At 45.2% G+C, this 115,197-nt stretch overlaps 3 protein-coding genes across 6 annotated transcripts; 2 read left to right on the top strand and 1 right to left on the bottom strand.

Moving 5' to 3' along the window:
• Nucleotides 1-3,440: 3,440 nt before the first annotated feature.
• On the bottom strand, nt 3,441-9,810 carry LOC114839810 (Fc receptor-like protein 5). 4 transcript variants are annotated; one of them, XM_029122284.2, is made up of 8 exons: nt 8,106-9,810; nt 5,937-6,993; nt 5,479-5,733; nt 5,129-5,392; nt 4,864-4,954; nt 4,734-4,788; nt 4,129-4,218; nt 3,441-4,038 (listed from the first exon to the last, which is right to left on the bottom strand). In XM_029122284.2, exons 3-8 carry the CDS (start codon nt 5,717-5,719, stop codon nt 4,006-4,008), a joined length of 774 nt encoding a protein of 257 aa, XP_028978117.1. In that variant the 5' UTR covers nt 5,720-5,733; nt 5,937-6,993; nt 8,106-9,810; the 3' UTR covers nt 3,441-4,005. The 4 variants fall into 4 exon arrangements, with proteins under 4 accessions (XP_028978117.1, XP_028978118.1, XP_034149955.1 ...); XM_029122285.2 differs by having other exon boundaries at nt 5,937-6,587; nt 6,918-9,810; XM_034294064.1 differs by having other exon boundaries at nt 5,937-9,810.
• Nucleotides 9,811-21,379: 11,569 nt separating this feature from the next.
• Nucleotides 21,380-31,732, top strand: arhgap19 (Rho GTPase activating protein 19). Its single transcript, XM_029121888.2, has 12 exons — nt 21,380-21,455; nt 22,748-23,046; nt 23,693-23,773; nt 24,617-24,826; nt 25,479-25,705; nt 27,704-27,790; nt 27,941-28,006; nt 28,412-28,627; nt 28,844-28,963; nt 29,082-29,195; nt 29,294-29,401; nt 29,529-31,732. The coding sequence occupies exons 1-12, from the start codon at nt 21,412-21,414 to the stop codon at nt 29,583-29,585; spliced, it is 1,629 nt and encodes a 542-aa protein (XP_028977721.2). The 5' UTR covers nt 21,380-21,411; the 3' UTR covers nt 29,586-31,732.
• A 3,685-nt stretch (nt 31,733-35,417) lies between these two features.
• On the top strand, nt 35,418-94,049 carry LOC105006880 (slit homolog 1 protein). The gene is made up of 38 exons (XM_034294501.1): nt 35,418-36,089; nt 49,047-49,118; nt 49,705-49,776; nt 50,132-50,203; nt 64,188-64,259; nt 64,379-64,450; nt 64,570-64,641; nt 66,612-66,775; nt 67,143-67,290; nt 70,839-70,910; nt 72,789-72,860; nt 74,472-74,543; nt 76,161-76,304; nt 76,394-76,557; nt 77,560-77,583; nt 78,384-78,528; nt 78,719-78,793; nt 79,092-79,235; nt 79,497-79,640; nt 79,931-80,097; nt 80,245-80,383; nt 80,686-80,754; nt 81,902-81,973; nt 82,095-82,166; nt 82,261-82,332; nt 83,375-83,538; nt 85,926-86,050; nt 87,614-87,708; nt 87,793-87,932; nt 88,142-88,235; nt 88,337-88,474; nt 88,598-88,826; nt 89,084-89,214; nt 90,465-90,619; nt 90,863-90,990; nt 91,258-91,454; nt 91,648-91,781; nt 91,877-94,049. Exons 1-38 carry the CDS (start codon nt 35,872-35,874, stop codon nt 92,134-92,136), a joined length of 4,599 nt encoding a protein of 1,532 aa, XP_034150392.1. The 5' UTR covers nt 35,418-35,871; the 3' UTR covers nt 92,137-94,049.
• The last annotated feature ends 21,148 nt before the right edge of the window (nt 94,050-115,197 follow it).

The following is a 115,197-nucleotide window of genomic DNA, read 5'->3' on the forward strand; positions in this document are numbered from 1 at the left end:
GTTAATTGATATGAATTGACCAGACCTGCATGTGGAGGGCCTGTTCCTGGTCCTAGATGGTTAACTAATTGATATGAATTGACCAGACGTGCATGTGGAGGGCCTGTTCCTGGTCCTAGATGGTTAACTAATTGATATGAATTGACCAGACGTGCATGTGGAGGGCCTGTTCCTGGTCCTAGATGGTTAACTAATTGATATGAATTGACCAGACCTGCATGTGGAGGGCCTGTTCCTGGTCCTAGATGGTTAACTAATTGATATGAATTGACCAGACGTGCATGTGGAGGGCCTGTTCCTGGTCCTAGATGGTTAACTAATTGATATGAATTGACCAGACCTGCATGTGGAGGGCCTGTTCCTGGTCCTAGATGGTTGATTCATTGTTGCTTCATTGACCACACCTGCATGTCAGTATATGGCTGTGTTGTTGGGGCCTGTACTCCCTCTGAATGCTCTGAGTAATGGTAAGAATATGATGTGATTCAGTGTCTCGTACTGAACACAACACGAGGTCAGGTTTAAAATGTATAAGGTCATTCTGTTGTGTGAGCAGTTAGATTTGTAGTCATGTAGCAGTTTTTCTTTAAGGCAACATAAGGTATTATAGTACTGAAAACACATGCATATGCCCTGTGTTCAGTGTTGTTGTATAAATCCAAACCGTTGGCCTGTGTTAATATTTCACATTTTCAGCAGGGGTCAAGGTGTCAGCAAAATGAATAGTTTGTCAGGAAATGTGGGGAATTTCATGTTTAGGCCTTTTTCCCCCTGAGGGTGATGGGTAGAAGAACCATAGATAAGTTACACTGGGGATCTGGAATGTCATGTCACAGTCATCACAACCACTGTGTTCACCAGGACTGGTCATCTGATGGTTGACCACTGTGTTCAACTGGACTGGTCATCTGATGGTTGACCACTGGGTTCACCTGGACTGGTCATCTGATGGTTGACCACTGTGTTCACCTGGACTGGTCATCTGATGGTTGACCACTGTGTTCACCTGGACTGGTCATCTGATGGTTGACCACTGTGTTCACCTGGACTGGTCATCTGATGGTCGACCACTGTGTTCACCTGGACTGGTCATCTGATGGTTGACCACTGTGTTCACCTGGACTGGTCATCTGATGGTTGACCACTGTGTTCACCTGGACTGGTCATCTGAAGGTTGACCACTGTGTTCACCTGGACTGGTCATCTGATGGTTGACCACTGTGTTCACCTGGACTTGTCCTCTGATGGTCAACAATCAATGGTCTTAATCCCTTTGTATGTGTTCTTGCACCTCATAAAACATTTTATGAGAAGACTGGTGCTGTAATCTTGGCACGGTGCAATGCATTAAGATCTTTAAATGCAACTTTGCCAGTGATCATGATGTACTTGTTTTAGTCAAATTCTAAATACATAAGAATTCAGAGAAACACAATTTCATGAAAAATTATAAAATATTTTATCAAACTGGATATCAAGGCTACATATAAAACAGCACAAAGCAAAATTTTTGAGTTTCACTATACAAATGATTAAATCTACTACATTTTATGGCTACAAGGCAGTTTTACAGGGACAGTTAAACATTTAACAGATTCCACATATTTAAAGAAATAATTTATAGGTGCATTTTCCAAACTTATTATTTTAAGTTGTGGATATACACTTAAACTTATACTATATCAATGTTTTGGTTTAAACCAATTGTTTGATATGGCTAGCTGCTAGCTTTTCCCAGAGGGCCAACAATGCTGGGGCTATTATCATTGTAACCAGAAACAAAAACTATGTCAGCCGTTTTAAAGGAGCACTCCAGTCACAAAAACAGGAAAATAAAGGAGTGCTACAAATGGCAAGTCTTAGGCACTTGTGACCCATAATACAGCACCCGCTGCGTTGTTTACATTGTTAAAATCATCTACATTCCTGCCGAAGCTGTACTTTGTGTACTACATACCAGTGGTGTCGAACTGGTTCCACGGAGGGCCGAGTTTCTGCAGGTTTTTGCTATCAACTTGTACTTGATTGATTAATTGGGTTACTAATTAGTTCGATCTGAACTGGGAACCAATTTAAAGGAAAAAACAAAACCTGTGGACACAGCTCTCCGTGGAACCGGTTTGACACCACTGGTATATACCTTGGATAATCCATCTCTTTACGCACATTGCTACCAAAATGAAAGCATACAAAAGTAAAGCTATATTTACATTCGATCGAGTGGGTCAATAATGCAATTTTTTGGGAGGTGAAAGTGAAGAAATTCTTCAATTTACCTAAATTTACCATTGGTTCTGTGGGTCATCAGTGTAGCATAGTGCAGCCTTGTGACAAATGTACCGTAATATCATACACATTTTCCCAATGTCAGGTAAACCATTCTTACTGTTTAAATGACCCACCATTGACAGCCTGGGTTGCTGTGGAGAATGTTGGATTGGTGTAATTTTCTCCTATATTAAAGGTGCCTTATGCAGCATTTAACATTTACAATATCTGACAATAAACAGTCCCTGGCAGTGTCAGGACTGACACTATCCCCAGTGCCATGGTTGCAAGTAAAACGTAGAAGGCCGGGACATTTGTAGGCGTGTACTTCCTTGAGGGTGTGTGAGCGGAAGGCCAATGACAAGTTTTGTTTGGGTTCATGTAGCCTACACTGAACGCTCCAAACACTACAATATGGAAGGAATGCGAGCATTAAACAAAAGAGGGTAAATTGTGCATTTGTTGGCGAGAGCTGAAGTTTGGGTGATCCAGAGTTGGCTACCTTTCTACTTGACAAGTAGGTTACATCACCTCATTTAGCTAGTTTGCTAGATAGTCAAGGAAGTCTATGTTTCATTTACTTGACGATGACGGAGAAACAATAACACTATGTAGAAAATAATTTGATGTTCTTGTATATATTTGTATAAGCGCAGATACGTTTTGGGAAAGTTTCTCCAAAGGCTTTGGCTGAGACAATAAGCTAACGAGCTTCGGTGTGTCCGAGCAGGCACTCCTTGATTCCATTTCTTGATGGAAAATAGTGTTACAACCTGGTGTAATCTGCAAAAAATTTTAAAAAAATTTTTAAACATGCATTATGGGTTGACTAAACCTTATGCATAAGCCGATATTGCTCGGATGAATCAATTATTTTGCCTTTTAGCTAGATTTAGGCTTCTGCAAATTGGTCTAAGTGGGCACATTATTGTTCCAGCTAGCGCTAACTGGCACAATTATGGTTTCATGTTCGCTAGATAACTGTCAATGAGTCTCTGAATTATGGCAATGCTTCTAATGCAATAGGTTGCCCAGATTGGTTTAGCTGTTTACTTTGTTTATTCTGTGTTCTGTAGTTATGGAAAAGGTCCATCAACTTTAACCCCATTTGAAACAAAAGTCTGTGTTCATTGTTCCAGAATCGATGGTTGGAAGTGACACTGCTTCAAACAGGTCAGTATGCTCATAGTTATAATGACAATGTCAGAGCCTAATGGAGTTATACAACTCACTGCCAATAGGGGTCGTTAAGTTGCATAAGGCACCTTTAACTTTATTAATTTAGCTAAAGCCGTATGTTTAACAAGAGGTTTAGCTTAGCTAGCCTCACTAACTTTAGTGAGACCATTGGAGTTGGTTGCACGGGTGCAGTTGAAAATAGATCATGTCATTCATTACAATGATTACATGTAGATATGATTGCAAATACAATATGTGGTTAGCGCATCCATGGAACTGCAACTATCTGGCATTTAGTATGAGAAGTATAACTAGTTAACGTCTTGCTCTCGGGACACGGGACACAGGAAAACAATCAATTGTGGCTGCACCCTACAAAAACTTTTCTGACTGGGTATGTCTAAAATGCTTTGGTTTCAAAGTGTCTCTGATCAAACCTGCAGATAACTGGTCAGAGGGAACAAGCCAGTTTAGTGCAGTGATGGGGACAGACCATCAGAAACTGGGAGAAAACCGGGATGTCAGGTCACCATTTGCAGTAGGGGTCACAGCCATTGTTCAGAGGTTATTATAAATAGGATTGGAGTCTCCCTGATGGGTAAAGAGGACAGGATACATTAGACAATGTTCCACAAAATGTAAACATTCACCCTAGTTATCTTCTGACTCCAACAGACTTACATGTCCATCATCCACTGTGTCTGTTGTCTTTGTCTGTGCTGTGGAAGATCTCATGATCCTACTGGAGAGGTTCACATACATAGAGTCTTTCTGATGAGGAGATGACAGATAATGTGAGGAAATGTTGCATGAAAGAACAGACATTTATCACATTCGCCGTCACAGCCAATTTCTCATCTCATGGTCTGGTTTTATTAATGTAATTATACACGTCTGACTGCCAAGGACAAACACATGGTGGGAGAGGTCACTGCACTTCCTTCAGTAAAACAAACACAAAAGAATGTAAGAAAATGCAACGCCACCACACACAACAGATTACCAATGTCAACTCAGTAGATCAACATTCATTCATTCATTCAAGAGAATTTCGCATAGCCTGTCCAGACAGGAAATCAGAGTGGTCATTGCTCAGCAACATGTCAGCTGAGCAGATTTCATACTGAATATTTAATCATCAGGTTACTCAGTCAGTTTTGTCATGGTCTACTAGCATGCGGAATGTGTTTTTTCTGCCATCCACAATCCTGTGACTTATTTGCTCCTGTGAATGTTAGGATTTTCAAAGCCATCCCTCACTCCATTTCTGATTCCAGGCAACTTACCAGCCCATCGTCTGCCTTGTCCTTCGTCTCGGAGGTGGATTTGGAAGACCTCTTCCTGTTTTGGGAATGAATGCGTGAATGCAAAACACTGAATTGATGCTAATGGTGGAATGCTATGTGTTTCCCTCACCTGAACCAGATGAATCCAGAGAGACAGAGAATGATAAGCAGAACAACCACTGTGATTCCTACAGATGCAGTTATGAATAATATTTTTTCCCCTGCAAAATGGGAGACATAGGAACAAAAAATATAAAAGATAAAGATATCACACAATATTAAATAATATGTTGAGTAATGTTATCCCATTTATAATTATAAACCAAAGCATGATAGGACAAAGTATAATGATCAGGAATTTCTTCTCTATTCAAGTATTGAATATTAAATGTTACCAGCAACAGTGATCATCAGAGCTGTAGAATTCATAGATCCTCTTCCATTCTCAGCCTCACAGTAATATTCTCCACTGTCCTCAGATCTGATGTTAGTGATGCTATATCTCTGTCCTGATGCTTTTGGTGAGGTTACAGTCTTCTTGTACCAGGTGTATTTGTCCACAGGTGGGTTGGCATCACTGGTGCAGAACAGAGTCAATGAACTGCCCTCCATTATTTCACCAGAGGGACTGACTGACACTGCAGTGTTTTTTGGGCCATCTGGTGGACAGAATAAGTAAAATTGGCCCTTACAAGGACTTAAGACATTATTTATGAAATACTTGTGTTGCATAAAGAAGACTTACATTGGACATTGACAGTGTGCTCTGGGGAGGAGAAATCCTCATGACCTTCCACAGCACAGGAGTATCTGCCTCTGTCCTCACTGCTGACCAGTTTTAGGATCTGTATGTTAGAACTGGTATTTCTGTTGTTTAAACGTTGTCTGTTCTTGTACCAGATGTAGGTGGGGTTGTCAGTCAGAGGACAGGATGTGATACAGGTCAGTGTTACATTCTGTCCCTCAGTCACTGTAGCAGGAGTCATCTCAACCTGTAGAACTGATGTAGACCTCATGTATTTAAAAGCTTTCTGGAATTTTATATAATGTTACATAAATAGAAGATTATTTGATCAGAACCAGTTTAAATGTCTATATATTATTTAACCTTTATTTACCATGCAATTCAATAAAGAACTAATTCTTATTCACAATAATGACATGGCAGGAGGCAAAAAAGGCCAGCATAGTTTATCACTGTACCTGTGACAGACAGAGTGACTCCAGATGTGCCAATCCATTTCCCTTCAGGCTGATCTGTAATAAATCTGAACTTGAACTGAGCTGAGTCGGTCTCTCTCAGGTCTGTGATTATCAGGGTGTGGCTGTTCTTCTCATCACTACGATACGTCACACGACCTCTGTAGTCTGGATCATCACTCAGGTTCACAAGATTCCCATCAGCATCTTTTCTAGTGAACCAGAAGGTTGATGTGACTTTATGGCCACTTGGATATTTGTAGGTGCAGCTCAGCTCCACTGTTGACCCATTCAAGGCACAGATACTCTGAGTGGAGTAGGTCACACCCCAGTCACCCTGACCCAGTACCACTGAAACACAGCCAGACAAATGGTGACAACATTAAGCCAGGCACTATTGGCCCTCGCTAAGAGCAAGCTGAGTCCACATTTTGTTGCAGCACTTTTTGAGTTGAGTCAAAATGCAAAAACAGCATTTGAGTGCCTCACAGATGTGTGAAATACAAATTAACATAGACAGGAAACTCAAGTGTTTTTTGGTCAGCAAGGTGTCGGCTGACACTGTTGATGGCTCCTACCACGGTTTTCGATTTCATACAGACTATTCAATCGTCATGTGACTCACTCACTTGGTTCTGTGTAGGGCTGCAACAACTATTAAAAATAAAAATGGTTAACGTAGATAATAAGAATGTCATTATGGATTTGTTGGGTCTTCAAGAGACGTAGCAACAAAAAAAACATTTGAAGGAGGCCTACGGGGAAATTTATTGATGATATTATGGTCTTGACTTTGTTATTGATAATAATGTATGATAATACTGTATACACGATCAGGTGAAGGCATTGCGTTAAACCAGGGGAGCTTGGTACTGTTTAAATGGATAGCTAACAGACCAGACCAAAAAAACTAAACAATGATTACTGTCTTCTGAGAATACTACATTTGTTAACCAGAGCAACTACAAAGATAAGAGACCATACCTGTTACAGACCAGAGAAAGACCACCAAAACACTTCCAGTTGTTCTCAACACCATTGTTGTATCCTTACCTGCAGTCTTAGAAACATGAAAATCTAGTGTTAATGGTATATGACAATGTAGTGTTGTCTTATACAACACAATGTATAAAAACACAATGTAGTCAAAACAGGTCAGTGTTTTGGGTTGACTTCAAATTTCTGGAATATTTTTGAATGTGTTGTCTTGCACATCTGAGTTCTAAATTGAAACAGCCAGAATTCTATTTACATTTGAAATCGATTTTACAGACCCTTAATATGCTCTTCATCATTTGCGTTAAAATGCTTATGAACCTTCTGGTGTTCTAGACTTGGTGTTCTAGACAAATAATAATGTTCTTGACGACGTTATCCTAATTACAAAAAAACGGCCATAGAAACTGTTTCTGTGCACAGTTATGGAGGAAAGGACTGACAATGCATGATGTCAACATTATAGTCTGAACCCTGTTTTGAGGTTGTAGAGGGCTGTTCACATTTACTTTGTTAATGAACATTGTATTAATACGTGCTCATATTTTGTGCATGGAAACAACAGTTAAAAAAGGCGAAACGCCTCGGTCATTCAAGCTCCATTTTGAAACTAGGCTTGGTTGGCAAACCCAGGGTAAATCCACAGAAGGTTATTGCGGAGAAAAGAACAGTGGCGTGGTTTACTAGTAGCTACTGAATGTAAAGTTGCCCTTAATCAACATATGATATGAGCAGATGCAGACTTCAGAGAACCAAAAGCAGTCCAATTAAAGTGATACAGTAGCTGGATTGAGGTTGCTTCAATACATTTTGGACCTGTATGTGTTTTATTTGTATCTCTTAATTAGAATACAACTTATAAATGGTAAAAATACATAGATGAGAAATGATCAATCTACCACAGACCTATTCTACATATGGTCTAGAACAGACACACAAATAAAACAATGTGCAAAGTGTCTGATGTTACTCAGGCTGTCAGACCATTCAACTGGTCAGTTACTAGCCTAGCCTCTTCACTGGATGTCCTCATTAACAAGACAAATACGCTGCAAAAAAGCCCCGAAACAAGTAGCAATCGACTTGCCGTACAGGTCTGTCAGAGCACCACCAGGGAAGATACACAATCTAGTACACAGATAGACAGGAAAGTAAGGTTTTCTATTCATGCCTCACCAGCATATCGTTAGGGTGGACAAGAGTAGACTAGTGGTTACAGCTGCTTATGCGTTCCTGCAAACAAAACTTAAGACAAAATATCTAGTGACATCACTATGTCTAAAAAGGAGGACACTTATTTTTGTCTAAATACAAATAATAATAGATAGATGTTTTAAAGTGTACTCACTGAGCGAAGGGAACACGTCTCATATAGTGTGAGGAAAATTGACACTGAGAGAGTTTTCTCGCTTATTTTTTTTTTATCTGTGGTTGACAATTATTCTCGGACCATAGAGTTGTTTAATGGGCAAACACTTGCTAGAAAACCTGTTCACGATCCGATTCTGCCATTATATTCTGCAACTTTGGTTTTTGGACGTGTTTTAGGACGGTGAGTAACAGAAGTAGTTGAAGACGAAGAAATTGACTATATTAGAATGTAGCAGAAGCCATTGTGACAAACACAGGAGATGTTCCCTCTATTCAACTCTATGCTTGAGATCAAGATGCTGGCAGAGCGGTGACATCCTCAATCACAAGGCTTTTGTGAAAAGCTCAACGCACCAGATCGGGGACATCAGTTGAAGAACTGAAATGGAGTGGGAAAGGCCAGATATAGATTAAATCTATTGTTTTAGGTGGATGGCCGTGGCTCAAGCAGGGAAGGGTGGATATGATTCACAGGGCTCTTGGTTTGGCAGGGCTCACTGATCATGATAATATTATGTCGCATTTCCACTGGTCCTTTAACCCAGTACCAGGGCTACACCAGTGATTTATGCTAATGTTGGCCCTAGACTTTCCTGTTTCTACTACACATTTGGTACCAAAGACCTACAGAGGGGCTCGGGTGGGGAGGGAGGAGTACACTATGCAATTTGGAATATGCGGTTACGAAAAATAAAAGGCGATATTTTTCTGGTAGTAAAATAGAATAAACAATAACGCCAATATGGCATTTGAACTTGAGTAATGAAACGAATTTCTTCCTCAAACTCCTGCGACCAGCTCCTTCTCCACCTACACTTGTGACACTGAAACTCTAAGCCAGTATATTCTTTATTTAGTTTAATAAATATTTAGTTCATACTACCTTTAGTAGGAGTAACTGGGAAAATTCTTAGATAATTTTGTGCTATAGATTCTGCACTCACTGGACCGGTTCGCATCTGATGGTAGACCACTGGGTTCACCTGGACTGGTCGTCTGATGGCCACCCTCTGGGTTTAACTGGACTGGTGATCAAATGGCCGACTACTAGGTTCACCTGGACTGGTCATCTGATGGTCGACCACTGGGTTCACCTGGACTGGTCATCTGATGGCCGACCACTGGGTTCAACTGGACTGGTCATCTGATGGCCGACCACTGGGTTCAACTGGTCTGTTCATCTGATGGTCGACCACTGGGTTCACCTGCACTGGTCATCTGATGGTCGACGATCAATGGTCATAGATCCCTTTGTATGTGTTCTCCCACATCATGAAACATTTCACAAGAAGACTGGTGCTGCAGTCTTGGCACGGTGCAACACCCTGTCCTTGAATTCAACCAATAATCATGATGTAATTGTTCTTTAGAAAATATATAGGAATTTGACTTTTCTTTCAATAATTCAGAATTCAAAAAGAAACACAATTGCAAGAAGAATGATAACATTTTTATAAAACCGGATAACAAGTCTACATACAAAAAGGTACAAAGCAACATTTTCACGATCAAATTCCGATTTATTTATTTATTTAACCATCACATTAAAAATACTTAACATATATAACAAATACTTAACATTCAAATTGAAAAAATATATAACAAATACTTAACATTCAAATATAATTTTTTTTTTTGGGGGGGGGTTACTGCTCTCTCTAATTTAATAGGTTAGAAGGAAACCATGTGACCAGAGTGTCTCTTTTAAAAGGTGTTCAATGATTTTTTTAATGATCCCATTTATAATGCAGGTCAACTTGGCCACCAGAGGGAGCCACCAGAGGGAGCAGTTTAATCTGAACCATCAAAGCGGATTTCTTCCTGACGAGGGTTCATGCTCATTTAAACAAAAAAATATGTTTTTCTTTTAAAAATGCTAAACATGGAATGTAGAAGAAATAAACTTTCTGTATCTTAATTTAAAACCAGTGTTCCCTTTCCTCCACAACATATTGGAAACTTTCTACCTTTGGTTTGATCTGCTTTTTTGGTCATGAAAATATCATTCAGAAATTGTCAACCAACTTGCTGCTTGTAAATCACAGTTAATGTTAAGTTCAAATTTGACTCATTAATAATTAAAAATAAGTGTTCTCTATTCTTTGTGATCTCTGTTCTTTGCCACAGGTTCCCTCATTGAGTAAAAATATTCCGACCCATTATTCTAAATTAACATTTGTCTTTACTAATGTTCCTCTGAAATTAAAACTGCTTTTCGGGGGTGATTGACTCTTCTGAACTTTCACTTGTCCTACAGGTCACCTCCACCAGATGGGGCTCTTCTGTAAGCTTAACATCATGGATAGTTCATAGTTTTCAGTCACATGGTTGCTCTGACAGCCTGGCGGGCAGAACATTAAAACATGGCGTCTTACACTGGGCATTCTATGGAGCTAGTGCACAAGCCGGTCAAATGTTCTACTTTTACAGCCCATGAGTGTTTAGATCACCTCACAAAACATGTAAAACAAAGGAATGCAACAAACAGAAAGTCTTAGGCACTTGTGACCCATAATACAGCACCCGCTGCATTGTTTACATTAAAAACAGTGACATTCAAACCGGAGCTGAACTTTGAGGATGTGTACTATACTATATACCTTGGAGAATCCATCCCCTTACACTGCTACTAAAATGAGAGCGTACAAAAGTACAGGCAGCATCGATCAGAGTGGGTCAATAATGCAATTGTTTGGGAGGTGAAGGAGAAGAAACTCATCATCGTCAAAGCAAAGCTGAGTGCTAATTTACCTGGTTCTATGGGTGGTCAATGTAGCGTAGTGGAGCTAGTTTTACACAGAATATTGTGACAAATGTACTGGTAGTAATATAAACGTTTTCCCAATGTTAGGTAAAACATTCTTACTGTTTAAATGACCCACCATTGACAGCCTGGGTTCCTGTGGAGAAGGTTGGATTGGTGCAATTTTGTCCTGTATGAACTTTGTTATTAATTTAGCTAACGACACAAGTCTATCTCCCTACCTTTAGCTAGACCATTGGAGTTGGTTGCATCAGTTGCAATCATATCTACATTCAGTGATTACATGTAGGTATGATTGCAAATAAAAAATGTACGCGGTTAGCGCATCCAGTGACACTGCAACTATCTGGTATTTAGTATGATGAAAGTTTTACTGGTAACAGTTGTCGAAGTTGGACAATGGTAGGGGACAGTGGTTTGCCCGGCAGGTGGGCGTTTCCATATGCTGTGGCGACACGCGAAAACAATCAATTGTGGCTGCACCCTACACAAAATGTTCTGACTGGGTATGCCTAATATGCTTTGGTTTCAATGTGTCTCTGATCAAACCTGCAGATAACAGGTCAGAGTGAACAAGCCAGTTTAGTTCAGTGATGGGGACCATTTAAATGCAATTCTGGGGTTAACTAGGAACATTTCAGTGGACAGCTCTAGCTGGGGACAGACCATCAGAAACTGGGAGAAAACAGGGATGTCAGGTCACCATTTGCAGTAGGGGTCACGATCGTTGTTCAGAGGTTTTCATAAATAGGATTGGAGTCTCCCTGATGGGTGAAGAGGACAGGAAACATTAGACAATGTTCCACAAACATAATCATTCACCCCAGTGATTTTCTGACACCAACAGACTTACATGTCCATCATCCACTGTGTCTGTTGTCTTTGTCTGTGCTGTGGAAGATCTCATGATCCTACTGGAGAGGTTCTCATATACAGGGTCTCCCTGAGGAGATGACAGTTAATGTGAGGAAATCTTGCATGAAGAACAGATATTTGTCATATTCACCGTCGCAGCCAATTTCCCATCTCATGGTCCGGTTTTAATCATGTAATTATACACGTCTGACTGCCAGGGGCAAACATATGGTGGGAGAGGTCACTGCACTTCCTTTAGTAAAATAAACCCAAAAGAATATAAAAAGAATGCAAACCCGAGTGGTCATTGGTCAGTGACGTATCAGCTGACATCGGGACGCTCCAATCAGAATAAATATTTCATACTGAATATTTAATCATTAGGTTACTCAGTTTGTTTTGTCCTGGTCTACTAGCAGGTGGATGTGAACCCACCCACCACCCTGCCTCCACCTGTTTGGTTCTGTTACCTTTTCATGGGGGATCTGTACTGTGTACCTTGGTCATTGTCTATGGGTGTAGTTATTAATGATATTATTGTGTTGATATTGTTATTAGTGGTATCCACAACATGGTCATGTGATCAGTGAGTTACCCCAGAGAAGTATAACCTAAAGCCAAAACAAGTGATGTGTTGTTCTGCTTGTCTCCAGAAAATGGTTAAACTAATGTGTGGCGTTCTCTGTCTGAACCACTTGTTATGTTTGAGGCATAAAAGGAACAGGTTTTTTTTTTCTGCCCTCCACAATCCTGGGACTTATTTGCTCCTGTGAATGTTAGGATTCCTAGGATCCCTCACTCCATTTCTGAATCCAGGCAACTTACCAGCCCATCATCTGCCTTGCCCTTCGTCTCGGAGGTGGATTTGGAAGACCTCTTCCTGTTTTGGTAATGAATGCGTGAATGCATGACATTGATTACTAATCTAAGTTCTCATGGTTTAATGCTATGAAAAATTTCCCTCACCTGAACCAGATGAATCCAGAGAAACAGAGGATGAGAACCAGAACAACCACTGTGATTCCTACAGATGCAAGTATAACTAATACTTTTTTTCCTGCAAAATGGGCGCCAGGAGGATTTGACATGGGAATAGAAAAAAAGGAGATATCACAAAATATGAAATAATATTTTAAGTAATAAGCCCATTTATAATTATAAACCAAAGCATGAAAAGACAAAGTATATTGATCAGGATTTTATTCTCTATTAAAGTATTGAAGATTAAATTTTACTTGCAACAATGATCATCAGAGCTGTAGAGTTGTTAGATCCTCTTCCATTCCTGACCTCACAGTAATATTCTCCACTGTCCTCAGATCTCTCAGATGTTAGTGATGCTGTAACTCTGTCCTGATGCTTTTGGTGAGGTTACAGTCTTCTTGTACCAGGTGTATTTGTCCACAGGTGGGTTGGCATCACTGGTGCAGAACAGAGTCAATGAACTGTCCTCCACTATTTCACCAGAGGGACTGACTGACACTGAGGTGTTCTTTGGGCCATCTGGTGGACAGAATGAGTATAACTGGCCCTTGCAAGGACTTAAGACATAAATGACTTAATTCTTGAGTTGCATAAAAAAGACTTACATTGGACATTGACAGTGTGCTCTGGGGAGGGGAAATCCTCATGACCTTCCACAGCACAGGAGTATCTGCCTCTGTCCTCATTTCTGACCAGTTTTAGGATCCATTTGTTAGAAATTGTATTTTGGTTGGTTAAAGGTTGTCCATTCTTGTACCAGATGTAGGTGGGGTTGTCAGTCAGAGGACAGGATGTGATACAGGTCAGTGTTACATTCTGTCCCTCAGTCACTGTAGCAGGAGTCATCTCAACCTGTAGATCTGATGGAATAAACAGCATTTTTTTAAAGCATTCTGGCATTTTATATAATTACTTATGTTATAAAAATAGAAATCTAGATTATTATATCAGAACTAGTTTAAATAACTTTATATATTGTTTAACCTTTTTTTTTTACCATGCAATTCAGTAAAGAACACATTCTTATTCACAATAATGACATGGCAGGAGGCAAAAAAGGCCAACATAGTTTATCACTGTACCTGTGACAGACAGGGTGACTCCAGATGTGCCAATCCATTTCCCTCCAGCCTGATCTGTAATAAATCTGAACTTGTACACAGCTGAGTCAGTCCCTCTCAGGTCTTTGATGGTCACTTTGTGGCCATTCTTATCATCGCTATGGTAGATCACACGGCCTTTGTATTTTCGGTTATCAATCAGACTCACATCATTAATATTAGTGAACCAGAAGGTTGATGTGACTGTTCCATAGGGAAAAGTATAAGAGCAGGACATCTCCACTGTTGACCCCTTCAAGGCACAGATACTCTGAGTGGAGTAGGTCACACCCCAGCCACCCTGACCCAGTACCCCTGAAACACAGTCAGACAAATGGTAACAACATTAAGCCAGGGACTACTGGCTCTCGCTAAGAGCAAGATGGGTCCACATTTTGTTGCAGCACTTTTTGAGTTGAGTCTAAATGCAAAAACAGCATTTGAGTGCCTCACAGAGTTGTGAAATACAAATTAACATAGATAGGAATCTCAAGTGTTTTTTTTGGTCAGCAACGCTCCTACCACAACATCAGCTTTCATACTGACTATTCAATCGTCAGGTTATTCACTCAGTTAATAACCCAGAGGAGCTGGGTACCTTCTGTATAAAGTAATAGCTAACAGAGCAGACCAAAAAAAAAAACAATATTAATGAATTTTTAGAATATTAAATGTGTTAACCTGAGCAACTACAAAGATAAGAGGCCATACCTGTCACAGACCAGAGAACGACGACAAACACACTTCCTGTGGTTTTCAACACCATTGTGGTATTTTTACCTGCAGGCTTAGAAACATGAAAATATATTGTTAATGCTTTATGCCGTATAACACAATGAAAAGTACAAACATTTTTTGGTCAAAACAGGTCAGTGTTTTATGTAAACTATGTGTTGCCTTGCACATCTGAGTTCTAAATTGAATCACATTTAAATTTGCAAACTCTTAACATGCTTATGAATCTTCCAATGTTCTAGCCTTGAGCTCCCCATTCAAATAATAATGTCCTTGACAATGTAATTCCTAATTACACTGAACAAAATTATAAACGCAACACTTTTGTTTTTGCCCCCATTTATCATGAGCTGAACTCAAAGATCTAAGACTTTCTCTACATACACAAAAGGCCTGTTTCGCTCAAATATTGTTCACAAATCTGTCTAAATCTGTGTTAGTGAGGACTTCTCCTTTGCCGAGATAATCCATCCACCTCACAGGTGTGGCATATCAAGATGCTGATTAGATAGCATGATTATTGCACAGGTGTGCCTTAGGCTGGCCATTATAAACTGTTTCTGTACACACTTATGGAGGAAAGGACTGACAATCCATGATGTCAACATTATAGTCTGAACCCTGTTTTGAGGTTGTAGAGGGCTGTTCACTTTTACTTTGTTGATGAACATTATTAAAACATGCTCGTATTTTGTGTTCTGAATGGAAACAACAGTTTAAATAGGCAATATGCCTCGATCAATCAAGCTCCATTTTGAAACTAGGCATGGTTGTCAAAGCCAGGAGCAACCCACAGAAAGTTCTTGTGGAGAAAAGAACAGTGGTGTGGTTTACTAGTAGCTACTGAATGTAATGTTGTCTATAATCCACACATGAAATGACCAGATGCAGATGTCAGAGATCCAAAAGCAGTCCAACTAAAGTGCTACATTAGCTGGAATGAGGTGGCTTCAATACTTTTTGGATCTGTACGTGTTTTATTTGTATCATTTATTTTTCAAAGAATACAACTTATAAATGCCTCATGAACTTAGCTTCAGGATATGTTTATGTTCTCTTCTTAAAACAACCAGTTAATGCTTTTAACAGGCCATTCTGACCCAGTACAACTGAAACACAGTCACACCCCAGCCATTCTGACCCAGTACAACTGAAACACAGTCACAAAATGGGTACCAACATTAAGCCAAGGACTACTGACTCTCTAAAACTAAGCTATTTGTCCACATTTTGTTGCAGCTCTAAATTGAGTCTAAATGTAAAAACAAGAGGTGTAAAAGACAAATTAGCATAGCCAGATCAGACAGGAAACCTGAGTGGTCTGACGTTATTTTAGAAAACTCAAATGTTTAAAAATAGCAACTCCAAAGAGACCATACCTGTCACAGACAAGAAGAAGACCACAAACACACTTACTGTTGTTCTCAAACAATTCTGTTTTTCTAAGACTGCAGGTCATGAAAAACTATTCTGAATGTTATATGGCATACAAAGTTAACAAAAAAACGCCAATGAATTGAGAAGTAAAAAAGATTGTGGTCAATACTGGTCAGTGTTTTGTGCAGACATTCATCTGCTGGAATATTTTTGAATGTGTTGCCTTGCACATCTGAGTTCCAAAAAACGAGTTCTAAATACGAAGAAACCAAAAAATGACTAAACTATGTTTATTCACATATTCATTTATTCTTCACTCTTTAGTATAGTCATTTATAGTTATGTTCTCTATTTCCTCCCTAGCCTACACTCTGTGTGTCTGGTCATGTGCTTTCAAGAAGATGTTTATGTGTTACAAATATTTATCTCTGGTCTGATTACAGAATGTAAGGTCTTGCCTTAATCACCTTATTTTGACCCATGAGTTGATCTGTTTTCACAGTATAGTGTCAGGAAGTGTAGCTTGAAATGTGTCCCTATTTGATAAGGTGTCTATTTTTCAGGACTTGTCTTGTGATTCTTCAGTTAGCTAAACTACCCCTACAAAAAAGCCAGAGCGGGTTATGAAAAGGGTCTCGCTTACATTTTCCTTACTTCTGCATGCATTTTTTCTCTTGCAACACTTCAAATCTCTTTTATCTTTGATTCTTGTACTGTAATTGTAATACTCTCCGTATATTATTGCATTATTATTATTATTATTGTATCAGACAATTTTATACATTTGGAATTAATATAAAAATGTTCCATCAAGTTAACCACAACAATCTAAAAGTCCAAAGCAGGAATCAGCCATAGAAACAATAACTAAATATCCTCCATGGCCCTTTTCAGTGTACAGAGGTATGGATGCAAGGACTGACCACCCGTGATGTCAGCATTATAGTCCGAACCTTGTTTTGAAGTTGTAATGTGTTGTTCACATTTACTTTGTTGATTAACAATATAGTAAAACAAGCTCATGTTGTGGGTCAGGCAAGCTCCATTTTGAAATGAAAGTGAGGCTTAGTGTGGTTAAGTTTAAGTGCTCAGTCATAGGCATGTGAGAAGAGAAGTGTTTTAAACCTGGATTTAAAACTGTATACGTTTGGGGCACATCCAAGATCTTCTGGTAGTTTATTGCAATTGTGTACAGCATAAGTGCTATACGCAGCTTCTCCATGTTTAGTTTGGACTCTGGGCTCTACTAGCTGACCTGTGTTCATGGATCTAAGAGCCCTGCTCGGTTTATATTCTTCAAACATATCAGAAATGTATTCGGGTCCTAAACCATTCAGAGATTTATAAACTAAAAGCACCACTTTGAAATCTATTGGAAGTCAATGCAAAGATTTAAGAACCTGAGTGATGTGCTCTGTTCACTTGGTCCTGGTTAACATTCTAGCAGCAGCATTCTGAATGAGCTGCACTTGTTTTACAGTCTTTTCGGGAGTCCAGTTAAGAGCCCATTACAGTAGTCAACCCTACTAAAGATAGACTTGGTCTTTTGGGACACCAAGCCTTTGTTTCTGTCTATATTTTTTAGATGATAGAATGCTGTTTTGGTGATATGCTTTGATATGACTGTTAAATGTGAGGTCTGAGTCTATTAGAACACCAAGATTACACACTTGATCCCTGGTTTTAAGGGCCTCAAGAATCCAGCTCTTTACTAATACTTGTTCTTTTATTTTTGTTGCCAAACACAATAATCTCTTGGTTTAATTGTAGACAATTTTGGTTCATCCAGGTATTTATGTGCTCTATACAGTGACACAGAGAGTCTATTGAGCTGTTGTCATATGGTTCGAACTGATCCCTGTGGAACTCTGCATGTCATAGCCACCCTATTAGATTCATGATTACCAATGGTGACAAAGTAACTGATACCCATTTCTTATAGAGGGTATCAAGACTGCAAGACTGATACCCTCTATAAGAAATGTGCTAAAGGCCATTTTTTACATTCTAAATGTAAATCTTATGGTACAAGTCTTGACTGGAAAGTTCATAACATTAGTGAATAACTTCCATCCCTTATAAAGACAGAGTCACTCAATGCTTCAAACTGTCCAGCATCCAATACAGACAATACAGATTATTTTATTCATCATTCGTTTTAGGAAACCAGATTTTTCTGTAGTAAGCTGTGACATCCTTGATGCTCCCCCGGCACTCCTCACTCGCAAGTCACTGCTAGCAAGTACCATTTGTGTCTGGTTTAGGGACAGGACCGAATTGTTTAATGTGGATGTGCGTAATACAGAGCCAAAACAACGTGAAAAACAACCCGAAAATAAGTTTGCGTTGGATCCCCTATGTGCAGAAGGCCTGGGCAAGATGTCACTGTCTACTGTTCACAGAAATCTTTGTCAGCAGAATTACAAAGGCTACAAAGTCACAAATTTAGCAAGTTGCAAACCTGCACATTGCTAAACAGAACGGCCTGATTAACATTTGCAACTAGTACAAAGATCAGCCAAAACAGATTTGGAACAGAGTTTTATGGAAAAATGGGGCGATGGTGAAAATGTATCAAAGTAAAATAGCAGAAAAAGAACTACACATAATCCAAAGCATACCACCTCATCTGTAAAGTATGGTGGAGGTAGTGTCATGGCATGGGCATGCATGGTTTCCTCAAGAACGAGCTCACTCATCTTTGTACGATTGGACATGCATGTAACCTGTGGTAGAGGAGACTGAAGACAGAAACTCCCCAGAATGGCTGCAGTAAAGGCTTAGGAAAGAATCTCAGCAGATGCAAATCCCTTGCATGCAATAACAACAGTTAGTTTGTTATTGATACCAGGAGGTCTGTGATTTCAGTGGGTCACAAACTAACTGTTGTTATTGCATGCAAGGGATTTGCAACTAAATTAGACAAAGCCCACAGAGACACAATCAAACACTGCCTATAGCTCGCAACCATATGCAAAAGTAAATCTAAATGCAATATCTAAAGGCATCACAATGTCTAAAATGAGGACACGGAAAAGATAGATATATTTAAAGTGTACTCACTGCATGAGGAGAACATATCTCATTGTAGTGTGAGGAAACCCGACAATGAGACAGATATTACTCGTCTGCGCTTTAAGTCTGTGGTTGACAAGTATTCTGGGCCAAAAGAGTGGTTTTGACGGGCACACTTGCCAGAAAAAAGGTTCACAATCAGATGCTGCCATTACATGCAACTTTTTGTTTTGGAGAGGGTTTTTTACTAGGAGAGAAGATAGAATAGAAGTAGTTTAAGATGAAGAAATGGATCATATTAGAATGTAGCAGAATCCATTGTGACAAAGCCGGGGAGGTGATCCCTCTATTCAACTCTATGCCAGAGAACAAGATGCTGGAATTGGGGTGGCATCTATCTGAGTCCCAAAGGTTTTAAATCACAAGGCTTGGTGAATAGAACTCAACACACCAGATTGTGGACGTCGGCTGACGATGTGAAAGGAAATGCAAAACACAGATTCAAGCTATTGTTCTAGGAGCATGGCCGTGGCCAACACAGGGAAGGGTGGATAGGATTCACGGGACACTTGGACACTTTGGCGGGGCCCCCTGATCACGATAATATCAATGTCGTCCATAAGTGAGGGGGCCTAGGCATATATCTATACAGGGGGCCCAGGATTCGTGGCGACAGCCACAGCACAGGAGACAAGCACTTGAAAGAAACAAAATGAGACATTTCCTAGGATGAGGTTTGCTCTGCACACGACCCGTTTGGCGCTACAGGACAGTGTGACTGACTCATTTACACATTCTGGCCTTGGACTTAGGTTGCTATGTCCATCAACCGATAAGAGAAACACATTGGTGAATGGACTGATCCTCAAATAATCTTAAATACATTAGTTGACTAACCTTTAAGTTGGCTGTAATCCAAAACACTGCCCCACTTACATGCTGGACAACCATTAATGTTGGACACTGTTTTAGCAACTTCATACTGGAATCAGGAGTGAAAGTATAGTACATTTCCATATAGAAACCTTTTATTTTTACAGCAATAAAATTCCCTTGATGATATAGTGTATTATGCATATTAAGTGGTCTCAATCGGCATATCGGTCATGCCATTTTTAAAGTAATTGTATGTTAAAAGACATTTAATGCTATTGTGGTGAAAGATTTAGTTTTTGCTAAAAGAGCAATTAGTCAGATATAAACTCATGCTGCAGCGGTATGTACATTATGCAGTTCCATTCACCAGGAGCCGATACCAGGCATTGTCCAGGGAAGGTCCTGTAAATCCTCAAGGACTGTAGTCACCTGACTAATGGCCAGTTGGACAGGATAAGTGGTACTAGTGCATCTGTTTCGGTACCAACTGGACCCTGTAAAGACAATCGGGGTGGTTGTGTACGCTGTTATTGTGTTGTTTACTCTGGACACATCATGTAGTCAACATGCGGGACCATGGTCCTTACAATTTATCCTCCCCAATTTTTAAATCCAATTCACCACACACCCACTCACGTTGTCACCTGTCCCCCCTTCGACACTTATCACTGTGTGACACTATCCTCTTAAAACAAACTAACAAGCTGCTTTCCAATTTGCTGGGAAGCAAATCTATACGTGTCTATATATAGTGCAATCAATGTTTTTTTCCCACTTGCGTATAGGCCTGGTTTTGGGGAAAATATTTATTTCAGAGGAGCATCTCTACTGAAATAGATTTTTTTGTCGATGACTAGTCTTAATCTGTGCCCTTGAAACCTGCCCTTAGCATACTTTACATTTGTGTATATATATATATATATATATATATATATATATATGTACAGCTCCTTAAAAAATTAAGAGACCACTGCACCTTATTCTTTCCTTTCCAAAAAAGTCAAAAAGGAAGGTAAGGAACAGCAGTGTTAAAATTAAGAGACCACTGCAAACTGAATTTTTCTGTTCCTCACTCAAAACTATCCTTTTTAACTTTTTTGGAAAGGAAAGAAAATGTACATTAATTAATGTGCTTCTGTTTATTATCCCATCCTCTTAAATTGTATGTAATTAAAAACGAGAATTCAGTGTGTTGAAATAATAACGTTGAAATATATAAAACTTAACAAATATTGTATGTTGTTTATTCCATTGATTGGCACTGGCTTACAAGTAAATTCAAACAACCCAATCACAAAGCTAAACATGCAAATCTACGCCATACACCCCGCCTATTTTTTCATAACCGACCAATCGGAAAAGAAATAGGCGGAATCGGGATATTAGCGGAGGATTCAAACGGAAGATGGCAGCGGAGAAAGATAGCGATGAAAATGCACAAAATAGAAGGTAATACAATAGTTGAAAATGCAATAAGCCGTGCATTAAAAAAAAGAAATATACTGTGTTATTTACAGATGTCTTGGGTCTGGTATTTGTGCTTCTCTATTACTGACAATCAGCTGTGTGGTATTGTTTTTCAGCCATACGTTGCTAGCTAGCTTCTGTTGCTGTACTGTACAGGACTGTATTGGATAGTTATCTAATCTAGTTTGGTTAGTCAGCTCTGACAATCATGCAACAGCAACCTAAATTCACACAACTGAATAATTACAGCAATTATTAATTCGGTTCTGCTGCTGAATAACAGCAATAGCATTTATTTAGCGTTGCTGTGTGGCACGTAAAGTGTCTGGCTCAGTGGCTGTAACCGTCCTATCCCAAAAGACGAGTGGAACGTGTACAGTAGACTACAGTACTGCCTGTACCCAGTCAACCAACTAGCCAGTTGGTTGTGTCACTGACTGAGACTTCTTGTCTGTTTTAGTAACGTCGGTTAACAATTCTAGAAAGAAAATATACAGTGTTGTGTGACGCAACCTCTCATTAAAACAGAAGCTAATCTGGGTAGTGTTCAACCGCACACAACGTTATGGAACTCCCCGATATAAATATGGTAATGTTGTTAGTTGATGTTTCAAGAGAGGCCATATCAATTTGCTTTGCGTGGTACAGCACTGTATCGTAACATGTTCTTCAGTTAGAAGTTACAGTAGGCTAGATAATTGTTTATCCCTCTTAATGATCTCGACCTGGTCATCAGCCAATGAAGGCAACTCTGATCTCCACACTAAAACACTGTTTTTCCATTTTTGTGATTTAGTAGAAATGATCTCTCCAACTTGTAGAATGAGCATTCACTTGGCATGAGTGGAAGTGTGGCCAGTGATGTTGGATAAGGTTTGTTTGCCAGTTGTTGCTCTTTTGAGCATGCAGGACTTAGTGGGCAATACTGATGTTGGTTTTTCTTCTCTGCTTCCCAAGAAGCACCAATACAATAGTCCATTTAGCGACATTGTGAATGTCACTGAATAGAAATAGGTTGGTCTGGGCTGCGTGAAGAGTGAAAGCTGAGGCCGTTATGAGCTGCTTTGAACTGTCACTGTTTGCTCATGAAGGGAAGAACAAGTCGCTTCAGCTCGCAGAGTTTCTGAGCATGAGTCTGGAAGTGAAACTTTGACATATGTTTGACTAGCTGCTTCACCATTTTGTGTGTGTGTGTGGGCGCTCCAGCAACACATACATTGACGGTGCTGTTATGAGGAACATCCCCTACATTCAGCTGTGTTTTGTCCCTCCAGGGGCACCGTGTGCAACGTGGTGATCAGCCAGGATGCGGGCGTCTCTCAGGGGGGCGGGGGGACGGCGGGCCGCCTCCCCATCATCTTCAACCCGGACTTCTTCGTGGAGAAGCTGCGCCACGAGAGACCCGAGGTGTTTCTGGAACTGGTGCTCAGCAATGTCACCCGCCTCATCGACCTTCCGGGGGCCGAGTTCTCCTTGCTGCTGGGCGACGAGGGGGGGCCCAAGACCCCCACGGCGGTCCTAGGTGCACACGCGGGCGGCTTCTTCCGCTCCTTTAACTTTCTGAAACGCAAAGGTGAGAGGTCGCCCCGGGGGTTCAGTGCGTTACAACGTATCGGAAACGTTTAGAACTAGCATGTCTCTTTACACGTAGGAAAGGAATCGGGCCGTCCCCTGATCCCTGCCGTCGAGGCACTTGGAGATCTGAAATTGTTTGATTGGGATGGGTATTAGGGTGTGTCTGACCCTTGACCTGTCACAGGGCTTGGTGGAGTTCTTAACAGTGCACTAAAGCCTGTCATCCTCACTCCTCAAGGGCCTAGGGTGCAGGGTTTAGGGCCTAGGGTGCAGGGTTTAGGGCCTAGGGTGCAGGGTTTAGGGCCTAGGGTGCAGGGTTTAGGGCCTAGGGTGCAGGGTTTAGGGCTCGGATGGGGTTTGGGCCCTCTGTATTTTTTACATGTCAATCTTCAAACACTTGCATCCTGAGCATGGCCCAGACTCTATTTTATTTTTTATAGTGTACTCCTTACCTAAAATCTCAGTCGCATACTGGTTGACCGCCCTCTGGTCAATGTTGACCGCCCTCTGGTCAATGTTGACCGCCCTCTGGTCAATGTTGACCGCCCTCTGGTTAAGGTTGACCGCCCTCTGGTCAGTGTTGCATTACCAGGTCTTCCCTACTGACCCATCATCATTCTGTCGTCACTCTGTCCTTGTTCCAGATAAGGGTGTCGTCTTCGGGGCGCCCCTGACAGAGGGAGGCATCGCCCAGATCTACCAACTCATTGAATACCTCAGCAAGAGTGAGTTGATCCTGCTTTTACATTTACCGATTGATGATGATGACGATAACTATGATTATGTAATAATGATGATCTTTAGTATGTGTCCTTGTTCCTGTGTCTTGGTGGTTGATCTGATCAATGTGCTTGCTGAATCTGTCAAATGTCTCGCTGGATTTAGTTAAAGTTGAGTTACGTTTTCTCTTGAATATGGAGTTTTTATTTACTTGTATTTACATTTCTACAGTAGTAATGTGTGGTTCTCTGTGCTGTAGGTTGTCCATGTTTTTTCCTCTTGCTGTTGTATTGCTTTGGACAGGTCGTCATTGAAAATGTCAATTTATTCTCAACAATCCACAATTGATATTTTTTGATGGGTCAGACCTTCCTCAGTTATGTGGTTGATTCATTGATTTTTATTGACCAGAACGGCATTTGGAGGGCCTGTCCCTGGTCCTAGATGGTTAATTGATATTCATTGACCAGACCTGCATGTGGAGGGCCTGTTCCTGGTCCTGGATGGTTAATTAATTGATATTAATTGACCAGACGTGCATGTGGAGGGCCTGTTCCTGGTCCTAGATGGTTAATTTATTGATATTCATTGACCAGACCTGCATGTGGAGGGCCTGTTCCTGGTCCTAGATGGTTAACTAATTGATATGAATTGACCAGACCTGCATGTGGAGGGCCTGTTCCTGGTCCTAGATGGTTAACTAATTGATATGAATTGACCAGACTTGCATGTGGAGGGCCTGTTCCTGGTCCTAGATGGTTAACTAATTGATATGAATTGACCAGACTTGCATGTGGGGGGCCTGTTCCTGGTCCTAGATGGTTAACTAATTGATATGAATTGACCAGACCTGCATGTGGAGGGCCTGTTCCGGGTGCCGGGGAACAGCGTGAGGCAGCAGGCCCTGAAGGAGCAGCTGAACAGCGGGGTGGACATCGACCTGGAGGGGGCAGAATTCCACCCCAACGACGTGGCCACCCTCCTCAAGACCTTCCTGGGGGAGCTGCCCGAACCCCTCCTCACTCACCGACACTTCCATGCCCACCTCAAAATAGCAGGTACCCCTGTCCTGACACACACACTGACCCTCCTACACCCACCTCAAAATAGCAGGTACCCCTGTCCTGACACACACACTGACCCTCCTACACCCACCTCAAAATAGCAGGTACCCCTGTCCTGACACACACACTGACCCCCCTACACCCACCTCAAAATAGCAGGTACCCCTGTCCTGACACACACACTGACCCTCCTACACCCTCCTCAAAATAGCAGGTACCCCTGTCCTGACACACACACTGACCCTCCTACACCCACCTCAAAATAGCAGGTACCCCTGTCCTGACACACACACTGACCCTCCTACACCCACCTCAAAATAGCAGGTACCCCTGTCCTGACACACACACTGACCCTCCTACACCCTCCTCAAAATAGCAGGTACCCCTGTCCTGACACACACACTGACCCTCCTACACCCACCTCAAAATAGCAGGTACCCCTGTCCTGACACACACACTGACCCTCCTACACCCACCTTAAAATAGCAGGTACCCCTGTCCTGACACACACACTGACCCCCCTACACCCACCTCAAAATAGCAGGTACCCCTGTCCTGACACACACACTGACCCTCCTACACCCACCTCAAAATAGCAGGTACCCCACAGACCTCCTCGTCACCTGTGCTCCCTGTCCCTCCCCAGACATGACTCTGTTTGATGAGAAGGGCAACAAGACGTCGGTGCCCGACAAGGAGCGTCAGATGGAGGCCCTGCAGCTCCTCTTCATGCTGCTGCCGCAGGCCAACCGCAGCCTCCTCAAACTGCTCCTGGACCTCCTGTACCACACCGCCAAGAAGCAGGACGCAAACAAGATGTCCGCCTTCAACCTGGCCCTCATGTTCGCCCCTCACGTCATGTGGCCTCGAAGTGTACGTGTCTTCAGTTGTTTCTCTGAGCACGGGGAGATCAGGACCTCAGAGCGCGCATTACCTAGAAATATATGCTCCTGGTTCTCAAAGGGAGACGCGAGAAAAATGTATATATGTATGTGTGTCTCCAGGACGATGTGTATATATATGGTCTGACATTGTCTCCGTCCTGATGGGTGAATGCTGGGGACTGTGACTCTGAGCTGTCAGGTCTCCATTTAAGTTTATATATACAGTTTTTTTATATATATATATATATATATTACACACACACACACATACAGTTATTGTTTAGATATAACGGTTAAATGTAGGCTATATTAATTAATAACACCACTTCACCTGAGGGCATAGCATTATGTCACATGCTACAATGACTGCCGTGATCCGTGTTTCAGGCATGTTCTTGGGCTGCAGCACTAAGCTCTTTCATAGCTTAATAGCACCGAGGCTTTTTCTGAGCCCGGTTGCCTGACCTTTACCGTCTGCCTGTCGGGAGGGTAATATTTGGACCGCAGAGTGACCGGGGTCGGAGTAAGCAGGAATCTGTCTCCTGGAGTCATGGGGGACCTTGACAGTAACTAGGTGGGGGCCATTACCCTGTCTGGCCTGAGGGAGGAGACCTGGCTACATGTCCTGTATGTTCTCTGAATGCCAGTGCCGAGGGCTGTCGGGAAGTACTGCACAAGTGCACTGGCCTTTCGTATCGTTTTTGGCAGTAATGGTTTCGTTAAGTATGATGGGTAGGTTCTTGAATGACAACGCAGGGATTGGAAAAAGTAATTGGACGTCCTTGGATTTCACTGTCCTTGGACTCTGTTGAGTGGACGCCACTAGTGTCTGTTGGAAACAAGTCTACTGAGGCTGTGTGGGTGTTCTGTGTGTGTGGCCAGTTCACCACGGCTAAGGGCCGTGTCAAAGCACTCTGCGTTGTGTCGTGCAAAAGAGCAGCCCTTTGCTGTGGTGCATTTGTCATATACTCCAACCCCAGAGGTGACCTGCTGCTGAAAACTGGTTGCCGATACAATTAGAACAGCATGAAGCGTGTCATACCAGTTGGTATACTGTTTGTTATTCTACTGCTTTCAGCCAATCAGCACTCAGTATTCAACCCGCCCAGTTTGTAATGTATACTGTTAAATGCAGGCTAGACTCTTCTTTGAGAAGGACAATAACTCCCTTGTCTTGAACCTCCACTAGATGTCAGTACTTGGCTGTGTTGTTGGGGCCTGTACTCCCTCTGAATGCTCTGAGTAATGGTAAGAATATGATGTGATTCAGTGTTTCATACTGAACACAACACGAGGTCAGGTTTAAAATGTAAAAGGTCAGTCCGTTGTGTGAGCAGTTAGATTGGTGGTCATGTAGCAGTTTTTCTTTAAGGCAACATAAGGTATTCAGTGTTGTATAAATCCAAACCATTGGCCTGTGTTAATATTTCACATTTTCAGCAGGGGTCAAGGTGTCAGCAAAATGAATAGTTTGTCAGAAAATGTGGGGAATTTCATGTTTAGGCCTTTTTCCCCCTGAGGGTGATGGGTAGAAGAACCATAGATAAGTTACACTGGGGGGACTGGAATGTCATGTCACAGTCATCACAACCACTGTGTTCAACTGGACTGGTCATCTGATGGTTGACCACTGGGTTCAACTGGACTGGTCATCTGATGGTCGACCACTGGGTTCACCTGGACTGGTCATCTGATGGTCGACCACTGGGTTCACCTGGACTGGTCATCTGATGGTCGACCACTGGGTTCACCTGGACTGGTCATCTGATGGTCGACCACTGGGTTCACCTGGACTGGTCATCTGATGGTCGACCACTGGGTTCACCTGGACTGGTCATCTGATGGTTGACCACTGTGTTCACCTGGACTGGTCATTTGATGGTCGACCACTATGTTTACCTGGACTGGTCATCTGATGGTCGACAACTGGGTTCACCTGGACTGGTCAGCTGATGGTCATTTATTTGAATGTGTCATGTATTTCCAGATGACAGCCAGCGACCTGAAGGAGAATCTGAAAAAGCTGAACAGCGGCATGGCCTTCCTCATCAAGCACTCCCAGAAACTGTTTCGGGTAGGACACATGCATTGTCCCGTGAACCTTGTCCCCAACAAGAACGTGATCAGAGGGGCGTTTCCCCCAAAGCCATGATTGTGCCGTGCGCAGAAGAGACCGTTTTCGGCGTGTCCGGTCATATTTCTTTCCTTGCGTCTTTCTCCCCAGGCTCCTGTGTACATGAGAGAGCACGCCAGGTTACACTTCACAGGATCCAAGACCCTTCAGACCAAGGTTGGTCGTGAAACGTTTTCCGTTTCTGTCGCTTGTCATTTCGTTTCCTCTTAACCAAAGCACCGTGTTCAGTCTAACCCCCGAGTGTTGAGCGTGACCCAGGCTTTATGAAACGACGATCAGAAAGTTGGCCTTAATCCCACAATGTCCAGTCAGATCTGGTTAGGCCTGTTGCCAGATCTTTAGGTCATGGAAATGTCTGCGTATAGATTTGTCTGCGTTCATCCTCCTAAGCTCCCTTTAGGCTTAAAGTGCCCTGCCACATTCCACCCAGATCTCCTCTAAATTGCTTTACTCTGGACCGAAGTCCATAGTGCTTAGGTCAAAGGTCGGACGCTAAACAAAATCAGATGCATATTGGAGAAACGTACATGGATGGACCTTTGCTGTGACCGCTTCCCTTAGGACGATCTGGACCTGTTACCCCTGACCGGTTCCCCAGCCGCTGTCCCCGCGGCCCTGAAGAGGTGTGGGGCTCACCCGTCCCAGGACCTGTGCGCCTCCCCAGACCCCTCGTCCCAGGGCCGGCAGCAACACACAGAGGAGGCCCTGAAGGAGCTGTTTCGCCACGTCCACGACAACATGCCCAACTCTGCCAAGAAGAAGAAACTCATACGACAGGTACTCTTCCTGGTTCCTCCCAACTCAAATCCTCATCTGGCAGGCATCAGCCGTGTGCCAGTGTCATCTGTCATTCCCATGTCTGTATCTCAACAGTATCAGGTTTACGTTTACCGCGTTTTCGCTCATATTGCTTAAACGGGAAATCAGTTTGCTCTTTAAACAATAATAAGAAAAACGTTTGATTTGTTGAGATGCCTGATATTTTTCCTGCAGCTGGCCAAGCAGACCACCCCCAGCCCGACCCCAGGCACCCCCGATGCTAATGACTGCCTCACCCCTCTCGTCCAGAACAAGAAACACCCCCGCTCCCGTTCCTTCGGTGGACTCATCAAGGTGGGTCTGCGCGTGTGGACGTGCTGTCATGCTCCGTTAACCACGCCCGCTCCAAAACATGAAATAACCCTTTGTTCCACTGTCCCGCCCTCCTGGAAACATGGTCCAATCAAAACAGAGGCGACACAAGCCGGACCAGCTGCCGACCGACAGGAGGGGCCGACTCATCTCCCCGGGTTTGGTTGGGTCGGAGGCGGGGCGGACAGGGCAGGAGAACATCGTCCTGCGGTCGGTGAGTGGCGTGCCCGTCGTCGTCCCCCTCCTCGTTGGTTCTGGTGGAGAATGACATCACTTCCTTAACAACACATCTATGTGTCCGTGTGTCAACAGGTGAACAGTCCGGTAATAGTGAATACCAACCCGCTGAAGGGTGGGGTCGGGGTCAAGGCCTCCGATAGCATGGCCCTCAACAGGGAGAGGGTGCTCAAAGTCCAGAAGGTACGTCGCGTCCCGATCGCTAACACGTGTTCTCCAGTTCTGGTGTTTTTGGATCCCAAAAATAATCTATAATATGTCTGTTTTTGGTTCCCTCACATTATCTTTCAATCTATTTCTGTCTCTTTAGGACTCTCCCTCCATCTCCAGAATGTGTTTCTCCCCCTCCATAGAAACATCAATGTAGAGGTTTGGTGGATTGGTGCTAGCAGACTGTTACTAACCGAAGGCTGTTGTATTTTTTGTATTTTTTTTTTTTTCAAGTGACATTAATGTGATTCAAGATCTCTTAAGAAGTGAGTCATCAAAATCACAAAGTGAGGTAATAGAGCAAAAGCATTTTAACAGTGAGCTTTGAAGAAAGGTGCTCCTTTTAGTCTGCTTTGGGTCAGTGCTCCAACTTTTGAATCTGTTTACGCCATTGATAACCACTAGCTTGCTGAGCCGAACTTGTAGAATATGTATATATGTGCATTTCTTATTTTATCTTCCTTTCACTGGTATTGGTGCTGCATGTCTAAAAATGTGACATTGTTTACTAATAATCGATGCGGTCTAGAAATGTCCCTACACACTGCAACGATTCAGCGAGTCTCAAATACCACCAACGACATTTGTCTGGGGATTGTTCCAATAACCTGGTTCACTAAGAGGGCCAGTGTTTAAAATCGCTTTAGATAGTTACAAAATGAGTACAGCAGCAACCTGTATGCATATCTAACTGATTTTAAATATTTTATTTAAATACTGTCTGCAGGTGTCATAGAACAGCCTATTGGCCTTTTGGTGAACTGTTTACTATAGGTGAGCATTGGCCAGGGTTGTAGTGGAGACAAATATTCAGCGTCTCTACGTTATGTGAAGCAGAGATGAGGAACAGAACAACGCTGTGTAATGCCTGCAGTGTTTGGGAGAGCGCTAGGTCTTCATTCCGGGAGTAATTTATTTTTTACGCTGTGTTTTCATTTAGAATATTAATTCCGTTCATACACAGTTCCGATTCTGAGAAGTAAAAGCATGCCTTCAAAGGGATATGCTGTGGTAGTTGCTGTTATTTTTTTTTATACTCAATCCAAGATCGGAGAACGTTTGACCATGGGAAGAAAAGAAGCTAGATTGAAGTGTACTCTTTATGTACGAGTGGGAATTGTGTCAATTAACTGCTCAATTTAAAAGCTGTGACCTTTTCATCTGCCTATTTTAGGTCTTTTTATCTTGTTATTTTTAACTGGAACTCAGTTGATTTGGGTGAAGATTGGTCAGGATTGTGAGGTTATCGGGAGGTTTTCTGTACGTTGGACAGTCTTCGGGTTGTTCGGAGAGATGCTGGTGTCTTATTACTCACTGATGTAACAATGGCTGAGCAATGGAGTTTCCTGTTGCTCTGCTCGCAGTGTGGCTGTTTGTGGACAGTAGAGTCTTCGTCGGCCTCAGTTGGGGAGATTGGTACCGGGTCACTTTCATCCCACACCGAACAGGAGAAAACGGAGAAGCGTGGAAGGGACTCGTCTGGATTATCCAGAAACCCAAAAAAAGGTTGCCGAACATATGGCGTCGTTGGCTGAAGAAAGTGATGTGGGTTTTGAAGAGAGGGTGGATGAGGTGATGGGTTTGTGAAGTTGTGAAGACCGGGGGTGTTTAGTCAAAACGTGACACCGTGTGTTATTGATGCGAAAATGGATTTGATTGTTCTCCCCTCTTTTTTTTTTTTTCGAACTACCTCCCTTTACATGTTGTTCCAGGACTTCTTATTCTCTTTTGTTTCTCACAAAGGAGCTTTGACATTTGGCCAATCACCTTGACAACATGAAATGTCTGCAAACCACATTTTCAGTCTTTTCTCTGGATTATCTGAAGCTTTCAGCGAGTCAATAATTTATTTTCATGAGTTGTGTTATGAATTGCCGTGAGGTAGTTTGATGAATACTGGAACTCTTTATGTTGTGTGTTAACTAGATTACATTACACTAAAATATGGGCATTATCTTTCACTGCCACTGCGTCTTTATTTACTTTGTATAATTCATGGTTTTCTGTTAGCCAGTATTGGCCAAGGTCTTTATGTTTACACACCATCTGAACATTTAATCTTGTTTCTTGCATCAAGTTGCATACATTTCTACCGTAGTTCCATAGACTCCCATTTCTGCCTAGATTTACTTGAATTCATCTTTCTGTGTTGATGTGAGTCTGCTACCAGTGCATTGAATGCAAGGTAATAGTTGCCTGTGCTCTTCTCCATTCACCTAACAATGTGTTTTATACGCTGAATTTGGCTGGCATCTGTGTAAAATATGTTTCAAAATCTGTAAAATACATGCTCCGATTAATTGTTGGTGCTATGGATTAAAACATTTTTTTTCTACATGCCTGTTTCATCGTCTGGTTGTGAAACATGATCGTATATCTGAGATTACACACGCCGAGGAACACACCCCAAAGATGCTTCTGTCTTTGGAAATATTTAGCAGCCAAGGAGTGAGTGTCCAGGGGCTAATACGATGTGTATTGAAATTATCACAGTTATATACTGTACGTATATACAGTAGGAAGAACAAGTATTTGATACACTGCCGATTTTGCAGGTTTTCCTACTTACAAAGCATGTAGAAGTCTGTAATTTTTATCATAGGTACATTTCAACTGTGAGAGACGGAATCTAAAACAAAAATCCAGAAAGATTTTTAAATAATGAATTTGGATTTTATTGCATGACATAAGTATTTGATCGCCTACCAACCAGTAAGAATTCCAGCTCTCATAGACCTGTTAGTTTTTCTTTAAGAAGCCCTCCTGTTCTTCACTCATTACCTGTATTAACTGCATGCAAGATCTCACCTCGTGGGGCATCAATGATCATGAGGAAGGTAAGGGATCAGCCCAGAACTACACGGCCGGAACTGGTCAATGACCTGAAGAGAGCTGGGACCACAGTCTCAAAGAAAACCATTAGTAACACACTACGCCGTCATGTGTTAAAATCCTGCAGCGCACTCAAGGTCCCCCTGCTCAAGCCAGCGCATGTCCAGGCCGTCTGAAGTTTGCCGATGACCATCTGGATGATCCAGAGGAGGAATGGGAGAAGGTCATGTGGTCTGATGAGACAAAAATAGAGCTTTTTGGTCTAAACTCCACTTTAAACTTGGATGAAGAAGGGTGAGTACAAAACCATCCCATCTTTGAAGCATGGAGGTGGAAACATCATTTTTTGGGGATGCTTTTCTGCAAAGGGGACAGGACGACTGCAACGTATTGAGGGGAGGATGGATGGGGCCATGTATCGCGAGATCTTGGCCAACAACCTCCTTCCCTCAGTAAGAGCATTGAAAATGCGTCGTAGCTGGGTCTTCCAGCATGACAACTACCCGAAACACACAGCCAGGGCAACGAAGGAGTGGCTCCGTAAGAAGCATCCCAAGGTCCTGGAGTGGCCTAGCCAGTCTCCAGACCTGAACCCAATAGAACATTTTGGAGGGAGCTGAAAGTCTGTATTGCCCAGCGACAGCCCCGAAACCTGAAGGTCTGTATGGAGGAGTGGGCCAAAATCCCTGCTGCAGTGTGTGCAAACCTGGTCAAAAACTACAGGAAATGTATGATTTCTGTAATTGCAATCAAAGGTTTCTGTACCAAATATTAGGTTCTGCATCAAATACTTAAGTCATGCAATAATATGCAAATAAATTACTTAAAAATCATACAATGTGATTTTCTGGATTTTTGTTTTAGATTCTGTCCCTCACAGTTGAAGTGTACCTATGATAAAAGTTACATGCTTTGTAAGTGGGAAAACCTGCAAAATTGGCAGGGTATCAAATACTTGTTCTGCCCACTGTACAGCTCTAAAAACCACTGCACCTTTCCAAAAAAGTCGAAAAGTAAGGTTTTGAGTGAGGAACAGAAAGGTTAAAATTAAGGGACCACTGCAAATTGAAGGCCTCTGTTCCTCACTCAAAACTTTACTTTTCAACTTTTTTGGAAAGGAAAGCAAAAGGTGCAGCGGTCTCTTAATTTTTTTCCGGTTAAATACTGTGGCCTTTATTACGATACGTTCCCAGCATATTGCCTTCCGTGTGAACACACAAGCACTAGAAAAAAATACGTACAACACGGTGTGAAGGGAAAAGTTCTGGGGTTTTCGTTCTGCAGCTGAAACGCTTTTGTTTTGGGAAGGGAGATCGATACATTCCTGCAGACCGCTGCAGATAGGGCCCACAAGATGTTGCACATCCCTTGGCCATCCACCAGATGGCGTCTTTCGACAAATAATCAGCGACCACTTGCACCTCTATAATCTAGACATAGACCACTGGCTAATTATTCAGTGTTGTTTGTATGCACTTAAGATTTCTGTTATCAAACCAGTCTGGTGGTAATGATTCCGCCACCTTTCATATTTTGAGTTATCGTTAACTCGGATCCCCATTTGTGGTTCTTGGGGTCCACAAAAATAACACATGACAGAACAGTTATAGACATGTTACATTGAATTAAATGCATAGAGGCATGCAGATCCACCAATACAGCCTATTGTTCGTGTGGGTTTGAATATCAAATAATGAATTGATATTCCTGGGGACCACATCTCCGGTAGGTAATTATTACGTGATGAGGAATTTCAATTATATTTTTTTTGCAGACGCCCCACCAGGAGTTTTATTCCCGCAGGCGCACGCTGCCATTGATATTGCCGCTTTTGTAATTGTTCACATTGCAGAAACTAAGCGGGTGTTTTTTTAATTCCAGCCTGTCTCTTCGATTCAGTGTTAAAAACTGCCGATCGAAGCGGAAACCTGGTAAGATGGCTAGACTATAGAAATAGAATCAACGGAATCTATTTCCATTGCCCAGAACCCCTTGATGTGCGCTAGGTTCTATATCAGCGAGATGTGCTGTGCGACCCTTGGCGCCGCATCTGCTCCCCTTTGCAGCGCGCGATCAATTTAGACGCGCCAATGATGAAAAGCGACCCACCAGCGTCCCCGCGCGCTCAGAAACCTATTTGTATTATGTGCTGCTCAACCGGGGGTCCTTCCTCCGCATGTAAACACCGAGGTTCTCTCTTTGTTTTCGTTCTGGCGGAATGACTCAATCTATTCAACATGCACAATGGAGGCGGCGGTAGCGCGTTGTCCCCGTGCTCAATTTGTATTCGATCAAGTTTTCTGTGTTAGTTTGTAGTCAATTTGTGCGAGAGCGTTGAAAATAAGACCCTTGTGGAATTAAATCAACGACAGCCCCTGGCAGGGAATGTAAAACAAACAGAACTGAACACGAGGCAAATAAGAGGGTTTGGTGTCTAGTAATTCAGATTAAAAACCTGTCTCCTCATTGGAATTTCAAAGACTCGCGATCATTATGAATTCCAAGTGGGCTCTTTGTCCAGCTGTAGCTGCCTATAGAAACAAGCTTGTAGTGGTACTTTTGTACATAATAGGTGTGAATAAGCTCCAGTAAACCACTGAAAAGACCAGTACCATTTCCCTACCCTGAGAAAAAGAAGGAAAAAAATCACTATCTTCAGTAATGGCACAATAAAACATTCAACATGTTAGCCTAAGTTCATTATTTCATAAGTCCATGGTACTAGGAAAAAAACAATGATAATAAAGATAGTTTGATTTCCCCCCTTCCCTTCCAGGCACATACAGCCTGAGGCTGGGCTCTCCCCCAGGGGAGTGAGACCAAACACAGGCAGCACAGAGAGGGAGAGGGGCTACTGTCACTAGAGGTGGCTCTGCTGTCGCTACTACACTACTACTGCTGGCAGACAGAGAGAACGAATGTGAGTTCACACAGGGTTCTGGAAGGTGTGTGTGGTGTGTATTTGTGTGTGTGTGTGTGGGGGGGGGGGGGGGGGGGGGTGTTTTGTAGGAGGAGTCTCTCGGCTGTTATTTGTAAAACCTTTTGATGGATGATTGCTGAGCGAGGGAGTGAGTGTGTCTGTGTGTGTGTGTGTGTGTGTGTGTGTGTGGAAGTGGGTGAGAGAGGCAGAGAGTGAGAGTCCCCCCTTTTATTTTTTTTTTTATTTTTTTTTTGTTCTCTGTTCCCTCTTCTGTGCGCGCAGGGAGAGCACAATGAGTCAATGAAAGCTGGAGGGGAGAGGCAGACTGTACAGCTGATAAGAGAGACAGAGAGGCGGCAGAACCACAAAGGAGAGAGACGGACCAAGAGGGAAAGAACCTTTTTGGACAGACCACTTGCAGCAGATGAGGAGGACGTCTTGTTTTAATGACACACAAGGGGTCAAGTGACAGTGTCAGTCTATCTCAGAACTGACCGCACTTCCTCTTTCTTTCTGCATCGTCTGTTTTTGTGTCTTTTTTGTGTTTTCCCTCATCCCTTCAGGGACATTTGGACAATTTCCTCCGCTGCGTTCGGTCTTTGTGGTCTGACGGGGTCTTGTTTGCCGCAGTAACCCGGGTTACGGGGAGTCTCGTCTCTGGGCGTCAGAGCTTCGGGAGAGGAGTAGAAGGATGGAAGTGCAGAGGAGAACCAGGGCTGGAGCTGGGCCAGGGGCCCGCGGACGGTCGGCCCGCGTCGGGCAGTGGGCGCTGCTGTGCTGGGCCCTGCTTGGGGCTGGAGGCGTGGAGGCGTGCCCGTCTCCATGCGCCTGCGTGGGGGCCACGGTGGACTGTCACGGGCTGGGCGTCCGGAACATCCCCAAGAACATCCCCAGGAGCACGGAGAGGCTGTGAGTAGTGGGGCGCCGTGCACGTTCCTCTGATCACGACCGTGCCGGTGTGTGTGTGTGTGTGTCTGGCTGTCGAACGTGACTTATTGCCTGCGCTTGTGTTTTACAGTGTGTGCTTTCCGTGTTGTAGGATGTTTGACTGATTTTCCAATCGGACCACCTGGTCCCTGTCCTCTCCGTCCCCAAGTTCAGTCTGTTCACAACGTAGTGCCAAATGGTTGACCACGGACACGAGGAGTCGTTTTCTACTGTAGCTCACAGGGCACCTCAGCCAGGATGTGTTGTTTCTGTCTGGGTCCTGCACAGGAAAGATGTACTACTGGAGAAACTCAGTCTAATCAGGACATCAGTAATGTCCTACTGGAGATGTACAGTCAGTTTAATCAGGACATCAGTAATGTCCTACTGGAGATGTACAGTCAGTTTAATCAGGACATGAGTAATGTCCTACTGGAGATGTACAGTCAGTCTAATCAGGACATGAGTAATGTCCTACTGGGGATGTACAGTCAGTCTAATCAGGACATGAGTAATGTCCTACTGGGGATGTACAGTCAGTTTAATCAGGACATCAGTAATGTCCTACTGGGGATGTACAGTCAGTCTAATCAGGACATCAGTAATGTCCTACTGGAGATGTACAGGAGGTTTAATCAGGACATCAGTAATGTCTTACTGGAGATGTACAGTCAGTCTTATCAGGACATCAGTAATGTCTTACTGGAGATGTACAGTCAGTCTTATCAGGACATCAGTAATGTCCTACTGGAGATGTACAGTCAGTTTAATCAGGACATGAGTAATGTCCTACTGGAGATGTACAGTCAGTTTAGTCAGTACATCAGTAATGTCCTACTGGAGATGTACAGTCAGTTTAATCAGGACATCAGTAATGTCCTACTGGAGATGTACAGTCAGTCTTATCAGGACATCAGTAATGTCCTACTGGAGATGTACAGTCAGTTTAATCAGGACATCAGTAATGTCCTACTGGAGATTTACAGTCAGTTTAGTCAGTACATCAGTAATGTCCTACTGGAGATGTACAGTCAGTTTAATCAGGACATCAGTAATGTCCTACTGGAGATGTACAGGCAGTTTAATCAGGACATCAGTAATGTCTTACTGGAGATGTACAGTCAGTCTTATAAGGACATCAGTAATGTCCTACTGGAGATGTACAGTCAGTTTAATCAGGACATGAGTAATGTCCTACTGGAGATGTACAGTCAGTTTAGTCAGTACATCAGTAATGTCCTACTGGAGATGTACAGTCAGTTTAATCAGGACATCAGTAATGTCCTACTGGAGATGTACAGTCAGTCTTATCAGGACATCAGTAATGTCCTACTGGAGATGTACAGTCAGTTTAATCAGGACATCAGTAATGTCCTACTGGAGATTTACAGTCAGTTTAGTCAGTACATCAGTAATGTCCTACTGGAGATGTACAGTCAGTTTAATCAGGACATCAGTAATGTCCTACTGGAGATGTACAGGCAGTTTAATCAGGACATCAGTAATGTCTTACTGGAGATGTATAGTCAGTCTTATAAGGACATCAGTAATGTCCTACTGGAGATGTTTACCCTTGACACTCACATGGTACCACTTCTGTTTCCTTTCTCCTCTCTCCTCCCACTAGTTTCATGTGAGTGTGTGAGTTGGAGTGTGTCTGTAAAGATCTTGGTATGCTGGTCTGGACCAAAGTTTTCAGCAAGGTTGTCAAACATGGACTATGTACATTTTCCACAGGTTCCCCATGAAGAACAATGTTGTCGTTGATGGGGTAAGATTTGGAGGTTTGGCTTAGGGTGTTAGGATTTTGAATCAATCAAACAATTAAATCAAACTTTCTTTTCCACATGAATTCAGTGTTACCTCTTCGGACCTCACAGTAAGCAGAAGGCCAGGTAGAGCAAGAACAACGAGCACAATATGCAACAACACACGCCCAGCTCTTCGCCGACTAATGGCCAATCCACATCGTCTGTGGGGGCTCATGCTCAGATGAGTGGCAGTGGTTAGGATGAGGGGTCAGGGTCAGGGGTCAGGGTGAGGGGTCAGGACAAGGTTTAGCTGTAGAGCATTTTGAGGATCTGTGGGCGAGAAAGTTCAATGGGGAATATTTCAGACACTTTTATGCACAGGGCCCCTGTTAATGACGCATACCGTCTTGTCCTGTAAAAGCTCTGCAACTTATCCTGAGGTCTTCTAGTTCCTGGGAACCCTACACGTTCCCTCCCACTGGAAGCTACCAGATTTGGTTAGAGACCTGACACTGAGGCTTAATGTCATGTGTTCAAGCTTAGGGGCCAGGAAAAATAGTATTTTAAACTGGAATTATTTTCAGAGTCCCCGCAAGGATAGTAAACCGTCATGTGTGTGTAGTTAGGGGTCTTGGCGAGGTTAAACTTCATGTAGTGTGTGGGTCTCAGGTCTAGAGTGCATCTGTGTGAATTATTAATAGGTCCAGGGTGTGTGTGTGTGTGTGTGTTGGGGGGGGGGGGGGTTGGGGGGGGGGGTTAGCCTCTGAAAGGTATAGTAAATATCTATTCCCAAAACCCCGGTCCTCTCTGTAGATGCATCACAACAAGGATGATGGGCTAGTATCTCCTATTCTCAGACACTTCATGAATATCACCTTACCCAGTAGTAGTCTGTAGTCAGTAGTAGTGGTAGTAGTTGAAGTAGTAGTTGTAGTGGTAGTAGTGTTGATAGTGGTTGTAGTAGTATTAATAGTGGTAGTGGTAGTAGTAATAGTATTAGAAGTACTGATAGTACTAATAGTTGTAGTAGTATTAACGGTGGTAGTAGTACTAGTAGTAGTAGTAGTGATGTTAGTTCTAGTAGTGTTAGTGGTAGTAGTAGTAATTACACTGCAGGCTACGGTTTGTTAAATCATTTAAGTAATTAGCATTGGGAGCAGAAACACACACACGCACACTGAGACACACACACGCTGACAAACACACACACGCTGACAAACACACACACGCTGACAAACACACACACGCTGACAAACACACACACACTGACAAACACACACTGACAAACACACACACGCTGACAAACACACGCTGACAAACACACGCTGTCAAACACACACACACTGACAAACACACACGCTGACAAACACACACGCTGACAAACACGCTGACAAACACACACACGCTGACAAACACACACACGCTGACAAACACACACACGCTGACAAACACACACACGCTGACAAACACACACACGCTGACAAACACACACGCTGACAAACACGCTGACAAACACACACACGCTGACAAACACACACGCTGACAAACACACGCTGTCAAACACACACACACTGACAAACACACACGCTGACAAACACACACGCTGACAAACACGCTGACAAACACACACACGCTGACAAACACACACACGCTGACAAACACACACACGCTGACAAACACACACACACTGACAAACACACACGCTGACAAACACACACACACTGACAAACACACACACTGACAAACACACACGCTGACAAACACACACGCTGACAAACACACACACTGACAAACACACACGCTGACAAACACACACGCTGACAAACACACACGCACCGACAAACACACACGCTGACAAACACACACGCTGACAAACACAGTGTTTTCGTGGCGACATGGGGCAGTAAGAACGGTGATTCATCACAGGGACTCCGCCAGTCAAACAATATTCACCCCCCCCACTCTCTGGGGGATTGTCACGGCAACGGTGAAAAATGGATATCCCCGCGGGCTCCCGGGAACCGTTATTTGAGTGGGGTGGGGGGTGGCGGGGGGCGGGGGGGCGGAGGATGAAGGGGAGGGGGGTACAATATTGTCCACACCAGTCATCAATACGGTTCCAACTTGGAACAAAGCCGTGCTGACAACAAAAGATCGGTTTAATTGGAAACGAGAGCTGCGTTGAACCTAGTGGCCGGGTTCAAGTGAGGTAGATATTACACAGGGTGGGCACGGACTCGCAACGCTCTGAATGATGTCGAACGACCTCGGCAAACATTACAAACCCATACCCCCCAGATCGTCAACACGTCAGTGTTCTTTCTATCCCAGGGCGTCCCACTGTGAGCCTTTCTCTGTTGTCCCACATAGTCTATCTACTTCTACCATCTTGCCTTGTTATCGAGAAGGTCTGTCTTCCCCAGTAGCTGATGCAAATCTTCTGTACCGAGTTTGCCAAGGGCTTTGGCAGACATGATGTGCGCGTGTGTGAAAGAGAGAAACCCTGCTTGTTGACATGTCATTAAGAGGTCATGGATCACGACCCCCCAGTGCGTCTGAGACTGGAACCCCTGTCCTGCTCCGCTAAGGGAAACAAAACCCTCCTCTGTTTATGTGTCGGCGTGTTCGGTCTGTGTTCAGTGTCTGTGTTATTGAACGTGTGCATGTGTGTGTTTGGTGTGTACTGCGTGCGTGTGTGTGTACTGTACCGTGTGTGTATATTTGGTGTGTGTATATGTACGTGTGTGCGTTTGGTGTGGTAGATAGGGATGAGTGACTAGCTCCTGGATGCTGAGACACATCTCAGCGTGGTCTAAATCACTGTGTGTCTGTCTTCAGTCACTCTGGTCTCTCTCTTCCTGTCTGTCTGTCTGTGTCACTGAAATATTTTGCTTTAAGGATGTACAGACTTTTATATTCAATTGAGTGTGTGTGCACACACGTGCATTTATGTGTTTGCATTTGGGAAGTAATTTAGGGGCCCTGTGTGTGTGTGCTGGCTTTCGGGAGAGCTGGGAATCAAGTGTGAGTAGATTAGCGGTTAGCGTGTCGTGGCAGTGACTAGCATGGGCAAAAGAAAGGGGGAAAAGTCAGTTCCCCTGAATCTGAGAGGGGAAGTCAGTTCCCCTGAATCTGCTTTATTAACTGATTCTTAATCCCTCCTCCTCTCCTCTTTTAAATAGCATGTTCCTTCAGTGGTCATAATTGTTTGGAATTCCTTGTCTTCCAGTGTTCTTGCCCTTTTTAGGTTTTATCGCTCTGGTTTGTGGGATGCTGTTCATTAACCGCATGTGTGCGTTTCTCGATGATTTCCTGTGAGTGTGTGGGTTCCTGCATGACTTCCTGTGAGTGTGCAGGTTCCTGTGTTACTTCCTGTGAGTGTGCGGGTTCCTGCATGACTTCCTATGAGTGTGTGGGTTCCTGCATGACTTCCTGTGAGTGTGTGGGTTCCTGTGTTACTTCCTGTGAGTGTGTGGGTTCCTGTGTTACTTCCTGTGAGTGTGCGGGTTCCTGTGTTACTTCCTGTGAGTGTGTGGGTTCCTGCATGACTTCCTGTGAGTGTGTGGGTTCCTGTGTTACTTCCTGTGAGTGTGTGGGTTCCTGTGAGTGTGTGGGTTCCTGTGTTACTTCCTGTGAGTGTGTGGGTTCCTGTGAGTGTGCGGGTTCCTGTGTTACTTCCTGTGAGTGTGCAGGTTCCTGTGTTACCTCCTGTGAGTGTGTGGGTTCCTGCATGACTTCCTGTGAGTGTGTGGGTTCCTGTGTTACCTCCTGCGAGTGTGTGGGTTCCTGCATGACTTCCTGTGAGTGTGTGGGTTCCTGTGTTACCTCCTGTGAGCGTGTGGGTTCCTGCATGACTTCCTGTGAGTGTGTGTGTTTCTGCGTACATTTCTGGGAGTGTGTGTTTCAGCGTAATGTCCTGTGGATATATGATTCTGTATGACGTCCTGTGCGTTTGTGCACGTGATTCAGTGTGTTTTCATTTGGTGTGCTAAACACAGAAAAACTCAACTGATCCATGTGGTTACAGTGTATTTAGGATTGGCTGAGATATATAGTTCCTGTGTGTTTAGGATTAGCTGGGATATGTAGTTCCTGTGTACTAAGGATCAGCAAAGATATGTAGTTCCAGTGTGTTTAGGATTATCCAGGATGTGTAGTTCCTGTTTATTTAGGATCCCTCTCTGAATTCTATATCCTCTTCTCTCTCCTGTCCCTCTTCCTGTAAACCTACAGTATCGATCTCTGTCCTCTTTCTAAACCTACAGTATCGATCTCTCTCTGTCCTCTCTCTAAACCAGGGGTGTCCAAACCATTCCACGGAGGGCCGAGTGTCTGCAGGTTTTTGGTTTTTCCTCTAAATTGGTTCCCAGTTCACACCTAAACAACCAGGTGAGGGCAGAAACTAATCAATTAGTAACCTAATTAGTCAATCAAGTACAAGGAGAGAGTGAAAGCCTGCAGATACTCGGCCCTCCGTGGAACTGTTTGGACACCCCTGATGTAAACCTACAGTATCTATCTCTGTCCTCTTTCTAAACCTACAGTATCTGTCTCTGTCCTCTTTCTAAACCCACAGTATCTATTTCTGTCCTCTTTCTAAACCTACAGTATCTATCGCTGTCTTCTTTCTAAACCTACAGTATCAATCTCTGTCCTCTTTCTAAACCTACAGCATCTATCTCTGTCCTCTTTCTAAACCTACAGTATCTATTCCTGTCCTCTTTCTAAACCTACAGTATCTATCTCTGTCCTCTTTCTAAACCTACAGTATCTATCTCTGTCCTGTTTCTAAACCTACAGTATCTATTTCTGTCCTCTTTCTAAACCTACAGTATCTATCTCTGTCCTCTTTCTAAACCCACAGTATCTATTTCTGTCCTCTTTCTAAACCAACAGTATCTATCTCTGTCCTCTTTCTAAACCTACAGTATCTATTCCTGTCCTCTTTCTAAACCTACAGTATCTATCTCTGTCCTCTTTCTAAACCTACAGTATCTATCTCTGTCCTCCCTAAACCTACAGTATCTATCTCTGTCCTCTCTCTAAACCTACAGTATCCCTCTTCTTACTTTCACTGTCTCATCCGCGTTCAATTCATCCAACTTCATTCACATGGAAAGTCAGGCTACTTACACTGTCCGTACGCATTCAAAATGTGGACACATGATATTTGGCTGTCAAAACAGAACACGCTGGCTCATCACACAGCATTTCTCTTTCGTCACCTTTTATGGTTTCAAATTCTTTGTATGGGCCAATCATTTTAGGAAATAAACTTCCCCCTGGGTCCCCAGTATTCATCACCACATACCGGCCATGGCATTTCACCCTGTGAACGAAGCGAGGCGAGCCCGTCCCCTCTGGGCAGCCGGGTTTCCCTGTAGCCACCAGTCTGTATGGCCTCGCTGTGCTCGCTGAGCCTGGGCATTGTCAGATCCTTCCTTCTGTTTTCTATCAGTCACAGCGGTCAGAGCAGTCAGCCGCTGTATACCGTCTGGTTAGTGCAATACTGCGCGGAAGTTTACTTTGGGATTTTGTAGCGTATTCCAAATAGTTCCAAAATGTCACTTTTTATTTCTTTCCTGGTTGTAATGTGCCGGGTCAGATTGTCTGAGTCGAGGCGGTAGTGGTTTGTGAACTTAGCCTTGGTGCTGTCAGAATGAGGGGACTTCCTCTGTATTCATTTCTTGGCCTTTCAGGGCTTTGTGAGGGCGGCAGGACTGGCCATATTCTGCCCTTCATGCATTCTTCTGGTCCTTTCTGTGTATCCTAACGTGTGCTTTCGTGGGCGCCCTCAGCAAAAACTAGTTTTGTCTGTCCCGCCAAAGCCATGACGGCACCGCGGGCCAAACAAACCTCAAGGAATTGACATTAAATAAATTAGATTTGCACCACTCTTCTCTGGAGGGTTACGCCACAGATAGAGAAGGTAAACGACATCTTTTCTCAGTAAACATTTCCTGAATCATCCCTGGCCGTAAACCAACGGGAGAAATGACCACGTGTGACCGCGCGGCCCCCAGCGCCGTTTTTACGCGCGTTCGTCAGGGGAGCAGTAGAGCAGCCGTCACGTGCAAATGGTGTTTCGCAACTGTCGCGCGGCCTGTCTAGTTTTGGAATCATTTGATTTGTCCTCCCGCTTGATTGGTTAGCGGACACGACGTTGTGCTGACGTCATGACGCGGTTCTGCCTCCACACACTCACCCGGTCCCCTCGGGAAGCTCAGCGGCGGCCGACTGAGGTCATGTGGATTTGTCTGCGCCGCCACAGGAAGCCAGACAGCCAATGCTTCCTACAGCAACGTAAACAAAGAACGCCACAGCCAATCCCCTAGGTAGGTCAGAGGTCAGCTCCCCTTTTTAATGAATGTATACTGGTCAAATCTACATTAAAACTGTTTAGGTTTTTTCGACAAACACATTGTTTTTGCCCCCCCCCGTTGTCAAGGCTTGACAATATTTTGGCACTCCTGCAAGCATCTCTGTGTTCGACCTCCCGAAAAAGCCTTTCCATCTGTTTTTTGTACGCTCTTGGCCTATATCTTCCTAATTTGGACCTAAGCAGTTTACCCCTAACCTTGTTGCCAGCATTGAAGGCTGTTTTCTTTTCATTTAAAGCTGTTTGCAGATCCTTATGTGATCCAGGGTTCGAGGGAGCAATCGTGCCTTCACAAAATTGTATACAGTCGGTGAGGGCTACAGCAACCCCCTCAACACCCCCGTCGCCTGTGAACACATTACAGCCTGGAGAGTCAAACCGGTCCTGCCAGACCTCATGGGAGTCGCTGCCTGATTTTCGGGCCGCTTTGCCAACCACTCCACCCCGTTACGTCTTTAACGTGTCGAAATGAAATCCCGCGTGTCGTGCAGTAGCCAAAAGATATGGAGATTGGGCCAGCCAGCATTAGTGCCTACCTACTAAAGGTTGGCCTTTGTGGAATGAAAGGGACCGAGGATGTATGTGGAACCCACAGCCATCGACGCAACACACAGTAATTGATCTGCATAGGCCCCTGTGCTTGGTCTTCAAGTGGACAGCTGTCCCATTCAGATGTTCGAGAGCAGCTTCTAGCTCGGTGCCAGCATCGGATACGACCCCTTAACTCTTGAGTAATTATTTGATTTGTACATTATTGTGGTCTACCTGTGATTGCACAGAATGCTTGTATTGTTCTCCTTTGGACCACGGCTCTGTGTTATTATGTGATCCATTGTGCCCAATGATTAGTTTGTTTGAAGTCATCTCCGGCTTGTTGTATAGAAAATGAATATAGGAAAGGACTCCATTATCTCTGCATGGGGAGGGTACTTGGAAGCACAGCAAAACAAATGTGGCAATGTTCTTTTGACATTTTTTGGGGGGGGGGGTTCATTAATATTTTGTGAAAGGTGTTAATTTCGGTCGGTTCTGTTGAATCATTCACAAAGTGCAGAATGATTCCACCTGGAAAAGTCAGAATTGCTCATTAACTGTGTTTTTATGTTTCATACAGACAGCGTATTTTGCTCATCCTCATCAAAGGAACTAATATTAGGTTGACTGTATCTCAGGTTTGGATCACTGGTTCTTCTGGTTGTTGTTTTTTATGTGAATTCCAACCATCCTAGAATCGATTGGATCTCCTTGGTTAGAGGGTTGTTTACTCATTCGCGTTGGTTCATATAGTGTTTTTAAGGTTCTTACTGTATTCAAACAGTAAAAACTATGTCTGGAACTCTAGTTTTTTTTTTATATTATCTTGCAATCCTTGTCAAACCTGTAATCCTTTTGAAGTTTCCTGCGCTTTTTTTGTTTGAGATTTCGACTGCGCTTTTATGCTGCTGTTCCACTAAATATATAATTTATAAATTTTCCTCATGCTATATTTACTCTTTTGATACTGTGAGGGTAGGATTCTTCAAATAAGTCCTGGAATGGTGATGGAATTTGTTTGGACTGCTTTTTTCATGGGTCTTGCTGGGTTGGTTTTTTCGCTGATCCTTGAGATCCGTGGATGTGACACAGATTACTGGGCTTTATATGGGTTTCTTCTGAGGGGCAGAGCCATTCATCTGTGGTCGGTCCAATGCGTAAGTGGTTTCACTGCATTCGCGCTGAAACGGAGCGGCTCGATTTCTGTGATCGTGTAATCAACTGTGCCACTGCCAAGAGGTGAACAATGGCCTCGCCGAGTCCCCTCGTAACCCGCAATTTGCAATAATGCAGACCCGGGGGCTCTAGCAGAGCTGGATCACGTCCTGACCCTTTTTGGTTGATGGTGTCATAATTGTTTCTAGGGGGGCACATTCTGATGGTTAAACACAATGCGGTGTGCTCTGAAGTTGTTTCCCTGAGTGGCGAATGTGTCAAAAAGACTTTCTGCTCTGGCGTCAAGCTCACGGCTCGCCAGCCCCATTATCTGGGCCCTGACAGTGGTCCATCTATAACTCAAGGTTAGGGAATTTGAGGAGTGTCTGTCTGTCCCCCCTCCACTGTCTCTCTCTTTCCTCTCTCTCAGATGTCCTGTCCTTTCATAAACCAGCTAAAAAGGGGAACTGGAGTGGAGCTACTCAGAGGAATGTATGTGGTGTGTGTGTGTGTGTAACAGAAAGAGAGAGGGAGCTGGGGTCTGTGTAAGTGTACAGGAAGCGCTGTCCTGTAACAGGCTTTTGTCCTTTTTCCTTCCAGGCATCCCTCACCCTTGACCTCGGCATGCTCGGCAAAACCCAATTAGCCATGCCTCATCAGCGCAGTGTGTTTGTTTGTTTATCTCCGTCTCCTATCCGCCTTGTCACACACACACACACACACACACACACACACTGTTCTATGACCCTGGGAACCATGACCCTGGAAACCATGACCCTGGAAACCATGACCCTGGGAACCATGACCCTGGGAACCATGACCCTGGGAACTATGACCCTGGGAACCATGACCCTGGAAACCATGACCCTGGGAACCATGACCCTGGGAACCATGACCCTGGGAACCATGACCCTGGGAACTATGACCCTGGGAACCATGACCCTGGGAACCATGACACTGGGAACCATGACCCTGGGAACCATGACCCTGGGAACTATGACCCTGGGAACTATGACCCTGGGAACTATGACCCTGGGAACCATGACCCTGGGAACCATGACCTTGGGAACCATGACCTTGGGAACCATGACCTTGGGAACCATGACCCTGGGTACCATGACCTTGTCTACAGGAGTAGGTCAGGTCTTTTCGTCACTGTATGTGTATTGATTGACTTCTAGGCCTGTAAGTTAAGGTCAGGTGTAGGGGGGAATGTTACAATTGGGGTCATTGCATGAAATAGGGTTGGGGTTACAGGTTATGCAAAATGTACAGGTTATGCAAAATCAATAATAATACAACTTCAAAGTGTGTGTGTGTGTGTGTATGTTTGTGTGCGCACGCAACATCCTAGGTCACACAGACAACATTCTCTCTCCTCTCGACTAGATCCATAAACTCTGTCAGGGCAAATCAACATGCCATCCTAAGAGTTACTATATACCCGTTGCTATGCCCTCTCTTTCTCTCTCTCTCTCTCTCTCTCTCCCCCACTCAGTTTTTTCTCTCACTCTTTTTCTCTCTCTATGCTTTCAAAATTGTAATCACATGTCACACCAACCAAACTGCCCCAGTGTACACACACACACACACACACACACACACACACACACACACACACACACACACACATTCCCTCTCTCCCCTGTTTTACCTGTCTTTGAGACAAGGTCAATCTTTACCACACCCTTTAAAGTAGCACAGCAACCTGATCCCACGTACACACACGCACACACACACACACACACACACAGCATGTCCCTGGCTCAGTTTACGGGCTCTCGCCACAGAGCCCCGTGGGAAGGATGACATCATCTTCTCTCTGGCTGTCAATCAGACCAAAGACAATGAGGTCATGCTGTGGAGACAAATCACTGCCGCATCGTGGGGTTTTTCTTCGGTGGGCGGAGTGCACACCCGCAAAGGTCCCTCGTTATAATCTTACCAAACACCCGTTCCAAAAAAAAACTGCTACTGGTCAATATTGGCCCTGCTTGGGTGCGAATGGAATGCCACGTGGCATTAATCATATTTCAGAAACGTCGATGTCTTGTCTCTCTAAGTTTAATCCTCCACCAGAAAATGTCATACCATCTTAGTGTTGGCTGCTGTGTTTTCATGCCCGCGTCGGAGGTCGCGTCCTGAATGGGCCAGTCATCCTGCTGTGGTTTAGTAAAGTGCCTTGTGATTGGTTGACAGGCTGCTGTGTTAAATTGCCACCTCTGTAGGCAGACAGTCTGTGGACACTGTTTGGGGTCTGTTTCGGAAGTTTTGTGTGTGTGCGTGTGCGTTTATTGGGGCGCATGTGCGTGTGTGCGCGCTGACAAATGGCTTCCCCCGTCACATACGACCCGCTATGAGTGCGTTTGTGTGCGCGTGGGGGATTGTGTGCATTTGTGTGGCTGTCTGTGCATGCAGGCACGTGTGGGTCTGTGAGATAATATTTTGAAATGCCCTTCATCGGACCTTTGGTTACAAAAGCAGACACAAACCTTTAAACACAAGGCCCCACCCACGCAGCTCCCTTCACCTCTCCGAACCAGGGCCGTACGCCCCGCCCCCTTCATCTGACGCTTCCTGGTGTTACCCAGGCAACCCCTCTGTCTGTTGACTACTCTGAACACGCATAGATGACTAAACTCAGACACGCCAACGTACGGTTCTGTTGTCAGTTGTGCCCTCTCCACCCCCACCCCAGGACATAGAAAACACCCGTGCCAGTCTAGAACAAAAGAAATGACAAAATGAGAGATCGAACAGATGGGAGGGAGGTATACTCTGTGAGTTGCTCTGTGCTATATACGATGGTCTTAGTCCATGAGCTATGAATGTAATCTTCCCTGCTCACCCTCTGCCAAGACTTTGCATGGTGTTCTACGCATGGTGTTCTATGCATGGTGTTCTACGCTTGGTGTTCTAAGTGGCGACGTTGGTTTTGGGGTCCCTTAGATAATATTAAGCAGAGCAGAAATGTGTTCCAGCATGTACCTATATGTTTTCGCCCCATCTGAATTTGAGCCATTTCTCTGAAGACCGTAACGGTCAGTGATTTGTTTCTGGGTTTGTTTTACCGTGTCGTGTTATTGACGTGTGTGTATTTCGGTTTCTTCTGTTTTTCAGGGATCTGAATGGGAACAACCTGACTCAGATCACTAAGACCGACTTCTCCGGACTCAAACACCTCAGAGTCCTGTAAGGACACACGCACACACACACACTACTCACTAATCACTAATCACTAATCACCACTCACTAATCACTACTCCCTATTCACTTCACCTATGTTTTTCAGTGCTTATTACATGTTCAATACACTGTTGAGCACCTCTTACTTTGATTACCACACACACAAGCTGTCAATCGTTGTTTTCTGGGGCGGGGCTAAACCTGACCGTTGACCTGGAAAAACTATACTCTAGGTAGGGCAGGGAGGAGATTGGCTGTCTCAGGTTGCTCATCATTCCTGTTGTTTGTCGAGCAGTAATGGAAGGCAAACCCTCAACAGGACACTAAACGCCACTTATCTCGTCTCTCGGGGCTAGTTACTGTCCACGTCCAAACAATACACTGTGATTTGTGCTATTAAGCCAAACTGAAAATTCTACAGTTTCTGATTTCGTAATCTGACTTTAAACATTAACCACACTTAAACCCCAAACCTAACCGTCATTAATACAAAACAATTGTGATTATGGGAACCAGTAGAAAATTCCTGTCAGGAAGATAATAGATGTTACATTTATGCCTTAATCTTCATTCCACTGTCCTTTCTCTTCAGCCACCTGATGGAGAACCAGATTTCCAACATTGAAAGGGGAGCTTTCGATGATCTGAAGGAACTGGAGAGACTGTGAGTAAACACCCAACCACACAAAGATCGAATCCTTAAGCAAACCAGCTGAGTTATCCACTTTTGAGTCCTTGACCAAGACGGTTAACCCTGAGCACAGTTAACCCTGAGCACTCCCGGGTCAACATCAGTAATGCCCTGGCTGTGACCCCACTACCACAGGGAGTGTGGGAAATTACAGAAAACATGGAAGTACGAAAAACGCTGAATCAGCGCCCTGTTTATTATTACAGTCACACAGACACGTGCACACAGACACGTGCGCACAGACACACAGACCTGTTGGTGGTGATGGTATGGTTGATTATAGTGATTTGTAATGTTATCTTTTAATCTGTTGTGTCCCTGATAACAGCCGTCTGAACCGAAATCGTCTCTCTCAGCTCCCTGAACTCCTGTTCCAGAAGAACGAGGCCCTGGCCCGACTGTGAGTACCATGTTTAACCACACTGTGAAGGGTTAAAGGGAGGTCAATAATGGACAAAAGGCCAGCTCTCTATATTATACAAACACACAACGCTCCATACCACTGTATCCACTGCCACCCTATATGCTAAACACTAGCACCCTATACCCTAAACACTAGCACCCTGAACACTAGCACCATATACCCTAAACACTAGCACCCTATACCCTAAACACTACCATCTAAAACACTAGCACCCTATACCCTAAACACTACCACCTTAAACACTAGCACCCTATACCCTAAACACTAGCACCCTATACCCTAAACACTACCACCTTAAACACTAGCACCCTATACCCTAAACACTAGCACCCTGAACACTAGCACCATATACCCTAAACACTAGCACCCTAAACACTAGCACCATATACCCTAAACACTAGCACCCTATACCCTAAACACTACCACCTAAAACACTAGCACCCTATACCCTAAACACTAGCACCCTATACCCTAAACACTACCACCTTAAACACTAGCACCCTATACCCTAAACACTAGCACCCTATACCCTAAACACTACCACCTTAAACACTACCACCCTATACCCTAAACACTACCACACTGAACACTACCACCATATACCTTAAAATCTACCACCATATACCTTAAAATCTACCACCCTATACCCTTGACACTACCACCCTAAACACTACTACCCTATACCCTAAACAATACCACCCCATACCCTGAACACTACCAACCGATACTCTAGACTCTCCGTGGTCACCCTGAACACTGACACTTATACCACTTCAGTCCTCCGTGGTCACCCTGAACACTTATACCACTCCAGTCCTCCGTGGTCACCCTGAACACTTATACCACTCCAGTCCTCCGTGGTCACCCTGAACACTTATACCACTCCAGTCCTCCGTGATCACCCTGAACACTGACACTTATACCACTCCAGTCCTCCGTGATCACCCTGAACACTGACACTTATACCACTCCAGTCGTCCGTGGTCACCCTGAACACTTATACCACTCCAGTCCTCCGTGATCACCCTGAACACTGACACTTATACCACTCCAGTCCTCCGTGGTCACCCTGAACACTTATACCACTCCAGTCCTCCGTGATCACCCTGAACACTTATACCACTCCAGTCCTCCGAGATCACCCTGAACACTGACACTTATACCACTCCAGTCCTCCGTGGTCACCCTGAACACTTATACCACTCCAGTCCTCCGTGATCACCCTGAACACTTATACCACTCCAGTCCTCCGTGATCACCCTGAACACTTATACCACTCCAGTCCTCCGTGATCACCCTGAACACTGACACTTATACCACTCCAGTCCTCCGTGGTCACCCTGAACACTTATACCACTCCAGTCCTCTGTGGTCACCCTGAACAATGACACTTATACCACTCCAGTCCTCCGTGGTCACCCTGAACACTGACACTTATACCACTCCAGTCCTCCGTGGTCACCCTGAATACTTCACAGCTGTGTTGAGCATTGAGACAGGGAGTCTGTGTGTGTGTGTGTGTGTATGTGCCGGGGTGTGTGCCTGCTTGTGGGTTTGCGGGAAGTAAGGGATATTTGGGCTTCCGTGCTACTGCTTAGAGACACTAGGAGACCGATACACAAACACAGCCGGAGAGAAAGAGTATGAGAGTGAGAGGGCGAGAGAGAGAGAGAGAGAGAGAAAGAGGGAAATGGAGACAAAGAGGGAAAGAAAGCAAAGCAAACACCCAGTAACTCTTTAATTATCACCTCTCTCACTGATTAATCTCAGTGTGACAGGTGTGTTATGTGTTGTGGACTGATACACTCCTCCTGTGTATGACAACCAAGGATGGAAGCACCAAACAGGACAAAGGAAGAAGTGTGTTTGTTTAATGCGTGTGTGTGCTGGTGTGTGCTTTTAGATTTCGTGTCCACCGAGGACCGACCAGGTGGATTTGGACACGTTCAGCCAATCAATACACATCACACGCAAGGAAGAGAGTGAGAGAGTGAGAGAAAGAGAGTGAGAGAGAGTGAGAGAGAAAGAGAGCCATAAAGTGAGGGCGGGAGAGAGATGCCGAGGGAGGGAGCGTCAGACAGGATCCATTAGTGCCTCCTGCCAGCCAGTCGTATCCATGCCATGCTGACGGGCATCGTCAAGCCCCCGTCCCTGCGGACCTCTTCCTGTGAAGCGCCATCACACAGCCACGCAGGAAGCATGACAACACACACACACACACTGTCAGTGCACACACACACAATGGGCACGCATGCCAGCAGGTGAACACAGAGAAACACACACACACTCGTAAACAAACAGGCACAAATCCGTTTCACTGATCTTCCCTCTCACATGCTTCTGTCTTCCCTCAGTCTCTCTCTCTCCAACTTTCTCTCTCCATTCTTTTTTTTTTCCGCATTACTTTACCCCTCTCTTGCTGTGTATCCTATCCTTTGTGTGTTTTCCAGGGTGTGTGTGTGTGTGTGTGTGTGTGTTTGCGGTAACGGTAGCTCCACGCCCAGAGCCAGTGTTTGTCTGTGCGGACACCCAGAGGGAAGGGCTGTCCCTGGCACCCCTCTCCCCGGAACAGGCCCTCACCTCAGGGGCTAACCGAGGATTACTGAGGCACAGCTGGAGCAGAGCGAGGGGGGAGGGAGGTGGGAATTGAATGTGAGAGGGAGTGTGCCAGACAGTGTGGGTGTGTGTGTGTGTGTGTGTGTGTGCACCTTGACCTTGAGGTAAACCCCACCCTTTAGTCCTGATGTTTCTGCCTCACCCAGTATCCCTCTCCACCTTGTCTCTCACCCCCCACCTCACCTTCTTACTTTCACCCCCCCCCCCCCACCCCCACACACACACGTTCACCTCTTACAGACACGTGCACACACACTCTAGGTGTTATTGTTCGGTAGGGCGAACGCTTCAAGATGCACTTGGGAAAACCCACTCTAATTTTGGCAGCCGCGCCATTGGAGCAATTCAAAGATCCATCCTGCCTGATTTATTTTCATCACGTTCACGGTCTAACATAAAACAAAGGTAGAGACAAGCACGTTCCTTCGATGTGTAAATAGCTGCTGTCAAATTAACCACAACACCGTTCGCAGGTGAGCGATTCAGTGTTAGCAACGAAATGGAAGGTGAAGAACTGGGTCTGTTAATTAACTTTGCCTCACACAAACATACACGCACACCATTAAAACACAGACACACACACTCCAAGACATACACATTGAACTCGAACTTCCTCGCCTGGTGATGTCAACGTTGTGCGGGCGTTCTCCCATAACACGTGGCATTTCTCCCAGTCCAGTTAAGCGTTGCTAATTAACGCGGTGATGAACGGGGAGATCCTGCCAGTTATGGCAGCTGTCTTAATTAGCGTTTAGGGATTCAACAGAGCGTGACAACACTGTTTACCAGAGTAATTTTGTCTGATTGAGTAGGTGTGTGTTCAGTAATGGGCTTTACTGTGTGAGCAGTGTATCTGCCTGTGTGGGGAAGAGCCATGGCTCGATCAAAACACCCGCGAACCAAAGACGCTCGTTAAGAAGACGAGGTTGTTTCGGCAGGGCAGTCCTTTTTTTGTAAGTGAGGAGATTCAGATGCTGTCCTCAGGAAAGCTACAGATAATTAATGGCGTTTGTTCTTCTAGGGTTCATTGATTTTTCAATGCGCACAAATCTAGTCGGACATTTTAAAGACAGGGCAAAAAAACATTGTCTGCACCTCAATGACTTTGTTGAGGTAGAAAGTAAATCTCCTCAATGTCTACACACCAAGCATTTGTAGTTCAGTCTAATTCGCTCATAATCTGTGTGAGGACCCAGAACTCAGTGAGTCCCTGTCGGTCTTGAACTCTGGTCTGATGAGACCAACGTGACGTGGCAACACTGACGTTCATCCTGCTCCCTGCATCGTCCAGCCCAGACCCAGTGGGTCGTGGTCAAAACCAGTGTACTGTATGAGGGTCGGGGTCATGTTGGAGGCGTAGACTGTGATTGGCTACTGTGACATTGCTGGCTAGTGACGTTGTTTCAGGGCTTCTGATTGGATTCTGGTGGACAGGGAGGTTTCTCGAAGTACTGGGTTAGTAGAGTCGATGGGGTTCAGATGTCACACACACACACACACACACAAACATACAAACAATTCCCTTTGAGAATAATACTCTCAGATCCTTCAGTGTGGTTCTGGGTTTGGGTTAGCTCTGTTCCTTATATAGAGTTAGGTTAGCTATGGACCCTGTCTCAACTGGCTCTCTGTTCCTTATATAGAGTTGGGTTAGCTATGGACCCTGTTTCAACTGGCCCTCTGTTCCTTATATAGAGTTAGTTTAGCTATGGACCCTGTCTCAGCTGGCCCTCTGTTCCTTATATAGAGTTAGTTTAGCTATGGACCCTGTCTCAGCTGGCCCTCTGTTCCTTATATAGAGTTAGTTTAGCTATGGACCCTGTCTCAGCTGGCCCTCTGTTCCTTATATAGAGTTAGTTTAGCTATGGACCCTGTTTCAACTGGCCCTCTGTTCCTTATATAGAGTTAGTTTAGCTATGGACGCTGTCTCAACTGGCCCTCTGTTCCTTATATAGAGTTAGTTTAGCTATGGACCTTGTCTCAACTGGCCCTCTGTTCCTTATATAGAGTTAGTTTAGCTATGGACCCTGTCTCAACTGACTCTCTGTTTTTTATATAGAGCAGGGGATTTATTGTGTGTGTGTGTGTGTGTGTGTACTTGTTTCCATGTTTTCAGGAGCAACAAGTACCTGCAATTACAGGGAAAAGATGAACATTTTTTGTCTAGTGGGTTAGGTTTAGGGTTTGGGGTTAGGGTTCAGAGTTTAAGAGATGGCTAGCTTTCAGCCTAAGAATTATGTTATTAAGATTGAGATTAAGGTAACGTTTTGGGTTGAGTTTTGGGTTAGTGGTTCGAAAAAAAATAGATTTTTGACATCACAAGAAATGAAAAGTCTTAAAAACCTTGTGTGTGCGTGTTGTCTGCGTGTTGTGTGTGTGTTGTATGTATGTGTGGTGTGCTGAATGTGTACTGTCTGTGTGGTGTGTGTGTGTGTGTGTGTGTGTGTGTGGTTATGTGTAAAGGTTATCCAGGGAATACTTTCTGAACCTCTTGTTATGTTCTTCCAAACTAAACCAGCAGAGACACAGACTGACAGGCAGGCTGGCAGACTGACTGAGAGGCAGACAGGCTGACAGACAGGCTGACAGACAGACCGAGAGACAGACAGGCCGACAGACAGACCAAGAGACAGACAGGATGACAGACCGACAGAAAGGCTGACAGACAAGCTGACAGACAGACAGACAGACAGACAGGCGCAGCAGGGCTTTAGACTCCGGTTGAGGATGGAAAGAACGTAAAAACAAGAGAGAACCCCTCTGAAGTAGTAATGGCCTGGTGTTATTTGGCTGGAAGATAAAGGGAGAGTAAGATGAGAACAGAGAGACTAGTAGGAAAATGCACACGTTTCCTCTGTAGCGTAAATATTTATGGTTTTGGTGTGCTGGATTGGGTCTGAACAGGGGAAAGTGGAGACGGGAGGGCTGAGCTTCTAAGAGTCCAGAGTGGAAGAAGGAACGAACCTCCACATCCTTTCTCTCACTCGCACACACACAAAAACACACACACACATTCCATGTATACACACTTGGAGTCTGACCCAATGTATTGGAAGACTTTCCTTTGTGGAGGGACATCCAAAAGCTAACTTCTCATATCCTCCAGCAAACACAATATCAACCAGACAATACAAGACAAATATTAGACAGCAAAGAAATTCCAGTCCCAACTCATCACTCAGGTTTTCTCTCTTGACCCCGTCTTTCTCTTCTCACCCCTGTCTTTCTCTCTCTCCTCACCCCATCTTTCCCTCTCTCTTACTCTCTCCATTTCTCTTTCTCTCACTTTCTTTCTTTCTCTCAAACGTTCTGCCTCTTATCTTGTGTTCTTCTCACCTCCATGGTCTTTATTCTAGTCTTTCATACAACCATCCCCTTCAGGGTTTTTCAATTATAACTTCTGCTCTCCTGGTTTTGTCTGTGACATTTGCCGAGAGACGAAGAAAGATCGAGGGATGAAATGGGGGGGTGAGGGGGGGGGGGGCTGTATGTGTTTGGGGGGGGGGGTACTGGAGAGAGCAGAGGTTGATCTCTGTGTGGAATGGCTTTGTTCTGAGTTTGTCTCAGACACACAGACACAGAGACTACACAGGAGATGGGGACTGAGGAGAACAGCTAGGGAAAGAAACCGAGAGAGAGAGAGAGAGAGAGAGAGAGAGAGAGAGAGAGAGAATGAAAAAGGAAGAAAGAGAGGGTTCACAGAAAGACAAACTGACAATGTTAGCTCACATGCTGATTAAGTTTGGGTTGTTTCCGTGGAAACAGATCTCCTAAAACTGTCAGTCCCGGGGGTCACACCCTTCCCATGGTTCGGGTGTGTATCTAGGTGTGTGTGTGTGTGTGTGTTTGTCCAAAATGCCTGCGAGTATTAGTGTGGTTTTAAGATATGTGCTCCTTTAAATGGCTCTGTTCCAAACAGTGCATGATTTGACAGTGCCCAGCAGGCTATTGCCCTGGGGTAACAGTGGTGCTCTGTGAAGGGAATAGGGTTTCATTTGGGATGCAGCCTGTGTGTGTGTGCGTGTGTGTGTGTTGTGTCCCTTTGAATGTGTGTTCTGTTCTCCTTAGATTCCGATCTGTCCGTGTCAATTCGCTGAAACTGTAACTTAATCGACGTATATAAGGGAGGGAGGGAGGGAGGGAGAGGGGGAGGGAGAGGGGGAGGAATAGTGTGTGTGAGAGACAGAATGCTGTGTACGCTGACCACAACAGGACTATCGATTTGTATGTTGCGTGTTGAGCGCACGGCTCTCTGCTCAGTCTTTCACACATCCGCGCGCGGGGGATCTTGGTCGCTGAGGATGCTGGCCTGAGGGGTTAAGGAAGGGAAGGACGCTAGGTCAGAAGCAAGGAGACTGTAGTGGTGGGAGGCATGTCGACGTTCATCATGAAGCACCCAGCCACAGAGTCCGAATGGAAAGCAAGCTTTCTCCCGCTCTTTCGCGTTCTCCCTCTGTCTCTCAATTTAACCAACCTCTAAGGGACTCCGTTCCCAAATCACACATTTTACGTAAACGTTACCCCCAAAACATGTTACTGACACCAATGTGTCCTTTTAAATTGTCTGCTGAGTGATTCTGAATGCTTGGTTGGTCTCACCACCACAGAAGTTGATGACTAATATACAGTGGCCTCTTTAAGTAATGGAACACATTCAATGGGGGACTTAGTGTGTAACACACATGTGTTGAAGCCCGCTAGAAATAAAAGATGACTGTTTCTTTTGCCCCATATTCATCTTTTAATATTTATTCTCATATGCCTTGAGGGGATGGCAAAAATAGCGATCATGACTTCACTGTCCCAGCACTTATCGTGGGCACTGTAGTTGCTGTAATATAATTCCAGACCCCGGTTTGGGATGTCAAGGTGTTTGTTCATTGTAATGGCATAAAAGGCCTTGCCTTGTCTCCTGGATTGGTGGATGCTACCGGTTGGTGCTGATGTCTGGGCTGACATGGCAGTAATTCATTCTTCGCTCGGGGGGCCACAGTGTTTAGGCAGAATGTGTATTGGGAACCAAAGATATTGATCGGTGTTACCCAGGAGACCCTTTCAGATGTTAAACGTCATCTTTTGTTTTATAAGTTAGCTGGTTACAGCATTACAGGGAGTGTGTGTGTGTGTGTGTGGGTGAGTTTGTCAGATGTCTATGTTTGGAGTAAGCAGCGTTGCCATGTTAGCTGGTTTCATGCTCCGGTGGTGCTTGCCCGCGGGCATGAAGACGGCGTTCGTATATGCGTCTGCAAGCCAGACATCTGTGTGTGGGGTGTGAAGGAGTTGGCATGTTACTTGGGTTCATACTCAGGTGGCGCATGCCCATGGGCACAGTGATGACATTCGTGTGTGTGTGTGGGTGCGTGCGTGTGTGCGCGCATGTGTGTGCGTGTGCCTGAGACAGATGGGGAATTCCAAATCCAGGAAGTGTCAACTCAGGTCAGGGTTATTATGGTATTCCAAACGAGTGTTTCCGTGGTCAAACATGGTTCAGTGGGATTGATCGAAACCTGCCCCAAGACTTAACCATTGACTGGGTTCTCACCACATCTGTGTTTTCATTCACTCTCTCTTTTTCTTGTTTTGTCTCTCTCGTTCTGACTACTCAGAATGTAATAAATAGCTGTTTAAATAGGATAAAGGCACGTCAAACATAATATGACTTCTAAAGACCAGCATTGTGACAGCGTAGAAATCTGAACATGAACGACGAGGAAAAATAATGTTTTGTATGTTTACAGGTCTGTTTACAAGGCTGTTTACAAGGCTGTTTACAGGGCTGTTTACAAGGCTGTTTACAGGTCTGTTTACAAGGCTGTTTACAGGTCTGTTTACAGGTCTGTTTACAAGGCTGTTTACAGGTATGTTTACAAGGCTATTTACAAGGCTGTTTACAGGTCTGTTTACAAGGCTGTTTACAGGTCTGTTTACAGGTCTGTTTACAGGTCTGTTTACAAGGCTGTTTACAGGTCTGTTTACAAGGCTGTTTACAGGTCTGTTTACATGTCTGTTTACAAGTCTGTTTACAGGGCTGTTTGTGCTTCAACGGCTGCCCTTTTTTCTAAATTCTCGTGTCTCTGATTGCACATTTCAGGATTGCACAGCAGGTGTTTATACATTTTTTATTTTGTTCATAGTGGGTCTGTATGATCCGAGAGAGCTGCACTTGGCGGGAGGTCAGGGAGTGCAGGTGCAACTGAAGGTCTTTCTCCCTGAGTGGGCTTGAATATCTAGTTGCTGGTCTGGGCCTACTTTGGTTAGGGACCGGAGAACCAGGTCATTGGCAAACGGTAGACATTTCATATTGCCGAAGCCAGGCGCTGCAGATTTTTCCAGAGCCCTTACCAATTCATTGATGTCAGCGTTGAGAAGTTAAAATTGACAGCTTTAACCACACGCGCACAATTCAGTCTCCTTTAAAATATCACAGGATTCCCTCCCAACAGCCAGCCAAACTCTTGTCAGAAAGCGTTTTTTTAAAATGGACCAAAACACGAGAGGAGTGCTTTTGTTTTTCAGTCGGAGTGCGTGCACGGCCTGTGGCGTGGCACCACTGCCGCACTCTATTCAAGCTGTCGTTTTTCTCCGAGAGTTCTGCTGGAGTCCTCTGTGGACGACGCTGCGAAGGATTATCGCTGGCAATATCGATGGCACACCACAGGACATATTTCTCCATTGAGACAATTCGCTTGTTCATTTCTAACAGATGTTTAAATGTTTCAGTTCAGTTAATAGAGTGGGTTGAGACACACGCTGTATTAACACACCCCCGAAACCGTTTCCCTTTTTGACCGCTGGTAGTTCGGTCAAAGCGACTACCTGCTCTCTGGAGCCCAACTAGACGTCCCCTTGTTTGTCTGTTCTGCTCCGGTATTGCGCCGTTGGTCAATTGTGGGCTTTTTCTGTCTTCTGGGTTACTGTGTCACACTTGTTTATCACTTCCCCTCACTTTCTCCCTTCCTCCTTTAGTCCTTTAGCTTCCTTATATCCTCCCATAGGGCTCTTTCCTGCTCATTCGCTTTTCTCGCCTTCTCCCGATCATATCCGAGTCGCCTCAAAAAAGTCAAAAATGAAGGCAAGCTTCTCTCCCTCATCCTCGCTCTCTATGACCGTGTCTCAATCGTATGACTTATTCAAGGTTCATGTGCATGTGTGTGTCTTTGTGGGTCTGTTTGTGTGTCTATCTGTGTGTGTGTGTGTGTGTGTGTGAGGGGTGAAAAGGGCAACAGACAGAGTTAAAATATTTAGAGGTTGTCAAGGGTGAAACTGTCTGACATGGCCTGCCTACCCTCCTGTGAAGAGGTCAACGAGGGGAAACAGAAGATTGAAAGAACATGTTGTGGAGTGGGGTGGGGGGGGGCGGAGGGGTGGGGGGGGCAGAGTGGGGGAGAGAGGAGATAGGAATGGGGAGAAGAGGAGAGAGGAGTGGGTGGAGGAATACTGTGTAAGAAGAAGAAGAGGAGCTTTGTGATGAGAGAGAAGGCTTCGATGTGGGGAAGCTGGACGATGAAAGGGGGAGAGCAAAGAGAGGCAGGAAATCAGGAGAGTAAAGGGCAGGAGAGGGAGAGGTGGAGAGAGGAGGAGAGGGAGAGGAGGAGAGAGGAGGAGAAATAGGGAGAGGTGGAGAGAGGAGGAGAGGGAGACAAAGAGTTTGAGAGAGCAGAGCGAGAGTCCTGTGATCTCCTTTGTTTAGGGAGGACCACAGATTGACTAAAGGGTTTTACCCAGAGCCAGTGGGACCTTTTACACACACACACACACACACAGACACACACACACACACCACAGATGAGGGATAGAGAGGCAATATGGAGCCAATGGGAAAGTTTAGCTTTCTCATCCTCAGCTTCATCGGGTTTTGTTCATTACTGTCTGTTCAGTCTGGAGGGAGGAGGAGAGGGAAGGAGAGGGGTGAGGAGCGTTCCAAAGTGATACGTAGAAGACAGGACAGATAGATGAACAATGAGACACTGAAAGGCCTGAGAGGGAGTCAGATGAAAGAGAGAGAGGACGGGAGGATCAGTAAGCCCCCAGAGGATAGAGTAAATATGACATGACACACACACACACACACACACACCGGACCCAGCTGTGACCAGACCTCATTGACTCAGTGTCCCTCCTGCAAACATCAGACCCAGATGGGTACCACCTCATGTCCTAGCAACCGACACCCTGACAACGCCTGTCCGGGCATCTCTAGTGGTGTGTGTGTGTGTGTGTGTGTCGCGTAACGTTACGTGTCATCTAAAGTTTGTCTTTCATTACTTTCTCCCTAGATGCCTGGCACTGTAGATTTGTGTCCATGGTGAAATACGCTCTCCTTCGCTCCTGGAACCCATTGGCTAACTGGGATTTGAGTATCAGTATGAACGTGATGAGAAATATCTCATTTCACAAGAATTGAGAATGTGGGTGGGTGTGTGTGTGTGTGTGGGTGGGTGTGTGTGGGTGTGTGTGGGTGTGTGTGTGTGTGTGTGTTTGAGTGAGAGAGAGATGCAGTAGTTTGAGGGAGAAAGAAAGTGTCTGGTATCAGGTCAGAAGCAGCTCATTTCCAATCTCATGTTTCTACCGAAGGGTGAAGAATCACCTAACATCTGGGGTTTTTTTCTTAGACATCTGAGTTCTCTATTCCCCATGAAATGTACGTTCCTTGGTGTTTCTGATGATGATGGTGATGCCAGTCTTGGGTAGATGTTTCATTTCCTTCACTAATGGTCCAGGTTAGGATTGGGAGGAAGGAATCTGATCCTAGATCAGTGCCTAAGAGGGCAAGTACTCAAATACTAAACCCCTGTCCTGTCAACTAGTGACCTTCACAGAGCTTGAGGGAGGGAGGGTGAGAGAATATTTGACCTTTTGACACATTTAGACATCCATCCATCCATATTCTGTCTTTTTTCAAATCCATTTACACCCTCTCTGTCCCTCACCCCTTTTTCAATCAATCTCCCTCTCTCCATCTCTTTCTTTCCCCAGACATCCTGCTGTGTCTGTCCCTCTGTGTTGGTTCACTGACTCTGACCTCTCTCCGAAATGGAGCAGAAAAACTTTGCGTGAGATCGCAACACATCTCTCAACCACCACTCAATCCCTCTCTCTCTCTTTTTCTCTCTCTTTCTCTCTCTATGTTTATTCATCCCTCTACTAGCCAACTCTTTTTCTATATATCCCTCTTAACCTTTCTTTCACTCATTTATTTTGCTCTCTGTCATGAACTCCAACTTTCATCCATCTGCTCATTCTTTTATCACTGTATGTCTCCCTCCATCTGGGGTTGGTCTGTATGTCTCCCTCCACCTCGGGGTTGGTCTGTATGTCTCCCTCTGTCTGGGGTTGGTCTGTATGTCTCCCACCATCTGGGGTTGGTCTGTATGTCTCCCACCATCTGGGGTTGGTCTGTATGTCTCCCTCTGTCTGGGGTTGGTCTGTATGTCTCCCTCCACCTGGGGGTTGGTCTGTATGTCTCCCTCCATCTGGGGTTGGTCTGTATGTTTCCTCCATCTGGGGTTGGTCTGTATGTCTCCCTCCATCTGGGGTTGGTCTGTATGTCTCCCTCCACCTGGGGGCTGGTCTGTATGTCTCCCTCCATCTGGGGTTGGTCTGTATGTTTCCTCCATCTGGGGTTGGTCTGTATGTCTCCCTCCATCTGGGGTTGGTCTGTATGTTTCCTCCATCTGGGGTTGGTCTGTATGTCTCCCTCCATCTAGGGTTGGTCTGTATTTCTCCCTCCATCTGGGGTTGGTCTGTATGTCTCCCTCCATCTGGGGTTGGTCTGTATGTTTCCTCCATCTGGGGTTGGTCTGTATGTCTCCCTCCATCTGGGGTTTGTCTGTATGTCTCCCTCCATCTGGGGTTGGTCTGTATGTCTCCCTCCACCTTGGGGTTGCTCTGTATGTCTCCCTCTGTCTGGGGTTGGTCTGTATTTCTCCCTCCACCTGGGGGTTCGTCTGTATGTCTCCCTCCACCTCGGGTTGGTCTGTATGTCTCCCTCCATCTGGGGTTGGTCTGTATGTCTCCCTCCATCTGGGGTTGGTCTGTATGTCTCCCTCCACCTTGGGGTTGCTCTGTATGTCTCCCTCTGTCTGGGGTTGGTCTGTATGTCTCCCTCCACCTGGGGGTTGGTCTGTATGTCTCCCTCCATCTGGGGTTGGTCTGTATGTTTCCTCCATCTGGGGTTGGTCTGTATGTCTCCCTCCATCTGGGGTTGGTCTGTATGTTTCCTCCATCTGGGGTTGGTCTGTATGTCTCCCTCCATCTAGGGTTGGTCTGTATTTCTCCCTCCATCTGGGGTTGGTCTGTATGTCTCCCTCCATCTGGGGTTGGTCTGTATGTCTCCCTCCATCTGGGGTTGGTCTGTATGTCTCCCTCCACCTGGGGGTTGGTCTGTATGTCTCCCTCCATCTGGGGTTGGTCTGTATGTTTCCTCCATCTGGGGTTGGTCTGTATGTCTCCCTCCATCTGGGGTTGGTCTGTATGTTTCCTCCATCTGGGGTTGGTCTGTATGTCTCCCTCCATCTAGGGTTGGTCTGTATTTCTCCCTCCATCTGGGGTTGGTCTGTATGTCTCCCTCCATCTGGGGTTGGTCTGTATGTCTCCCTCCATCTGGGGTTGGTCTGTATTTCTCCCTCCACCTGGGGGTTCGTCTGTATGTCTCCCTCCACCTTGGGGTTGGTCTGTAGGTCTCCTCCATCTGGGGGTTGGTCTGTATGTCTCCCTCCATCTGGGGGTTGGTCTGTAGGTCTCCCTCCATCTGGGGTTGGTCTGTATTTCTCCCTCCATCTGGGGGTTCGTCTGTATGTCTCCCTCCACCTTGGGGTTGGTCTGTAGGTCTCCTCCATCTGGGGGTAGGTCTGTATGTCTCCCTCCATCTGGGGGTTGGTCTGTATGTCTCCTCCATCTGGGGGTTGGTCTGTAGGTCTCCCTCCATCTGGGGTTGGTCTGTATTTCTCCCTCCATCTGGGGGTTGGTCTGTATGTCTCCTCCATCTGGGGGTTGGTCTGTATGTCTCCTCCACCTTGGGGTTGGTCTGTAGGTCTCCCTCCATCTGGGGGTTGGTCTGTATGTCTCCTCCATCTGGGGGTTAGAGAGGTGGTAGACAGAGGCAGAGATAAAAAGAGGGAGCCCGCCTGTGTACTGTACATGACCATGCATGTTGAGATTAAGCAAATAGTATTGATCACTTTGTTTAAATACAACCGCTCTGCTCTGATCACGACCTGCTCTCCACGTCCCTCCATTGTTAAACCTCACCCCTACTCTGACAAGAAGGGATAGGGAATTGCCTGGATGCTGACATAACAACATGCCTAAGTGTTCTCTCTCGCACTCCCAACCTTGTTCCCAGGGACCTCAGTGAAAATGTTATCCAGGCGATTCCCAGGAAGGCTTTCAGAGGGGCTACTGACATCAGGAACCTGTGAGCAATGTCACTCTCACATGTACACACACACACACACACACTCTTACGCACACTCATGCTCTCTCACAGATGCATGCAAACGCTAAAGGAAACCACTGTGTGTGTTTGTGTTCCAGTCAACTGGATAAGAACTACATAACATGTGTTGAGGAGGGGGCCTTCCGTGCCCTGAGATCCCTGGAGGTCCTGTGAGTATCATGGAGACAGACAGAGAGATGTGTTTTACTTCGTTACACCAGATAATTGGACTGAGAAGACATTTTCATCTGGAGCAATAGCCTCTCTCTCTCTCTCTCTCTCTCTGTAGCACCTTGAACAACAACAACATCAGCAGTATTCCAGTCTCCAGCTTCAACCACATGCCCAAGCTACGCACCTTGTGAGTACCCCTTCCTTTAACCGACACTTTACCCACAATACATCACCTTGTGAGTACCTCTTCTGAGGACCCCTGCCTTTAGCCACCAGATTGCCCACAATCCATCACTACTCATAGAAATGTTTCCTGTCAAAGAACTATGGATACTAAACAGATAAATGGAATCCAGTTGATATGGTTACTGTATACACACAGTTGGAGTAAGTTGCCCCATTTATGGAAAGTATACTTGGAATTTTAACGAGATAGCTTGTTAAAAATAATAAAATCATTCAACACAACCAGACGAGCGGTACATTCATTTCAACCCAGGATGTAGATGACACTGCTAGCAGGCAAATATTCTAAATACGATGGCAATCTGGCAAAGAAAAGGATGACAAATATTTTCCTAGTTCTTTTTTCCTTTCTTTCGAGCCACATTGACATATGTTAGACAGCTCGTTCATGACAGAGCTTGACGGGGAACGTCGAGAATCGTACGAGCCAAAACAAAATGGCAGTTGGTGCAGAGGAGTGCACCTTGGAATGTACCACTTGTCGGTCCTCGTTACAGAGGGGGCGTCGCAGACGGCGACCGCACCAGGTTCCACTCTTGTCAGCTGAAAGCAAGAAGAAGGCGGTCAGCAATCGCTGGACAATTGAGCGGAGAAAGAAATTGTCAAATTACTCGGTCAAATTACTCCCGGTTCTGTTTACCAGAATGGCCTGTGTAGTTCACGGACCACGGCCCAACTTCAGGACTAGGTGGAAAGCGCCGTCAGCCGCATTAAGGTCGCAGACGGAACATCCCAGAGGGAACATCCCCGAGGGATTGTCCCAGAGGGAACATTTCCAATGCCTTGTTAGATGACCCAAAGAATTCAGTCTGTTCTGGAGGCAAAGGGGTCTGACCCGTTGCTAGCATCTAATAAACAGGGCACTTGTGTGTATGCCAATGTGGACGGACACACACTCATACACACACACACACACTCATACACACACACACACACTCATACACTAGGAATGCCCCCAGTATCCCCATTTCCTCGTAGTCATCGAGTCATTCCCGTGTCAGGCGCTGTCTCCTGGGGGAAACCCAACACCCCCGGGCCCTCGCTGTAGAGCCTCAGTCTCCTTCCTCCGACCACAGAGGGGCTGTGGGGAGTTCTATTGGACTTGGAGGCACCGTGGCCCTGTCAACAGACGGTCCGACCGAGGACAGACGCCCCCCCCTGAAAAGGAACGGGCAGAACCCCCCCCCCCCCCACACACACACTTTTGGAGCCGGGGCTTGGCCATGTGGGGTGTCTAAAGTTCAGTGACGTGAAAGAAGTGAAAGCGGTTTCCAGAGAGTCGGGGCTTTGGCCGCCTGACCACACGCTGATATCCTGTGAGAGATTGTGAACGGATGGTTCTGGTGTGGTTGAGTGGCTTGGCGTGTGTGTGTGTGTGTGTGTGTGTGTGTGTGTGTGTTACATCCTGCTTCTCCACATCAGCAGTGGAGGTTTGAATGATGGTTTAGAGTGAGAGGCTTCCCTTCCTCCTCTCTCCCCTCCCCTTCCTCCTCTCCCCTCACCTCCTTTCCCTCCATATCCTCCTCTCTCCCCTCCCCTCCCTCCCCATCCTCCTCTATCCCCTCCCCTCCTTTCCCTCCCCATCCTCCTCTCTCCCCTCCCCTCCCTCCCCATCCTCCTCTATCCCCTCCCCTCCTCTCCTTTCCCTCCCCATCCTCCTCTCTCCCCTCCCCTCCCCTCCTTTCCCTCCCCATCCTCCTCTCTCCCCTCCCCTCCCTCCCCATCCTCCTCTCTCCCCTCCCCTCCTTTCCCTCCATATCCTCCTCTCTCCCCTACCCTCCCCTCTCTACTCTCCTTTCTGTTCTCTCTCTCTGTCTGTCCGACTGGCTGCCTGGTATGTGTCGTTCAGAAAGGTTGGGACGAAGCAGAATGCACTTGTCATTTGATGTTGTCCGTCTCCTTGCCTCCCAGTCGTCTCCACTCCAACAGTCTCCGGTGTGACTGTCACCTGTCCTGGCTGTCTCCCTGGCTGAGACAGAGGCCCACCCTGGGTCTGTACACCCAGTGTAGTTCCCCGCCCACCCTCCGGGGCCTGAACCTGGCAGAGATGCAGAAGAACGAGTTCACCTGCTCAGGTAAGACAGGTCACCTGGTCAGGTAAGACAGGTCACCTGGTCAGGTAAGACAGGTCACCTGAAGAAGTGAGACAGTTCACCTGGTCAGGTAAGACAGGTCACCTGAAGAAGTGAGACAGTTCACCTGCTCATGTGAAACCATCGGCTTTCGGGACACTTCAACAGACAAACAGAATAGGTAGCAGATTCAGCGATCACTAACATTCAGTGGTGGAAATTGAATTAACCTCTGTGAGTGACAGAATTGTCCGACTATGACGTGAACGTACTATGTAATTCACAGCGTCTGGACGGCAGCTGTGATCACTTTCACATTCCCTCCATCTCAAACTCTAAACGCCCCCCCCCCATCCCTCCCTCCCATCAGGTCACAGTGACAGCGCGTTTGTTCAGCCGTGCAGCCTGGCGTCCGGTTCCTGTCCCCCCATGTGCTCCTGCAGCAATGGCATTGTCGACTGTCGAGGGAAAGGCCTCACTGCCATCCCCGCCCACCTGCCTGAGGCCATGACGGAGATGTGAGTAGGACCCTACAATACTTCTACTAATAATAATAATAAAAATGATACTACTACTACTACTACTACTAATAATAATAATAATAATAATGTTTCTACTAATAATAATAATTATACTACTATTACTAATACTACTATTTATAATAATAATAATAATAATAATAATGATTCTACTACTAATATTAATGATACTGCTGCCACTACTACTAATAATAAATATAACAATAATAATGATGACAATAAATACACATTTTCTTTTAAATGTATGGTTGGGATCTAACATGGTCTATTCAGCTACTTATGCACAAATATTTTATAACAATAATAATTAATTGAAGTTCTACAGGGCTTTTCATGGAACTACAATGGTCTTAGAGAAGAAAACAAAAACTAGTGATAAATCTCCATTCAGCTGGTGGAGCTCAGCAATTTCTGTGCCTCCAAGTTGTTCTTGATAAGAGTGCCTGCTAAACGGCGTCATTGCCTATGTAAATAATGACAGATCAGTGAACGTGGGCCAAGTCTCTTGAGTTCTGCATCAAATAATATTCTCAAAACATCAGCAGCTGGCAGCCAAGTAAAACAAAGAACCTGGTAATGGACAGATTTTTCATTTATTTCTCCTAAACAGAAACATTTTCTGGCAAGCCAGCAATAACTAGCCAAGCCAAAATGTGTAAACCTGTCAGTCAGTGAGCAAGTGAGGATGTGGCTCAAAACACCATAAATGTTCAATACAACAAAATGCTGTCAGAACCGAAACACACTGGAAAATAATAAGAATGTTACATTGTACAGGAGCTTTGTGCTGTTGGCTCTTTCTAATGCCCCAAGACCTCCCTAGAAGTACAGTGTGTTTCTGTAGCCTAGATACAATCTACATTCACCAATGCCGGGTTGGGACAACATGGAAGACAACTGGCTCCAGATTATTTATTTATGTCTAAATGAGTAGTTACGCACATCTATACTGTATACATGTACGCACAAACAGATACACACATACATACATAGATACATACTTACACTGTCCCTAAATGGCAAGGAGAGGAGGAGGATAAAGGAGGACATGTTTATGGTTAGGGATTCTGAATCATTCAGACAAAAACTGAAGCTAGGAAAAACAGACGGATAAACAGACCAATAAGTGCAAAGAGACGGACAGAGAGACAGACCAATGGATAAAGAGAGAGACAGATGAATAGGACAGACAGACAGAGAGACAGACCAATGGATAAAGAGAGAGACAGATGAATAGGACAGAGAGACAGACCAATGGATAAAGAGAGAGACAGATGAATAGGACAGACAGACATAAAGATAGACAGACAGACCTACAGACAGATAGAGAGAGAGAGACAGACAGAAAGACAGGGGTCATCAGTGTAATTCTCAGTGGTTAGACTGTCTAACGGACAGGGGTCATCAGTGTTATTCTCAGTGGTTAGACTGTCTAACGGACAGGGGTCATCAGTGTTATTCTCAGTGGTTAGACTGTCTAACGGACAGGGGTCATCAGTGTAATTCTCAGTGGTTAGACTGTCTAACGGACAGGGGTCATCAGTGTTATTCTCAGTGGTTAGACTGTCTAACGGACAGGGGTCATCAGTGTTATTCTCAGTGGTTAGACTGTCTAACGGACAGGGGTCATCAGTGTTATTCTCAGTGGTTAGACTGTCTAACTCATCAGTGTTATTCTCAGTGGTTAGACTGTCTAACGGACAGGGGTCATCAGTGTTATTCTCAGTGGTTAGACTGTCTAACGGACAGGGGTCATCAGTGTTATTCTCAGTGGTTAGACTGTCTAACGGACAGGGGTCATCAGTGTTATTCTCAGTGGTTAGACTGTCTAACGGACAGGGGTCATCAGTGTTATTCTCAGTGGTTTGGCAGTCTAACAGGTTAGCATTCCCCTGGTCAGCTATCGGCTCTGCTCACACAAATATGTCAAACCATCAAACTGCCTGATAGACTCAACATCTCCCCTCCTGTCTCTGTCATGCACACACATGCAGTGGGGAGAACAAGTATTTGATACACTGCCGATTTTGCAGGTTTTCCCACTTACAAAGCATGTATCATAGGTATTCTTCAACTGTGAGTGACGGAATCTAAAAAAGAAATCCAGAAAATCACGTTGTATGATTTTTAAGTAATTAATTTGCATGTTATTGCATGACATAAGTATTTGATACATGAGAAAAGCAGAACTTAATATTTGGTACAGAAACCTTTGTTTGCAATTACAGAGGTCATACGTTTCCTGTAGTTCTTGACCAGGTTTGCACACACTGCAGCAGGGATTTTGCCCCACTCCTCCATACAGACCTTCTCCAGATCCTTCAGTTGCCCTGGCTGTGTGTTTTGGGTCGTTGTCATGCTGGAAGATCCAGCCACGACCCATCTTCAATGCTCTTACTGAGGGAAGGAGGTTGTTGGCCAAGATCTCGCGATACATGGCCCCATCCATCCTCCCCTCAATATGGTGCAGTCGTCCTGTCCCCTTTGCAGAAAAGCATCCCCAAAGAATGATGTTTCCACCTCCAATGCTTCATGGTTGGGATGGTGTTCTTGGGGTTGTACTCATCCTTCTTCTTCCTCCAAACATGGCAAGTGGAGTTTAGACCAAAAAGTTATATTTTTGTCTTATCAGACCACATGACCTTCTCCCATTCCTCCTCTGGATCATCCAGATGGTCATTGGCAAACTTCAGACGGGCATGGACATTGGCTTGAGCAGGGGGACCTTGCGTGCACTGTAGGATTTTAATCGATGACGGCGTAGTGTGTTACTAATGGTTTTCTTTGAGACTGTGGTCCCAGCTCTCTTCAGGTCATTGACCAGGTCCTACCGTGTAGTTCTGGGCTGATCCCTCACCTTCTTCATGATCATTGTTGCCCCACGAGGTGAGATCTTGCATGGAGCCCCAGACCGAGGGAGATTGACCGTCATCTTGAACCTCTTCCATTTTCTAATAATTGCGCCAACAATTGTTGCCTTCTCACCAAGCTGCTTGCCTATTGTCCTGTAGCCCATCCCAGCCTTGTGCAGGTCTACAATTTTACAGACCTCTACATGCTTTGTAAGTAGGAAAATCTGCAAAATCGGCAGTGTATCAAACACTTGTTCTCCCCACTGTACACACAAACAAAAGATCAAACCAACAAGGTTTAAAAATGAAGAGTAAGAGAGGTAAACAGAGAGAGGCAGAAAGAGGAATGAGTATAATGAGATTTACATTGTATTATCAGGGTGCTTTATATGATACAGTCACACGTACAAGAGTGAGTGACTCTGAATGTGATGCTTTAGCTTTTCCGTGACTTATTACATGGTGTTAAATCGATCTGTAACAGCATGTTGTATGGTGTTCGTGTCTCCACAACAAAATGGTGATGTGAAGTCATGACTGGGGAAAAGGTCAGATATCGCAGCATGCCATTGAATATTCCTTTTCCATGTCTTACCTTTCCTGTTTCTCTCTCTCCGCTTTTATATTTCTACCACTTCCCGCCCCCCACGCCCCGTCTCTCCCCGTCTCCACTAGTCGTTTGGAACAAAACGGCATTAAGTCGGTTCCCCCTGGAGCCTTCACATCCTACAAGAAGCTCCGCAGAATGTGAGTTCACCATCCTAACCTTAGACCTTTATAGTTGTAATGTAACTTTTACAAAAAAATTACAATATAACATTAAACTATAACCATTGCTCTCAGAAAAAACCTTTGCACGCACATTTGCATACACTCATTTTGAATACTTAATTTTGATCAAGGCATCTACAAACCCGATTCCAAAAAAGTTGGGACACTGTACAATTGTGAATAAAAACAGAATGCAATGATGTGGAAGTTTCAAATTTCTATATTTTATTCAGAATACAACATAGATGACATATCAAATGTTTAAACTGAGAAAATGTATCACTTTAAGGGAAAAATGAGTTGATTTTAAATTTCATGGCATCAACACATCTCAAAAAAGTTGGGACAAGGACATGTTTACCACTGTGTGGCCCCTCTTCCTTTTATAACAGACTGCAAATGTCTAGGGACTGAGGAGACAAGTTGCTCAAGTTTATGAATAGGAATGTTGTCCCATTCTTGTCTAATACAGGCTTCTAGTTGCTCAACTGTCTTAGGTCTTCTTTGTCGCACCTTCCTCTTTATGATGCGCCAAATGTTTTCTATGGGTGAAAGATCTGGACTGCAGGCTGGCCATTTCAGTACCCGGATCCTTCTTCTATGCAGCTATGACATTGTAATTGATACAGTATGTGGTCTGGCATTGTCATGTTGGAAAATGCAAGGTCTTCCCTGAAAGAGACGACGTCTGGATGGGAGCATATGTTGTTCTAGAACTTGGATATAACTGTCAGCATTGATGGTGCCTTTCCAGATGTGTAGGCTGCCCATGCCACACGCACTCATGCAACCCCATACCATCAGAGATGCAGGCTTCTGAACTGAGCGCTGATAACAACTTTGGTTGTCCTTGTCCTCTTTTGTCCGGATGACATGGCGTCCCAGTTTTCTAAAATTAACTTCAAATTTCGATTTGTCTGACCACAGAACACTTTTCCACTTTGCCACAGTCCATTTTAAATTATCCTTGGCCCAGAGAAAACACCTGCGCTTCTGGATCCTGTTTAGATACGGCTTCTTTTTTGACCTATAGAGTTTTAGCTGGCAACGGCGAATGGCACGGTGGATTGTGTTCACCGACAATGTTTTCTGGAAGTATTCCTGATTTCCATTACAGTATCATTCCTGTATGTGATGCAGTGCCGTCTGAGGGCATCCAGTATGGTTTTCCGGCCTTGACCCTTACGCACAGAGATTGTTCCAGATTCTCTGAATCTTTGGATGATATTATGCACTGTAGATGATGATAACTTCAAACTCGTTGCAATTCTTCTCTGAGATACTCCTTTCTGATATTGCTCCACTATTTTTTGCCGCAGCATGGGGGGAATTGGTGATCCTCTGCCCATCTTGGGCAAAAAGAGAGGCTCTTTTTGTACCCAATCATGTTGCCACTTTACATAATAAGTTGCAAATTGGTCCTCCAGCTGTACCTTATCTGTACATTTAACTTTTCCAGCCTCTTATTGCTACCTGTCCCAACTTTTTTGGAATGTGTAGCTCTCATGAAATCCAAAATGAGCCAATATTTTGCATGACATTACAAAATGTCTCACATTCAACATTCGATATGTTATCTATATTCTATTGTGAATTAAATATAATTTTATGAGATTTGTAAATTATTCCATTCCTTTTTTACTCACAATTTGTACAGTGTCCCAATTTTTTTGGAATCGGGTTTGTACTTCCTGATGTCAAGGATCCAATTATCTTTGAATGTGTTTATATTGTAACATAGAGACAACACCTCTTGCAGATTGCCAGTCTGAAACAAACCAGTAGCTAAACAAGTACATTTTTAGTATTTATTCACAGTAATCTGTGTCCAAAATTCTGGTTCCTTCCTGACAGAGATCTGAGTAACAACCAGATATCAGAGATCGCGCCAGATGCGTTCCAAGGCTTAAAAGCCCTCAACTCGCTGTGAGTGTCTGTCTGTCTGTCTGTCTGTCCGTCTGTCTGTCCGTCTGTCCATCTGCTCCTGTTTTAATGTACAGAGCTTTTGGAAAATATTCTGAATCCTTCAGTGTCTCTGCATTTTGTTGTGCCAAACATAAAACAATTTTTTTTGAGTACATCTTTTATTTGTCATCATTTCTTTTTTTTCCCCCCAATTTATTGAGAATAAAATACGTATACATGTACATGTTCAGACCATTTCTTCAGTACTTTGTAGAAGTATATTTGGCTGCGTTCACAGCTTTGAGTCCTCTTGGCTATGCCTCTATCAGCTACGCACACTTAGATTTGGGCAGTTTCTCTCAAGCAGTCATATTGGATGGGGAGCGTGAACAGATCTTCTGGTCTCCCCACAGGTTTTCAGTGGGATTCAGGTCCAGGCTTTGGCTCGGCCACTCAAGGGCATTTAGACTTCAAGTCACTCCAGCGTTGTCTTGGCTGTGTTCTGAGGTCCGGAGTGCACTCAGTTGGGTGTTCTTCAAAGGCCTCTCTGTATTTTGCTGCGATAATCCTTTCCTCAATCCAGACCAGTCCCTTGAGAATTCCCTGATGCTCCCACCACCAGGCTTTACTGTAGGGATGGTATTAGCAAGGTGATGAGTGGCATCTTCGTTTTTGGCAGACGTAGAGCTTGGCATTCAGGGGCAAATAATTCAATTTGGGCTCATCAGACCAGAGAATCTTTGTCCTCATGCTTCCAGAGTTCTTCAGACGGCATGTCATATGCTTTTTACTCGGGAGTCGCTTTCGCCTCGTCACTCTACTATAAAGGCCTGATTGATGGAGTTCTGTGCAGAGACGGTTCTCACAACTCCACAGAGAAGCTCTAAAGTTCCGTTAGACTGGCCATTGAGCTGCTGGTTCACCTCCCTGACCAAGGCCCTTCTAGCCCGGTTATTTAGTTTGGCCAGACTGCCCGCTCTAGGAAAAGTCATGGTTGTTCCAAACTCCTCCCATTTCACAATGATGGAGCCCTCTGTGTCTTTGGGAACTTTCAGTGCTTCAGCTATTTTTTGTAACCTTACTCAGATCAGATGCCTCAACACAGTTGTATCTGTGCACGTAGCCATGGCCTTGCTCCGACATGCACATAGATGGGTGAGACCTTGTATAGGTAGGTGTGTCTTCCCAAATAATGTCCAATCAGTTCTGTTTGCCACAGGTGGACTCCAACCAATCATGGTTGAGAGATGTTTCTAAGATGGACTGAATACTTGTCCACATCTGACATATTGATTTTCAATAAACCTCCACAAATTGTGTTTGACATCATGGGGTAGTGGGGACTGACGGCATAGCACATATTTTCGATCGTTTGTATTTTAAGCCTGTAAGTCAACGAAATGTGGAGAAAATGAAGGGTTCTGAAAACTTTCCCCAGACACACAGTGTGTATTTAAACGTCTCCATCTGTATTATAAACTGTACATCTAGGCCAGTGTGTCCTCACAAGATGTTAATAGTGTATGGCTTTAAAATGGCTCCTGTTTCTCATTATGTAGGCTCTACTGAGGTGTGTGTTAATGTGTCTGGGCTGTGTTTGTGTGTGCATGTCATTCTACACTGTGTCTGCAGGGTCCTGTATGGTAATAAGATCAAAGATCTGCCTGGAGGAGTGTTTGAGGGTCTTAGCTCTCTGGAGCTGCTGTAAGTACCAATAATGTCTACGGAAGAATACAGCTCCCTGTTCACTATGTAGTGCCCTACTCTTAACTAGGAAATACAGCTCCCTATTCACTATGTAGTGCCCTACTCTTAACCAGGAAATACAGCTCCCTGTTCACTATGTAGTGCCCTACTCTTAACCAGTAAATACAGCTCCCTGTTCACTATGTAGTGCCCTACTCTTAACCAGTAAATACAGCTCCCTATTCACTATGTAGTGCCCTACTCTTAACCAGTAAATACAGCTCCCTATTCACTATGTAGTGCTCTACTCTTAACCAGTAAATACAGCTCCCTATTCACTATGTAGTGCTCTACTCTTAACCAGTAAATACAGCTCCCTATTCACTATGTAGTGCCCTACTCTTAACCAGTAAATACAGCTCCCTATTCACTATGTAGTGCTCTACTCTTAACCAGTAAATACAGCTCCCTATTCACTATGTAGTGCCCTACTCTTAACCAGTAAATACAGCTCCCTATTCACTATGTAGTGCTCTACTCTTAACCAGTAAATACAGCTCCCTATTCACTATGTAGTGCTCTACTCTTAACCAGTAAATACAGCTCCCTATTCACGATGTAGTGCCCTACTCTTAACCAGTAAATACAGCTCCCTATTCACTATGTAGTGCTCTACTCTTAACCAGTAAATACAGCTCCCTATTCACTATGTAGTGCTCTACTCTTAACCAGTAAATACAGCTCCCTATTCACTATGTAGTGCTCTACTCTTAACCAGTAAATACAGCTCCCTATTCACTATGTAGTGCCCTACTCTTAACCAGTAAATACAGCTCCCTATTCACTATGTAGTGCTCTACTCTTAACCAGTAAATACAGCTCCCTATTCACTATGTAGTGCCCTACTCTTAACCAGTAAATACAGCTCCCTATTCACTATGTAGTGCTCTACTCTTAACCAGTAAATACAGCTCCCTATTCACTATGTAGTGCTCTACTCTTAACCAGTAAATACAGCTCCCTATTCACTATGTAGTGCCCTACTCTTAACCAGTAAATACAGCTCCCTATTCACTATGTAGTGCTCTACTCTTAACCAGTAAATACAGCTCCCTATTCACTATGTAGTGCTCTACTCTTAACCAGTAAATACAGCTCCCTATTCACTATGTAGTGCCCTACTCTTAACCAGTAAATACAGCTCCCTATTCACTATGTAGTGCTCTACTCTTAACCAGTAAATACAGCTCCCTATTCACTATGTAGTGCTCTACTCTTAACCAGTAAATACAGCTCCCTATTCACTATGTAGTGCCCTACTCTTAACCAGTAAATACAGCTCCCTATTCACTATGTAGTGCTCTACTCTTAACCAGTAAATACAGCTCCCTATTCACTATGTAGTGCTCTACTCTTAACCAGTAAATACAGCTCCCTATTCACTATGTAGTGCCCTACTCTTAACCTGACACATGGCATATGACACTCTCTCTCTCTTCTAGCCATCTTTCCTTCTAACCCTCACCCCTTCTCTTTTTCTTATTTCTCTCTTTCCATGTGACCCCCTCCCATCCCCTCTCTCCTTCCCTCCAACCCCTTCCCCTCTCTCTCTCTCTCTCACACTCTCTCACCCAGTCTCCTGAATGCCAATAAGATCCACTGTATTCGAGCTGCAGCCTTCCAGGATCTGGAGAACCTGGCTTTGCTGTCTCTCTATGACAACAAGATCCAGACCCTGGCCAAGGGAACCTTCACAGCTTTACGCAGCATACAGACACTGTGAGACACACGCACGCACACACGCACACATACACACACACAATGTTGCTTTTTTCGACTGCCTGATGAACCCTGACCCCTCTCTCCAGTCACCTGGCCCAGAACCCGTTTGTGTGTGACTGTAACCTGAAGTGGCTGGCGGACTACCTGAGGTCCAACCCCATAGAGACCAGTGGCGCCCGCTGTGCCAGCCCCAGACGACTGGCCAACAAACGCATCGGGCAGATCAAGAGCAAGAAGTTCCGCTGCTCTGGTGAGTCTGTCTGTGTGCCTCTCTGCCTGCCTCTGTGTCTGTTTGTGTGACTCTCTGTTTGTATCTCTCTGCCTGCCTCTATGTCTGTTTGTGTGTCTCTCTGCCTGCCTCTGAGTCTGTCTGTCTGTGTCTCTCTGCCTGCCTCTGTGTCTGTTAGTGTGTCTCTCTGTTTGTGTGTCTGTCTGCCTGTCTATCTGTCTGTCTTTTTGTGTGTCTGTCTGAGTGTCTGTGTGTCTGCCTGTCTGTGTGTCTGTAGCCACATCACGTTGTTCCGTCTTATGCCAGTCCTCGTTATGCCAGTCCTCGTTGACCTCAACCCCCCCAGCACACGCTTCCATCCTACGATGCCAACAGGGCCCCAGCGTATCCACAGTGTTCCTTCTGCTCTGTGTGTGAAGTGCTCTCTGCGTTAGAGCTGTGCCAGTTTGCGAAAGGCTCTTCAGCCGTGAAACACCGACGTAGACCCATGATGCCCTGAACAGGAATGCGCTATGTTCTGCCCTGTGTGCTAAACATTATAGGAAGAGGAGCTCCTGATCATTTGCTGTACTTCGTCTTTCTCTATAAACGTGGCGCATACTTTACATTTTAAGGTTTTGGACAGTGAAAGCAAGCATTTCTTACTAAATGCTAAGACGATTTGATTAAGCAATAAGGCTGGAGGGGGTGTGTTATATGGCTGATGTATCATGGCTAAGAGCTGTTTAATGCCGACACATTGCTGAGTGCCTGGACACAACGCAGCATAGACGTCTTATATAGGCAGTATAACCTGCCCGACAAGCCTCATTGCTTTTATTAACCAGTTCCAACTAGAAGAGTCAATTAAACATTTTGTTATGAATAAACGCGATGTTTAACGGTGTCATATACCACAATTATCTGGCCATCAGCCTCCTGTGTTCAATAAACTGTACTAATGTTATTGTGTTGACATCATATATACTGTAGCTGTCCCTAACCTCTGTTTAACCATGACTTGTTTTTCTGTTTCCATGGCAGCCAAGGAGCAGTACCACATCCCAGGTTTGTTTTTCGGTTTTCTATATCCTGTATATCCTGATCTGTCTTGGACTGTTGGAGTTGCTCATGTGGGAAATAGATAGTTTGTAAAATAAACTGTCACTTCTGTTTTATTTCAAGGCATGTTAGAAGCTGAACAATAAATGTCGATGCATATGAAAATAATATAGTGTGCTGTGTCTGGGTTGCAAAGTTGTGGTAACTTTTAAAATACCCAGATTTTCCAGGATACCAAATTTCTTGCTGATGACCAGAACATTTTCAAACAGGATTCCTGGAGGACCTGGAAACTTTTCGAAAGTACCAAACATTTTGTATCCCAGAATCCATGTGTTTTTCGTAAATGGGATGCAGGGCTGCCTATACGTCAAGAACATTGCACCAGTAAATGAAAGGTCATCGGTTCAAATCCCAGAGCGTGCAATAATGATGAAAGACAGTTAACCCTAATGGCTCCCAGGTCGTTGCATTGAATCTCTTCTTAGCATACTTACCTGGTAAAATATTTGAGAAATAAAACATAAATACAGTATGTTCTTTGTGATAGTACAGTATTGTATAGAAAATGGACTTTAAAACGTTTGCTACAGCAGGAAATAAGCCAACAGGAAATCAAAATCATTATGTGGAATTGAATTCATTGACATCTCTGTGGTGGTTGATTCATTCTTCACCTTGTGTAATATAAAAGCAGAAAATAAACCTCCGAATCCTTTCTGAGCTGCTCCGACACACTGACCTAACAGCCTGGGTGATGAATGGGACATCCTCCGTGTGTGTGTGTGTGTGTTGAATGTGTCCAGGTGCTGAAGACACCCGTCTGAATAATGAGTGTAACAGCAAACCAGTGTGTCCTGCCAAGTGTCGCTGCGAAGCCAACGTAGTGGACTGTTCCAACCTTCGTTTGGTCAAGTTCCCCGAGCACCTTCCTGCCTCTACCGTCGAGCTGTAAGGACACGCACGCGCGCACGCACGCACACGCACACAGACCCTTTAACAGTGGACGGTGTGGACGAGCACGCTCCGGGTTTTACACTGCCGGTGCCCGGGGATTTGCACACACAGTCACGTTTGTCCTCACGCACGGTTTTTCTCTGTGCGGCTGCCCGTCTGAGGTTGTTGTGTCGTCCCGTCTCAGGCGTCTCAACAACAACGACATCTCGGTGCTGGAAGCGACCGGCGTCTTCAAGACCCTCTCCCAGCTCAAGAAAATGTACGTGAACCATCAGCGTCCGTGTTTTTGTTTGGTGACGGTCACACGCTTTAGGGTAGTGCGTGCGGGTCAGTTTGGAGAGCGTGGTGCCATGGTTGTGTCCGTTCCCTACCTCTGACCAGCACAAAAGACGTATGACAATGATGGTGTATTCAGGCACCTCTGAGGGTCACTCTGGGTCAGAGCGTCTGCTCTGTTACTCAGACGGGACTGTAGTAACAGCACCAGTGTAAACCATGAATACATCCGCTGTAAGGTGGAGTGTACCAACAGAAGGCGTGTCACCTGTGTTTTTCAGTAACCTTAGCAACAACAAGATCTCTGAGATTGAGGACGGGGTGTTTGAGGGGGCGTGGTCTGTAGTAGAGCTGCACCTGACAGCCAATCACCTGGACTCTGTCAGAGGAACCATGTTCCGGGGCATGGGCAGCCTCCGCATGTTGTGAGTCATGGTCTTCATCATCATCATCATCATCAACACACCTGCTGTCACCATGATGACTCTCTCGCCTACTTTGTCAGATTATTTTTATCACTGTAATTATTGTTGTTACAATGGTGTATAACTGTCATGATCTACAACATTAATGATAATTGACCTTGTTGAAATTAAATGCTGTCCTTGCCAATGACTGACAGGTCTTTCTTTCGCTTTGCCCCCCCCCCCCCCCCCCCTTGCTTTCTCCCTTTCTTTCTGCTTTAGGATGTTAAGGAACAATCGTATCAGCTGTATCCATAACAGCAGCTTCACTGGTCTGACCAACGTCCGCCTCTTGTCTCTCTATGACAACCAGCTTAACACCATCATGCCCGGGGCATTCGACACACTGCCCAACCTGTCCACACTGTAAGACCAACACACTACCCAACCTGTCCACTCTGTAAGACCAACACACTACCCAACCTGTCTACACTATAAGACCAACACACTGCCCAACCTGTCCACACTGTAAGACCAACACACTGCCCAACCTGTCCACACTGTAAGACCAACACACTGCCCAACCTGTCCACACTGTAAGACCAACACACTACCCAACCTGTCCACACTGTAAGACCAACACACTACCCAACCTGTCCACACTGTAAGACCAACACACTACCACACCACCCAACTTCTCTCTCTGTGTCTCTCAGTAACCTGCTGGCCAACCCGTTTAACTGTGACTGTCGCCTGGCCTGGCTGGGGGCGTGGCTTCGCTCTCGGCGAATCGTGACAGGCAACCCCCGTTGCCAGAGCCCCTCCTTCCTCAGGGAGATCCCCCTGCAGGACGTTGCTGCGCCCGACTTCCGCTGCGAGGACGGTACGACACACGCACGCAGAGTTCCTACCATGTCACGGATTGACCGTGAGACTGATTGAAGCCTTCTTACATAACTGTCCTCCTTAATGGCACCGCCCCCCATGTGACCATTCCCCTAAATGGACCCGCCCCTTGCCCCTCCCCCAGGTGCCGTGTTGGAGGACGGCAGCTGCGTGGCCCGTCCCCAGTGTCCCGGTGAATGTACCTGCACGGAGACGGTGGTTCGCTGCAGCAATAAGCACCTACAGGGCCTGCCCAGGGGGCTGCCCCGCAACGTCACCGAACTGTACGTCATAGGCTGGGGGTCAGGGGTCAACGGTCAAGGGTTAGGTTGCGCTTACAAGCACCTTTTAGCCCTGCCCTCAAGGGGCGTGATAACTCAGCGTTACCGGACAGAAAGTCTTAAGTCAGGGGTTACAGATCAGGGGTTATAACTCTACCTCACCAAACTAATTTTGGGCTCAATGTTAGCATAGCGGTATAACTACTGTTAAGCTTGAGGTTTACCGTTGGTGCATACTGTTAGCCTGTTTTACCCTGTTCAACCAGTACACTGTGTCTCCTTCTCTGCACCCCCTTTCACCTCAGGTATCTGGACGGGAACCAGTTCAGCATGGTGCCCAAAGAGCTGTCCACCTTCAAACATCTGCAGTTGGTGTGAGTAAACCAGAACGCCGATTAGGTTTAACCAGTGTTAGTGAACGATAACTGTTTTTGTCTCCGGTGTTAGTTAACCAGAACTGGGTCTGTCTAGGTTAAGGTGGTGTTAGTTAACCTGAACTGGGTCTGTCTAGGTTAATGTGGTGTTAGTTAACCAGAACTGGGTCTGTCTAGGTTAATGTGGTGTTAGTTAACCAGAACTGGGTCTGTCTAGGTTAATGTGGTGTTAGTTAACCAGAACTGGGTCTGTCTAGGTTAATGTGGTGTTAGTTAACCTGAACTAGGTCTGTCTAGGTTTATCTGGTGTTAGTTAACCAGAACTGGGTCTGTCTAGGTTAATGTGGTGTTAGTTAACCAGAACTGGGTCTGTCTAGGTTAAGGTGGTGTTAGTTAACCTGAACTGGGTCTGTCTAGGTTAATGTGGTGTTAGTTAACCAGAACTGGGTCTGTCTAGGTTAATGTGGTGTTAGTTAACCAGAACTGGGTCTGTCTAGGTTAATGTGATGTTAGTTAACCAGAACTGGGTCTGTCTAGGTTAATGTGGTGTTAGTTAACCAGAACTGGGTCTGTCTAGGTTAATGTGGTGTTAGTTAACCAGAACTGGGTCTGTCTAGGTTAATGTGGTGTTAGTTAACCTGAACTAGGTCTGTCTAGGTTTATCTGGCGTTAGTTAACCAGAACTGGGTTTATCCAACTCTGTAGGAACATGGCCTGTGACAGTTGTAGCGTTTTCTTTGCAGTATGTCTTGCAATCATGGCCAGCAGAGGGAGCTATAGATCCTGCAACCCACACACACATCCACCCCAGAGTGTAGGGTGTGCTCACATTCATCCACACAGTAACAGCAGTGAATACGGTGCAGGGGTCGTCTCTGGTCTGGAGAGTCCGATACGTATTAAACTGCTAGTACAATATGACGTTGTTGCAAATGGCACGCTATTCTCAGGCAGTGCACTAGTTTTGACTAGGACCCTATGCCCTATCTGTTCACTATGTAGCATTCCATTTGTGACTAGGTCATAGTATCACTGCAGTTTCAGTGCAATATGGCCCTTGTTGCTAACAGGATGTAAAATATTGACTGTTTGTATGGTGAGGTCGTTGCTGAACCTGTATTGATCGTTTTTAACCCCTTCGTTACAGAGATCTTAGTAACAATAGAATCAGCTCCCTGTCCAATTCCTCGTTCGCCAACATGACCCAACTTACCACTCTGTGAGTCTTCACGCACGTACACACGCACACACACGTACACACACACACACACACACACACGCACCCAACCAACATAACAATGACAGCCCACCGTCCAATAAACAAATGTTACGTTTCCCAGCATCCTGAGTTATAACTCTCTGCGCTGTGTCCCACCGATGGCTCTGGGTGGACTACGCTCTCTCAGACTGCTGTAAGAAAACACACACGCGCGCACATGAAAGAACACACACACCCACACAGACATGTGCGGACAGCCAATGATGATTTCTGCCTCTCCGTCCCAGATCTCTCCATGGCAATGACATCTCTGAACTACAGGAGGGCATCTTCAGTGATGTGGCTTCTCTGTCTCACCTGTAAGTATTGTGCGTGTGTGTGTGTGTGTGTCGTATCCCCACTGCAACTCATTGATGACACGCTCTCCATCTCTTCACTCTGTCAGAGCCGAGTGCTTTACGAATGAGGGGGTATGATATTGGATTAGCATTAAAGATACGCACGAGTGAGTCGATGTGTGTGCATAATGATGCGTGACCCGTTTGGGACGACCAATAAGGGTCGGGGGCGGAACCGTGGAGGCCAAGAGGAGGCAGGGAGAAGGGAGATCGATAGAGAGGGGTGAGAACAGAGAGAGAAAGTTAGAGAAGGACAGAGCGAGAGAAGGAGAGAGAGGAGCTAGGGTGTGGAGAGGAGAAGAGAGGGATCATGTGACTTCCAATGCTCTGTATCAGCTGACCTTGTGTCAGACGGAGAGGAACAACCTACCAGCTGTTTGTTATTGAATACATTATCATTACCAATACCTCACATACTGTCAGATGTCCTGCGACGTCCTTTAAGATTTCCCAGAGGTTTCCAGACGTTTCAGCGTCCCCGCGTAGCGACCCGTCGGTTAACTGAGTCGTGGGGGGTTTGGGGCGAAGTTGGAAGTCGCACTTCGCTACAAAAATTGCTTCTGTCCTCGGCTGGCGATGCCCAAGCCCTCATAGACTCCAGAATGGGAAACATACAGATAGGCATGCATCCTCGAACCTTCTTTACTGAGAAACCATCAGACATGCCCTCCGTGTGTTGCAGTACATTGGACTCGCACAAGAGGGCGCTCTCTCCCCTCTAAGGCTGAATGTCAGGTGGAAAACACTTGGCCCAAACCCCTAAATCAAGACGGACACTTGGCTGCCGCCCCAGAAGTCCTTCATTAAGTGTCCGCTTGACGAGGGGGGTGTGAGGAGTGAACGCTCACCCTGCCGGATGCAACACAAATCACAAAGAGCCGGCCTGTCCTGGCCGAGCTGATTTTCATCCGCCCTCACCGTCTGCTTGGCCGGGTGACTTCCCCGTTCCGCCCCGAACCGCTTTCCCCCCGACCTTTGACCCCGCCCGACCTCTGTCCCCCAGGGCGATCGGCGCCAACCCCCTGTACTGTGACTGCCGTCTCCGTTGGCTGTCTGACTGGGTGAAGAGTGGTTACAAGGAGCCTGGCATCGCCCGCTGTGCCGGACCGACGGGCATGGAGGGAAAACTACTTCTTACCACCCCTGGGACCAAGTTCGAATGTCTGGGTAAGGGGGGGGTAAGGGGGGGTGAGGGGGGGGTTGTGGTGGGAGTTGTAAAAATGGACTGAAGGGGAAGAATGATGCTAGAAGTGAGATCGATGGGAACTAACTCCGCGAAATAGTACTGCTGGGTGATCCGAAAAAACATAATAAATTGGTCGATAATATAATGAGACTTTTAGCAAAAAGTTTTTGTTTATTTTACAATCCGTGGAAACTGTGAGGACAGAGAGGGGGTTCAGCATTTTTGTGAAACATCACAGCACAGTGGAAAAATGTGTATCAGTTAGAAATCTAAATTGTATGGTCTTTAGAGATAGACGGGAGGGGTTGAGGATAGAAGAAGGATGGGACTAAATAAAAATAGAAAGTCTGTATATGATGTCGTATGTACAGGCTGGAAGTAGAAACTTAAGTGTTGTGGTACATTAGTTTATTCCAATTAGGGGACGGATGGTTGGGTTAAGGGAAAACCTGAAACAGAATAACAAAGAAGGAAAAGATATGTTCAAAAGGGGATTGTAAGCAACAGAAGCCACAGAATATCCACAAATGTAAAGCTGATCCCCCCCAAAATAGAAAGAAGAAGAAACGGATAGAGGTCGGGAGGTCGCTCTCCATCCCGTCCCGGTTGGGCTTGGTACCATGCCAAGGTTCTGTGTTCTGTCCCCACTGGGGGTCCAGTACAAAAAAAGGAAAAACGCATCTATCCACTTATCGTTGGCTCTCATTAGTTCTGGGACACCAGGTGGGTGTAATTAAAGTGGAGGTAGAGCAGAAAGCCTTGGGGTTGGGGTGAATGTCACTGGAAAAGAGCCTCTGCAAAAATAAGACGAGGAAATGAAATGCTCAGAAAAAAGAGCCAAGGATTGTCATTTTCTTCTCTTTGGATTCCAGAAAGATCCTGCAAACAGGGACCCTGGTACTCTCACTCCTCTGTCTTCCCACTCTCCTTTTCCTGTCCTTCTCTCTCACTCCTCTGTCTTCCCACTCTCCTTTTCCTGTCCTTCTCTCTCACTCCTCTGTCTTCCCACTCTCCTTTTCCTGTCCTTCTCTCTCACTCCTCTGTCTTCCCACTCTCCTTTTCCTGTCCTTCTCTCTCTTCTCTCTCTGCTTACTCTCTTTTAACCTCTTCTCTCTCCTCTCCCCCGATATTCTCTCTCTTCTGCCTTGTTTCTCTCGTCCAAACGCCAAGCTGCATTTAGTAACTGGAATAAACTACCAGAAGATCTTAGAGGTGCCCCAAACGTATCCATTTTTAAATCCAGGTTAAAAACACTTCTCTTTTCATGTGCCTATGACTGAGCACTGAAACCTAACCACACTGTTTAGCCTTACAGCTTTTATAGCTTCCTATATCTTCATCCTGTTTTTATTCTATTTCTATCTTCTTATTCTTTTATTATTATGATGTGTCTCCGTCCTGTCTCTCTCCCGGGTTAACTCTCCGTCCTGTCTCTCTCCCGGGTTAACTCTCCGTCCTGTCTCTCTCCCGGGTTAACTCTCCGTCCTGTCTCTCTCCCGGGTTAACTCTCCGTCCTGTCTCTCTCCCGGGTTAACTCTCCGTCCTGTCTCTCTCCCGGGTTAACTCTCCGTCCTGTCTCTCTCCCGGGTTAACTCTCCGTCCTGTCTCTCTCCCGGGTTAACTCTCCGTCCTGTCTCTCTCCCGGGTTAACTCCGTCCTGTCTCTCTCCCGGGTTAACTCTCCGTCCTGTCTCTCTCCCGGGTTAACTCTCCGTCCTGTCTCTCTCCCGGGTTAACTCTCCGTCCTGTCTCTCTCCCGGGTTAACTCTCCGTCCTGTCTCTCTCCCGGGTTAACTCTCCGTCCTGTCTCTCTCCCGGGTTAACTCTCCGTCCTGTCTCTCTCCCGGGTTAACTCTCCGTCCTGTCTCTCTCCCGGGTTAACTCTCCGTCCTGTCTCTCTCCCGGGTTAACTCTCCGTCCTGTCTCTCTCCCGGGTTAACTCTCCGTCCTGTCTCTCTCCCGGGTTAACTCTCCGTCCTGTCTCTCTCCCGGGTTAACTCTCCGTCCTGTCTCTCTCCCGGGTTAACTCTCCGTCCTGTCTCTCTCCCGGGTTAACTCTCCGTCCTGTCTCTCTCCCGGGTTAACTCTCCGTCCTGTCTCTCTCCCGGGTTAACTCTCCGTCCTGTCTCTCTCCCGGGTTAACTCTCCGTCCTGTCTCTCTCCCGGGTTAACTCTCCGTCCTGTCTCTCTCCCGGGTTAACTCTCCGTCCTGTCTCTCTCCCGGGTTAACTCTCCGTCCTGTCTCTCTCCCGGGTTAACTCTCCGTCCTGTCTCTCTCCCGGGTTAACTCTCCGTCCTGTCTCTCTCCCGGGTTAACTCTCCGTCCTGTCTCTCTCCCGGGTTAACTCTCCGTCCTGTCTCCCTCCCAGGTCCAGTGGAGCCGTCGGTCCAGGCCAGGTGCAGTCCATGCGTGTCCTCTCCGTGTCAGAACCAGGGCGTGTGTCAGTCTGACCCGGCAGAACTCTACGCATGTGTGTGCGTGGCCGGCTTCACGGTAACCACTGACTGTTGCCCCACCCCCCCCCCCCCCCCCACACACACACACACACACACACAGTCGCCCCGGAGCGTTAATCTACACCCATGTGGTCGTACACAATGAGACACGCTGGCATCTAACGATACCACTGTACATTACTGAACATGGAGCGTTGTGGTTATGGCGTCGGACCGATACCTGCAAGGTCACCGGTTCAAATCCCCAAGCCGGCGAGTCGGGATAGTGAGTCGCTGTGCCCTTGAGCAAGGAACATGGTCCTAATTGTTTGTGCAGTGCTTGGTGACCACTGAACAACCATGAAAACCTTTAAATACACACTGAACGAGGGGGCTGGTTGTATGGTGAACCGAACCAATGATGTGATCACATTGTTAGCGTTGCTGCGATGAGCTGCAGGGGAAAGTAGCCTGAATCCTTCAGTCAGACATCCACGCTGCAGAATCTCAATGTCAAGCCAGTCTGTTTTAAATGTATCACCATTGCTTGCGAGCACCAGAGCTTTAAAAAACTCCCACTTCAGCAAGTGCAACGTGGTCTATACTAGACCGGTACCTGTCAACATTCTCAGTCGGCTCTCGTTGGCTTTGTTCGCTTTGATCAATTTGAACATATCGGGAGGGTCTTGAAGAGCTCAAAGATGGCCATGGGCAGGACTCAGATTACGTGTCTGACCCTGACATTTAACAAGCGTCTGTGAGGGACATGCGCCCCATGAAGACAGTGATTTAGGGGCCCACTCTCCCATCTCATTGTCCCATGTATGCCAGTCACAGCTTTGGACAAGAGCGTCTGCTCAATTATTAATAAGACATACATTGGAAAAACGAATGTAATGATGTTAATTTGTTGAAAAGCCTGATTTGGTTATGATACAGCAGTGTTTCTTAATCCTGGTCTTCGTGGCCCAAAGGGGGGGCACGTTTTTGTTTTTGCCCAGGCACCCACAGACCTGATTCAAACTACAGGCTTAATGATAGGTTGATCACGTCAATCTGGTGTGTGGGTGGTAGGGCGACATTTGAAACAGCCGCGTGAGTGCCTGGGCAAAAACAAAAACGTGACCCCCTTTGGGTCCCGAGGACCAGGATTAAGAAACGCTGTAACACAGAATAAGACCATGGTGAATAATAAGATGCCACATCAAATGCATAACATTGTTTCCTCCACACAGTGCAGTATTGATTGTGTTTCTGTGTGTGTCTGTGCCCATGTGTGTGTGTGTGTCTGTATGTATGTGTGTGTGTGTGTGTCTGTGTGCCCATGTGCATGTGTGTGTGTGTGTCTGTATGTGTGTGTGTGTCTGTGTCTGTGTGTGGGTGTGTGTGTGTGTGTGTCTGTGTGCATGCGTGTGCGTGTGTGTTTGTCTGTGTCTATGTGTGTGTGCGTGTGCGTGTGTGTGTGTGTGTGTCTGTGTCTGTATGTGTGTGTGTGTGTGTGTGTGTCTGTGTCTGTATCTGCATGTATGTGTGTGTGTGTGTGTGTCTGTATCTGTATGTGTGTGTGGGTGTGTCTGTGTGTGTGTGTGTGTGTGTGTGTGTGTGCATGTGTGTATGTCAGGGTAAGTACTGTGAGACACCAGTGGATGTGTGTGCCAGCAATCCATGTACTAATGGAGGAACCTGCATCAGCGACGAACAGACCAGAGGTTTCAGGTACGATTATACACACTATATAATGACTAAATAAATGACACACACACACACACACACACTGACCAGTTTATTGTTGTCCGCCAGTTGTTCGTGCCTGGTAGGTTTCCACGGCTCCTTCTGCGAGGTGGACATTGACGACTGCGAGGACCACGGGTGTGAGAATGGCGCCACCTGTGTGGACGGAGTGGGTAACTACACCTGCTTCTGTCCACCCTTCTACATAGGTACAGTACAGCGCCTGACAGGTCTTCTCTGCGCCCTTTTCCTTTTAATGTATGAATACAGTTGAAGACAGTGAGTTAGTGAGGAAGAACGTTTTGAAGTTGTTAATACTTCTCTATCTCCCCCTCAATATCCCTCTCTCACTCTCTCTCTCGCTCTCTCTTTCTATCTCCCTCTCGCTCTCTCTATTCTGTCTCCCTCTTTTCCACAGGCTTGCTGTGTGAGGAAGAGGAGGATGTATGTTCTTCAGGTAGAAACCCCTGTCAGCAACACTCAACCTGCCTCAGCACTGCTACAGGACCCAGGTAACTACACACGGACGCACGCACGCACGCGCATAGATGTTTGGACCGTTTGGACCATCTACATTCCTGTTCCATGTCCTGAGAGTGTGTGTGTGTTCCAGGTGTGTGTGTGCCCCAGGCTACGTCGGAGACGACTGCAGTGTGGACTACGATGAGTGTGACGACCATGACTGTCAGAACGGAGCGGTGTGTGTGGACCAGGTGGACGGATACACGTGCACTTGTCCTCCGGGATATAGGTGAGACACACACACACACACTGTTCCTGGCCTCTTGGACAGCAAGCCCCCATCCTGTTGACTACATTATTACAACAGAAGCACCTCAATCACCCCCCTCCCCTTCACCCCCCCCCCCTGCAGCGGCGAGCTGTGCGAGGTGTTCCCTCCTCCGCCGTCTCCCTGTCAGCTGGCCCCATGTCAAAACGGCGCCCCCTGTGCGGACAGAGGGGGCGCTGCGCTGTGCCAGTGTCTGCCCGGGTTCGAGGGCGTCCGCTGCGAAAAGCTTGTCAGTGTGAACTTTGTAGACAGAGACTCGTACCTACAGCTCTCCGACCTGAAGAACTGGCCGCAGGCTAACATCACCCTACAGGTACCAGCAAACACGCACACACACACACACACCTGTACAGCACACATAGGAAAACACACACGCGCGCGCATGCACTCGTGCACTAGCCTCAGGCCAATATCACACTGTAAGTAATAATTGACGTACACACACACCTATACAGCACACACGCAAACATGCACACGGATCAGAAAGCGCACACACCTTTACACACACACACACACACACACACTTCTACCTCCATATGTTAGGGTGTCTGACCGGTGTGTGTTTCCCAGGTGTCGACAGCAGAGGATAACGGTGTTCTGCTTTACAATGGAGACAACGAACCAATGGCTGTGGAGCTTCATGAAGGTCATGTCAGGGTCAGCTACAAACCTGGTAGTCAGCCTGGACACGCTATCTACAGGTATAATACATGCCTTCTACACGCTATATATGGGTATAATACATGCCTTCTACACGCTATCTACAGGTATAATACATGCCTTCTACGTGCTATACATGGGTATAATACTTGCCTTCTACACGCTATCTACAGGTATAATACATGCCTTCTACACGCTATATATGGGTATAATACATGCCTTCTACATGCTATCTACAGGTATAATACATGCCTTCTACACGCTATCTACAGGTATAATACATGCCTTCTACATACTATATATGGGTATAATACATGCCTTCTACACACTATCTACAGGTATAATACATGCCTTCTATACGCTATATATGGGTATAATACATGCCTTCTACATGCTATCTACAGGTATAATACATGCCTTCTACACGCTATCTACAGGTATAACACATGCCTTCTACATACTATATATGGGTATAATACATGCCTTCTACACACTATCTACAGGTATAATACACGCCTTCTACATGCCTTATATGGGTATAATACATGCCTTCTAAACATTATATATGGGTATAATACATGCCTTCTACACGCTATCTACAGGTATAATACATACATGCCTTCTACATTCTATCTACAGGTATAATACATGCCTTCTACACACTATATACAGGTATAATACATGCCTTCTACACACAATATACAGGTATAATACATGCCTTCTACACGCAATATACAGGTATAATACATGCCTTCTACACACTATATACAGGTATAATACATGCCTTCTACACGCAATATACAGTTTTAATACATGCTTTCTACATGCAATATATGGGTATAATACATGCCTTCTACACGCAATATTTGGGTATAATACATGCCTTCTACATGCTATATATAGTATGGGTATAATACATGCCTTCTACATGCTATATATAGTATGGGTATAAAACATGCCTTCTACACGCTATCTACAAGTATTATACATGCCTTTTACACACTATATACAGGTATAATACACATGTTCTACAATCTATCAAACAATACACACAATATCAATATGTTGCATTTTTGTCATTAAGCAGATGCTCCTATCCAGAGTGACATACAATTAGTGGCAACATTTTAGGAAGTCAGGTGGAACAAACACAAACGTAATATTAGTAAATACGTTATAATCAATGAATTAGTTATTAGCAAAGTCAGTGCTGGAAACGAAGACCGTACAAATAATAAACCTCATCAACGCACAGTTGACCTGTAACCCTTGACCTCTGGTATGGCCATAGCACTGAGACGGTGAATGACGGGCGTTTTCACACGGTGGAGCTGGTGACCTTTGACCGGACGATGAACCTGTCTGTGGACGGGGGGGCCCCCACCACTCTGGATAGTCTGGGAGGGGTCCGCCCCCTGTCTGGCCAGGCACCCTTATACGTCGGGGGTAAGACATGACCCCTAACCACCCTATTGTAGATAAAAGTATCATACATGGGAAATAACTAGCGTGTGTGCGTGCGTGTGCGTGCGCATGTGAGAGGTAGATTGGGGCAACAGATCCTATTGGTTGGAGCACCGGGCCGGTGACCAGATATAACAACCTTAAGCTTCGGTGGCTACTAATAAGAACGTCTTGTGAATGGCTGAAAGGGAAAATGCATCTCCTCTTCAACCCCCCACCCCCCAGGTATGCCAGAGGTACCCCACTCCTCCCTGAGTGTCTTCCAGCCCTACAACTCCTCCAGTTTCCACGGCTGCATCAGGAACCTGTACATCAACCATGAGCTGCAGGACTTCACCCAGACCACAATGAAGGTCTGTCTGTTTGTGTATCTGTCTGTCTGTCCGTCTGTCTGTCTGTCTGTGTCAATTTTGGAAACTTGCACATCTTGACATAATAATTCTTCAAGAGCAGATGACAAACGTTGGTTTTCGGACTCCGTTCACGACCAGTGTTTTTCCAATTCAAATGTTTTCGAAGTGCATCACCTTCCGGATGCCTGCTGTGTAATGTGTTGTGCCAATAAAGTTTTGATTTGAACATGCTTGGGGAATAATGTCTGGGTTTTGGTTTCGGCAAAGCCGGGGGTGGTGCCGGGGTGCCAGCCGTGCAGGAAGCTGTTCTGCCTCCACGGGGTGTGCCAACCCGATGGTGCCCAGGGACCCCTCTGTCACTGCCAGCCCGGCTGGGCCGGCCCACACTGTGACCAGCCAATAGGAGGAGGGCTCGGGGGAGATTTTGCCCCGGCGACGGCAGCTGTTCCGTGCCAGGAGAACAAGTGAGTGCTGTTGGCGACGGGTTACTTCGATGTTTGCTACACGACGGCTCATGAGCAAGTTGTGGTGGGCTGAATTTAAGTTGATTTCATGATGTTTTGTTGTTTTTTTGGGGGGGAAATTTCATTTTTGATGTGCTGGTTTCTTTTCTCCTCCCCTTTCCCCCCCTCTGCTTCTCCCACCTCCCCATGTCAGGTGTGCGCGCGGCGCTTGTGTGGCACTGGATGTTCAGTCATACAGGTGTGAGTGTGCTGAGGGATGGCGCGGCCCCCTGTGTAACCAACAGGGGGAGCTACCGGCGCTGACGGTGCCAGCTGAGCCAGTCGAAGGTGTGTGCGCGTGTTGTCTTAGCGACAGGGATGTGTGTGTGTGTGTGTGTGTACAACAGGCTGACCCTCTCGACCTCTCACCTCTTGACCTCCAGTGGAGTCGGCCTGTCGTGGCGTGGCGGTGCGCGACTTCCACTGGGTGCAGCGCGGCCGCGCCCACTGCCAGACGACGCGGCCCTTCTCCTGGGTGGAGTGCCGCGGGGGCTGCCGGCTCGGCGGGACGGAGAACGCAGGCACGTGCTGCGCCCCCCTGAGGGTGCGTCGCCGGCGCTACACCTTCGAGTGCGACGACGGCACCTCGTTCACCCAGGACGTGGAGAAAGCGGTTGAGTGCGGCTGTAAGGAGTGTGTGTAGAGCCGTCGTGGTGGTACATACACGTACACACACACACACACACACACATACTGTCGAGTGCATTGAGCTGAAGAGGAATTTACTGAAAACACTGTAAGGAAAATATATTTATGAGAAATGCAGACTTTTTATGTGTGTCGTGAACAACAGTTTGTATAGGACAGTTCTGCCCTGCCATGGATGGCCATCCAACACAGAAGCCGTAACCCTCATCTTCATGATCTTTCGTTGTCAAATACATCTATCTGCAGAAAGCATACTGTGGCACCACAAGTGGTGATGTGATTTTTTAAAAGGGATGACAGTTACTTGATTTACAGTGTAATGTTTAACTTTGTCTACTGTATAGTCCTTAAAGTTCCATATTTAGACTGGAGTCTGACACGGACATAAAACCTAAGTCTACTTAAATAAAAACAAAATCTAAATGTCAACCCCCGTTAAAAGTGTGTAAAATGTTTTCTGTTTTTGGAAGCACTGTTGCAGCAACAGTTTTGCGTTCAAAATGAATCTTCCCCGCTCCTTCGCTTTCCAATCGCGCTAGAGTGTTTTACCAGTGTTTTGCTTTGAACAGCTTCAGAAAGTTCTAAAAATATATATTTTTTGATATTGTAAAGATATTTCAATGGCACAGTGATTCACAGCACTATTTAGCGCTTGTTTTTCTCACAACAAAAAACGTAGTACAACTGTACAGGATGTTTGCAACCGGGTTTTTGCTAGCTCCAATCTGTGTTTGTCGATTTGCTTAAGGAGACGATCCCATCCCTTAGCGGTGCCGATCGAGGACAGGTGAAGCATTTTCTTCATGACAGTTGAATCTGCTCTGGCTTCTGTTGTCCAATGTAAATCCAGAACCTGTGAAAATAATCCACAAGGGATAACGTATTGGTGAAACATTATCCAATTATTCCAATATTACAGGAGATGTTCTGGATATTTTTCGGAAATCTGTGTGTGCACGTCCCAACGGCGTTAAACAGAGAGGGCAGGCGACTGTGGGAGGAGGGGCATTTCTGGGGAGCGGTAGAGTCACTTCGGCCTGGTTTAAAGAGTCGGACGTAGGGGCGTTTTGGAGCCCATCTGTCGCTGAACAAACGTTCTGTTTACGAGTTTATGCCGGAAACTTCCTGAATATGTGTAATGGTCAATAGTTGAGTTGTGCCATTGAGTAACCTCCTCCTCCGGCATGTGTGGAGTATTATCAGAAGTTAGCCAAAATCCGTCCCACACAGAAATGACAATATCTTTATTTATATTGTGGTATCACTAAAACAGAAAACGTCATAACATTTGCATTGTTTTAGTTTGATTTTGTTTTTTGTTTTCACATAGCGATGTTTCAGTTTTCTTTCGTAACGCTAACTTAGCTTTAAGTAGCCCCTTTGTATAATGATACAATATGGTAACTGCCTAACAGATTGTATATTATTGTTTTTCATTTTTGACAGTATTTTTATATGTTGAAATGTGTGTTTGCGGGGATCTTGGTATGGGATATAGAGAGATATACACTGTCATTGTATCCAGTCTTTAACGTTACAGGATATTTTGATGAATAGGTTGGGTAACATTTCATTTGGATTGCCAGTCTGTAATGGATTGTTTCCACCCTGCCTGATTGTCATCTTAAAGGCATTGTGGTTTCCGGTGGCATGGTTCCACTGAGCCGACGTGTGTGGCATTTGGCCGGTGCCCCCACAAACGCCTTTAAGAATGACTGTGAGTGTGACTCTGGGCCTGATGCTGCCAAAACGTGTTAGTTACACCCGCCCTACTGTCAGCCCTGAACACAGTGTTCTCATGGAAATGTTAAATACTACTATGGTTATTAAACTTTGTCTATCTACTTGATGAATATAATATCAACGATTTGCTTCAGATAATGCGTAGTGATTTTTTTTTATTTATTTCAATAAAATACTTCTGTTCACTTCAAATGGAGTGCGTGTGTGTGTATGTGTGTGCGCATGCCTGTGTGTGAGAGACCGTACACCATTATATGAATGTGTTAGCACAGTGTTGAGTACCAGGGAGAGGAGGTCATTATGTCAACAAGCTATGACTGGTCTTTGTCAACGAGCTATGACTGGTCTAAAGCAGTGAGCTATGACTGGCCTAAGGCAGTGAGCTATGACTGGCCTAAGGCAGTGAGCTATGACTGGCCTAAGGCAGTGAGCTATGACTGGTCTAAGGCAGTGAGCTATGACTGGCCTAAGGTAGTGAGCTATGACTGGTCTTAAACAAAAAGCACTGGGGTGTATACCCTGCCGTCCAGCTGATTTGCATTTTAAGAGTTTCAGCATAGTGCATCTATTTAGTGTTCAGTTTGGAATCTAGTGTTCATCTAGTGTTCATTCTCATTAGTGTCTCTGGGACAGGTGGCCATTCACTCAGGACGACAGCACAGGGAAACTGTTCGAAGGGGCTAAGATTTCTGGCTGACTGTTTGACCGCAACGCCCGTCTGACCATTTTCTGAGCAGCGGGTCACCGTGGCTGTCGGGGTCAACGATGACCTTTGACCTCCTTGCCCCGGGGTCAAAGGGCAGGTGGGCCACCGTACATTGTGTTGCGCGGTGGCCCTGAGTGGATAGACTCAAAGGAGTCGGAGGAAGGGGCGGTCGGAGGTGATTGACGCGTGAGGACGGGCCGAGATATTTTAGTTTTCCCAGGTGCCGCGAGTCGCACATCCCCCCTGCTGGGCCCTCAGAGTGTTCGCTGAGGGGTTGTCCTCCCACCTGACATCGTGGGTGATGATGGATCCCGGGAGTTTAAATGCTTCAGCCCAACTGACAGCTGAGAACTCAATCGTAAGTGGGGGAGTTCTTGTCAAGATCCGGGTAATTTTGACATAACCGCGCCGCCCGGCTAGTCCCCCTCTCTGGGGACCATGGGATGGCGGAGGGGTAGGGGATTATGGGAACCTGAAGGGGGGTAGAGGATTATGGGAACCTGAAGGGGGGAACCAAGAGGGGGCTGGTCGTAAACTGTCCAGGTGAGTAAGCAGTCTTCATGGGTCCAATCCGCAGATCAACTGGTTTAATTTGTTCTACCGTGCAAGACTTAACAGTTTCAACTTAGATACGACATCATTTTTGGTTCCAGTCTGTGTACCTGGTAGTCACAACACACATCACCGAGTCTGAAAACAGGGAAACAGCGAGAGAGAATGCGCAAACTGCTTTGCTTCGTGGTATTTGGAGGAAGAACGTATATTAATCTGATGGCGCAGTGCGTACTTGTAAATGAAATATATACTTATATCAGGAAGGACATATGGTTGGGTGCTATACAAGTATGCCCAAATACTGGCTCATTGGATGATAGGGAGTGCAGATAATTGTTTTAAAATGCATTGTGAAATGTCGCTGGTTTATCTCCCAAATCCTATCACAACACATATATAGCTATTATGCATTATTACACAATGTTTTGATTTCTCTGGTGGACCACAAGTTAAATCAGGGTGACAGTGTTTCTTTTTTTTTACCCACTAATAGAATATGGGATTTAACCAAACAGACTGAAGTTCCATGATTTTTATTGCCTAGGTTGATTTACCCTGTTATTGCAAGCTGAGAATGAAGCTGCTATAGAGAGATTTCATAGAAAAGAGATGTGTGAGAGAAAGACAGGTGGGAGAAGTTGACCGGATGACAACCGAAGCGGATGAGCGGGATTGAGCGGAGGACAGCTTGGAAGGATGAAGGTGGAGGTGAGAGAGGGAGGGGGAGAAATAAATGTCATGTTCCTTGCAATTTGTCCCTACCCTATGATCTCCTCCTCTGGCGGGTTTTGAGAAGGAGACGAGGAGAGAGCAGCAGACACAAGGAGCATGCACATGAATATCTCCTGGGTGAAGAGAGAGAACGGGACAGAGAGAGAGATTGCGGGAAAGACAAGATAGAGAGAAATATAGAAAGAGGCGGAGAGAAAAAAGATGGAGAGAGGGAGGAGAGACCCCGGCTCCCTGGTTGGTGTCTAGTGGACCCGGAGGATGAAAACAGTCCCAAAGCCCGGAGTTCAGGCTGTTTAATGAAACTGTGATTTATGCGTAACCTCGTAACCATAAAACATAATATATACCCCCCTTCTGTGTGACAGCCAGATATACCCTTAGCTCTGAGACCGCACACACACACACACACACTCACACACACACACACACCTGCAAAATTGTACAAACGCAGGCGGCGCGCGCACACCCGCGCACACACCCACACAAAGACGTGCGCACACAGACATAATCAAACACACACACACACACACACACACACACAAAGACGTGCGCACACAGACATAATCAAACACACACACACACACACACACCCACACAAAGACGTGCGCACACAGACATAATCAAACACACACACACACACACACACAAAGACGTGCGCACACAGACATAATCAAACACACACACACACACACAAACACCATCCCCCCTCGCCAGCATTTGTACCCCCTTCCCCCTCCCTTTAAAGAGGGATAAAATCATACCCCCCCCCCCCCCCCCCCCCCCCACAAAAGCACCTCCACCGCCAGCCGACCCCCAATACCAATAAAGCCTGTCGACTGTCACCTTCGGAGAGGCCGCACAAAAGAAAAAGAAACAAAGAAACCAGGCTCCCTCTGAAAACACATTTTAATATCCACTCCAGATTTGCCTTATAGCCTCCATAGACAGAACGCACAGGGGCAGAGCGTGCACGGTATGGCGCTGTACACCAGAGAGACGTCGTTAGCTTGTCCTTTTCGCGCACAATTCGATTTAGTGTTTTTGAGCCGGGACCACGCAGTGTGAAAATGGCACCTCAGCATTCCGATCCTACGGAATACTCTTTGTCTTAGGAAGCCTGAAACTGGCTGATTTGAGCGTGATCTAAATACCTTGCCAAAATTGATCTAAAAAGCATTTGAAAGGCAGGGTCAGTAATATATGCTTCTTCCCAGTCTCATCCAGACTCACAGAAATAACTCTGTACTATTAAGTCTCAACTACCAGGTTCTTTCAACCAACAGAGTTACATGGGATCCGCGTAAAACGTTCAGTGGAAAGGGTTCTACGTGGAACCCGGTAAGGGTCCTTCAGAGGGATCTCCAGTGTTAATATTTGTTAGCACCGGATGGCCATTTATCATCACACACCCATCTGACAAATGTCCAGAGCCTAATCAAACAGACAACATAATGAAAAAAGTCAAATTAATCGAGTTTTAATTAACCACAGTTTTTACCTCCATCTCAGAGCTCATTAGCATGAAGTCTAAAGTCGTATTAATTCACACCGACAAGGGTATCTTTCATCTGATTATGGTAAAAATATTTTGTTGCAGCCCTTAACAATAATGAATTATGTCTGCATGACGCTATCCTAAAACATCCAATATAAATGCAGGCACATACATAATATTATCATACGGTATCATTATGCCACTAAACGCAAAGAAACTGATTCCATCCAATCACAATAAAAGAAATGTAAGTTTGAACCTCTGTATGTGGCATCTGACATTGAAAGAGATCTCTTCCAACGCAAAAAATCATGCCTTTAAAAGCTGCATAGTCTGCTCCCCAGCATGCTGCGCTATATATAAATGTAAATATATACATATATATATATACATATATATATATATATATATATATATATATATACTAGCTCTAGTTTAGGAATGGATTTCAATGCAAAGACATTGGTAAGTAGGTGTTCTAAAAAGCCTGGAATAAAAACGACTCATATTCATGAATAGTACACACACACACAAACATACAGACAAACACACACACAAACATACAGACACACACACAGGCACAAAGACACACACACAGGCACACACACACAGACACACACACAGGCACAAAGACACACACACAGGCACACAGACGCACACGTGCACAACAGCAATCCAAAATTAAACCGTAGGTATATGCTAATGCCGAGGGAATTCTGGGTTCAAATCTCTGATAACCCACTCCTCTCCCTCTCCGCCGTGCCTCGTTCTCTCCATCCCTTCGACTCTGGTCCTCTTCTGTAGTAGAACTACCCCCACCTCCCCTGACCCTCTTCCCTTACTCCTTCCTTCTCTCCTCCTTCCCTCTCTCGCTTCTACTAACCTTTCGCCTCCTTTCATCTACCCTCCTCTCCTCGCCTCTCCTCCATGTTTGAATGGTGCTACACATAGCAGATGTCATTTTATTGATATGATCATGGTTAGTGCCCTCCTGGTACCTATCATAAGTCTGCCTGCCCTCCTCCCATCCACACACACACACACACATCCAAACTGAGATGCATACCCAGAAACACACACACACACCCAAACAGAGACACATACCCAGAAACATACACACACACACACACTCAGGTACACACATACCCACACACCTGACCTGCTCTGCCATAGGCCCTACGGCTATATTATGGATAAGACAGAAAGGTAGAGAGAGTGGGGAGCCGGGTGGAGGAGGAGCGAGATGGGAGGAGAGGGGGAGGGAGGGGAACCAGAGAATTGATTGATAAATTGGAATGGAGAACAAAGGGGGGAAAGACACGGGAGAGGCCGTGCCAGAGGCAATCTGAATATTTCAGTGAGCTGCCTAAAGGAGATGTAAAACAAGAGTTACCTGGACACTGGTAGCTCTAGTTTTACGTCGGACCGCATCGTACTTACTCTGTAAGGTTTAGAAACCATGAAACATGCTGGACTTCTGCAGTGTGTGTTCATGATGTTGGATGTTTGGGATGTATGCTTGCAGTTAGCCCGGTTGGATTGTTAGATTTCACTGACCTTAACCCCCTACCTTCTGGCCGAGGCTGAATGGAGCATGGCACGGCAACGGGAAAAGGGCTTGAGTTAGAATGCACCTCAACACCTCCACCCCATTGCCTCGTATTCAGAACCAAAGATGGAGGGCTCCAAATGAAGACAGTTGACGAATGAGAAGAGATAAAACGGACAGTTCCCGGGGCAGCTTAAAACAGCGTGATGCCGATGCTTGGTTCACTGACTCCAATTGAACAAGGAAGAAACGACATAGTGTGACGTCTCTGATATAATGCTGTTTTTTTTCCCCCAGACGGGGTAGGTATGGGTGGCGGACGCGTCTGGTGCCTGGATGTCATGCCCTAAACAGTGCTGAACTGGAGTGTACTCGGCGTGGGTGGGGCTTAGGTCCAGCGGTTATGAGTGTTCAGACGTGTGTATCAGTGCTAATTGAAAACGTTATCGTCGCTCATTAATCTGTAATGCAGTGCTACTGCTGAGCACGATGTGGGGAGATCGCCGCAGGGAAGGACGCTGATTGTGGCGTTGACATTTCCTCCACGACGCCATCGAGCTACCGGGAGGAAACTCTACCAGTTGACACTGGGCTACGGAGGGACTAGAGAGGGAGAGGGGGAGAGGGAGAGGGAGAGAGAGAGAGGAGGGAAAGAGAATGACAGAAAGAGAAAGCGATGAGAGAGATAAACACAGCAGGAGTGCAGAGGACAGGTTTCCAAGTGAAAGCTTTTTTAACTGATTTGTGGGCAGCCTTAGTTTAGCCTCGTGCATTTGTGTGTATGTGTGCGCGTTGGTGTTTGTCTTTGTGTGTCTGTGTGTACAGGTTTCACTATCCTGGTGGGGACCAAAACTTCCTGCTAAGATAGCAGATTGATAAGACGGGATGAAAAGCGCCCATTCCCATGAGAAAAAAAAGGCAATTCTCACTTTGCAGGTTTGGTTTAGGTTGAAACGTTCAGTTTGGGTTAGAGTTAGAACCATGCCTCACAGTGGTTCTCAACCCTGTTCAGTTACTGTACCACTGACAGAATTTAGCTCTGCTTGGAGCACCCCTGGACTACCCCATGATGCTAATCCCCTAGCAAGCCTATGGTGTCATGAGTGTTTTCAAGTACCCCCTGAGGAGAGGCCAAGTACCCCCAGGGTACCTAATACCCCTGGTTGGAAAACACTCGATTAGGGGTTCGATTTAAAGGTTAGGTTTAGGAGTTAGTTTTGGGGTTACGGGCACATACGCGCGTGAGTCTTGTGGAGACAATTACAGCTTCCATTCTGTCACTGCAACATTTATGACTCACCGTGCATGCAAGCACACACACACACACACACATTCTTCCCTGACCACGGCTGACGCCCTCTGGATGTTTGGCTCTGCAGTCCTGACCTAGACACTCGTTCTGTTTTACCAACAACAACAAAAAAGAAACTAATTTCCTCTGTCCTATAACAGGATAAACACGTGTCCAAAATGCATCCTGTGACATCCTGTGGCAGCAATGGGGCTGGGGTAGGAAAGAGTGCCCCACAGAGGGGGCTGGAGGAGACATCGCCCCCCGTAGGCTGTGAGGGAAAGTGCTCTGCCCTCTAAAGGATGATTAAACTGTACAAACGCCCCGGAGCTTGCTGCTCTACACTACTGGGGCGGACGTTGCCATGGATGCCATAGGTATTCATCACAGGCAGTGGCAGAGTCGCTCGGAAAGAAAACATCACCGACTTGAACAAAAATGCACACGTGCAAGGTGGGGGTGAAAAATAAAAACCGCAATAAATTCAAGAGATTAACTAGAATTTTAAACGGGAAAGATACATTTATGGGCTTAAATCCGTCCGTTTCAATCCTTTTCTACCCGTGTTCTCTTTTTCACGGGGACACACAAACACACACATACACAGACACACACACACACACAAACACACACATACACAGACACACACACACACAAACACACACACACCCATACACTCACGCACGCTCAAACCAAAAGAGGGAGATTCCTCTCAGAGCCTTAGGCACAATAAGATGAATTAATATTTGATATGAGGATGACCTATTTCCTATGCCCTAAAAAGTTATTTGTCTTTTCTCCCTCTCTCTCCAGTGCTAAGGCCTCTTTCCCCAGGCCCTGGTGGAGACAATAAAGAAAGTGAGGCAGGGAGAGCTTTTGCGAGACAGAGAGAGAACCAGAAAGAATGAGGGGTTCAGACGGAGAAGTTGAGCAATAAGGACAGAATAGTAAAAGAGACAGAAAGAGAAAGAAAGACCCTGCACTCCGACCAATCTTTCACTGATGTCTCCATTTACAGAGCGCTACTCTTAACATTGGACCCCTGTTGGCCTCTGGGCCAGAGGAAGGCAATGTGTTGGCAACAGGATGCTAATTGGGCCATTCTGTCAAGCCCTGCAGAGAGACAACATGACTTACATGAGTTAGGGGTACTCGCTGCTCACAATGAACTCCAGGAATTGTAGACACAGAGAGAAACAGACAGAGGGAGAGAAAGCCAGTGAACAGTGCAAACCTGACAACAGCACAAAAAACGTTTTGCCTTTTCTCATAGTGAGATAGATAGGGAGCAAGACATAAAGCATATTGACAAATGGGAGGGAGACAGATTGATATAGAGAGTGCTAGAGGCGGGTAGAGGAGAGACTGAGAATAGACAAATGACAATTAGCACGGACTAGAGATTTGTGTGTGTGTTCCCTCCCTGTTCGTTCGTCTCCCTGTACTTTTTACAGACGATCCACACCCCGTGGCGGAAACACTACCGATCTGGTGTTTCCTGTCCACACGGCCTCGCGTGGAACACCTGCACTCTGGCGACAATCGGAACGTGTCGGGGTGTGCGGTCAACAAGGCCGCCCATCAGTACACGTTTTCACCCTGACCGAGACATGGACTAACCCGGAAAACACAGCTTCTCCAGCTGAGCTCTCCTCATGTGTTTGTTTTCCTGTAGTCCGTGAGAGCCCGGGAACCCGGGGGGGCGGGGGGCGGGGGGGCGGCACGGTGCTACACAGCTTCCAAACGTGGTGATCATCTCTTCTCATCTCGGTCACCGGCGCCTGTTCTCTTCTGAATTCCGTGTTGTCGCTGTCACCTGTCCACTCAAAACGCCGAGCCATGGTGAGGAAATGATCGAATTAGTTAGTCAACGTCTTTGAGGAAACTGAGCAACTTCAACCTCCTGTCGGCATTTTTTCCAGCCTCTACCTTGATCCCTACCTTCCCCCTTTGACCTCACACTTTTCCAGCCACCTCCTACTCACAAGGCGGGCAACACGCCTGACCCCACCTTCACTACACGCCGGCTGGTCGCTGGTCTCACTGCAAACCCTCTCCAGGTCTCATCACTACTGATGCACTCTGTTTCTCTCCTCCAGCCCTACTCACTCAGCAACTCCACTCAGCACCTCCACATCACAATTCTTCTTCTCCTTTTGTCACCTGAGTCTGCCTCTTACATGAAACTGGCCTACATTTCCTAAACCCAGGAATCTCTGTTCCCTTTTCTCCCGGCCCGCTCGGCTCTCCACGGCTGAGTGACTCACAGGAGCTTTGGGGCGGATGAGCGAAAATGGAGCCGACCAGCCCCTCCCCCTCCAACGACCCAGATCATCCCTCTGGAGATCTTCGCCCATTCCTGACCACCCTCATCAAGTCATCCCTGACCAGTGACCTCGTCCCCACAGACATCAAAGATGTCCAGACTCGCTCCGCTAACTCGAGAGGCCAACACCGGGCCGTTGCACGCAGCGCGTGGTCTCTGACGGACCTCCGATCTCCCTGACCCCGACCGGCCAGGCTTCAAGACGGGCGATGCAAGGCGGACAGCGCTCCTCCGGGTCACGGAGGCACACGGCACCACCTGAGCCGACTCTCCTCCCTTTTGATCCTCCTACATGCGATCCTCTTCCCCTCCTCAGGGCCGGGGCGCTCCTCAATCTACCCGGCTTCCCGCTCCGACTCCTTCGACCTTTCTACGGGTCTGTTCTCGCCCTCGGTTGTTGCAACCTGAAGCGGAGTCTTTGTGTGTATTTTTGTATCGTTAGAAAACGTCTGAAACGTTTAAAAAGACTATCTGAAACACCTCCCTCCTGACTCCCCCCGCTTCTGACATTTGTGTCTTTCCAGGCGAATGTAGATTCAATTTTTATCCGTTTTTCTCTTCCTTGGACTGTTGCTGATACCTACTTTATTTCATAACGTGCACGTTACCACGTTACCACAGTGTCTTGAAAATGTAAGCTCTAAATATTTGTCACTCTGGAATAGCAGTGTCCACTAAATGTAAATTTAAATAAATGATAAATAATATAAATAAAATATTTAGCAGAAAGAAATACAACTCAAAAAATGAGCAAATAGAATTGACAGGAGGGTAGTACTCAAAAGAATACAGACAGCCAGGTCTTGGAAAGCGGTACTTATTGACCCTCGTTGACCTCATCCCACTAGCTTAACCAATGAGTGAGGCCCCATGCCAGTCCACTCCCACAGGATCAACAGCTGCACTTATGACATGGAAACCCGCCGCAGCAATTTTGAACTGTGGTCTCGATTTGCAATATTCCTCTCACGCCAGCACACTTGTGAAAAGTGAAAACTTACAAGTAAATGGGTGGTTGTTGTAGGTTACATACAGTACGTTAGACCCGTCTGTGGGTTAATTTATGGTAATGATGGTAAATAATGTGACCCTGGTGTCGATACCACCATGCAGTTTGACTGGAATTATTCCAGAACACACAAACGTATATGCATTGTACGTTTTACTATCCTTGTGGGAATCACAAACATTATTCCCATTCAAAATGCTATTTCTCCCCCGAGTCCAAACCCTTTATGAAACCCTTAGCTTCACTCAAAATCTAACCCCAAAGCCTAACCCTAAACCCCTAACTAAAATACCAATACCTTAACTCTGCATCTAACCCCAAACCGTAACTCTCAAACACACTGACTTAATCCTTTTTTCACAAAGCCACACAAAAGAATGACAGTCACATCATTATTTTCACAACAAAATTTATTAGAAGAATAGTCGTTTTGAAAACAAGTTCTAGCATCCAGTGAATACTACCTTACAGAATGGTACAGCTGAAATGTGTTGCTAAAATGGCATTTTTTCCCCAATTTGAATAATTACATTACCAGTAAAATATTTATTTTTACACATGCACAAAGACAGACCTAATCAGCCTTGCCCGACAAAAATAACAGACCACAGAATTTTTTTAATTTTAAAGAAATCACATACATTAGGAGATTGTTTTCCATTGTTTCATTAGCCTAGCTTGTAAAATCTGATTTTGCATTAAAAAAAGGAAAAAAACACAGTCAACCAACCAATCAATCAAACAAAATTATTGTGATCCTCTCATAAGTGCTGAAATAAACGGACATTGATCGATCACACAGGCCTACAATAAAATCTCCAACTCACATGGTACAAAAACAACTGAAAAGAACAAACAAGGTAAATGTATATAAATAAAACCGATAGTATGACAAAAATATTTAAGTTACACAATTTTCTGCCCAGACTGTAAACAGTAGTATATATTGAAAAATGAGGTCTATTCCGGTTTTTGTGGAGAAAGAGAACGAGAAGAGCCATCCGTGTAGACTCACAGAAAATAACAAGTATAAGAACCGAGCTATAAGGAAACCATTCTATAACAGGGGGCGGAGCCATCACTTTCCATAACAACGGCTCAACACTGCCCCCTATCTACACCATCTAGATAGCATGAGGTATATCGACAAACCCAGAAATCTATCTCGGAAATACATAGGAAACATCGGGCCTTGAAGAGTTGGCCTAAGTTCACCAGTTAAACAGTAGAGTTAGCTAGTAAGTTAGCGAAGCAGTAGCTAGGAAAAGTCACCAAAGAACCAAATAATTACAAATATTTCATTAATTAAGAATAAACCAGTCTCAGATCATACTTCCATTGGGCTATCTAGCAAAAAGTCAGATACCCACACATTAGGCTTTTTCTCTAGGAACACCAACCAAACTAATTTCTCCAACACAGGCATTGTAAACCAGCACGAAACCTAACCAGCATCAATCCTAACCAGCATCAAACCAAACCAGCATCCGCACCAAATATCAGGAATGTATATAGAAGAGCAACATTTGTTAAAAAGACTGAACCAACTTCAACAGAAATTATTTTTGTCTGTTTTAGTAACGACTAAAATATTTCTTTATGATTGTTGTACTAGGTACAATGATGCAATAAATACATGCAATCAAAGGCCAACCAGATTACAGAAAACTAAAACCATTGCTCAAGTCAACCTCTCACTCATATAAACAAATTCAGCTCGCAATAGATATGAGACTTTGTATCTTTAGATTGTAACTAAATAAGTACAAGACAAATCCTCTCTTCAAGAGGCTACAGAGGACAGTAAATCACAGATTGCTTCAAAAGCAATCAAGCAGAAAACAAAGCTAACAAGACAAGCCAATGAGTGTTTCACAAATTACATTTGCCATTACTGTTGGCGAAACTTGTGGGATGACTGGCTGTGGACGATCATTTCTGTCTCAACTTGATTACTAGATTTCTAAAAGTTCCAGAGATTCCTTCTGATTAGGTCAGATGGTTCCAAGAAGTGATACAACAAGGTTCCGAGAGGATTACAGCACTGACGCTTGACTGACAGGTGAGCCAGAGGATCACAGTGCTGACACTTGACTGACAGGTGAGCCAGAAGGCAGTTTTCACTCTGGTGTGATCCGAGGTGGTGTGTAACAAAAGGTTACATATTTCACAAGGTGTTAAAACACTATGTGTCAGCTTATAAGGTAGACTAGCTTGTCGTAAGCATCAACGGGCCTGTTAGGTACACTTATAAAAGTGTTATGTAGCTTAATGGCAGTGTTAAGTAGCCAATACGGGTCTGCCAGCATGTAAGCCACAGAGTCTGAGGCACAACAACAACAGTTTAGATGCAGTGAGGACCCACTCCACCTGAGCTGAGAAGTAGATAGACATTCATTAGATCTGGCTTTAATGTCTAAACAGAATGAAAAAGAAAAAAAAAAAACAGGGCGAAAAGAGAAGGAAATAACTCAAGACAAAGAAAAATAAAGGTAACTTTTCAGGACACTTAGCATTTTCTTTAGATTTTTTAATAATACAAAAAAGTAATATTCATAACATAATAATATAATAATCATAATAGGCTTGTAAAAAGAATATGTATAGATCACTGCTAGGCCTCAGAGTGTAGAGAAAGTACCTGAATTGAGGGAGCGCAGTGTTATCTTAATTCCCTGAGGATTTCTGGGTAGTGTAGTGTCTTGGCTGAGGTGTCTGGTTAATGCGTCCGCGAGGCCATGCCCTCGTGCCTCTAAAGACGACAAGGGTTCAGAAGCGCAACGCTTTGCCATCGCGGTGGTAGTGAATCTGTGGCAGTTCATCTAATATCATTAAAGACCATCGATAGCCCGGCGTTTGCAAATGCAACTCGGCCCCGCAGTGGGGTTTGAGAACGAGGTTACAGGCCTCGCAGGCCTGACCAGTGGAAACTAAATATTAAACACACCATACACTGTCAAGCATCAACACATACAGACACTCACACCTTTTTTTAATATTTTTTTTTTTTAACTTATTTTTTAGTCTCAACACAAGGAGAAATTACCGAAAGAGAGCTTTAGCGAAAAACACTACGAGGACCGTTGCAGCGACACAAACCACACACACTCTGGGTGCACGCCTCTTTCTGAGAAAAGGATGATTTCAATATTTCATATTCAAAACCTCGGAATGTACCCCGCGGACATTCCACTTAGGAAACCCCCCCGCTCCACCGACGGCCCTCCACGAGGCACACCAGCATGCATAAATGGCCGACCAATCCGAGGCCTGGTGCCAATCGAACAACTCTGATTGGACACTGAAGAAGGTACACCGAGTGTGTCTGTCCTCCTTTTTCGAGACTCGGCAGTGGCCATAGGCTACACCTAACCGGATTAAAACACAGGTTAAAAGGGGACATTGAAGTGCCCTCCACTAACATTTCCCGTTTCCTAAATACACTGTCTTTACAGAGATGTTGAGAGAAAAAAAAAATCATAATAAATAAACCACCCACCCTTAGTTCACACAATCAGGTTTTAAAAGACTACCTGTCTGCTCTAAGGCTCTGGTCACGTCGTCGTCTTGAAAATGCCCTGTGCTACATCATAGGGACAATATGCCGAAAATATAGTAGGAAAAAGCGCTAAGCAGTGGTCGCCGGGTGGACAGTGCTATACAGGGTCTAGCACGCTGCACTGGACTTTTGTTCCCTGAATCAAATGAGGAAAAGGCTCTCCCCTTTCTTTCCATGACATAACAACTACGTACGTCTCTGAAAATCCGTATATATATATATATATATATATATACAATGCATGAGTGTTGTGTGCTGAATGCGTGTCTATGTGTACATATATAGCTATATCTGTATTTATTTGAATATGTAAGTTAAAATGACGAGGTTAGTTTGGGTTGTTACATTCAGTTTTGATGACGATGACTAAAACGAGGTATACATAGGTTGAGAATAGGGATTATTTGATTTCAAGGCTTTGCCGCTCAGCGTCTGAGCATCTCAACGTTGAGAAAAGAAGAAAGAAAAAAAAAAAAAATAGTGAAGGAAACCCTGCCAGTTGAGTTCACATCAGCAGAGCGGGAACCGTGTAGATGCTTTCTCTTTTATGACGAACAGTAGGACTTAATGCAAATTCTTAAAAAAAGGACACCCTTTGAAACCTCCGCCGTGTAGTCTGGCTGACAGCTGACAAGTCCGCCTGACCTCAGAGTCTGGGAAGGGTGTTTAGGTGTTGATAATGAAGGGGACGCGTCCTCATACTTCTAGGACGGCGTTTTCCGCCCCCGGTTGGATATCCCCATTTTGAACAGAACAAATCACAACCTTCCTGGTACTGAACCCCCGCCTCACCAAACCAAACTGTCATGTGACCACTGCGACCTTGCAGACTTGATGAGGACGCTTGGAAATTTGCGCGGGACAATAGCCAGTAAATAGGAACCAGTGAAAATGCTCTCACATTTTAAGAGGGAATATTGCGCAACAGTCTCCTGTCCGGACCAACTCTCCCTGCGCTGAGAGGAACGTGGGTCACATCGGCCGGGCATTACATACTGAGTGAGGGGGGGAACACTGAAAATGAATGTAAAGGAAATAGGGCTCACGTTTTTGAAGTGCGAAAGCATTGGGTGGTGAAAATGTATGGCGCCTAACAACACCATGGAGGTTATAAAGAAGGATCTGTTTTCTGAGGTATTTCGCGTTGTACGTTTTTTTTTTTTTTTCATTAAAGTGTTTTCCAAAAAAAATATCCTTACAGACGAATAAACACTGTACAAAATATGGATGAAAATTAGAAAACAAACTCTTTTCTTGTAGTCCTCAAAGACAAATGGAATGAACCACTTTAAATGAGCTTACTAGTCATGATGAGCTAGGTTTACAATCCTTGCTGTTTATAATGCACTGAAAATGGGTATTTGGCTGAAAACATATTGTAAATATTTAACAAAAGGCTGATCAATGTGGTGTAAGTCTGGCTTTAAGAATCGATACCACATATCTTCGGCCAGAATAAAAAACAAGTGTTATTTACAAAGAGGCCGAAGGGTAAAATTCCAAATCACAGCTTTCTTTCCCAGTGTCACTTTCCCAGAATTTCTTGACGGTTTTGAATAAACAAACTAATTTACCTGTAAAAACAAAGTTCATCTTATGCAAAGCATTTTCTATGTCTCAGCCACGTGACACTGACCGGAAACCATGACCGAGAACACGACAGACGTTAAAGAAACCGGTCCTTAAACTAGAAAACACAGCAAGATAAACATCTAGAAACCCAGCAGGCATTATGCACATCCACACACTGAAAAAAAAAGAAGAAATGTTTTAATATATTCTCTAACAACCTCTTAAAATCTCCCTGCTTCAAAAGCTGTCCTATTCACTGGTCTGATTCAAAAGGCCTTTGAACATGAGATCAGAAAGTCATCTGATTAGATCAACGAAGAAACCTCTCCCTTGTAGTGGTTTAAGACACCTCTTAAATAGGGCCACTGTAATCTTAACACACCGCTAAATGTAGGGGTTTCCTTTTGACGTAAACCCATAATTTTTTTAGAAGCCTTTAAAAAAAAACTCTCTTAGGAGAGAAAGATAACAGTGACAACGGTTCCTTAACATTTCCTTATCATGGGACCGCTGGAGAGATCCACAGGCTATTGACTGATGGAGAGAAAGCAAAATCAAGAAGGGGAGAGAGACAGAGAGAGAGAGAGAGAGAGAGGGAGGGAGAGAGAGAGGGAAGACTGGACAACTTGGCCTCGTGCTGCTAGTAAACAAGGACCCAGATGTCGGCTGTCAGCAGAGCAGCAGAACCTCTCAAAGGTCCTGACAGAGCAGGCTGACGTCCTTGACAACGTGAAGGCCGCGATTAGCGGTCAAGAGAGAGTGGTCGACCCCATCGGATTCACAACACCCAGGGAAATCGTGGGAACGCAGCGCAGGAAAAGAGACAGACGGGGACTGAGAGACGGAGATTGGGAGATTACATCGTTGAGGGACGGAGGGGAGGGAAGAACAAGAGAGTGAGAGAAGAGCGTCGTGGAGGTCTGTCAAGTCTATCCAGCAACAACACCGATTTCCCAGGAGGATGAATCCAACCCTGAACGACAAGGCCGTGCAGATCAACTGAGAGAATCACAAGAGGAATCGTCTCAGGTGGATTCCCAAAGGGGCAGGAAAATCCAACAGCACCACGCCCGACAAGCTACGAGCAAAGCGCCCCGCCCCCAACGCCCGTCCACGGGTTCATCACAACCCCAGTCGCCACCATGCCTCTGGGCTCCATCTCAAACTACAGAATGCCCGTTTTTTCTTGTCAGTCTACAGAAATCAAGCCATAATGTGGACACCGTATGGCCCTGTCAAGCCTCCCCTATAGTCTCCATTCAACAGTCTTCTTCCCTTCCTCACGCAGGGCTTCTGGTCTTTAGTAGTGGACCAAGTACAGGTAGCCGGGTGTCATTTAGGACAGGGGCATAATCTGTAACTCAAACAGCCAGAGTAGTCGACCAAAGCAAGAGACGTAAGTTCCAAAACAAGCGTGTAAATGTGTGAGAGAGAGAGAGAGAGAGAGTAGGACCTTTTGGTCGATGTGCAGTGTGGTGAAGCTGTAAATGAACTGTGAACGTTAGATAAGGACATAGGAGAAGAGGAAGACAGAGAGATGTGGGACATCTTGCAATAAGCTGAAGACGTTTTGGCTAATGGCATGATATTTTTGGACCAGACAAAACAAGCCTTAAGCTGCTTTTGAATGTGGATACATTTTTGGAAAAGGGCATTAAGAGACATAAGCAAAATAATAAGCAACTCAACCACAAACCGAATGTCACGTTGTTTAACAGAGCGTTGACTCGAAGCACTGCGGCTAACAGCAGGCAGCCCCGTTGTTGGAAACCAGTGGAGGAAGAACTACTGAGCATCAATGCCTTAAAGCGAGAGTGAGAGGGGTCCAGTAAACAACAACAAAAAGATAAGCATCTTAAAAGAAGAAACACACCTTCACCTGTGAATGATGCTGCTTGAGCGTCATGGCAACATGCAAGGGCATCCCATTCAAAGACAACAACGCAAGAGCTCCTCCAAAGCACAGGGAGAATTTTATCAAGCTTTTCTTCCTTTTTTCCCCCATCATGCCTCCCCTATTGAATTCCCCGAAGGTTTTGTGTACATTTTTGCCATCGCTCTCCGGTCTACAAATCCATTCAACTTCCTTGGGTCGAAAGTGATATTTTTAGTCTATTTACTTAGAATTTTCTGGTGGTGTTCTCCTGGCAACAGTTCTTGGCAGTTCCTACATAATCAGCTAAAGGCTGCTGTGTTTAACCGATGCGTCGCGGGGGCGGGGCCACTGACCTTTGAAACAGTCTGTCCTGTCTGCCTGTACTCCTCAAAGAGCACACTGCTTCATTCACTCTCCAAGCCCTTGGCCAGACGCCACTCCGTCAGTCAAACTCTTTCTAGTGCAGATAGCACCTGTGTTTCTCGGGGGAAACAATGGAAATGACTGCGACGTGAGTCGGATTTGCGTCCCAGGTGTTGCTCTTGGCAATAAAATAATAATGTAATCAAGAAAATATACAGAGCTTGGTAGATAAATCTGCCTGAGATTCGCACTCATGTCTGAGACCAACAAGTGCATAAGTAAAACCTATGATGAAAGCAAATGGAAGAAATCACATTGCTTTTAAGTAACAATGTAATATTGACTTTATTTTTTTAAATTTTTTTTAGGATTTGAGCTCTCTCATCATCCCAGCAACATATTATCAAATTACAATTGTTCTATGTTTCATATGTCCTTGTAACAGTGTAAAAAAGTTTTAGGCACCTAAAAGCCAAACTAATTTACTCTGGGCAGTATTACATTGTAAAAAAAAAAAAACATATATGCAATTGATATATATTTATATTTTTTTCAAATAAACACTTAATACCCAAATAAATGGCTTTAGTTCAACTTTCAGGTGCCTAATTTTTCTGCACAGAACTGTAAATGTATTGAAGTTTCACAAGAGGATCTCCGTGGGGAATTAAAAAACATATTTAAACTCTCCTTACTCCAACAGACTCAATATGCTAAACAGTATTCCAGCGCTGGCCCGACTAAAACATGCAGTTGCTATAGCACGGAGTCTTGCTCCTTTCCAGTTTCACCCTTTATCGTTAAACAGCATTATGACACACAAGCTGTAAAACTGGAACGGGCCATTTTATGGCTTCGCTTACTGAAGTGGGATATATAAAATAAAATAAAGTTTTTTCAACGGTTTTAACTGCCAGTGGTGGAGAAGGGAGTTAGGAAAACCCCCACGTACGGGTGATAGTTATCGGTCATATTCTGAGGGTATTTGGGAAGTACCCGAGTAGGGCCGGACCTTGTGTGATTGCAAGCAGCTTAACATCATTCCGATTGGAAGGTGTGCCTCACTTTTAAAATGCCAACAGACGCTTTAATCCCAAAAAAAAATTTAAGCACTGTTTAAAGTGTTTCACATATCTAACAAACGTGCTTCTTTTGCACTAAGCAGACAGGTGATGCTTCACCTTTAAAAAAGCTTACATTTGGTGTAGAAAAAAAAATAATCAAACTGATTAGGGCAGTGTCTCGAACCCGCAACCTTCGGCTCCCCACTACTCCAAATAGGGATATCCCATTTGGACGGGCGAGTAGCGGCCCTACCAAGGTCGCTACAATATACCAAAGTCGCTACAATTGAAATTTGCCCAAATAAATAATAAATGTAAAAGAAGACACAGGGCGACCACAAGACACGGACCCATCACTACACTGACGGAGAAAAGGTGAAGAGAGAGGGAGTGAAAGAGGTTTCTTGGTGTTGTGCCTCAGTCTGACCGGAGAACGCAGCTCCGAACCGGAGCCAAGCTGAGAGAAAAATACTTGTTTTCACGGGGTGAAGGGAGACATTCCCGTCCCGATTCCCGTCCACATTCCCGTTACAACCCTGTTGTCCTTGTGGAGTGTCACACCCACTTGGTGGTGTAAAGGAGACGGCAGACCTGGAGTTTAACAACAGCACACCCGCCCACACAAAGTGTGGATGAAGAGTCGTGCGTGTTAGGATGAGTGTGCGTGTGTAAATACTCGTAGAAATGGAGGTGAGTTTACTGTAAGGTGTCGCTCCGGATACTACTAGCTGCGGTTTGTATTGGGGTGTGCTCCATGGCTGAATGTGCTCGACTGAATACAGTGACGCTGCATTCAGATAGACCTGGGTTCAGATTAGTAGGCATGACATAACTTTTTCATCTTGTACAAAAAAAAAGAGTGGAAAAAAAAGAAAAAACACCATATAATCATTGACAGACAACAACACGAGTGATTGACAAGGACGATTTAAAAACTGTTTTCCGTCAGTCACATCTAGGAAATGCGGAAACGCCAGACCGTGTACTGAAAGTCCTGATTTGTGAGTTACTAGTTAGTTAGTGTACAATCAGCTGCTTTGAAGTGGTCGGACCTGAGGTATCATGACAACAGGATATGCAGCATGGAGGAATAATCGAAAAACATATCATGTCAAGGACAAAAATGGCAATCGCATTTTCTTGAAATTATCACGCGCCGCTCATGAGACAAAAATGGCACGTAGCGTGGTTTCTAGAAATTGAGGTTAGTTCTGTTCTGTTCTGCATTTCTTTTTTGACTCTCTATGTTTACAATCTCACACATCAGAAAGAAAAGAAACAAACTGGCATACCTGAAGATGTAAAACCGTAAAATAAATATATATTACTGTATATAGCTTTTTTTCATATAAAGGTACATTTTTTGTGGGGAGTGGGGAATGCAATATAAAACAAGTTGACAATAATAACAAGAGTATTTCAGACAGTAGATGTACTTATTAGGTTAACATTTCCACCTGTCCTTACATTCCCCCTCTTGGTCTCTGGCTGTGTCTCTGAGAAACTCAAATCCCTGTGAATAAGTTTTTACTTGGGAGTACTGTTACAGTAAAACACAAAGTAGACAATAAGACACCCGCCCTGTCTTTCCTCTAACTAAGGTGTGGTGACCCACCTAATTCCTGATATTTGCCCCCGGGGAGAAAAACTTGAATACCCAATACAAACATGGTTGCATTTCAATAAGAATAGAAAGATACTTTCAGCTTGGCACAAACACCCATAAAATAAACATGTTTTTACCCATGTTCTTACATAATTACATTTTGTTAAGTTTGGTCGTTGTTAAGGGGGAATGGACGCAATACGTTCTAGAACTCCAGCTGTAACTGTAGAGACCTCGTAAAATGCTTCCATTCCCCCTTTAGGGGTGCGAATATTGGTCAGCCAGACACATAATAACGCCTCCATCCTAGCTTCTCTTACAGAGGACAGCAACAAACAAACAATTGATGGAGACATAGAAGAAAAAAAGAGGAACTTATATCTCCCAGAGTATCGACTATCCCCTTTTCCATCAGGCTTCCCTGAGAGGGATCCAAGTATGAGGCACAGAAAAGAAGTATGTTTCAGAGATTGAAGTACAGCACTTGGACACAGCTGAGCCAAGTCGATATATATATATATATATATAGATATAGATATATATAGATATAGATATATATATATGATATAACACGCTCTATACATTTAATCTAATACAGGTAGTTAAATCAGCGTCATTCTCCAACTGACAAATATTGCTGCCCCTTCTGTTAGCTCCCAGAGGAACTAGTACTAAAGGCTACAGATGCCCACAGCAGAAAGACAAAGCTATTTAAATACAAGCAGCAGAAGGAGAAATAAAAGGAACGGCCTGTAAAAAAAGAGAAAAAAACAGTGCTATATATTTATTTGCAGATCTCTTTTTTTGTGTGAGGTTTAGAGATTCATGTCGGCTGAATACATTCATTATCTGTGTGTGTGTGTGTTTATATATATATATATATATATAAGTATTAAACCTCTTCGTAAATGCAGCGAGACTCAGTCGTGTCAAGGAGGAGGACTTTTGTGTGGGACAGGGGTATTCATTAACCCGTGGTATTACTAAACAATAAAAAATAAAAAAACATACAAATGCAATTAAATAAGTACAACCCAAATGGCATGCACCTCCGCAGATTAGATTGACCGCGAATCTTATACTTAATTGTTTTACATTTATTTTCATTTGATATCTTTTTCTGTTAGCCCAATGACTCAAAGAAAATGTTGGGAGAAAAAAAAAAAAAAAAGTATCAGGTTAGTTGTAATGACTTGTTTCTATGTGGTTGTTAAGCAATTTTCATTAATTATTTACGGTTTTCATAAATAATTCAGGCGAGTCTCATTGGCCCTGGAGGAATCCACTCTCAAGGGAAGCAGTGCCAATCTAAGTGCTGGGTGTAACCACTGAAGACATGCCCTCTACCAGTCAGTGCTTCATGCCACAGTGAAAACGAGAGCTGGTACAAGTAACACGCGTTTAGCAAACCCGCCTCATATTTCAGTTTGAGCACGCCATAGAAGTGCCCGGGACAACATTTTGTTATTATAGCTCCGGCCGGAAATGTTATTATACGACTAGGAGAGAAGTGAAACTAGTCAAAACACAATTCCACACTATGTGTTGTTTTGTTGCTGCCTAATGGCATTCGAGGCCCGAGCTAAATTCAGTGGAGGTCATGTTTTGGA

This window comes from Esox lucius, chromosome 9 (genome assembly GCF_011004845.1).
Source record: "Esox lucius isolate fEsoLuc1 chromosome 9, fEsoLuc1.pri, whole genome shotgun sequence".
NCBI classification, from domain to species: Eukaryota; Metazoa; Chordata; class Actinopteri; order Esociformes; family Esocidae; genus Esox; species Esox lucius.

Excerpts from the sequence above, each read along its gene's own strand:
- LOC114839810 (XM_029122283.1), bottom strand. The coding sequence starts at position 5,749 with ATGAGGTCTACATCAGTTCTACAGGTTGAGATGACTCCTGCTACAGTG. Across the intron at positions 4,955-5,128 it reads TCTGATGATCACTGTTGCTG|GGGAAAAAATATTATTCATA; the intron begins GTAACATTTAAT and ends CCCATTTTGCAG. Across the intron at positions 4,039-4,128 it reads ACACAGTGGATGATGGACAT|GGAGACTCCAATCCTATTTA; the intron begins GTAAGTCTGTTG and ends TTTACCCATCAG.
- arhgap19 (XM_029121888.2), top strand. The coding sequence starts at position 21,412 with ATGGCAGCGGAGAAAGATAGCGATGAAAATGCACAAAATAGAAG. Across the intron at positions 23,774-24,616 it reads CATTGAATACCTCAGCAAGA|ACCTGCATGTGGAGGGCCTG; the intron begins GTGAGTTGATCC and ends TGAATTGACCAG. Across the intron at positions 29,402-29,528 it reads GGGTGCTCAAAGTCCAGAAG|GACTCTCCCTCCATCTCCAG; the intron begins GTACGTCGCGTC and ends CTGTCTCTTTAG.
- LOC105006880 (XM_034294501.1), top strand. The coding sequence starts at position 35,872 with ATGGAAGTGCAGAGGAGAACCAGGGCTGGAGCTGGGCCAGGGGCCCGC. Across the intron at positions 49,777-50,131 it reads CTGAAGGAACTGGAGAGACT|CCGTCTGAACCGAAATCGTC; the intron begins GTGAGTAAACAC and ends CCCTGATAACAG. Across the intron at positions 88,236-88,336 it reads AGCACTGCTACAGGACCCAG|GTGTGTGTGTGCCCCAGGCT; the intron begins GTAACTACACAC and ends TGTGTGTTCCAG.